Raw genomic sequence first — 117,883 nt, forward strand, 5'->3', positions numbered from 1 at the left:
ACTGCTTATAAAGCACTTAACAACTATTGATATTATCTCAGTTAATCTTTTTCCAGCTCTGTGGAGTAGATGATATTATCTCCAGTTTACAGATAAGATCACAGGCTTATAGAGGTTATGCAACTTGTTAAGGACTGCCCAACTATTAGGTGGCAAAAATGGGATGTAAACATAGTTCTTTTAACACATAACTTGTTGTTTCCTTTTCACTATTTCATTCTTCTGAATTGGGATTTTTCTCTCATCTCACTCCTGTCCTGTTGGCCAGATTACAAATGGATAACTACTTTCCTGAGTAATTTACTAATTACCCGGAAGTTATTCAATCAACTCAGATCTCATTTTTCAAGAGCAGCAGAGAATGATTTTCCCCCAATATTAATTTTCCCCTCATTCTACAGTAATAGAATGGTTAGCTGGGAAAATGGCCACCCAGAGTAAATTTCATTCCCTAGCCTAGCTGGCAGGTAGGTATGATCATGTGGTAAGGTAGCCATGTGTGACAGCTTCTAGGAACCTTCCTTCACATGTGCCCCTTTGCCCTTTTTTGTTTGTCACTTCCTCCATCCTGCGGCCTGCGGGAGAGATCGTCCCTTGGACAATGAGAATTAGGGCTACACCCTAGGAATGTCATTAGGGTGGTGAGCTAGAGAGAGACTTCTGGGTCCCAAGGACGTTATGGAGCAGAACTGCTGTACCAATCCCGTGCTACAAAGTTCCAGACTCTTAATGGAGAGAGAGAGATTGAAAACTTCTACTTTGTTTAAGCTAATGATACTTTGACTTGTCCAGCCACATCCTAATTCAGTATCCATTTGTGGAATCCTAGTTGTCTTCCCAACATTTGTTTAAGCCTTCTGCCATTAGGAACCGGCCTGGTGGTTGAGTGAGATTGACCATAAACCCCACAACTAGAGGTCACATGACTGATTACCAGCCAACCTGGGTTATTGAGATGTGAGGTGGTAAGAGTGATTGGTTCCATGATGAGCACCCAAGGCGATCAGCTTATGGCTTTCCCCTGGCCCTAGCAATTGGTTCAGGTGTGATACAAACAGTGTGATGTTTGGGAGAAGGATGTAACCCTAGATGTAAACACTGAAGCAGGTAGCTTTAGAGAAACTGGGGTGAGGATATAGCTGGCTTGTGGAGGAAGGTGAACCAAGAGAAATGTGGGAAAATGGTGTTTTCCCTAAGTTTGGACCAACCCTAAAGCCTGCCCATTCAGTGGTCTTTTCAGGAAAGTGAGCCAGCAAACTTTCAGTTACACTGGATAAGATAATTTGAACTGGTTTTTATGTTATCTGCATCTAAAGACATCTTAACTAATATACCTTCCAATGGCTTCAGGATTATATCAGTATCCAATAATGTAAATTAACATTTCCAGGGAAGTTTTTTTTTTTTTTTTTTTTTTTTTTTTTGCGTTATGCGGGCCTCTCACTGTTGTGGCCTCTCCCCTTGCGGAGCGCAGGCTCCGGACGCACAGGCTCAGCGGCCATGGCTCACGGGCCCAGCCGCTCCGCGGCATGTGGGATCCTCCCGGACCGGGGCACGAACCCGTGTCCCCTGCATCTGCAGGCGGACTCTCAACCACTGCGCCACCAGGGAAGCCCCTACCAGGGAAGTATTTTTGACAGGTGGTCCTAATTTAACACAACTTGTTCATATTGGTGACCCTGTTGCTTTATTCTCTAATTTTATTTTCAAAATCTTGAAGGATCCTTTTGCAAAGGTTGAGGTGTCTGTGTTAAAGTTCAAATGTAGGGACCCCCCTGGCAGTGCAGTGGTTAAGACTCCACGCTTCCACTGCAGTGGGTGCAGGTTCCATCCCTGGTTGGGGAACTAAGATCCCACATACCCTGCAGTGCGGCCAGGAAAAAAAAAAAAAATTCAAATGTAGAGTTCATCCTTTCTGGAAACATTCCTTGGTTTTCTTACGCTGTCTCATTTCTCACCTTTTTCTCTGCCCATTTTTCACATTGTTTCTGTACTCACCCCTTTATTTTAGTTTCTCTGTTTTCTCTTCTAACTCCCTAAAGGTGGGCATGTCCTAATGTTTAGTCCTGGACCCCCTGATTTAATACGAAGTCTTTCTCAGAGGTGCTGCTCACTCTTATGACTTCAACTCATGTCTTCGTCCCTCTCCTTTTGTTTCATGCCTCCATTTCCACCTCTACTAGGAAGTACGGGAGCCACCTAAATGCAATGTACCTAAAACCTACATAATTTTTTATCTAACACTAGCTCTCTCTAAGACGTTTTCTATTTCTGCCTCTGCACCATCATTCTCTCAGTTTCTCAATTTCAAAACTTGTCATCCTTAGGTTCTACTTTCCCTTTTCTACCACATGTACCCTGTAACCAAAGTGTAGTTTCTTCCTTTGTGATGTTTTCAAGGACCACTACCCTGGCACAGACCTTCACACCCTCACATCTGGATAACTGCATATATTTTCTAACTTGTCATCCTCTCTCTACACCTCCAATGTATTTTATATGTGAATTCTGAAAAACTGTCTTGCTAAAAAGCTGGGACGAAGTAAGAGAGTGTCATGGACATATATACACTACCAAATGTAAAATAGATAGCTAGTGGGAAGCAGCTGCATAGCACAGGGAGATTAGCTCGGTGCTTTGTGTCTACCTAGAGGGGTGGGATAGGGAGGGTGGGAGGGAGATGCAAGAGGGAGGAGATATGGGGATGTACGTATACCTATAGCTGATTCACTTTGCTATACAGCAGAAACTAACACACCATTGTAAAACAATTATACTCCGATAAAGATGTTTAAAAAAATAAATAAATAAAAGCTTTAAAGACTCCTTAAAGCTTTTATCCTGGCATTTAAGGCCTCCCAAATTGGTACTTGCTTACATCAACCAGCACAGTGGTGTACTCATTTCTTCCCAGCTGCTGCATTTATATCTTCTTTGCTCACATCCTTCTCCACTTTCCGAAATGCCCTCTTCCTTATCCATTGTATAATGTTTCTCCTTTAAAGCTAAGCTCAAGTTCTGCTTCCTCAAAGAAGTAGTTTTTAGGGTGGTAGGATAGAGGTCCCCTCTCCAATTCCTCCCTTTCTCTCCCAGAGTTAAATACATGTCAGGCCAGCCTAGTAGAAGACATCCAGCCTTTTAGTAAACCTTCTAGCAAGTGCAGGAAACACCTACAAGGTTTTTAACCGTATCTATGGATGATCTGATTATTTTACGGATACCACAACCTGCGTGCAGACAACTAAGTTCTCTTTTTTCTCTTTCCATCTTGAGCCTCCAGGGTTGGAAACCCCAAGGGACTTGGTCAAAAGACTGACAATTGGCACAAGAAGAAATGGGTCCCTGAAACCAGGGAAAGGGAGATTAAAAAACAAAAAACTCTGTAGTTATAGTGGAGGAGGCTTCTCTGATAAGGAGGTGGGGGAGGGAGAGGTTGAGGTCTGGCTCCAGTGAAGGAATTTGGGGAGTAGAAACTGATATAAGAAAACAGAGGGGTCACTCCTGTATCTCCAGTGCTGGATGTTAAAGGCTGTTTTGCACTTTCTTTCAGTCTGTGTGAACTGGACCTGTCTCCAAGTGGTAAGACTACATGGGGACAAGTACAGTACAATTCCCTCCTTTCTAGAATATCAATATAATGTATCGGTCAGCATGCTGGCTGGAAATAAATGGCACAGCCAATGGGGTTAACTGAAGAGTTTAAACAAGGACTATTGTCAGAGGTGTGGGCAGGGTTAAGGGCCCCGACACAGTGCTGGTGAAGTACCCAGGGATTAGCAACAGCTGAGAGCTGTTACCACCATAGATCTGAAAAGGCAAGGGAAGTGAGCAGTGTCAATAGAGACTCGGGGAGCTGGAACCATGGAAGAGAGACTCCCTGGCAGTAGGTGCGGCCATAGAGTAACATGACCTCTGCCAGAACCACGCAGGGTTGTAGGCAATGAGTTCCCGTATCTCTCCTTCCCTCCCTCCCATTATCAGGAGCAGCGCTTCTCTTTGGCTATTCCCAAGGGAGTACAGGACATGCAGTCCTTGGAGGTCATCCTTCTAAGGCACAGAAAGCAGGGCAGAGAAAAGCAGATAATGAATTTGTGGTGAGCAGACCAACCCAAAGTACCTCACACACTGGAGTTAGAACAACGATCATTCCCTATTCTGAATCCCACAGCACTTACAGCTTACATCCTCGTTTCAGTTTTCAACAAACATCTCCTGAGCACTTTCCATAAATATTATATGCTTTGGGATGAAATTAACCAGACGTGGGTCCCTTACTTTTCTCTGTTTGCTAACTGCTCATCTCTTTGTATGTCTCACTCAGATTCCCTGAGACAGGGTTATACTGTGTCACTTTGACACTCTATGTCCCTATTAGAGTCCTTCTATAAGCCACTTCAAGGGCAAATATTCTCCTTATGTTTAGTCTATAGATGAACCGTTATGTCCTGTGTAGCCAGGTCACATTATCCAAGTACGGCAACTGTAATGAGCATCTGTCATTCATGGCCACCCCAAATCTTCTGATCATTCTCTCTCCATAATCATACTTCCTCACAGTAGAAATCCTGCCTTCTCAGTGTGGAACCATTTCTCTTTCCTAGCTTTCCTTCTTGTTAGGGTGCAGACATGTGACATAAATTCTGCTAACCAGATTCAAGACTTTGTTTCAGAATGGAGTTCTATGTGCAAAGGGGGAGAGGTCAGGGTATGCATTTTGCAGCTGCAGATCCTAGCAAATGTGGTGTGATTCTGGAGCTGGTGAAGTGAACCATAGAAACAAGAGAAGAGATGGGCATCAACAGCTGCTCTTACTCTGTATCCCAGTTCCAAAAAGCTTTTAGTCTCCCAGAGGGTGAGGACTATGGAAAGAAAAGAAAAGGCCATCAAAACAGTTGACATCTCACAGCCAGAGGAAACTTCTTAAAATGCAAAGACTCCCTTCTGCCTCTGCTGTTGCCAAGGGAAGGTGTGACTGGGCTTTTCTGCTGTTCTAGGAGGAAGATATGGAACAGGTAGGGCAGAGCTTAGTGCACAGCAGGGTCCAATCTGCATCAGCTGATTCCCATCTGACCCAGAGATACACTGAGATAGTCTAGCCCCGCCTACCCTACATCCACTCACCCCAAGACACATGAGCAAATCTAGCCAAGATCAGCAGCACTGCCCAGATCGGCCCAGCTCAGCTCACCCCCAGGTAACCTTGAGACATGTAAGCAAGGCCAACTAGGGGCCATCAGACCTACTCATCCCTGACTAGTTAAAACCAGCCAATTCCCAGATGACACACAGTTTCATTGTCAACAAGATTGAGCTACTCATTGAGCTGGACCAGACCTGGGTACCCCATGATTCAAGGACTAGGCTCTGCATTGAGGAGATGCTCACATGGCCCAATACTCCCGCCACTGAGAGGAGCATCCATCCAGCACACGACAGCCCCTAAGATTCTCACTCTGAACAACAGCACCTGAAGGCCTTCTGGGTCATCAATCATTTTACCACTATATACAGGCATAGTTTGAAAATCATGCTTTCTTTGATCCTAGTTGGACTGCACATTCTTGAAACGTGAAGCTTTTGAAAATACCACTTGCTTCTCCCTTAGGGTTTTTTTTTATTTATTTAATTTATTTTTGGCTGTGTTGGGTGCTCGTTGCTGCCCATGGGCTTTCTCTAGTTGCGGTGAGCAGGAGCTACTCTTCGTTGCGGTGCATGGGCTTCTCATTATGGTGGCTTCTCTTGTTGCAGAGCATGGGCTCTAGGTGCGCGGGCTTCAGTAGTTGTGGCATGAGGGCTCAGTAGTTGTGACTCACAGGCTCTAGAGCACAGGCTCAGTAGTTGTGGCGCACGGGCTTAGTTGCTCCGTGGCATGTGGGATCTTTCTGGACCAGGGCTCGAACCTGTGTCCCCTGCATTGGCAGGCAGACTCTCAACAACTGCACCACCAGGGAAGCCCTCTCCCTTAGTTTTATTTTTATTTATTTTATTTTTTTATTTTTTTTATTGCGGTACGCGGGCCTCTCACTGCTGTGGCCTCTCCCATTGCGGAGCACAGGCTCCGCAGCCATGGCTCACGGGACCAGCCACTCTGCGGCATGTGGGATCTTCCCGGACCTGGGCACGAACCCGTGTCTCCTGCATCGGCAGGCAGACTCTCAACCACTGCGCCACCAGGGAAGCCCCCTCTCCCTTAGTTTTAAACGTAAAATTAGTGAAGTTGAAACTCTGTAACCCCTTCAGCACTTCTCCTCACTCACATTCAAAGGCCAGCCAGACACAAACCAAGGAAGGGAGCTGAGAATAGGGAGTTTTCTGTGAGCTCTGTGGGCAGGATAAGGCCTCCAAGGCCTCAGAATAAAATGTTTACTCAAAAAAGGGAGAGCTGGGGCTTCCCTGGTGGTGCAGTGGTTAAGAATCCGCCTGCCGATGCAGGGGACACGGGTTCGTGACCCGGTCCGGGAAGATCCCACATGCCACGGAGCAACTAAGCCCGTGAACCACAACTACTGAGCCTGCGCGTCTGGAGCCTGTGCTCCGCAACGGGAGAGGCCGCGACAGTGAGAGGCCCGCGCACCGCGATCAAGAGTGGCCCCCGCTCTCCGCAACTGGAGAAAGCCCTCGCACAGAAACAAAGACCCAACACAGCCATAAATAAATAAATAAATAAATTTAAAAAAAAAAGGGAGAGCCATTGGCCAACGTTTTACTGGCTCTTCTTCCCCACCTCCATTGAGGTCTATGCCTATTGCCAGCCACTGGTTTGGCTCTGGGCCAAATGATCTGGTGTCTTCTCTGCAGTCTGAGGTAGCTGGCAGGGTCCTGGGAACATAAAGTGTTCCAAGGGATTCTCTGTGTCATACCAGTCCCAGAGACACTGTCCCAGGTGGTGGCAGCACAGACAGAGGAATGCAGACCTGGCCCAGATCCTCATGGATTCCTGGAAAAGATGTACTTATATTCATAGTCATAGTTTTAATTATTAAATGCTACTTTATGCAAGTAGACAGAAAGAACTGGCTACTGGAGTCTGTGCCCTTCTGGAGAAAGACATCTAGTTTTTGACAAGCTTAGCTTCATTCAAAAAGAATTTAGAAAAGGCTACGTGCTGTATGATTCCAACCACATGACATTCTAGAAAAGGCAAAACTGCAGATACAATAAAAAGATCAGTGGTTGCCAGGGGTTGTGGAGCTAAAAGGAATGAATAGGTGGAGCACAGAGGAATTTTAGACCTGTGAAACTATTCTGTATGAAACTGTAATGAGGGATACCATTTGTCAAAGCCCAAAGAATGTACAACACTAAGAGTGAAGCCTAATGTAAACTATGGACTCTCGGTGATAATGATGTGTCAGATTAGGTTCATCAGTTGTAGCAAATGGACCACTTCGGTGGGGGATGTTGATAATGGAGGGGTGTGTGTGCGCGTGTGAGAGAGAACAGGGGGTGTATGGTAACTTTCTGTCCCTTATGCTCAATTTTGCTGTGACCCTAAAAGTGTTCTAAAAAATAAAGTTTATTAATTAAAAAAAGCAATCTGAAACTTACAGAAAAGTTGCAAGTGCAATACAGATAACATTTTATCTTAAACCATTCGGGAGTAAGTTACCAACCTGTTGCCCCAGCATCCCCAAATAGTTGAGGGGTCTGTATAGGACATTCTCCTTCATAGTCACAATACAACCATCAAAATCAGGAAATTAACACTGATAATACAAACCAATCCTGAGAGCCCATTAAATTTTATCAAAAGTCCCAGTAGTATCCTTTAATGCAAAATAAAGGATCCAATTCAGGAAAAGAAAAAAAAATTTAGAAGCCTCAAATCAACTTTAATGGATCAGAAATATAAAAACTGGAAATCATGAATACAGAGTTGGAAATTTCCAATGCTTTTTTGGGGCTTAAAGAAATTGAGAAAAGAAAGGAAAGAAGAGAAACGTAAACACTTAAAACAAGTTGAGCTGATGATAGACATTAAGAAAGATTCAGTCTTTAGAATGTTACCAAGTCCCAGCTCACTCTGCTCCCCACACGACAGGCCAGTAAATCGGGAGACAAGGTGTTGAGGCGAGGAAGAGCGGCTTTATTCAGAAAGCCGGCAGAAGGAGAAGATGGCAGACTAATGTCTCAAAATAACCATCTTATGGGGTCTGGATGCCAGTTTCTTTTATAGAACAGAGAGAGGGAGGAGGTGAGGAAGTAAAGTAAAAATGCCATTAGGTTTGCCTGGTTGGCCAGCATCGGGGATGGGATGTGTTACTTTCTTCTTTTCTGTAGCCATTCACAGGTGGGCAGGGTCAGATTGTCTCCCTGTGAGCTGAACAAAGGCACTTTAGTTTAAAATTCAGGCAGAGGGGCAGGGTTCCCTGAGGCAGGCCATTATGTATGATTATAATAACAGAAGCAACAAAAAGCAAAGTTAAATTCAAAGAAACAGATCCAACATGGAGTCAAAATTGGCTCTTCCCTGTTACAAGAAGAGGCATCAAAACACAAAATTTCAAGTAACTGCAACAAACACAGCCTTCAATATACATGACAAGAGTGAGAAACAATTTCAGAAGCACTAAAAGATGCTTTGAATGAAAATTCTGATTTTCAGGGAAACATAAATCTGTACTCACAAGAAAAGGAAGAATAGAAAGAAAGAATTACCAAACTAATCCAACAGAAAAAAAAAAAAGTTAGAATATGCTAAAATGCCCATGGAACAAGTTCTGGATGATAAGTCAGAGCAAGGCTCTGGTGAGCATGTGCTAACAATGAGCCATCAGGCTGCCATCCTTAAGACTACGTACATGGTGGGCACTTGGAATTGGATATAACAAATGCTTTAGAAAATGTTCACCTCCTAGAAGATGAATTAAAGGGATTTTGAAGAAATGGATTGATACATCTGAGTTAAATATTTATTTAAAACTTTTTAAAGAAAAGAGAAACCAAATGTACACTGAGTTAATGGAAGAAGATACGTTACTTGATGTACTTAAGATCACATTAAAAGTCTGTAAATGTAAGTGCCTTTAAGTGAGGAAAAAAAAAAAAAACAGGGCAAGGGAGGGGCCAACGGTCTGGCTGAAACTCCAAGTTCTTTCTGAACTGCATCAAGAAAAAGAAATGAATTTTTACCAAATAACCATTTTACCCTCGGAAGATAGAGGAAAACCTTTTCAAAGCAGGTGTGAAGATCAGCTATGCATGTGAAGAGCTGAAGTCCTACGAAATAGAAACCAAAGTTCTTTCAGAAAAATTCAAAAGAACTGCTGGCTATTATCAATGCTAGTTTATTTTCCATGAGAGAAAGGCTCATGTAATGGTTTGAGAGCTGTTGGCTGAGAGAAACTTTGATAATTTAAGAAGAGAAAAGCATGCTTTAAGACGTTTGGAAAAAGATCCTTATGTTCCTGGTCTTCCAAATAGGATATTTGGCAGAGATCCATGAGGACCAGGGTCCTATATGGACCAAATGCTACCCCCGAGCGGTTGTTACCACATGCAAGTTCCTGTGCCCCATGCACAGTGAGGCCAAGCAATCCGAAACATCGGAGTTTGGAGCAGAGAAAGGTTTATTGCAGGGCCAAGCAAGGAGAGTGGGTGGCTCATGCTCAAAACTGCCCCCTGAACTTCTTAGTGGTTTTGGGGGAGCTTCTATAGGTAAAATTTAGGGTGAGGGCTGCAGGGCGTGTGACCTTCTCCTGATTGGTTGGTGGTGAGGTAACAGGGCGGTGCTCCAGGAATCCTGTGCTCAGCCTGAAGTTACCAGCCTCCTCCTGGGTGGGGCCCTTAGCTCCTGCAGAAGAACTCAAAGATACTATTATGTACATTCCTTGAGAAGGAACCAGGACTCTGCCCCCAAGATTGTATTATTGTTTCCTGACTGCTCCTCCCTTGTTTCTACGTTCCCTCCCTTCCCTCCCTTCCCTGATTAGCAACTGTTTGAATCTGCCCTTTGGAACTCAGGGAAAGTCCAAGAGGCTGAATGAATCCTATTTCCTACAAACAAGAAAGGGGTGGGAGGGGAGGGGTGGACAGAGAAAGGATTTGTACCCGGAAGGACCCCACAGAGTCCTGCTCCGTTTCAGTGTTTGGATCCCAGAAAAAGGATCCACCCATAAGGCCAACTTCATCCTTTTTTTTTTTTTTTTTTTTGGGCCACGCTGCTCAGCTTATGGGATTCTATTTTAGTTCCCAGACCAGGGATTGAACCTGGGCCCTCGGCAGTGAGAGCATGGAGTCCTAACCACTAGACAGCCAGGGAATTCCCAGGCCAACTTCATCTTGATACGGATCCTCTACCAGGAGCAAGACAGAGTTTTCCTGGTGCTCCTTACACTGACAGATGCTTAGGATCTTTTTTTTTTTTTTTTTTGGTTCAACTTCCCACTGAACTGGGAGCCTCTGAGCCAGGCAGTTCCTCTCTCATCCTCCTTTCAGGAGTTAGATGTTGCAGGGGGGACACACGGCAATTTCTAAGAAGTAGGTCCCCCTATTCTTCCCTTATTCTGAAAGGTAAGGACAAAGCTCCCCAGGAATTCTTTCCACCCTCCTCTGGGCAAATTCCTGACCCAGCACATCCTCCACTGGCAACAAGAAAGGTCTGTACACCAAGGCTCAGTCTCTATCCACACAGCCTGAAAACAAAGTGTATCACCTTCCAAGTTGATCTGCCCTCAATGAGTCTACTTTTGAAAATCCAAAACCACAGCAGGTTACTTTTTTTCTCTCTTCTAAAGTAAATTACATTTTTTTCTTTTAGTTTTACTGCTACTAAGTGATTATACAGTGGCTCAAATGGAAGCTCGATAGGATTATAAATTCTTAAGATAATGTTTTACAACGGTAGATCTTTAAAATGTGAATCTTAAAAATCAGTTGCTGCACTTCCCTGGTGGTCCAGTTGTTAAGAATCCACCTTCCAATGCAGGGCACGTGGGTTCCATCCCTGGTCTGGGAACTAAGATCCCACATGCCATGGGGCAACTAAGCCTGCATGCTGCAACTACTGAGCTTGAGTGCCACAACTAGAGAAGGCCGCATGCCACAACGAAGAGCTCGCAGGCTGCAACAAAGATCCTGCGTATCACAACTAAGACCTGACACAGCCAAATAAATTTTTTTAAAAATCAATTGCTTTCATTTTACAACATTTGTAGATAGAATAATTATAATATTTTCATCTTTGTTAATAGATTCATTAAAATAATTCAAAACACATGAGTTTTTGCTTCTAAAATAATATTTGATTTTTTATTTTGTTTAACTGATTATACAATAACTCAAATAGAAACTTAATAGGACTATAATTCTTTGTACACTACATAAATGTGAATCTTATTAATAAATTGTTTCCATCTTATTTGAGTTCTAGCTAGTGTATGGTACTTTTGTATTGTTGTTTAACAAATCTCTTTTATTGATCCAGAAAGAGCATTTTTTTTTTTTTTGGTCTCCTTACAGTGTGATTTTGAATTTTCTCATTTATTTTCTCTGCTATAGTTAAGTAGTCATACACTTGCTCAGAGATAAGCTTGATAGGATTATAATTCACAGGATAGTGTTTTATAAATGTATTATTTAAAAATGACTTTCACAAGTGAATGGTTTCCTTTTCTTCTGTTTCTGGATGGTATAAGGACAACATTTCTGTTGTTTCTGTTTAACAAGTCTTCCATAACATGAATTGTTGTAACAATTTTATATGAGATGTCTCACAACCAGAGACATTTGAAACTCATAGTTTATTTCTCTACACCAAAGACTAAATTTACTCTAGTTGTGAGACTGATAAGTCTAAATAAATTATTATTGCAAAAATGACCTAATTTCAAATATTAATTATTAGTAAAGTGGAAAAAGATATAATTCTATTTATAAGAGCGATATATATATATATATTTTTTTTTTTTTGCAGTACATGGGCCTCTCACTGTTGTGGCCTCTCCCGCTGCGGAGCACAGGCTCCGGACGCGCAGGCCCAGCGGCCATGGCTCACGGGCCCAGCCGCTCCACGGCACGTGGGATCCTCCCGCACCGGGGCACGAACCCGTGTCCCCTGCATCGGCAGGCGGACTCCCAGCCACTGCGCCACCAGGGAAGCCCTAAGGGCGATATTTTAAAAATAAATTTTGGTTTAAAGAATAGAGTGGAAAAACAACAAAATAATAAATAATAATTTTTAAAAATTAAAAAAAATAAAGAATAGAGTGGAACTGAAACCGTGCACATCAGATTGGGACTTGAACCCATGTGCCAGGACTCAAACCCAGCCAAAACCCACATTGGGACTTGAACCCACATGGCTGGGACTGGAACCCAGCCAAAACAGATCACACACCTGGTTTCAGGACTTAATGAAGCTCAGGTTCTTGATGTCTCACTGCAGAAAGAATTCAGTGAGAGACAAAGTGATAGGTAAGAAGTGGATTTATTTAGAGAGAAGCACACTCCACAGACAGAGTGTAGGCCATCTCAGAAGGTGAGAAATGCACCAGGGTATGGGGTTATAGGGGTGGGTAATTTCATAGGCTAATGAGTGGGAGAAGTATTCTAGCTATTTTGGGAAGGGGCAGGGATTTCCAGGAATTGGGCCACTGCCCACTTTTTGATCCTTATTGTTGGCCTTGGAACTGTCATGGTGCCTGTGGGTGTGTCATTTAGCTTGCTGATGTGTTACAGTGAGCATACACTGAGGCTCAAGGTCTAGTGGAAGTCGACTTGTCTGCCATCTTGGACGCATTTGGTTCTAATCAGTTTATGTCATGTCCTCAGGCTATGACATTCTTTCAAAGGTTGTGCCCTGCCCCCTTCCCTCCTGTTTCAGAACAAGCAAAAACTGATGAAATTGTAGATAAGTCATGGTTTAATATAATGTTAGTTTTCCCTCATATTCTCATGAGGAAACGATCTTTGACTTAAGGCTCTATGGTATGTAAAAAAGCCCCAGGACGTAATTTATTGTTTTCTCACCCCTGACTGTAACTTCATCATCAAAAGCTCCTAAAGGTGGTTGCTGGAGCTGGCACTCAGGAGCTTGTGGGGGCCGATTATGCATGTCTCTTTCCAATTCCACGTTGTCTCTTCACATTAGTATCTTGAAATTGGCCAGGGTGGGAGTATTTACACCAAGAAACAGGCACATGCTGTATGAATCAGAATCCCTGGAATAACCCTCCTCCACCCCCAAGAAACTCCCTGGGTGATTCTAACGATAGCCAAGGTTCAGAACCACTGCCTATAAATACTTTCAACCAGCCTTTGATCTGTTTATTGTGCAAGAGACCTTTGGATGTTTCCTTAACACTTCTTTATGGAAAAATAAATCTACCTTATCAAGTCTGAGTTCTCATTTCCTGGGACCTCTCTTTCCTGAGGCAAGTAAACACAGTAGTGAGAAGATTGTAGAATGCCTTGAACAGAGCCACGGGCTTTTCTCAGCTGGAAATCCCTCCTGAGGATGCTTGGGTGTTACCAGTTCTCCTTCCCATCAGCTCTCTAACATTATCACTGCATGGTTTCTTTATGCTGCACCATTGCTTTTGACATAAGTCCCTGGCACTAACTCATTTAAATAAGTAGGGCCTTTTCATTCTTTTTTTTTTTATAAGACTTTAAAATCTTTCAGGCAAAAGTAAAAGATTTTAATGATTAATCAGCTTTTTGTTTAGAGCTTACTGAGACTTCATTAGCCCTAACAATATGTTTGAAATTTATTTTGCATGAAGCATAGGGGTCAAGTGTTTGGGCACTTGGTGGGGTGACCATAGACAGTGCCTTTGCCACAGCTCCGTAAAGACACATGATGGAATCGTGTGGGTGTCTCCTTACATGCGTCTTAGCTCCCTGTGCCCTCCAGAGTGCTTAGTCATTGAATGATGCTTTGTCATAAGTGAGACATATATTTCTGTGCTTTGTTTGTGTACAGCTCTAGAGGGCATGGAACTAACCAGAAAAGAAGCTGATAGGGACTTTCCTGCTGGCGCAGTGGTTGAGAGTTCGCGGAGCGGCTGGGCCCGTGAGCCATGGCCGCTGAGCCTGCGCGTCCGGAGCCTGTTTTCCGCAACGGGAGAGGCCACAGCAGTGAGAGGCCCACGTACCACACACACACAAAAAAGACAAGGGTAAAAGAGAAGGGGGAGCCCGACTGGAATAAAATTTAAAGTTGGCAGGCTCAATTACTGCCTAAATGAATATTAAATTGTGCTTTTAAAACAAATAAGAAAACAACACTTGCCACAAAATCATTAAATTGTAATTTAATATTTTTTTAAAAGATTCAAATAATTCATCTTTGACAACATTGCACAAATTATAGTCCAGTACAGGATAAAACCCAATGTTAATTTATAGCATCAGTGTCTCTGGAGAGAACATGTAAGTCATTTTACCTTTGAGAAGGCACTAAGGAAAAATGTGAGCCTTTGAAAGGCCAGCAGGCAGCACTCCGGGCATGAAGACAAGTTAACCACTCAGGGAAGGGTAACAAAGCTATGACCATTGGAGAGGGTCATGCTCTTTAATTTGGTTCCATTTAGGTAAAATTGACAAGTTTGGCAATTTAAATAGCATTGCACTTAATGAAAAGATATTTTTACCTCTGAATATTTTGATATAGTCAATAATAAGTGTTCTCATAGCTCATTCATTCACTGATTCAACAAATCAGTTTATGTCTTTAAAGAGCTCACAGAGGAGGGCTTCCCTGGTGGTGCAGTGGTTGAGAGTCTGCCTGCTGATGCAGGGGATGCGGGTTCGTGCCCCGGTCCGGGAAGATCTCACATGCTGCGGAGCGGCTGGGTCCGTGAGCCATAGCCGCTGAGCCTGCGCTTCTGGAGCTCGTGCTCCGCAACGGGAGAGGCCACAGCAGTGAGAGGCCCGCATACAGCATTTAAAAAAAAAAAAAAAAAAAAAGAGCTCACAGAGGAGAAGGCAAACTCTGTACATAATAAAGTACATTGAAATGTTTTAAGTGAAGTAGCAAAAGTGGAACAAGTTACCATGAAACATAGATTGGGAGGATGACAAATTTTGCTTAGGGATTCAGGGAATGAGTCATCAGAGTCATGATATTGTAGTAGGTAAATAACATGTTTGTATGAACCACAGCACTTGTGCCCTCTCTGGGCAGCTGGATAGCCACCCTAATGTAAGAGCAATGGCAAAAAAGGTAAAAGATGAAGAACACCAGTTTTATTCATTTTATGCCTCTTAGATGAAAAGTGGCTTAACCAATAATTTTGGAGCTCGAAAAACAATTTTTTTTTCCTGTGATGTTCCAGCAAGGCTTTTATCATCAGAGTACAACTTCCTCCGCAAAGCAGGAAATTAAGAATCAGATGTGCCAACATACAGAAAAACACATATGTGGAAATATATTTAAGACATTTGAGAGAAGTATTTAATGAACTTAAGAATGAGATTCTTACCACACATATTAACCACACATTGATTTTATTCACAGAGTGGAGCTCTAGAGCTTTGCCAATACTAGAAATGTGAAAAAAATAATGCATGCAGCCATGCAAAAGTAGCCCCTGAGTAGCAGGGAATGAAGGAAATCACTGAGAAAGAGAGAGGATTCAAACCTACACTCAATATGTAGAGACTCGCATGGTATCATGTATGGACCAACAGGAACCTTCTTCTCGACTAGCAATGTTTATAAAAGTCAAGTCATTTGGTAAGAAAGTCAAGAAATATGGGAGGTATAGTAAGGGCAGAGGCAAAAGAGAGAAGGACAACATACAGAAAGCTGGAGAAGTGCAGCCATAGTCAAAGGACCAGATGGCAAAGCCACAGGAGCAACGAATGGGGCCTTAAGGAGCGTATGACTGTGAAAATGGGGGCTCCGAGATAGAAAGCCAGAGTGGCTCTGAATGAGAGGGAGCAATCAGATGCTCCCACTCTTTTATAAGGTCATTATGCCACTTTGAAGGCACGCTTTGGCTTTGTTGAGAGGAGGGGCACTTAAAGAAAGGACAAAACAGGATCAATTTGCTTTAACAATACATGTATGTATTGTTGATCACATGTGTCTTGCTGAAGGCACACCAAAACATTACATGTAACCCAGCAGTCTTAAGAAGGGGCAAGGAGTGAGGTGTGAAAAATCAGTGGGATTCTCTTAGAGTAACGGTAAACTCTACTACAGTAGTGTGATGGGGTCCACGTGGTGGTGCATTCAAAAGAAGCCAACCACTGTATACTTTTCCAAGGAAAGTATCTAGTTGATTAATTTAATATCAGTACATTACTCATTGATAAAACAAATGATTTAGCAAGGAAATGCTGGTAACTGAGCTCTGTACTTTTTGCAAAGTATCTTTGGTATTTCAAAGTAAGACTTTGCACTAAGAGCATAGTTATGCCTGGTAGAAAATGTCAGCAAATTCTAAAATTGCAGAATATGTTGGTGGCTTTTTTTTAAAGAACTCACTTTTGAGCAAAATCTATGCCCTGGACCATTTTAGCAAGCTGATGTTACTACGTTACTTTAACCAGGCAGCCTTTCCTTTGCTATAGCAGGTGCCTGTGAATTAGGTGTGCTAGAGCTGAGGAAGAATAAGGACAGGCTGGCTAGTCTTGTGCTAATGCCACAGGCTCCCCCAGATTAAATTTCAATGATTCGAAAATATCATTTTCTTAAAGATTTCAAAGTGTCACGAGTTCTTACTCATTTATTTAAAGACACAAACAGGGCTTCCCTGGTGGCGCAGTGGTTAAGAATCCACCTGCCAGTGCAGGGGACACAGGCTCAATCCCAGGTCCGGGAAGATCCTACATGCCGTGGAGCAACTAAGCCGGTGTGCCACAGCTACTGAGCCCACGTGACACAACTAGTGAAGACCGCGTGCCTAGAGCCCGTGCTCCTCAAGAAGATAAGCCACTGCAATGAGAAGCCCACACACTGCAACGAAGACCCAATGCAACCAAAGACAAATAAATAAAATTAATTAATTAAAAAAATAAAAATAAAGAACACAAACATGCATTGACAGACAGAGATTCTTTTCCCACTGGTTTTATCAACTTCTAGTATCATTAGTTTAAGATTATTCCAGAAGCATAGCAAAACAAAATTATTATTATTTTTTTTCGGTACGCGGGCCTCTCACTGTTGTGGCCTCTCCCATTGCGGAGCACAGGCTCCGGACGCGCAGGCTCAGTGGTCATGGCTCACGGGCGCAGCCGCTCCGTGGCATGTGGGATCTTCCCGGACCGGGGCACGAACCCGTGTCCACTGCATCGGCAGGTGGACTCTCAACCACTGTGCCACCAGGGAAGCCCAACAAAATTGTTTTATTATTAGGTTATGGTAGCACTTGTACCCAAAGAAATAGGTCAGTGTCTCTCCCCTCTGATTTATTTTCTATATGACAAACTCCCGCCCACAAATATATATTATATGTACCAGGATGTCTTCAGCTACTTTCAAATTTTTTAGGAAGTCCTATGAATGCCTTAAAAGTAATATAATTTATTATTCCATATAAAAAGAAGTCTCAAGGACTGTTTTAATCAGAAGTTCAACGATGTCCTCAAGGATGTAAGTTACTTCCATCTTTCTGCTTTGCCATTCTCTCATGTTGTCTGCCCCTAACAACTCTCATGATCCCAAGATGGCAGTCATAGTACCAGGCACCACATGAGGACACAATGACATCTAGCAGCAGATGAGGGACTTTTTCTTCTTGTGTGTTTCTCTCTCTGTCTTATTGTCCTTAAATATAATTTTATTTAGGAAAGTAATGCATTTCAACCAAAAATGAATGTTTTTTAATTAAGGGTGAGAAAAAACATTTCCAGAAGTATCTCAGTAAACTACCCATTGCATTTTATTAGCTAGATTTGCATCACACACCTGTGCCTGAACCAAACCCTGACAAAGAGCTCGGGACCACACCGATTACTTTAGTGCAGTGTTTCTCAAGCTTAGCACCTTTGGCCTTTGGGGAGGGATAATTCTTTGTGGTGGCAGTGCTGAACTGTACATTGTAGGCTGTTGAGCAGCATCCCTGGCCTCTCCTATTAGATGCCAATAGTACATCCCCCCAAGTTGTGACAATCAGAAATATCTCCAGGCATTGCTGAATGTCCCTTGGAGGACAAAATCAATCACCCCACTGAGAACCACTGGCTTAGGTCAATCATTAGCCATCCCATGGATCTGGGCCCAGCTCCCCTGAAGCACACAGAAGGTGCCCAAAACCAGGATTCTGTTAGCAAGGAAGAAAAAGGAAATTGCTATTTTATAGACAGCCAATGGACTCCTTTCTGCCCCCACCATTTTCTTTCTTGTCATTTTTCAACAAACAGATCAGAGCCTTATTAAAAATATGAAGGATAGGGCTTCCCTGGTGGCGCAGTGGTTGAGAGTCCGCCTGCCGATGCAGGGGACGCGGGTTTGTGCCCCGGTCCGGGAGGATCCCACGTGCCGCGGAGCGGCTGGGCCCGTGAGCCATGGCCGCTGAGCCTGCGCGTCCGGAGCCTGTGCTCCGTAACGGGAGAGGCCACAGCAGTGGGAGGCCTGCGTACCACAAAAAAAAAAAAAAAAAATGAAGGATATAAGAATGAGTTACCTGGCATTACCCAACAAACACTAGTTCCCATCTAAATGCCAAGTAGATAGTATAAATATACTTACAATCAATTGGTGAACCAGAAAATTTGATCAAGCGTAATGTGTGTTGAAGCACTAAAATCATGACTGGTTGGTTGGGTTCTGCAGGGTTCAGATGTTCCTACTTTGGGTCATTTTCTTGTACCGATACCTTAGATTCCGACTTTATTCAGGTTCTATTTCTAATGTACAATACCTTCTACTCTTGTTGCTCTTATTAGTCATCCATTGGTGATGAACATATGCATCCTGGATTAAGTTGTTTGGTGTGAAAAAGTATGAACTTTTTTTTTTTTTTTTTGCGGTATGCGGGCCTCTCATTGTTGTGGCCTCTCCGTTGCGGAGCACAGGCTCCAGACGCGCAGGCTCAGCGGCTATGGCTCACGGGCCCAGCCGCTCCGCGGCATGTGGGATCTTCCCAGACCGGGACAAGAACCTGTGTCCCCTGCATCGGCAGGCGGACTCTCAACCACTGCGTCACCAGGGAAGCCCAAAAAATATGAACATTTAAAATAATTCAACAGATATTATTGGGCGCCCATTATGTGTCAGGCATAGATACTGTGAAGGACAGTGACAAGACTGAAATACTCCATAGGAGAGTTAGAGAAAGCTCTCTGAGGAGGTAACATTTCAGCCAAGACAAGGGGCAGAATGGAGAGAGATTGAGGAAGGGGACATGTCTAATTATAATGTGCTGTAGTAAAGAGTTCCAATTTTATGCTAAGAGCAGGAAGAAGGAGTGATGGGCTTGGGGATGGTGTGTGTGTGGTGAGCTGCTTTCCTTTTGCCTGTTGTATGTTTGTACATAGAATGTAGCATGATTCTTGAGTGGGTTTAATTTCCTTTGTGCTATAATAATTAGCAGGATATGCAAACCTCCTTTCTCCTTTTTTTAAAAAAAATATCTATCTATCTATTCATTTTTGGCTGCGCTGGGTCTTAGTTGTGTCATGTGGGATCTTTATTTGCAGCATTTGGGCTTCTTAGTTGCAGCATACAAACGCTTAGTTGCGGCATGCATGTGGGATCTAGTTCCCTGACCAGGGATCGAACCCAGGCCCCCTGCATTGGGAGAGCGGAGTCTTACCCACTTGACCACCAGGGAGGTCCCTGTATTCTCCTTTTGTGATTTTCTTTTCCTTCTGTTTCTTTAGACAGCATTGCTGCTTGGTTTCTAGTCTCTTCCCCACCCCCACCCACCATGTGGCATGCAGAACTTCCCCGACTAGGGGTCGAACCCATGCCCATTGCACTGGAAGCACAGAGTCTTAACCATGGGGCCACCAGGGAAGTCCAGGCTTCTAGTCTCTTAAGCACAGCTGTTCTCCTGGTTCTGTAAGAAGCCCCACCATCTAGCTTCAGACTTGGTGTTCTCACATCAGTGGCTACAGGCTACTGAGTCTATGGTCTTATCTGGACCATCACTTTTGATCTTATTCCGCTAGCTGTGGAGAGAATATCTCCTGGGGAAAATCCCACTAAGAAGATTCTTCTAGGAGCAGGAAGATCCTTCTATTTTTTCTACCTCCCTTCAAAAATTTCTACCTCTCATAACTGCAGGAGTTAAGTCATTCTGAATATAGATCACTGCTGTCCTTGCAGAAAAATCTTTCTAGCATTTAAAAAGAAGTCAGTCAAACATTACACACTGAGTACCTTCTAAGTCTCAGACACTGCACTTGGCATTGAGACACAGCAATGAATAAAACTCAGTCCCTCTACAGGGAGTTATAATAAATAAAAAAGTAGTATAATTAGTATTATGAAGTTTTGTGAAACAATTTTGTGAAAGAGGGTAATTTGGGAGATGTTACTGAACTCAAGTTCAGTTCCTCACCAGTGGAAAGCCAATATTTGAGAGACAAGTGCTAGTAGGAAGAGAGAAGTTAAAGGGAGAACCATTTGGGGAGGGGGTAAGGGTCTTTGTTATTTTCCTTATCTTCCATTGTGTGCAGACTTTCTTCTGATTGATTGGTGGTGAGGTAATAGGGCGGTGCTCCAAGAATCTTGTGCTCAGCCTGAAGTTACCATCCTCCACCTGGGTGGGGCCTTAGCTCCTACAGAAGAACTCAAAGGTATTGTTATGTACATTCCTTGAAGAGGAATCAGGACCCTGCCCCATGGCTGCCCTATCGTTTCTTTTTATTTTTTATTTTTTTTGGTCAAGGAATCTTAGTTCCCAGGGATCTAACCAGTGCCCCCTGCAGTGGAAGCATGGAGTCTTAACCATTGGACGGCCAGGGAAGTCCTGCACTATTGTTTCTTGACTGCTACGGCTTGTTTCTGCATTCCTTCCCTTCCCTGATAAGCAACTGTTTGAACCTGCACTTTGGAACTCAGGGTAGGTCAAGGAGGCTGAATGATGCCTATTTCCTACAAACAAGAAAGAGGGTGGGGGGATGGGGGGAGACACAGAAAGGATTTGTACCTGGGAGGGCCCCACAGGGTATTGCTCTCCTTCAGAGAGACTAGATAGGATGGCTAGGGAAGTCATGGCTTGAAGAGGCTTTAGCTACCTCCCCATGTGACCCCAAATAAAAATAAAACCTAGGGGAGGGAAGGACTGGGAGACTGGGATTAGCAGATGCAAACTACTATGTATAGGATGGATAAACAACAAGGTCCTACTGTATAGCACAGGGAACTAGATTCAATATCCTGTGATAAACCATAATGGAAAAGAATATATACATGTATAACTGAATCACTTTGCTGTACAGCAGAAAGTGTTGTACAGCACAACATTGTAAATCAACTATACATCAATAAAATTAAAAAAAATATATAAAATCTAAGTAAAAACAGGATTTGCTAGGCAAAGGTACTTTAAGCTAAGTTCTCCAGCTCACCTTCCTCTCCCTCCAAGGTCCCTCTTAAATATATTGTGGCACCTCCAATGCTCTGAAGAGTTTTTAAGCCAGCATGTAAAGTAGTGTCGGAGCTAACCAGGTGCTGAGAGGGGGAAAAGGGGCCCTCCAGGCTGAGGGATGTGGAGGCCCAAAGGCCTTGAGATGGAACAGAGATTGTCTGATTTGATTAAGGAGCTAACAAAATGTTTCTTGCTGAACTACTCTTAGATTTCATTGACAGTACAGAGATTTAGAATATAGGAACATCAGGAATGCAGATTGTTGCTTATGCCTTTATTTCTGGTTAAAAGTCAGACATTAGGGAGGGAGACCATTGTGGCAGCGTATCAGATCTACCCAACTGTTAATTATGACAATAAGAATGTGAAGATTTCTGGAGGGATTCCCTTTTTTTTTGTTATCAAGAAGTGGGATACACATAGAAATTGCTGTGGATCTTTGTGTTGGTGTTGTAGAAGCTATCATCTGAATGTTGCTGAAAGGTCAAAGGGCACTGACAACAATGGGATCTGTTTTTTATTTATTTATTTATTTAATTTATTTATTTTTGGCTGCTTTGGGTCTTCGTTGCCGTGCAGGCTCTCTCTAGTTGTGGTGAGCGGGGGCTACTCTTTGTTGCAGTGCATAGGCCTCTCATTGTAGTGGCTTCTCTTGTGTGGAGCATGGGCTCTAGGCAAGTGGGCTTCAGTAGTTGTGGCACGTGGGCTCAGTACATGTGGCTCGTGGGCTCAGTAGTTGTGGCTCATGGGCTCTAGAGCACAGGCTCAGTAGTTGTGGCACACGGACTTAGTTGTTCCGTGGCATGTGGGATCTTCCTGGACCAGGGCTCGAACCTGTGTCCCCTGCATTGGCAGGTGGATTCTTAACCATTGAGCCACGAGGGAAGCCCAACAATGGGATCTTTTAAGGACAATACCTTGGAGAGAGGAAGTCCTGAGACCTTGATTTGGTTTTGCCTTGGCATTTCCCTGGAGGAGGCTGTTGTCTTTTACTTCCCTTTATAAGTGTGCAGGTCACCATAAAGCAAGTTGATCTAAGGGACTTTTTTTTTATTTATTAATTCATTTTTGGCTGTGTTGGGTCTTTGTTGATGTGCGCGGACTTTCTCTCTAGTTGTGGTGAGTGGGGACTACTCTTCATTGTGGTTCTTAGGCATCTCACTGCAGTGGCTTCTCTTGTCACGGAGCCCAGGCTCTACGCAAGGGCTTCAGTAGTTGTGGCGCAGGGCTCAGTTTCTCCGCGGCATGTGGGATCTTCCCGGACCAGGGCTTGAACCCATGTCCCCTACATTGACAGGCAGATTCTTAACCACTGTGCCACCAGGGAAGTCCCCTAAGGGATTTTGATTTTGAATGAATTAAAATTATTCTCAAAATGATTTGTGCCTATATCAGTTTTTGTTTTTGTTTTCTCCTGAGAAGACTCCTGGTTGTTAACTTTTATCAGATTTTTACAGGGGCACAAGATCCAAAAAGGAAGATAAGAACTATGATTTTCTGGTATTTTTCTGGTTTCAATACTTATTCAGCTTTCTACCCCTCACAATCCACGTCTCAGTGACGAGATATTCTCTTCTCTCTTGGCAGTTTGCTGCCCTGGTTCTTCTGTTTCTCTTTAGTTGCTCTTTTATTTACTGTGAAGGAAGCTCTTTCTTGTGGCTGCGTAGCCTCTACCGTCTCCGTTCACCACCACCATGTTTCATCCATGCCCAGGCTGGGCATAAGCTCAGCGCTTCATACATGCTCCAACGACTTCATTCCAGGCGAAGTTAAGTGCGTGCCTTTGTAAACTTTAAATTTTGGAAAGCACGTTCACTTTTCTCATTTATTTGAGCTTCATGGTAATACAGTGAGTAGGTAGGGAAAGGCACGATCACACCCAGGGTTGTAGTTCTGTAGTAAAGAGACCTAGAGGCAAAGTCCTGTGGAGCCTGCCTCTTGGTTTCCTCTGTCCTGCAGTTGAGGGAGTAGGTTGGGTTCAGGATGAAGAGTTTGGGGGTGGTGAGGAAGATGAGATGGTGTTTTTCCTTTGGAGGTAGGAGTGAGCTATTGAGGAGCAAGTGGTAGGTTCTTAGTTTTCTTCTGAGCTGAGAGTCCCAGTCTATACAAAGAAACCCATTGCACTGGGTTTTAATTTAATGTGATGTTTGCTGGTTTGAGATGACTAAGTTCCAATCATTGATGAAATAACCAAAGTTATATACTATGTATATTTAGAACTTCTCTGTGGCTGTGCCATCTCAGGCCACCTTAATCTGTTCTTCTGTCAGCACCTTATCAGTCCCATGACCTCACCATACCACACTGATGCCCAACCCCACTCAAGAGCTCCCTCTCAGGCCTGAGGCACTGCACTGGCTCTACTGGCTTGTTTCAAGGATTATTCCCATTGTACAAATGGAGAAATAGAATCAAAGGAAGGACTTGCCTCAAGTGGTTTCACTGCCTCCTAGTCTGATCCTTCTCCTAGACCAGTGCTATTCGAAGTGTGGCCCACTGGCCAACTTTAGAGCAAGTCTGTGATAAGAGCAGAAATGAGAGGAAGACTTTCAGAAACCTTACTAGCAATTTGACTAACTTTCTGTGTGCTGAGTTTAATAATCAAGAATTTGAGCTTTTATTTTTTTTCAAACAATTTCATATTTCTAGTAGTTTCAGTTTTACTATATTTTACAAAATAATCAGTTCTCAATGTATTAAATATTTTTTTTTTTTTTTTTTTTTTTTTTGCGGTAGGCGGGCCTCTCACTGTTGTGGCCTCTCCCCTTGCAGAGCACAGGCTCCGGACGCGCAGGCTCAGCAGCCATGGCTCACGGGCCTAGCCGCTCCGCGGCATGTGGGATCCTCCCAGACCGGGGCACGAACCCGCGTCCCCTGCATCGGCAGGCGGACTCTCAACCACTGCGCCACCAGGGAAGCCCCAATGTATTAAATATTTTAAAAAAATCCCACAACTGGTCCTTAACCAGAGACAGTTTGAGAAACACTGCATTAGACCACACAGACTCCTTTTTTTTAAAAATTTATTTTTAATTTATTTTTGGCTGCATTGGGTCTACGTTGCTGCACACGGGTTTTCTCTAGCTGTGGCGTGTGGGCTTCTCATTGCGGTGGCTTCTCTTGTTGCAGAGCATGGGCTCTAGGCGCACAGGCTTCAGTAGTTGCAGCATGAGGGCTCAGTAGTTGTGGCTTGTGGGCTCTAGAGCACAGATCCAGTAGTTGTGGAGCATGTGCATATTTGCTCTGGGGCATGTGGGATCGTCCCAGACCAGGGCTCTAACCCATGTCCCCTGCATCGGCAAGCAGATTCTTAACCACTGTGCCACCAGGGAAGCCCCGTAAACCACACCAACTCTAATGGAACTCTTACAATGAAGATGTGCTGGCCACATGGAAACCATTGTCATTTCATTTTGATGATATTTGTGTTGTGTTTTGTAGTTTCAGTGTCTTTCACCCCTCTGAAATTCCCAGTAACAATACAGTGAGTGATATGGTAAGAATTCTGGGGTCTTTGCTAACTTTGGCTCTAATACCTGTTTAATCTTGGTCAAATGGTTTAACTCTTCAAGCCTGGGTTTCCTCATCTGTATGAAAAATTTATCTTCCATACATATATACATATTTTATATTCCATACACATATATATATTCCATACATTCGTACTGTGTGGAATTTTATATGGAAAATTTAATATTATATTTTGCTTAAACTGCAGAATATGCATAAGCTCTCAGTAGGTATACTTAGCTTTAAGGTTATACATTTGAAACAAGAGGCAAGGCACAGTACATTTTTTATTCTGCATTGGTTAATGTACAGAATATCCCCACTTCAGTTGAGAAACAGTATCATTTCTAAAACACACTTTGATGAACACTGAATATTGAAACATTATATAGTTGTCCCACGGATTCTGAGGGTGATTGGTCCTAGAACCCCTGGTGGCTATCAAAATCTGCGGATGTTCAAGTACCTTATATAAAATGGTATGGATATGAAGGACCAACTGTACTTATCTCATAGAGGTGTTTTCTGATTAAATGAGATAATGGATACAAAACAGTTAACATAGAGTCTGGATTATACGTTGTAAATGCAATAAATGGTGGCTATTAACCAACTTCAGAAAACACTGAAAATGGAGATCATATTCATCTATTGTCATGAGAAAAGTGCAGATGATTAACATGGATTTAATTGTTAAATGTTTAAGCAATATCAACTGCAAGATCCTTTGGTGGATACTAGGGTATAATCCTTATTCTCCAGCAGTTTAGAATCTAGTAGGGTGTATTAAATACACATATGCAAGATGTGCATGGAGTAAAATAAGGGTCATAAGGGAAGAGGAATCAATTATTGATTCATTGAAATAATCAAGAGGTTTTGAGGACAGTGTTTGAGATGAACCTGAGAGGATAGATTGAACTTTGAGTCAAATATTGACATAAAGAAGGTTCAAGTGATCATGATACATTGAGCTAATATTGATCAGATATTAAATAGACATATGGCTTAATTCCAGTATGTACAATATGACCCCCTCCAACTTTGATTAAAATTATCTATACAGATAAAAGCCTAGATGGCGGTGTTATGTGGTTATTTCTTGGTGGTGAGATCATAGGAAATATTTATTTAATTTTTTGATATTTAAGGTTTTATAATATATATTTTAAGAGTAGTTATAGGGCTTCCCTGGTGGCGCAGTGGTTACGAATCCGTCTGCCAATGCAGGGGACACGGGTTTGAGCCCTGGTCCGGGAAGATCCCATATGCCACGGAGCAACTAAGCCCATGCGCCACAACTACTGAGCCTGTGCTCTACAGCACGTGAGCCACAACTACTGAAGCCTGCGCACCTAGAGCCAGTGCTCTACAACAAGAGAAGCCACCACGTTGAGAAGCCTGCGCACGCAACGAAGAGTAGCCCCCACTCACCGCATCTAGAGAAGGCCTGCACACAGCAATAAAGGCCCAATGCAGCCAAAAAATAAATAAATAAGTAAATTAAAAAAAAAAAGAGTAGTTTTATAACTGGACAAAACTACTTTTTAAAAGGGCTGGCTAAAATCAAAGCTGCAGATTTAAATGAAACTTGGTACAACCTTTTAAAATGCATTTTGGCAGTTTGTATTAGTAACTATAAAAGTGGTGATACTCTTTCAACTAGAAATTTCATTTCTGGGTATTTATCTTTAAAAATTTACATTCATGAGAATGTCCTATGGTTTCTTTATAACAGCATAACGGGAAGGAAATAAGTAAGTCCAAGAATAAAGAATTTGGTAAAATTTGTATGTCCGCCTAATATAATTTTATGCAGCTGTTAAAGTGTTTATGAAGTTTATGTAGAAATAGGAGAAATAGTTATGGAAGAACCCCCCCCCAAAAAAACCAAAAAAACCCAAAACCCACCAGGATCCAAAATTTTGTGTACACTATGATCACAACACTGTAAAATAAATATGCATGAGAGAAAAGGTCTAAAAGCAAATAAGCTGAATGCTGAGTGACTGTATTAGAGTGAAGGATTTTTTTTTCTTTATTGTCCTCATGTTTTATGATGTAGTTAAAATTATTTTTACAGTGAAAGCAATTAGCATTTTAAAGGCTGAGTGTAAAAGGGTCCTCACTGGCACTCTGATTTGAAAGTATTAAGTAAAATACTAAAAACTTCTTATAGTAATCATTTACAATCTCTTAAACTTCTAAAGATCACATTTTGAGACTGTCAACCTCAAAGTTTATCAGCTTGCTGGTAGATATTCCTGCCATGATTTGCATAGAAAAGGATAACATAAAGGACTCTTTCAACCCTTCATTTTACAAATGAGAACTCTGAAGCCCAGCCTTCCCAGACAGTAGCAGAAGCAAAATTTGAACCCAAGTCTACTAAGTTATCTAACAGTAATCTAACACCTTTTATAGCTCCACATCCACCCATCAGTATTATTAGTAGACTTGTCATGTCTATTGGCTGTTGAACACTGGCGTTACTACCATTCTGGCTAGCCTGAGGGGTTGATTCCTTTCTCTGCAGGTCTTACTCGAGCTTTCACTCTTCACCACTTGGGGGCCCGAAGATGCCTCACCCGGTTCTCCCTTTTTTAAGTCCCACACTCTTCGCACCCCCAGCGTCCGAAGTGCCGCAGAATCCCGGCAGGGGCGCTGCGACTCCCTGGCTCCGCGGCCCCTCCCCTGGCCAGCCGTCGATTGGGCCGGCGCGTGACGTCACGCCGTTTTAGCCAAACAAATGGGTTTCGGGGCGAGCGTTGGGCTCCGCCGCGCCGCGCTGGGCGCTCGGTCCGCCTCAGCGGTGGGGAGCGAGCCAGGCCAACTGCCGCCGCCGCTGTATCGCGGTGTGCAGCCCCGGGCCAGGCCCCGGCCGGGGCAGGAGCGCAGGTGGGTCTGGGCCGGGGTGGGGCGTGGCGCGAGAGCGGCGCGGTCGGGGTCTGGCGGCGGCCACCGTGGCCGCTCCCCGCCCCCTCCCGCCGGCCGCCTGCGCTCTCGGGGCGCCGGGCGGGTGGGGGCGGGGGCGCCTCCCGCCGGTCCGGGGCTCGGTCTGGGGCAGGGACCCGGCGGCCCGCACCTCGTCGGGGGCGTCCTCTGCCCGCACACGGGCCGGGCGCTGAGCACCCCCGCGGGGCACGGAGGGTCGGGCAGGCCGGCGGGCGGGAGTGGGGTCCCGGGCCAGGGCTGAAGCGGAGGAGATCCGGGATAGGCCGTGGGGAGGCTCCAGGTCGGCTCTCCCACCCCCGGGACCGGCGGCCGGTGAGGAAATCGGGCCCTGGGTGGGGGTAGCCTCGCCCTGTCGCTCCCGCCGGGGCTCGACCGCTCCGTCCTTCCCCGTACCAGCGCAGGTGAGCTGGCGCCTGTCCTTAACCTTCTTCGGGGACCTGGCAGGACCGAGGCTCGGAAGCTTCTCTAGCCTCCGGGCTGGCGCAAGTCGACTGCGGTTCCGCCCCAGTCCCGATGAAGTCATAGTGCTGTGGTTCAGCGTGTCTGTGACGTCAGGGGTTTCCAAGAGATGGGCTGTGATGTCACTGCAGACCCCGGCGGGTAGCTTGACACGCGGAAGGGCCAGGAGGACCCGGAGGGGAGAAAAAGGAAGTTAAAGCTTCTGTCAACGTCTAGCATCGCAGAGATTTTGAATCGAAAGTTGTTCGATATCAGCATTTTACAGTTTTAATGTAATAGTTGTTAAGTTCTTTAACTTCCATTTCGAACATTGTTAGTACAGTTCAATAAGACCCATTTGATTTAGGAAAATCTCAATCAGGAGGGTTTTTTTTTTGGGGGGGGTGGATGGGTGGGTGTTTAATGTAAATGCATTTGAGAAAGCTAAACTCATAGTTTGATGGCTTGTGATCGGAATTGCTGGAAAAAACAGAACCAATTCGAGTGCTGATAATTATTTGCCTTACTCTTTTTTGCTAGACAATTTAAAAATCATTTATCTGCCTATTTGCTTTTTTTGTTAGTGGTCTGGAAGAGAGAGAGGGGATTTTAAGTCAAGTTTTTCTTTTGTAAAGAGGGGAGGAGGAGTTCTGAATTAATCCAACATTCTTCTTAAATAATAATTACCTGGGGATTTAATTTATCCAGGTTGTCCCTGTCCATGGATAATTGAGGGTTTCCTATGCTTATAGCTCAACAACAAGGATTTTCCTTGTTTTCTTAGTAAGACTGGGCTGTAACAGTATAATAACATATACCAGGACTGCTTGGCTGGACAAGTAACTAATATTTCGTCTGTAATGCTTTCAAATATGAAACTACAGAATTTAAAAAAGTGCCCTGCCTATGAATATTGCTTTTCTTCCGAAAGAGATCAGGCCAGAAGAGAAGCTAGTCACCTGCCATTAATGACTCTCTTCAGGTATTGCAGCATATCAGTACTTTTGCTCATCATTTTTCCTCTCTGTAAAATTATTTAAATAGGATCTAGTTTGAGAGGTAGATGGCTTAAAATTGAAGCATAATTACAATTTAGTGTCTTCAGCAGGAAGCTTGGATAGGAGTCCTCAGCCCGTCCCCACTGACCTTGACTTGTAATGTTAGGGTTTTTTTGTTAATACTTCCTTCTCTCATTTGCTCTTTAAAGGTGATTGATAAGGTATTGTCTGTCTAGATTCTGCATCAACATGCTGGTGGAAGTCATGCTCTGTTAGTGCATTTTTGTAGAAAATGAAAGCAAAAATTTACCCTTGTTAATTACCATTAGATTTGACTGGAAGTTTACAAAACAAGGTGTTCCTGTAAATCTCATTTTAATGCTCACTGTACTTTGGAAATTCTATAGCATTTTGTGCAGTACTTGAAAATTATTTTATATATATATTTATTTTAAGAAATTAGGAATCGTGTGGTGACAGTGTTAAGGCTCTAAAGACAAAATTTGGGTTTTTGGATCTTCAAGACATAAGTACCAAATTAACATGAAATTGCTGATTTTGAGGGTGTTAATCAACCTACTCTTTAAAATCAAAGGATCATGACAAGATATTATGTAATGAAGTTGAAGGAGGTACAGAAAGAACACTTGCATGTGTCTTTTCCAGGGAGCCTTTCTGGGGGAGGCTACGTGGATCTGTGTAAATTAAATGTACTAGGGTATATGGTAAAAGTCAAACTACATGTGAGTTGAAAGACATATAAATGCTGATAATAAAATAGCTTCTCCTTGGCAGTACATTTTTTCCTCCTCTGTCGTGTTTAGCAGTTATGATTTTTTTCAATGAAAAATGAGTTGATAGGGGCTTCCCTAGTGGCGCAGTGGTTGAGAATCCACCTGCCAGTGCAGGGGACATGGGTTTGATCTCTGGTCCAGGAAGATCCCACATGGCCTGGAGCCACTAAGCCTGTGCACCACAACTGCTGAGCCCATGTGCCACAACTACTGAAGCCCGCGTGCCTAGAACCCGTGCTCCACAATGAGAGAAGAGAGAAGCCACCACAGTGAGAAGCCCTTGCACTGCAACGAAGAGTAGCTCCCGCTTGCCGCAACTAGAGAAAGCCCGTGTGCAGCAACGAAGACGCAACACAGCCAAAAAATAAATAAATAAAATAAATAAATTTATTTAAAAAAATGAGTTGATAGGTGGAGAATAAATGTCTTCATGTATTCTGATATGACCTGGGAACAATGGCAGGTGTAAAAAACTCAGCTTCTTTGTATAGTCGTATAACCGTTTCACCAGCCATAACACATAACACTCTGAAACATTTTTACAGTTTGTTTCTACTTTTGGCAGGTTATTTTTCACCCAGGCCTAGCAGTTTTGGGTCTAGGAAGCAGCTTCTACTTCTTATAAATGGAAATTTATTTGAGATCTGTATTATTTTGAAATAGTTTGTCATTTTATCCAGTTATAGCATTTAAGGGACTATATCAGCCAGTCATTAGTGATATAGCATCTTTCTGACAGATAAAGGCAAATGTGAACAATGAAAGTGTTGTATTTTAGAAATTCTTTAGGATATGTTTATTGGATCAATTCTATTAACATCTAGAATTTAAATTCTTGTACAAATTGTCTACTTTCTTTTTAATTTTTTTTTGCGGTACGTGGGCCTCTCACTGTTGTGGCCTCTCCCGTCGCGGAGCACAGGCTCCGGATGCGCAGGCTCAGCAGCCATGGCTCACGCGCCCAGCTGCTCCGCGGCATGTGGGATCCTCCCGGACCGGGGCACAAACCCGTGTCCTCTACTTTATTTTCTAATAACTTTATGCTCAGCCAGTTTAATTTGCACAGTTTTGATATTCTAGTAAACCTTAATCTTGTTTTCATATTTGTTGGGGAGGGAACGAACTAATGGTTAGAAACATCATTCAGTGTTATCTTCCAAAATTTGCAGCTGTTTAGAACCAGATACTTGAGAGAAGCTACTATGGTAGAATGAATGCCTTCCTTGTTAGGTCATGTGTGACAAAGGCAAAATTCAGCAAGTGCATAATCTGCAGTCCTTTGGAAGCTACAGTAACAAAAAGCAAATTAACTCCCAAGTGCATTTAGGTCATTGGAAATTGAATTCCTATCAATTCTTACTGTTGCATAATTTATCTTTCCCCCTGTAGTTCATGTTTATGGCACTTTGAAGCTGATGAATGTACTGTATTATCTGGGAAAAGCATTAATAATTTAAATGTAGGTGTTTCTTAATGTCAGTTGAAAGAGTTTGTCAACCTTCCGTTTCCAGCTCTGTCTTCTGGTTTGCTCTTCACAGAAGAGGCTCCAGATCTTCCCTTTTTAAATGTTCAACTCCAGAAACTTAGCACACACATTTTCAACCCTCAGCACAATGTAGATTTAAATGTGAAACTAAGCTCTATTTATGTGTGTATTATATTATTATCAGGCATGGGTTTTATTCATCTAACAAACATGTTTTGAGTACCTCTGCCAGGTCCTCAGCCAGGGACTGTGTGACCTTTGTTTTAACATTCCGTTGCCATGGGGGCCATGGGTCTGAAGGGCAAGAATTGGACCAAGAGGATGAACCATTTATGTTATGCAGATTGGCCAGAGGTTTTGTCTAAAGGTCAGTTAAGTAGGTATTAGAAGCTCAGGTAAAAAGAATAGGGAACAGATTATCATAGCCCAAGGCAGACAAAGGGGTCAGGCTCCACAGGTTTGGATTGTGCTAGAATGAAGGGAGCTTAGTGAGTGAGCATTTTTTTTCAGGCAAGAGCAAGCACTCAAGGCCAGAACTAGTCTGTATAGGCAGTCTAAGACTTGAGGTAGAAGAGGAACAATCCAGACATCCCTCTCTCAGAGGCATGTATATATACCTTCCTTTTCTTCTCTAAGGTCAATCCTTTAATTGACAAACTTCTGAAATAATGTGAGCCTCACATTATTTCCACTCTGCTTTTTTCCCCTAACATTTTATCATGAAAATTTCAATCAGAGAAGAGTTGCAAGAAGTGTTTATACATTGAATATGAATATCTAAATATCCACAATGTAGATTCTGTAATTCTTATTTTGCTGTATTTGCTTATCTATTTATCCATCCATTCTACCCTCTCTCTATGTATTTATCAATCCATCTTATATTTTGGTTGTATTTCAAAGTAAGTATACTTTACCAGTAAATACTTTTGCATGCCTATCATGAACTATTTGTTTACTTATTAAATAAGTAAACAAATAGTTTAACTTGTCCCTTAGTTTGGACAAGTTCATACATCTATTTAAGCGATAACCCTGTCAAGATATAGAACATTACCATTTCTACGGAAGGTTTCTTTGTTCACCTTCCAAGTCAATTTAATTAAATTTTTAATCTCCTGCAATCTTACTTCCACCCTTCTGAAACTACCTGTTGAAAGGGCCTAGCTGTTAGCAGTACATTTGAGTGGCATTATGCTGGGTGTTCAGAATATAAAGAAATGAAGAACATAGCCCCTGCTCTCTGTAAGCTTATAATTTAGTTTGGATTTTAATTAGGTGTCTGATAAATAAATGTTACATGAATTCAGAGGAGACAACTGGGACTGCCAGACAAAGCTTCCTAGGTGTGGGCCTTGGATTGGACTTTTATTTTGGGATCTGGAGAAGAGGTTTTATTTATTTATTTAATTTTAAAAGACTGATTAAAAGTATGGTATTAAAAAAACAAAGAAAAAGACAAAGTTATGAAGCTGCAGTAGCAGACAAGGGACCCAATTATGGAGGGAGTTTGAGCATTATTTTTTACTCAGGACAATCTTTGAGAAAGGAAATAATGTGAAAAACGGATCTTTTAGTTAAATTCTTAGCCCATTTGTCATCTTTGGTATTTAGTTGTACAGAAGACATGTTCATTTTTTGAATTCTCTCCTCTCAGTTCTTTGCCTATCTCTGATTTCTTCTGATTTATCAGCTTGGCTGGCCATTCTTTCTCTTCCAGATCCAAACTATCTAAAGCTCTGTTCTCTTCTTCTTTTTTTTTTTTAATTGAAGTATAGTTGCTGTACAATATTATACGTTAACAGGTGTAACCTGTTACCATGTAACCTGTAACCATTTTTAAAGGTTATAGCCCATTTATAGTTATTATAAAATATTGGCTATATTCCCCACGTTGTACAATATATCCTTGTAGCTCATTTTATACCTAATAGTTTACACCTCTTACTCCCCCACCCCCAATTGGTAACCACTAGTTTGTTCTCTATATCTTGAGCCTGTCTAAAGCTCTGTTCTTGACTCTTTGTTGTGCTCCTTGTAATCTGGCCCTTAGCTCTTAGGGCTTCTCAGTTATAATGCTTTCCAGGTCAAGCCTATATCCGTATCCATAAGCTGTTAACTCTTGTTAGGTTTCTAACTGCCAATAGGATACTGCTTTTTTTTTTTTTTTTTTGAATTTTATTTATTTATTTATTATACAGCAGGTTCTTAATTAGTTATCCATTTTATACATATTAGTGTATATATGTCAATCCCAATCTCCAGATTCATCACACAGATGCTGGTTTTTTTTACATCCATGTTTACTTTGTATTTATTTTTTAAGAATCTGTAGCAAGAGCATTTGCTCTAAGTAGTTGTAGCAAATGGGATTTATTAAGAAAGAGGTAAATGTTGAGTAGGCTGAATGAACAGATTAGACTGAACTTCTAGAACAAACACCACACAGACACTGTAGAACTTGCCTGATAAGGGAGCTACTGCCATTACGGGCCACCATGTGTGGCAGAAATTTTAACTTCCTTGGGCAGGAACATCATTACATGTTACTTTCTGCTCTCTATATCTTAAGTGGGCTGCTTGGCCACACTTAGGTCTTACGTGAAACCTTAGCTTCAAAGGCATCTGGAAAATGTAGTTTTTAGCAATACAGCCTCTGTAAAATAGGAAGTCCATGTGAGAGTGGATTGGAGTGAGTATTGAGCGAGTCTTCAGCACAATCAGTTTGTGAAAAACTAAACTCATTTTCCCCAGATTCCCTAATGGTGGTAAAGTGAATCCTTTTGTAATTTTGCTGTTGCTATGCCAAGAAATGGGTATTGCTTTGGTTTCCTGAGATAGAAACTATTGCAATCAGCTGTACCATTTAGATGTTGAGTGTAGTGAGTATAACAGAAAACCAAATCAAATTTACTGGCTTGTAGTACTAAAAAGACCAAAGATGAAGCTTGATCCACTTGTACTTAGGTGGTCAGAATCTCACATCTTCTCATTTCCTTTATTTAATAAGCTCTGCTTCCATGGTGTTGTCCCTTTGTGGTTACAGTGTGTTTGTCAGCACCTCAAGCTCTGCGTCCTTATGCCATCAAATCCAGAGGTGGGGAAGGAGAGTGCTTCTATAGAAGCTGTAGGGCAGAGCTCTTGACAGTTTTTGCTCCATAGACACCTTTGGCAGTCTGAAGCCTATAGGACCCATTTTCTGAGTAGGTTTTTTTTTTTTTTTTTTTTTGCGGTACACGGGCCTCTCACTGTTGTAGCCTCTCCCGTTGCGGAGCACAGGCTCCAGACGTGCAGGCTCAGTGGCCATGGCTCATGGGCCCAGCCGCTCCGTGGCATGTGGGATCTTCCCGGACTGGGGCACGAACCCACGTCCCCTGCATCGGCAGGCGGACTCTCAACCACTGCGCCACCAGGGAAGCCCAGCCCCCTGAATAGTATTTTTAAATTACATAGGATTACAAAGAAAACCAGTTACATTAAAATACAGTTACCAAAATATTTTTTTAAATTATGAGATAGTAACATGTGCTTCTGTATTAAATAATAAGATTTAGCGTGGGTCTAATAATTTCCAAGTAATGATTAACATTGTCACTGTTTGGAGGTGTCTGCAACTTATGATTGTGTGATAGGAAAATATCTACGATTTCTACCACTGACAGTGGCAGATATTGTTAATATTATTGTGGTCTGACTGAATTCCCAATAGAAGGAAATGCTAAATTTCAGTTGGAGGTTACTGAAAGTAAAGATAATTTCCCCCCTCATCTGAGTTTATAGACATCCCAAATTGAGTACTTAGCCACTTAGCACTTTAAAACTTCATTGTATACCGTTATTTATTACTCTTTGTTTCATGTGTATTAGTCTCCCCTCTTCTACTAAATTCTAAGCTTTCATATCTTATATCCCCAAATTGTAGACACATAATTGAAGGCTTAGCTTTTTCCCCTTATCTTTAAGGACATACCTGGGCTATTTAAATTTGTACCTTTAGGGGCTTCCCTGGTGGTGCAGTGGTTGAGAGTCCGCCTGCCGATGCAGGGGACACGGGTTCGTGCCCCGGTCCGGGAAGATCCCACATGCCGTGGAGTGGCTGGGCCCGTGAGCCATGGCCGCTGAGCCTGTGCGTCCGGAGCCTGTGCTCCACAACGGGAGAGGCCACGACAGTGAGAGGCCCGCGTACCGCAAAAAAAAAAAAAAAAAAAAAAAAAAAAATTTGTACCTTTAAATTAAAAAAATTTTTTTTTTCCATTTTTCTGTTTAACTTAGACACCTTCTAGCAGATTCAGTTATAGGACTTTGTGTATTAAAGTGTTCATTTGCTTCTTGAAAATTAAAAAATTAAAAAATAATGTATTTTAAATAATAATATAAAAATAGTCTATCTGAAGCTCTGAAATCACTCTTGGAACTACTGTAGGGAACTATTGATTAAGCTGGAGTCTCTGAAGATGAAATTTGAGTTTGGTAAGGAAGTCTCAAAGGACACATTTGGTCTATTGTCCAGAATCCAGGAGAGGCAAGCTTGTTTCCAAAGTAGGGCAAGAGATTTGATTTCAAGTTCAGTCATCAGGATTGTTCTCTGGAGGTTCTAGGTACTTTCTACACACCACTTCAGCCCTTGAGGTTAGATTTCTCTGGTTCAGGCTGTATTCTAGTTGAAGAGCTATACCATCATCACAATAGTCAAGCTTATTTGGGATACTGCAAGGACTGTGAAAATGGATCCTGAAAAGTCCATAGAAGGTCTATAGCTTTATGCTTTAGGTATCCTGTCTTTCATTTGACATTTTCTTTGCCTATGTTTTATTTAACATGCTATGTAGTTAGCATGATAAAATGGTTATATACCACCATTTTTAACTTGTGGAATTTCAAGGCCTGTGTATTTATTCATTTACTGAAAAAAAGAGTAGCATGTTTTATACTCCAGGCATCATGCTCAGTGCATTAGTTAACTTCTGTCACTTTTTCTCTTAGCACTGTTTACAGATCTATGTATTCTTTGGCAAGTACCAGTCTTAAATTTAAGAATTTATTCTTTTGTCTTTTTATTGTTTATCTTAACACCTTGTGGGTTCCCCTGCCGTATCATTAATAGAATTGATTATTAAAGTCCAGATAAATACTAACTTTTCTGGAAAATCCACATTTTTGTTTGTATTAGTAGGAGGTTGTATATTAAAACATAGTTTTACATTCTAGTTGCATATATTTTAAGACTATATAGTACAACATATTTTTGCACTTAAAAATGACAGTATAACACATTTTAAAACTACTGATGTTTAAAAATTTCATGGCCTTGGAATTTAAGTGAGAACTTTAGCCATGTTAGTTATTATTTTGTTTCTGAATCTAACAAATGAATTATTTCCTCTCTTCTTTATTTCATCTAGGGGCTTAGCCTCTGTATTACAAATGTTATCAGTTACCTAATATTTTTGTGTATATTACCAAAAAGTTACTTGATTCTTACTGTAGTTGTTACCTTGTTTTATTTTGTGAATCAACCTTGACTATCTTGTCTATACTGCTTGAATTTTTTTTTTTTTTTTTTTTGGCTGTGCCATGCAGCTTGAAGGATCTTAGTTCCCCGACCAGGGATGGAACCCATGCCCCCTGCAGTGGAAACGCGGAGTTCTAATCACTGGATGGCCAGGGAATTCCCTATTCTGCTTGAATTTTAATTGTTCTATTTTAGTAGAGAATGAGGAGTTGTAAAGCCTTTTTAAAGAATTGTTCCTTTATTAAAATGTCATGGATTTTCCCTTTTTAGGGGACATGGAAAGAAGGGGACTATGCCTCTTTAAAAGATATGATTAGTTTTGGAGATTAAAATTTGCTTGCCAACTCATTTGTTGGGTTACATAAATATTATGGTTTCATTTTATTAAAGGTCTTTTCATGTGTTCTCAGTGTTTCCAGGCATTTTTTTTACCAAACACCTGTGAGTCTTCTCTTGTTAAATGGCTCTGATTTAGATACATGTTACCTCTTGACCACAGTTTATAGTCCAATGGAATTCTTAAGATTTTGGCTTTTTGAGTAAGTCCCTTAAGGACTGGTCTGACAATTACTGATCTTTGTTTCCTGTAGAATCAAGTAATAATTTGTTAGAATTGAATCTGAGTAACCCCTATCCTTGTGTTTATGCTGTTTATTTCATATTCTTTGAGAATATTATATGAAATTAATTTGGTCCATTTTTCTTTCCTCCAAATTGATAGTTCAGGAGAAGTTAGGAGGAAATTAATCTTTACCTTTTCCCTTTCCAATTTTTCAAAAACAATGAGCATAACTTCTCACCTTTCTACTTGTAAAGGATATTAGTGTTACTGGTTTACTAAGGTAGTAGCAGTGCCACTTTTGAAGATTTCAGTTTAATGTTCTTGGCAGATAGCAGATCTGTTTTTTCCCCCTTTGGAAAAAGTCAAGCCTTCATTAATGAACCTCAGTATAATTACTCAGTTTTTAAGAAATTTGTCATTTGTATGCTTTTTTTTTTTTTTTTTTTTTTTTTTTGTGGTACGCGGGCCTCTCACTGTTGTGGCCTCTCCCGTTGCGGAGCACAGGTTCCGGACGTGCAGGCTCAGCGGCCATGGCTCACGGGCCCAGCCGCTCCGTGGCATGTGGGATCTTCCCAGACCGGGGCACGAACCCGTGTCCCCTGCATCGGCAGGCGGACTCTCAACCACTGCGCCACCAGGGAAGCCCCATTTGTATGCTTTTTTTTTTTTTTTTTTTTTTTTGCGGTACCCGGGCCCTCTCACTGTTGTGGCCTCTCCCATTGCGGAGCACAGGCTGCGGACGCGCAGGCTCAGCGGCCATGGCTCACGGGCCCAGCCGCTCCGCGGCATGTGGGATCTTCCTGGACCGGGGCATGAACCCGTGTCCCCTGCATCGGCAGGCGGACTCTCAACCACTGCGCCACCAGGGAAGCCCCATTTGTATGCTTTTAGTGTAGATAACTTATTCAGAGAAGTAAAGCTTAATTTCATTTCCATGTGCATTGTCTTTGTTTCTAAACTTTTAGTGTTCAGTTCACCAAATGTTAATTCTATGCCTACTTTGAGCCTTCTACATTTGAATGTTCATTTAGTCTTTGTTGCTGAAATCTTTATAGGGTAATACACAGTACTGTATTGGAAAATACAGTCTTTGCCTTCAGAAGGATTTACTTTGAAGGGCTTAATGATATTGTCTATGCCTACTTGTGTTCCAGAGGCCCCAAGAAATTTCCATAGTAGCTACTAGGAATTTCTAAAGGGTTAGAGATTTTGTTTGTGACCGTCTAACCCTGTTAGAAACAATTTAATGTTTTTACTATTATCAGCAAGAGCATGTAAATGATACCTCCTTTTTCTGGGTTTATTTGTATGTATTTGTCACTTATGAGGTTGTTGGTAGTTGGGATCATCAGTAAATGGTTGGTGGCCTCTGACTTAGGATCTGAATAGTCATCTTCTGGAATTAGAGCAAGAGATAGGGCTTTCTTAATGAGTTACCTTTTAAAAATAAAAATCCAAAATTTTATGGATTTATAAAGTGAATATTTTTTATTTCATTCAACTTAATTATCATTACATATAAATAAGTATGTGAAAATGGTATATAAAATATATATACTAATCATACACAAAACTACATGAATGTATAGGCCAAGGCTTGGGCAACTGACAAAATTAAATGGTTTATTTAAGAGTAGTAGATTTTCAGTAACTTTTTTTAAAAAATAAATTTATTTATTTATTATTTATTTTTGGCGGCGTTGGGTGTTTGTTGCTGCGCACAGACTTTCTCTAGTTGCGGCGAGCAGGGGCTACTCTTCGTTGCCGTGCGTGGGCTTCTCATTGCGGTGGCTTCTCTTGTTGCGGAGCACGGGCTCTAGGTGCCCGGGCTTCAGTAGTTGTGGCTCGCGGGCTCTAGAGCGCAGGCTTAGTAGTTGTGGCGCACGGGCTTAGTTGCTCCGTGGCATGTGGGATCTTCCCGGACCAGGGCTCGAACCCGTGTCTCCTGCATCGGCAGGCGGATTCTTAACCACTGCGCCACCAGGCAAGTCCAAGTAACTCTTTTGTTATACTGTTTACACCATAAAAACTTAACAGGGTTTATATATACACGTTACAAAATAGTGTTGAGAACAGAAAACCACCTGTGGTCAATTTGATAAATTTCTCAGAAATCCTCATTTTATTTCAATTTCTAATCTGATACGGAGACCTTCACATTACTATTTGTAACTCTTCAGAATCTATACTTCTAACAAGAAAGAACCTTTTGTTTGATTCCTTCAGCTAATCAGAGAAAAGCCTTGTTGGCCTTTTTGATTTAGCTAGCTGCTTTTGTTTGTTTTTCATTAAAAGCAGATAATGAGAAATTAAAAGATATATAGTATATATTTGCAGCAGTAGAATGATCCCAGTGCTTCTCTTTTTGGTTAAAATGTTTTCTTGCCGTTTTCCTCAAAAGAAGAGTTCTCAGCACTCTCCTTCCCTTTTTACCCCTTCCAACACTTTTTATTCTTTTGTCATTTTTGTATCTAGTGGTCTCAGTAATTAAGTTCAGTGTGGGATCATCTTGAAACTAAAGTCAAAGCAAGTCTTCAAATCATTAAAATCTGCATATACCAAAATTTTAAAAAAATTTAACGAAATATTTAATTTTGTTTACTAGGATTAAAGAACATTTATTTTTTAAATAGGTAATGTGTTCGCATGGTTCAAAATGTGAAAGGTGCAAAAAGTGAGATAGTTTCTTTTGTATTCTGTGCCTTGGGCATACTTTTCCCTCACTAGGGCAACCACTGTTACTAGTTTCTTACATAGTCTTCTGGTGTATAGTCTATTTCCCCTAACTTTAAAAACATAAATGGTAGCATAGGGCTTCCCTGGTGGTGCAGTGGTTAAGAACCCGCCTGCCATTGCAGGGGACACGGGCTTGAGCCCTGATCCGGGAAGATCCCACATGCCGCGGAGCAACTAAGCCCGTGCGCCACAACTACTGAGTGTGTTCTCTAGAGCCCGCGAGCCACGGCTACTGAAGCCCACCTGCCTAGAGCCCGTGCTCCGCAACAAGAAGCCACTGCAATGAGAAGCCCGCACACCGCAACGAAGAGTAGCCCCTGCTCGCTACAGCTAGAGAAAGCCCGTGCGCAGCAACAAAGACCCAACGCAGCCAAAAATAATAAATAAATAAATAAAAAATAAATGTATTAAAAAAATAAAAATAAATAAATGGTAGCATATTCTACATAATGTTATCTTGCCTTTTTCACTTGATTTTTTCATTCTTTACATATTGGCATATGAAGAGTGTATTAGTGATAGAAGGGCTAAACTAACAGTGGGTTAAACAGTGAAGTATTTCTTTCTCTTATAAAAGTTCAGGTAAGTGTTCTAGGGCTGGCATAGCACTCATGGCATTGCTCTTTTCTCTTTCTTTTTGAGGCATAATAATTACAGTAAAATTCACAGAAACACGTGGATAGTTCGATAAGTTTTGACAGTTGGATGTACCTATGTAGCAAACACTGCAGTCAGGATAGCCCTTTAGTCTATCCTCATTCCCCTTGTCCCCTGCCCGTCAGCCCCACCCCCACCCTGCAGTGATTGCCTGGATTCTTTCTGTGCTCTTACTGCTCTGCTGCATGTTGCCCTTGTCCTCATTGACCTAGCTGGATCTCCAACTACTGCAGCTCATTCTAAGCAGCAGGAGGATGCAAGAAGGGGCAAAGGTTTACATGCCAGCCTTTTTACAGGGAGGTTTCTAGAAGCTGCTACTTCAGGACAGTTCCAATCAGGTTTTGTTAGCCAGAACTTAGTTCATGGCCACATCTGAATGCAAGGGAGGTTGAGAAATGGAGTCTTGCTATCTTTTCCTATTAGAAACAATGTTGTAACGAATAATTTTCTTCATGGGTTGTCTTTTCGGATAAATTTCCAGAAGTGGAACTGCTGGGTCAAAGAGTATTTGCAGTTTGAGAGTACACCTATTTTTTCATATCCTTGCTGACAGTTTTCATATTTGCTAATCTCATTGGTAAAACATGATGACAGGGTAGCTCTAATATGCCTGATAGGCCATTTAAGTAGAAAGAGACAAAGTACTTCTGCTCTATGTATGATACCTTGAAAACATGGACTACACAGCCAGCTAATGTAATGCTAAGTTGGGTGAAGCATATAACAGCATGTTACCATTTTATTTAGGCCAGTCCTAAGAGGAGACTGATGGTTGAGGTTAGAAGAGAAACGCTTCTAGCCATAAATACTTAGGAGTGTTTTTCAGGATTTGTGCCCTTAATTAAAAAGTAGATTAGGGCATGAGGTTAAAGTGTGCTACTCTTTTTTCTTTTGGTCCTCTGTTTTCTCTTGCATACATGCCTTAATATGTAGAAATGTGTTTTCAACTAATCTTAAAATATCCATTAACATAATTGGGGAAAAATAAGGTAATCAATAAATATATTCCATTTGGTTCCTTTTATATGATATTTCTTGTTGTGCGTCTCTTAACTTTCTAAGCTTTTACTCTCTAGTTGCTAAGTGGGATCAGATAAATGATATAAAATATATTCTTAAAATATATTCTAAGATTGTAATTTTTTATGGTGTAAGGGTTTGTAAAATGTGTTTTCAACTCTGTAAATACAACCTTTTGGTTGGGATTTGAGGGAAAAAATAGTATTTTCCTTTGCAACTAAGTGGTATTATGAGCTATACTTACTTTTGAAGTAGTAAATAGCATAAAAGATATATAATGCATATGTTTTTCCATACCACATGATAAGGTCTTGGAGAGCAGAGACCTCTTACTTAGCTACCATGGTGCATGGCATATAGCACCTTGTACTTGGTGGATCACATTTTTTCTATAATTGAAGTGGATCTTGGAAAAGTGTTAGAAAAATTATTAGACTCCCAGTAGCAATGTTTTGGCCTGTTGGAGGCAGGGGGAGAAGATGTTAATATAATATCATTGTTAGTACTTTTGAAATTATCAACTCTTTAGGTGAAGAAACTTAAGGGGCCAATATGTATGCTTTAAAGAATAGAGACTTTGAGATACTTTCAGTGTAGGTAGTATCATCCCACCTTATCTGGAGGACAGATTTCTGTAAATCTGCCTTTTTTTTTTTTTTTTTTGAAAAGCAGTGAAGTGAAGGCCCAATAAGCTAAATAACAGAAAAAAAAACATATTTCTTACACTTCAGAACTTTGTAGTCAACCTCAGTCCCCTTGCTGAGGTCTTTATAGTTTAGAATAGAAAGTGGTGCGTATCATGTTCTCTTCTGTGTCCTTAGCTAAACATTTGTTGAATGAATTAATATAATTTTTTTTTTGGTTTTGCTAGCACAGGTTTTTCTTGGGAGAAGGTGATATTATTAAGAGACAACATTTTTGCTTATTTGTTAGATCGTGGTGATGGTGTAGGCAAGTGCTTGCCTTAGGCTGTTACCTGTGCCTAGATAAATCTTCATGCCTAACTTCTTTACCTCTTCCAAATCTCTTCTTTAGTAGCACCTTCTCAAGGAAGCCTACACTGACTACCCTGTTTAAAATGGCAACTGCCACTCTCCTCCTGCACTTCCAAGTTCCCTTACCCTAGTCTGTTTTTCCCCCATAATAGTTACCTCCTTGAAACATATACTATAAAATTTACTTATTATGATTATTTATTGTCTTTCTCACCACGAAAATGTTAGTTCCTTGAGGGCTTTGATCGTTTGTTTACTGTATTCCAAGAGACTCATAGATGCTCAACAAACGTTTGTTGAATGAATGAAGGTCAAAAAGAAAGTAATGTGAGAAAGCTAGCTATAAAATAATTTACATAAAAAATTTATATTTAGGGCTTCCCTGGTGACGCAGTGGTTGAGAGTCTGCCTGCCGATGCAGGGGACAAAAAAAGCCTTCCTAGTGAAGAGCACCTAGAAGTGAAAAAGAAATTAGCAACACCTTAGTGAAACTTCACAGAGATCTTTTATTTGCTCCAGCTTCTCAAGAGTTAAGTAGATTGACTGAGACCACTGTGATTGAAGCAGTAATGTTAGGTTAAAGTTAAGCAATGCTGATTTAAATAAAGTGTATTTTAAATAAAACCAGAGCTAGCTCCTAACCAGATCCTATTTTACTTAGACTTATAGTTTAGCTCAAGAACATTTTAGCTTATCTCTGGGGCAGAACTTGTATGCTCTTCCTTCATTTTCCCTAAAAATTAGATTCAGCAGGAGGGCAAAAGTTATAATGTGGCTGTATAGTGAGGATCATTTAGTGGAGGAGTAGAGGGATAGACAGTGGGTAGGCTTTGCTGTTCTGGATTTTTAAGAAAAAACTTCCCTGTAATTTGTATAAAATTATACTAAATGAAAATAGTCATCTACTACCTACCATACAAAATAATGTGTAATTTCAAATTTTGATTAGAAAATTCTGATTCTTTAATGTGAATTACTTTTTGAACCTTAATTAACTGTTTGTCTATCTTTTTTTTCTTGTAAGATGGCATATTTTATTCCCTTTGTCATAAGAATATTTCTTCTTTGTTCCCATAAATTAATTTTAATTCACTTTTAAAACACTAGTGATTTAAGGGTAGCCTAGAATCTATAATTGCAAGAAATTATGCTTAAGGATACATATTTATATGCTGAAGCCAGTAATGTGCTTTCCATAGAAGTTGTAAGACACTATTGTGTACATAGCTAGTAGAATCATTTTATTGAACAAAACTTCTCCAAAGCAAGATGTGACATACTTTTTTGGAGATACATTAAGACTGTTTTCTGGCTTGCGATGATCATTGGTGAGACCGTTTCCCTTTTAGGCTTCCAGAACTGTGATGAGAGCATCACACTTCATTAGGTACTTTTCTTGATGCTACCATTCAACTTTAGTGGGATGAAAGTACTGAAAAGATTTTTTTCTTGTACACTTCTTTTTTTCCCCTTTAAAGGAGCCAAGAAAGGCTTCTTTCTCAAATGCATGATGGTGGGGGGAAAATAATGGTTCAGAAGAGTTTATGGTGAGAACAGTAATCCTCTTGTCCTATGCCTCCCAGTTCCTTTCCTGAGGGAACTACTTCAATTGTTTCTCTATTTGATTCTTTTATTGATAATCCCCCATATTAATGTGCTTTTACTTCCATTTCTTTTTAAAAATTAATTAATTAATTAATTAATTTTGGCTGCGTTGGGTCTTCATTGCTGCTCATGGGCTTTCTCTAGTTGTGGTGAGCAGGGGTTACTCTTCATTGTGGTGTGCAGGCTTCTTATTGTGGTGGCTTCTCTTGTTGCGGAGCATGGGCTCTAGGCACATGGGCTTCAGTAGTTGTGGCATGCGGGCTTCAGTAGTTGTGGCGCACGGGCTTAGTTGCTCTGCGGCATGTGGGATCTTCCTGGCCCAGGGCTCGAACCTGTGTTCCCTGCATTGGCAGGCGGATTCTTAACCACTGCGCCACCATGGAAGCCCTACTTCCATTTCTTGATTTGTCTGTCCATCTTAAGCATTATCTATTGACTTTCTGGAGTGATAGTCAAGATTTAGCTCCCATTTACCACCTGTCAAGAATTACAAAGGGAACTTCCCTGGTCCACCACAACGAAGAGTAGCCCCCACTCACTGCAACCAAGGAAAAGCCCGCGTGCAGCAATGAAGACCCAGAGCAGACAAAAAATAAATAAATAAAATAAATTAATTAAAAAAAAAAGAATCCGCCCGCCAGTGCAGGGGACACTGGTTCGATTCCTGGTCCAGGAAGATCCCACATGCTGCAGAACATCTAAGCCCTATGCCACAACTACTGAGCTCATGCGCCACAACTACTGAGCCTGTGCTCTAAGGCACAGCTACTGACACCGTGTGCTGCAACTACTGAAGCCTGCACCTGGGGCCTGTGCTCCGCAAAAAGAGAAGCCACTGTGATGAGAAGCCTGCGCAACGCAGCGACGAGTAGCCCCTACTCACCACAACTAGAGAAAGCCCACATGCAGCAACAAAGACCAAATGCAGCCAAAAAAAAAAAAAAAAAAAGGAATTAGAAAGGATCTGAGAGTTTACTCTACTTGAAGCTAACAAATTAGCCTGCCACAGTTTCATGGGTGCTGGTGGAAGGTGAAGACTCCTATTCTGGTAGGAGGCAGAGTCAGAGATGAAGTAGAGTTTATTACTCACAGCAGTAGCAGTAGCTAGGGTATCAAGATTCATTTGTGCCAGTATCCTGAGCCACAGTTCCCACAGGGCACTGAGGGGAGGACCAGATAACACCTGTTCACATAATGAGTTTTTGTTACTGGAGAAAACTCTGAGTTTAGGGGTTGCAAATATTTTATAATGGGCAGTAAGCATGCCTGCTCTGCTCCAGAGGGAGACAGTGGTATGCTGGCTCTGCGCTCTGGAAGAAGAGTTTCTGTCTTCTAAGGTGGTTTGATATATGAACATCCTTGAGATCATATTCCAGAACAAAGAGCAGACCGCGCCTCGCTTGCAAGACATAGAGACCCATGAAGAATTATATCCCAACACCACTACCCCATTCCCTACCTTCTTTTTGAAATAGTTATATATCATCATTTTTAGCTCTGGTCACCTTAGTAAATACTATACGTTTATTTTTATTTCATTAACAATAGGTGGTATGTTTTGACTTCTGGCTTTGAAAGACGAGTGTTTTGGTTAGGGATCCTTATTATAAGTGTTAGAAAACCAGTCCAGTTAGAACTTAAGTGAGAAAGGAAATTGGTTTCCAGAACTGAGAGTCCAGGGGGATAGAGTAGGATTGGCTCCATGTGCTCAAATGTTACTTTGAAGAATTGGTCTCTCACTGTATCTGTGTGCTTTCCTCCTTTGGCTTTATTTTCAGTAACCTCCTACTTCACCTCTCTCCCCCACCAGCACGGATTCTCAGCTCTGTGCTTATTTCTGAACCAGTTGCTATGGCAAGGTGGAGAGAATAGATTAGAATAGTCAGAGCCTGGTCACATGCCCAGATGGAGATGGGTGTGGAGTCCGCCCCATTTGAAGCACATGTGTTGGGGTCGGGAGAGGGTAGTTCTACAAAGATAAAACAGGGTGCCACGACCTCTCCACATCAGAGTTCTCTGTTGCAGTTTTTTGGAAGGGGGGTATTGTTAGCTTTTATAACTGACCTTAAGTTTTTCATTTTCTATAAGATAGAATGAAATTTCTGGTATCTCCCTTTTTCATAGTTACCCCTCTCTTGATGTCCTGTATCTTCTGCTCTAATCTGTTTTATTTAGAACTGCTGCTCAGTGAACATCCTGTGACTTGCCTTCATTATGCTCATTTCGCAGAGAGTCATCTTCCTTGGTTTATTGCCTTGTTTTGCTGGGGTACATACTAAGGTAAGATGTGTGGGAGGTAAATATTGAGTAATTCCTTGTCTGAAAATGTTTTTATTTTATTCTTAAAATGGAATGTTAGTGTGGCTGGGAGTAGAATTCTAGGTTGAACATAATTTTCTGTCAGAACTTCAAAGGCATTGCTTCATTATTCACTAGTATTCTTCAATATTGATAAGTCTTAGTTCAATTTGATTCTTTTTTTAAAAATTTATTTTATTGAAATATAGTTGATTTACAGTGTTGTGTTAATTTCTGCTGTACAGCAAAATGATTCAGTTATACCTATCTGTACATTCTTTTTCATATTCTTTTCCATTATGGTTTATCCAAGGGTATTGAATATAGTTCCCTGTGCTATACAGTAGGACCTTGTTGTCTATCCATTCTATATATAATAGTTTGCTAATCACAAATTCCCAACCTCTCCCCCATCCTTGGCAACCACAAGTCTGTTCTCTATGTCTGCGAGTTGGTTTCTGTTTTGTAGATAAGCTCGTTTGTGTCATATTTTAGATTCCACATATAGTGATATCATATGGTATTCGTCTTTCTCTTTTTTTAAATTTAATTTTTATTTTATATTGGAGTATAGTTTATTTACAATGCTGTGTTAGTTTCAGGTGTACAGCAAAGTGATTCAGTTTTACATATACATATATCCATTCTTTCTCAGATTCTTTTCCCATCTAGGTTATCACAGAATGTTGAGTAGAGTTCCCTGTGCTATGCAGTAGGTCCTTGTTGATTATTTTATATATAGTAGTGCGTGTATGTTCATCCCAAACTCCTAATTTATCCCTCCCCCCCCACCTTTCCCCTTTGGTAACCATAGGTTTGTTTTCTATGTCTGTGAGTCTGTTTCTGTTATGTAAATAAGTTCATTTGTATCATTTTTTTTTTTAGATTCCACCTCAAACTGATATCATATGGTATTTGTCTTTCTCTGTCTGACTTACTTCACTTATTATGATAATCTCTAGGTCCATCCTTTTTTTTTTGCCCACACCATGCAGCATGCGAGATCTTAGTTCCCCGACCAGGGATCAAACCCACGCCCCGGGAAGTGGGAGTGCAGAGTCTTAACCACTGGACTGCCAGGGAAGTCCCTAGGTCCATCCACGTTGCTGCAAATGGCATTATTTCATATTTCATTCTTTTTAATGGCTGAGTAATATTTCATCGTGTGTGTGTGTGTGTGTGTGTGTGTGTGTGTGTGTCTAGACACACACACATCCTATATCTTCTTTATCCATTCCTCTGTTGATGGACATTTAGGTTGCTTCCATGTCTTGGCTATTCTAAATAGTGCTGCTGTTAACATTGGGGTGCATGTATCTTTTCAAATTATAGTTTTGTCTGGATATATGCCCAGGAGTGGAATTGCTGGATCATATGGCAACTCTATTTTTAGTTTTTTGAGGAACCTCCATACTGTTTTCCATAGTGGCTGCACATTCTCACCAACAGTGCACGGGGTGTTCCCTTTTCTCCACACCCTCTCCAGCATTTGTTATTTGTAGACTTTTTAGTGATGGCCTTTCTAACCGGTGTGAGGTGGAACCTCATTGTAGTTTTGATTTGCATTTCTCTAATAATTAGCAATCATGAGCGTCTTTTCATGTGCTTGTTGGCCATCTATAAGTCTTTTTTTGAGAAATGTCTATTTAGGCCTTCTGTCCATTTTTCTTTTTTTTTAATTAATTAATTTTATTTTATTTTATTTATTTTTGGCTGTGTTGGGTCTTTGATGCTGTGCATGGGCTTTCTCTAGTTGCGGCGAGGTGGGGGCTACTCTTCGTTGCGGTGCATGGGCTTCTCATTGCGGTGGCTTCTTGTTGCAGAGAACAGGCTGTAGGTGTGCAGGCTTCAGTAGTTATGGCTCCCGGGCTCAGTAGTTGTGGCTCATAGGCTCTAGAGAGCAGGCTCAGTAGTTGTGGCACACGGGCTTAGTTGCTTCACGGTATGTGGGATCTTCCCGGACCAGGGCTCGAACCCATGTCCCCTGCTTTGGCAGGTGGATTCTTAACCACTGCACCACCAGGGAAGCCCTTCTGCCCATTTTTCGATTGGGTTGTTTGGTTGTTATTGAGTTGTGTGAGCTGTTTGTATTTTTGGAAATTAAGCCCTTGTCAGTTGCATCATTTGCAAGTATTTTCTCCAGTCCGTAGGTTGTCTTTTTGTTTTATTTATGGTTTCCTTTGCTGTATAAAAACTTGTAAGTTTGATTAGGTGCCATTTGTTTATTTTTGGTTTTATTTCTATTGCCGTGGGAGAAGGCCAGTTTGATTCTTGTTCCTTTGCAGATGAGCTGCCATTTCTCTGGAGGCTTTTTTGTCTTTGTTGTCTGAAATTTCCCAGTGATATAACTTGGTGTGGGTCTCTATTCATTTGAGCACTGAGTGCCCCCTATTAATTGGAAGACTCTATAAATCTATTAGTTTATTAAATCTTTTAGTTGTAGAAAATTTATATTTCTCTGAAAATTTCCTCTCTTCAAGTTTTTTTTCCTTTTAATTCTGGAATTTTTGTTAGTTAAATACTGACCTCCTGGACTGATGCTGTGTGTCGTTCGGTTAATTTCTTGTCTCTGTTTCCTGTTTCTACTTTCTAGGTTTTGTTTCCACCATATGAAACCTTATACTGCCTTTTTTTTTTTAAAGAAGATATTGGGGGTAGGAGTTTATTAATTAATTTATTTTTGCTGTGTTGGGTCTTCGTTTCTGTGCAAGGGCTTTCTTTAGTTGTGGCAAGCGGGGGCCACTCTTCATCGCGGTGCACAGGCCTCTCACTATCGCGGCCTCTCTTGTTGCGGAGCACAGGCTCCAGACTGTGCAGGCTCAGTAGTTGTGGCTCATGGGCCTAGTTGCTCCGCGGCATGTGGGACCCTCCCAGACCAGGGCTCGAACCCATGTCCCCTGCATTAGCAGGCAGATTCTCAACCACTGCGCCCCACCAGGGAAGCCCTATACTGCCTTAAAAAATTTTTTTTTCAAGAGTCTTTTCTTGTACTCTTTTGCCTTTTCACAGCTTCCTGTCTTGCTTTATGAATGCAACATCTTGCCTTTCTGAGGATCTCAGTTAGAGAGCTTTTCACAAGTTCTGTTTTGTTTTATGAATTGTTTATTCCTTTGTCACATTTCTTTAATTTTTTGTTTCCTTGTCTCTTTCATGTTACAGATGTTTGATTCTGATTTAACCAATAAAATGGAAGAATGAAGCAATATGAAACTGATTGGGATCTCTATCTAGACAGGGTTCGTCAGCTGGTGAACTTTGCATTAGGGTGGGCAGTTAGGGGACCCTATTAGCCTTGGTCAGTGGTTCTAATGTAATAGCTGCCGTTAATTCTCTCCAGACTATTTAATTTCATTAAAGAAGGACCTGCCAGAGTTTTTTTGGTTTTGTTAGTTTCCTTTGTTTATTTTGTTTTTTTAATAATGTAAAATCTCAAAGGTAACCAGGAATGTGAAGGGGGTCAATGATCTCTAGGGTCTAGAATGTTCAAGTGGTCACCTTTCCTGCGCTTCAGGGTGAAAAGTTAGGCTACAGAGTAGTATAGCAGAGAGTAGCCCAGATGTTGGAACCAGACTGTTTGGGTTCAAGTCTGGTTCTGCTACTTAGTTATAGGAAGCTACTTAACAAGTTACTTAACCTTTCAGTGCCCCACTTTTCTCATTTGTAATTTTTGGACAATAATAGTACCTATCTATTAGGTCGTTAAGAGGACTTAGTTAAAAATGCATATTAAATAGTGGCATTTAGTAAAATCTCAGAAAGTGTTAATTTCTTTTTCTCCCTTCCAGTAATAACAATTATGGTGGTGATTGCCCACAGCAGAAATTTTGGCAGGATTAGGTAATTTTAGATTGTGTTTTTCTCTTTAGAACCTCAAAGTGGTATCATTGGTATCATTACTTGAAGTGCTGAGATGTATATGGGCAAATGTTTTCATAAGTCTTTCAAAGGTCCTCATCTTCCCTCCAAAAAAGGATCTCACTCAAGATAACTTGATAAAAGTAGTTTTGGAGCACAGCCAGAAAACTAGCAATGAAAAAATACCATTTTCACGCCCAGAAACTCTATGTACAATCAGAATCATATGTGCTCAGGGTGTTAGGAAGCTTTGTTTCCATACAAAACATTCACTGACAATCCTACTTCTTAAACCTGAGAAACATTGAAAGTTTCTTTATAAATGGATATCTAGGGCAAGACTGGCAGGAGGAAATAATTCTTGAAAAAAAATTTTTTTTTCTTTGCTTCGAGTGTTCCCCCAATTATGGTGGAACACTGTGAGATTTTCCTTACCATACTCTCTGCTATTTGTAAAATTCAGGTGATTTTTTTTTTTTTTTTGGCTGCTTTGGGTCTTCGTTGCTGTGTGTGGGCTTTCTCTAGCTGCAGCGAGCGGGGGCTACTCTTTGTTGTGGTACACAGGCTTCTCATCGCGATGGCTTCTCTTGTTTCGGAACACTGGCTCTAGGCACGCAGGCTTCAGTAGTTGTGGCACGTGGGCTCAGTTGTGGGCTCACGTGGGCTCTAGAGCTCAGGCTCAGTAGTTGTGGCGCATGGGCTTAGTTGCTCCGTGGCATGTGGGATCTTCCCGGCCCACGGGTTCCTGAACCCGTGTCCATTGCATTGGCAGGCAGATTCTTAACCACTGCGCCACCAGGGAAGTCCCAGTAAAAGTCTTGTGTAGTGGTTCTTGCCCTCCTCCCCCCAAATTTGACCCTTATCTGAACTAAGATGTTTTAGTTTGGGTTATTTATCTTTTTTTTTTTCCTTCTCTCACATAGTGGAGGAAGTTCTTAGAATCTATTATTGTTACTGTTATTATAATCATATTATTTACGTTTTAAAACGGAAACACACACAAAGGTAGAGTCACTGAGCCCCTATATACGTACCAGTTAGTTTCAATATTTTGCCATACTTGTTTATTCTTGTCCCAATTAAATTTTTTTAAAGCAAACTCTAGATATCATGTCATTTTAGACCTAAATACATCAATATGTGTCTTTAAAAAATGCATTTTCCCCCATAACCACAATACCATTATCCTACCTAATAAAATTAACAGATTTATCTGACACCTAGCTTCTGAATTTTACTCTCCATCTTAGTATCATAAGATTCCTTTATGTCATCTAAAACCCAGATATGTTCAAGTTATATGTGGTATCATTTTTAAATGACTTGGTTTTCATTTACATAAAAATATTTGCATCTTGCAAGTATTTGCCTTCTAACTTGTTATGGAAAATTTTAATCACATAAAAGTAGATGAAATGCATTAGTAAAGCCCCGTGTACCTATCACCCAGCTTTGACAGTAATCAAATCATGCCTAATTTTGTTTCATTTATTCCCCCTCTTCTTCCTCCTGGATTATTTTCAAGCAAATCCCAGGTATCATTTCATTTGGAGTCTAGTGCATCTTTAAAAGATAAGGACTCTTTAAAAAAAAAAATCTATCTATCTATCTATCTATCTCACCCCCCTTAAATTCCTTAGTATCATCAGATATCCAGTGTTCAAATGTCTGGTTGTCTCATATCATAGTTTGAATCAGTATCCATATAAAGTCCCTAATTTGCAGTTGGTTGGTAATGACTTTTAAGTCCCTTTTAATCTAGAGGTTCCCCTTGCTGCCTCTCTCATTTTCTCTCTCCCTTGAAATCTATTTATTAAAGAAATAGGGTTTTATGTCCTTTAGAGTTTCTCAGAGTCTGGATTTTAATGACTCTATCCCTGGGGCTTAGCTTAATTAACATATTCTTATGTCTTCTGTATCTCCTGTAAATTGGTGATTGAATCTGGAGGCATACTTCCTTATAGAATATATAATACATGCAAATGGTAAAGGTTTAAAATGGTACAAAAGGGTATATATTGAAAAGTCAGTCATTTTCTCACAGTGTACCTTTACGTGTCTTCCCCAGAAGCAATTATTGTGTGTAGAGTGAATGATATGTTTTTATTAAGCTGTTACATCACCAGTAAGCATACTAAATATCCTAATAATTCTGAAGATATAAAGATCACTAATTTGTACATTTTAGAATTTGGTTTTTTAAAATTTATTTTTAATTTTTACTTTGTTGTTGTTTGTTTTATTTGGCTGCATTGGGTCTTATTTGCGACACGTGGGATCTTCATTGTGGCATGCAGGATCTTTTGTTGTGGTGCGTGTGCTCCAGAGCACGCGGGCTCAGTAGTTGCAGTGCACGGGCTTAGTTGTCCTGCGACATGTGGGATCTTAGTTCCCCAACCAGGGATCGAACCCACGTCCCCTGTGTTGGAAGGCGGATTCTTAACCACTGGACCACCAGGGAAGTCCCTAAAATTTTTTTATATTTTATTGAAGTATAGTTGATTTACAGTGTTGTGTTAGTTTCTGGTGTACAGCAAAGTGATTCAGTTATACATATATATTCTTTTTTATATTCTTTTCCATTATAGGTTATTACAAGATATTGAACATAGTTTCTTGTACTATACAGTAGGACCTCGTTGTTTCTCTATTTTATGTATAGTGGTTTGTATCTGCTAATCCCAAACTCCTAATTTATCCCTCTCCCCTTTCTCCTTTGGTAACCATAAATTTTTCTATGTCTGTGAGTCTGTTTCTGTTTTGTAAATAAGTTTATTTGTATCATATTTTAGAGCCCACATATAAGCGATATCATACGATATTTGTCTTTCTCTGTCTGACTTACTTAGTATAATAATCTCTGGGTCTATCCACATTGCTGCAGATGGCATTATTTCATTCTTTTTTATGGCTCAGTAGTATTCCATTGTGTGTGGGGTGTGTGTGTGTGCCTGTACCACATCTTCTTTATCCATCTGTTGATGGACATTGAGGTTGCTTCCGTGTCTTGGCTATTGTTAATAGCGCTGCTGTGAATATTGAGGTGCATGTATGATTTTGAATTATAATTTTCTCCAGATATATGCCCAGGAGTAGGATTGCTGAATCATATGGTAACTCTAGTTTTTAAGGAACCTCCATACTATTCTCCATCATGGCTGCACCAATTTGCATTCCCACCAGCCGTGTAGGAGGGTTCCCTTTTCTCCACACCCTCTCCAGCATTTATTGTTTGTGGAGTTTTTAATGATGGCTATTCTGATTGGTGAGAGGTGATGCCTTGATTTGCATTTCTCTAATAATTAGTGATGTTGAGCATCTTTTCATGTGCCTGTTGGCTGGCCATCTGTAAGTCTTCTTCAGAGAAATGTCTTTTTTTTTTTTTAAAGAATCCATGATAAACTTTATTTTTTAAAATTTGTTTATTTATTTTTGGCTGTATTGGGTCTTTGTTGCTGCGCGTGGGCTTTCTCTAGTTGCGGCGAGCGGGGGCTCCTCCTCGTTGCGCTGTGTGTGCTCCTTGTTGCAGTGGCTTCTCTTGCTGTGGAGCACAGGCTCTAGGCGTGTGGGCTTCAGTAGTTGTGGCTTGCAGGCTCAGTAGTTGTGGTTCACAGGCTCTAGAGCACAGGCTTAGTAGTTGTGGTGCATGGGCTTAGTTGCTCTGCAGCATGTGGGATCTTCCTGGACTAGGGCTCAAACCCGTGTCCCCTGCATTGGCAGGTGGATTCTTAACCACTGCACCATGAGGGATGTCACAGAAATGTAATTTTTTGATTGGGTTGTTTGTTTTTTGTTATCGAGTTGTATGAGCTGTTTGTATATTTTGGAAATTAGGCCCTTGTCAGTCGCATCACTTGCAAATATTTTCTCCCAATCTGTAGGTTGTCTTTTTGTTTTGTTTATGGATTCTTTTGATGTGCAAAAAGCTTGTAAGTTTGATTAGGTCCCATTTGTTTATTTTTGCTTTTATTTCTATTGCATTGGGAGAGTGAACTAAGAAAATATTGCTATGATTTGTGTCAGAGAATGTTTTGCCTGTGGTCTCTTCTAGGAGTTTTACGGTGTCCTATCTTATATTTAAATCTTTAGGCCACTGTGAGTTTGCATATGGTGTGAGGAATTGTTCTGATTCCATTGATTTACATGCAGCTGTCTAGCTTTACCAACACAACTTGTTGAAGAGACTGTCTTTTCTCCACTGTATAGTCTTGCCTCCTTTGTCAAAAATAATTGACCATAGGTGTGTGGATTTATTTCTGGACTCTATTCTGTTCCATTGATCCATATGTCTGTTTTCATGCCAATACCACACTGTTTTGATTACTGTAGCTTTGTAGTACTGTCTGGGAGGTTTATGCCTTCAGCTTTGTTCTTTTTCTTCAGGATTGCTTTGGGAATTCTGGGTCTTTTGTAGTTCCATGTAAATTTTAGGATTATTTGTTCTAGTTATTTGAAAAGTGTCACAGGTAATTTGATAGGGATCACATTAAATCTGTAGATTGCTTTGGGTAGTATGGCCATTAGAATTTAATTTAAATAGTGTATAAGTATATGATGCCATTTAAGATGTGGCATTTTCTTTTTGGTGAAGCAGAATTTTTAAGGTGAGGTGGTAGCTAATTAGAAATTGTTCAAGCTTGATTCCTTGGCACTGCAGTGGACTGCTCTTCACACAGTGAACAACATGAATAGTAACCCCGTTAAGGGAAACATTAAAAAGAATCTTTATTAACATTATTCAGTATCTGATACAGTTAGGTTTATTTTCTTAAATATGAAGATAGTGGAGTTCTGTGGTTTCTTCATGTAAAATGAGGGCAATATTTATATCAGTGGGCTTTGGTGGGTCTTGAGTGAGAAAGCTCCTAGCACAGTACCAAGTATGGAAGAGATACTTGAATGTTAGCTTCCTTTTCTGTAAGCATGGCCATAATTAACCATGAGACTCCTCTGCTTAAGTAGAATATTTTGGGTACGAGATGGGTGGCCAGGGAAACCATACCCAGTTTAAAGGGTTAGGTTGGGTCAAGAACAGGTCTGCCAGAGTGAGCCAGGGTGTACAATCTGAGTCACTTGGTCAGGACAGGTTGTGGAACTGCTGGTTATAACAGGTGAGTTATGCCACATGTACCCATAGTCCACTACTATTTCTTGTGGTCTCTCCCCCCCACCTCAGCCCCCTCCCCAGTGGTTTTGCTGTCTGACAGACAGTACAGTTCAGAAGATAGGCATTAGATCAGTTTTAGGCGTACAGGAAGAACAGTGATTGGATTACTGGGAAGACAAGCAGCAGGGGGGGTGGGCATGGGAAGCCAGGGACCAAGCAAGCTCACTGGCCAGAAGATGTAGGTGTAGCTTTAGCTGCATAAGAGCAAGCTGGTTACAAAGTTATATGCAGAAAGTCTAATGAGAACAAAAATAGGTTAACACTTTCTGGCTCCTTAAGTGATAGTTTCTTTCATGAGACCAACCTAAAAACAATTTACTGGTAAGAGTATTCCAACCAAGCTTCTAGATTTGAATTGTGGGACATCAGCTGGAGATGACTTTTGGATTTTATTTCTGTTTACCAGCTAGATCAGACATTTGGACCTGGGATAATGAACATCTGTTAATTTGCCTCTGCTTGATCATGTAGGAAATTTGTATGATGTTAGGTTAGTTAATAGGATAGAAATGTAAATGCCTTTGCTCACATCAAGTGATTCCGTAGTATTTTGTTTGGGAGAAAGTATAGAGGTAGCAGAGTGTTCTCAAGGAAACTCCCTTTAGTTATTTTTCTCATAGCTAGACATGGGTCTGAATACTCTGTGACTAGAGTAGGCTTTATAATTAGAAAGTAGTGCTGGGACTTCCCTGGTGGCGCAGTGGTTAAGAATCCTCCTGCCAATGCAGGGGACACGGGTTCGAGCCCTGATTCAGGAAGATCCCACGTGCCACAACTACTGAGCCTGTGCTCTAGAGCCTGTGCTCTAGAGCCCGTGCTCCGCAACAAGAGAAGCCACTGCAATGAGAAGCCCGTGCACTGCAACGAAGAGTAGCCCCCGCTCGCCGCAACTAGAGAGCCTGCGCGCAGCAACGAAGACCCAACACAGCCAAAAATAAATAAATAAATTAATTTTAAAAAATGAAAGTAGGGCTAAGTGGTTACTTACTAGATATGGGAAACAAATTGTATGGTGTTTCCTGGGTTTAGAGAAGGATTGATTAAAGGAAAAGAAATTGTTTTCCCTTCTTTGGCAAGGTTCTTTCTAAATCCAATCTAATAGTCTTTGGGCAAATATGTCCAAGTATAAGGGACTTGCCTGTGATTTGAACTAAATCTGTTTCCTTTTTCTGGTGAATAATGGAATAGTAAAGGGGCTAATAGTTGTCAGATTGTGGAGGGATTCTGAGGCAAGTAAATCTTGCCACCACTGTTTGCTCCTAGTGTTCCTTAATTTAAGCAGGTAGTTTTATGTTCCTGTTCTAGAACAACTCTGAAAACAATATATTGGATCAGAGTGGAGTGTAAGAAATAGTCAAGGACATTGTGCATTCATTGACTGGAGTAGAAGGTACCCACATGGCCTACATTATTCTCATACAATAGAACTACCTAGTTAAAACAGATAGATAAAAAATATTTTAATACGTATTAATTTCTAGAGTTATTTAAGACCCTCCCCCTCTTTTAAGCACAGGCTATTCATTCTTTTCGATAAAATTTATGTGTTATCATCATTACAGGAATTGCTCCAGCTGTTGAAAAATAATTATACTAGAGTGAGCACTTGTTTTGGTTTGCTTTGAACAAAGTAGACAACACCTATCTGCATGATTATAGTATCAACTGGGTATTGTGCTGAGTGATCTAATCCTCACCACAACTCTGAAATATCAGAAGTAGTGACTTGCCAAGGCCATAGAACTAAGAAATGGTTATTCTTAGAGTAGAATCCAGGTTTTACTAGAAGTGAGGTGATATTTTGCTTAAAAATTTGTGTGTGGCGGGTGTTATTTAAGTAATTTACTGTATCTAAGGCTATGATATCATAATTTACTAACTTTTACCAGGTTTTACAAATCAGAATTTGATAGCTGGGACAACACCCCCTTGTGCCCCCCAACATGGAGGTAAACTAGGATTGGAGTCTCTAGTTTCATAGGCGTTAGCCTGTGGGGAGCTGTTGGGAAGGGAAGAATTTGAATCCCCTTTCTATTTCTGTAGTTGTAAAGTTTCTGGAACTTTTGGAGCCATGGGAACATGTTTTGTTTTTTCCTTATCCCCTTAATTTCCTTCTCCCTCATCTTTCCACTCCCACTCCCCAATAAAAATAAACATAGTTGTGAAAGAGGGCTAAGGGTATTGTGAATCCAGCAGGTTCAGACAAGTGTTTTAAGTGTGAAGGGCAGGAAGCCATGTTTGCTAGGACCAAGTTACTGCCTGAGAAGAAATGTGTCCTTAGAGAAGAGAAAGCCTGGGTACAAGGGTAGTAAAGAGGGAGACAATTTCAGTTCCTCTTGAAGACTGTCATTCACGTGGATCCTGTAGGGCTAATGTAAAGAGGAGTTGTCTCACTAGACTGATGGAAGGCCCTCGTTGTTCTGTGTCCAAGTGGATCAGAGGCATTTTCTTTCTGAACTATAGTGAGTGGTCTGTTGAGCACATAGGAGCTGAGTGTGGAGTCTTAAGTAATAGTCAAGCACATTGTACATTCATTGCCTGGAGTAGAAGGTACCCACAGTGGCCTGGGTTGTTCTGATACAATAGAATAGACAGAAGAGAACAACAAAAATGAAACAATTCTCAGTTCCTTAAATTTTAGCAGTTTGTTTTGAGATCCATTTATAATAGTAAATAAATTTATAAGTGAGTTGAATCAACAAGTTTTTGCTTGGTTGCTGTTGCAACTCTAATGGTTCCTTTCCCTACTGGGAATCCAGGTGGACATTTTTAGAGAGGGAGAGGAATTCCTCAGGTCCACACAGGGCGTGGCAGAGTGGAACTGGAAGCTCACTTCCAGATGCTTCCTCAGACAAAACTTGTTCCCTTTAGGAGGCTGCTGGGTGATGCCCACTATTCGGAACAACTAACAGTCCTGAGAATCCATAGCAGCACGTAGTAGGTGCTGAGTTGACAGACTTTGTTAATTGAATACATGACTCTTTTGGGACACAAAAAGCAAGCCTTGAGGCTGGGAGGGGATCCTCAATCTTGTCTTCAAACAGGAGGTCTTGCTCCTTTTTGGTGTGGGTGGGTGAAATGGGGCTTGGGAAGGGAAGAGGTGCATCATGAATTCTTTTGTAAACAGAGGACAACGGGGTGTTGGGAAGAGGATGTGAGCAGGCACATCCCAGAAATTGAGCACAGAGGACTCAGTGGCTGGACCCTCACCTCTGCTCTCTCCGTATCACACTATCTCCCACCCAAGACACAGGGCCAACAGCTCACCCAGGTGGACTCTTGAGAAAAGTACTTGATTATGTCACCTGGCGTAAGTGTTCACCTGGCATTGGTGATCTACTGAAAAATATTTGAGATGTGTCTCATATACCCCCATGAACTTGGGACTATGAATGTACCAGGGTCTAATACTACGATGATATTAAATAAATAAACTTCCTCGTTTTGCATTTAGGTTTTACAAACTTTAAGTTTGAAAAGCATGCTGTTAGTCCTTTGGCAAAGCTGTCTGAAGTTGAACAATCTTTGCTCATGGAATGACTTCCCTACCACTGGAGAGGTTCAGGATGTGTGATCTCTTAGGGGATGGGTTATAAAAATATATTGGTACACCTGAAACTTACATAATAATTGTACATCAACTATACCTCAATTAAAAAAACACTAAAGCTGTATGAAAGGCTGTGTTTTAAAAAGGCGCCCCAAATGATCACATCCTAATATTAAAGCTGACTGTGCAAAAAGTAAATTAAAAGAAATAATAAAAGGGACTCATTTTTTCCCCACTGATTGAACCCAACAGTTCTTTTTTACTAAATCATTTATTTATTTATTTATTTATTTATGGCTGTGTTGGGTCTTTGTTGCTGTGCGCGGGCTTTCTCTAGTTGCGGTGAGCGGGGAGCTCTTCGTTGCGGTGCGAGGGCTTCCCATTGTCGTAGCTTCTCTTGTTGTGGAGCACGGGCCCTAGGAGCACAGGCTTCAGTACTTGTGGCATGTGGGCTCAGTAGTTGTGGCTTGCAGGCTCTAGAGCTCAGGCTCAGTAGTTGTGGCACACAGGCTTAGTTGCTCCGTGGCATGTGGGATCTTCCCGGGCCAGGGCTCAAACCCGTGTCCCTTTCATTGGCAGGCAGATTCTTAACCACTGCACCACCAGGGAAGCCCCCAACAGTTCTTAAGAATGAGGCTGACATTAAAATCTCAAAGGGGAAAAATATATATATATATATCATATTGAAAATAGGTAACCTTTAGATTATATACACATTTTGTTCATTTATAAACTGTAAAAATTAAAGATTTTCCCAAATCTAGAAAAATAAAACTGGGAAAAAGCCTTTAAATTTATTCTTTTCTCATTCCTCACCCACGTTAGGTTTTCATAATTATAATCAATACCTGTGTTTCCTTCCTATTTGGAAATATGGTTACTTCGTACATAGAGGGTTTTTTTTTTTTTTTTTGCGGTACGCGGGCCTCTCACTGTTGTGGCCTCTCCCGTTGCAGAGCCTGTGCTCTGGACGCACAGGCTCAGCGGCCATGGCTCACGGGCCCAGCTGCTCCGCGGCATGTGCAATCTTCCCAGACCGGGGCACAAACCCGTGTCCCCTGCATCGGCAGGCAGACTCTGAACCACTGCGCCACCAAGGGAAGCCCTAGAGTTTTTATTAAAAAAGGGGGTTCAAACCTCCTCTGCTTCCACCATCCAAATGTAAATAAAGCTTATTTCCATTGATTCCATTTCAGTTAACAACTTTAAGTCCCTCTCCACTTACCAGGCAGTGAACTTTTTTTGAAAAGGATGGTTTTTTAGTGGGTTTATATATTCTGGTGGTATTTGCAGACACATTTTATTTTTAAAATATATAGATAGCTTAATTCTAATTCATTTGTAACACAGATGTACTACTGATTTGTTCAGCTGAAGCAAACAACAGTCAAAGAAAAACCCTTACCCTTTATTCCAGTCGAAATTTTTGGTAGCTTTTATTCTTTGGTTTTCTGTCATATTCCAGGCTATTTGTGAGCTCTCCTGTTATTGCTAAAGTTATAAGAAACTGGCTATCTTGGGTGAAAGGGGCAGAAGTTTGCAGCCTTAAATGAACTTACTGACTTACCATTTGCCCATTCCTGCACATCTTTTCAAGAAAAAGTAGATTTGCTAACATCATTGGACAAGGGGCACAAACAAAACATTATACTTTGGAAGATAGCGGCTGTGTTAAATCTTCGTCATTCTCTTTTGAAAATACTCAGAATACAAAGTAACACCAAAGAGGAGCTTTGATATCACTGTGGAGTTGAATGTCTCATTTGCAAACACTTTTAAGTAACCTTGTATATAATGAGCTTCTCCTATTAGCTTGTTTGAATATATTGGTGTCTCTTTTTTTCCCCGTTTATGGGGAAAATAAGTGTCTGTGTGAATGGCTGTATGAACAATAGACTTCTCTCACTGTTTTGTGTTGTCTCTTATCCATGGGCCAAATTTTAACTAGAAATCTATGATTCAAGTGATATAATTAACAACTTTTACTCTTCCCTTTATAAAACAACTATAAGGATCTATATACCAAAGGATATTTGAAAGAAGTAGGAATATGAATTTGAACCTAAGTTTTTAAAGTTTACCTTAGAGGGGCTTATAAACAAATTTTTTCATTTGTTTGTTTTTTTGTTAATGAAACAGCTTAAACAAATGTTGATTCTGATCAGAAACTTAAGAAGAGACTTCAGAAGAGCTGAAATTTAAAGTGTTTACAAAGATAGCTCCCTTTTCCTGAGTGCTCACAAGTATTTTTTGCTAGGCACTTTACATGCATGTGTGTTAAGGACATAGAACAGGATTATTGTTGTCATATTATTACTAGACCCATGAGTGAGGTTTTTTTTTTTTTTTTTTTTTTTTTTTTTTTTGCGGTAGGCGGGCCTCTCACTATTGTGGCCCCTCCCGCTGCGGAGCACAGGCTCCGGACGCACAGGCTCAGCGGCCATGGCTCACGGGCCCAGCCGCTCCGCGGCACGTGGGATCCTCCCAGACCGGGGCACGAACCCGTGTCCCCTGCATCGGCAGGCGGACTCTCAACCACTGCGCCACCAGGGAAGCCCGAGGTTTTTTTTTTTTAAGCTCTTTGGGAAGTTCTAATATGCTGCTAAGGTGAGAACGATTGCTCTAGGAAGATTCACAGATTTCTGGCTTGGGCCTCTGGGTGGATAGTTGTGCCTTTTGAAGATATAATATGGAAAGAAAGAGGCTTAGTTTGTAAATATGTGGTTGGGTTGGCAGTTGGAAATAGGATCTGAAGCCCAGAGGCAAAGTCAGTTCTAAAGATGAGGTGTGGGAGAATTATTGGCAGCTAGATGGTACTCAAAGTTAGGGGATTAGGTGAAACTGCCTTGGGAGAGATTGCATGTAGAAGAGAAGACCCAGAATTCTGGGGAACCTTGAGATGTTTTGAGTGGGCGGAAGGAGAGGAACCAGAGGACAAGTGTTCAAAAAAGAAGTAGCAACAAGGGAGTGAGTGATATTTCAGAAGCCAAGGGAGAAGATAGGGTCAAGTTATAGGGGACAGACTTGCGTAGCACATGGTAGGTGCTCCATACATTTTTGTTGCAAGTAGAATTGAATTAGTTTTAAGGAGTCATAAGTTTACACTGGATTATCAGTTAGGAGGCTGCTGGTGACCTTGGTAAAAATAATTTAATTGGACTAGTGTTTCTCCTACCTTACTGTGGCCTCTTCTTGGTCTCTTGTAAGTTTCCTATCCTAACTATCAGAGTTTTGTAGGGCTTTGCTGTGTAGGTCATTGATTCTCCAAGTGTGGTTCCCCAGACTTGCAACATCAACATCAATTTGTTAGAAATGAAAATTCTCAGGTCCCACCCAGACCTACTGAGTCAGAAACTCTGGGGATGGGATCCAGCCATCTGTGTTTTAACAAGCCCTCCAGGTGATTGTGATGCTTATGAAACTTGAAAACCAATGTTTTAAGACCTTTTCTCAGTCTGTGCTTTCTCCTTAGGTATTTAATCTATTATCATGGCTTGAATTACCATGCTGTATGCCCAAACTTCCAAATTTATCTTCTTGGTCCAGTTCTTCTGAGGACCAGGTCCACAGATCCAGCTGTATGTTAATTCATTTTGACTTTGATATCTCATAGTCATAGGGACTATCGTCCACACAGATGTTTACACTAGAATCCTAAGTTTGATCTACTTTCTTACGCAAATACTAACAAGTTCTAACCACATTCTACTTTACTGGTTTATACACATAAATGAAATAGTGATAATATTAATAATATAATGAATAAATGCCTCCTAAGTTGTGTGAAACACATCTTTCAGGAAGTCTTAATTCTCAAAGCTGCTAATAAGTGATCAACCTGTCTTGCTGAGTGTGATTCCAGAGTTTAAAGGTTAAAAGTGTTATAAAACATGGTCTCTAAACCTAAGTTGAGTACTTCACCTAGTGCTCAACCAAAGAAACTTGTGTATAAATGTATAATATATCTGCTTACTGTACAGGATTGAATATATAAAACTAGGTCAGTTGTAATTAATTGATAGGCAATTTCCAGGAAAGGGTGGGTTTTGAAGTGTTAGAGTGTGGGGGGCTTTGGGGCCAGAATGCTTTGGTTCAAGTCATGATAGCACCACTTGCTGTGACCTTGGGCAAGTTACTTTCCTCCACTATGCCTCAGTTTCCTTATCTGTAAAATGAGGATAGTAACTGTCCATACCTCAAAGAGTTGTTAGGCTTAAATATAATAATTAAGGGTTTGGAGTAAGAAGTGCCTGGCACATAGGTAAAGGTTCAGTAAATGCAGGCTACATTATTACCATCTCTTCCACTTATTCACTGTACTCCAGCCATTCTTAAATTCTCTTAGCTACTAGTAGCCATTCAGAGGTGCCATGCACTTTTATGTTTTAAAACGCTTATGCATCCAGGTCTTCACTAAACTCTGCTGATTCTCCAGATTAGGTTAGGATTCCTTTTATATGTTTCCTTAATACCCTGTTTTTTAAAAGAGACAGCTTTATTGAAACATAATTCACATACCACACAATTAACCCATATAGAGTGTACAGTTCAGTGCTATTCACAGAGTTGTGTAATCATCACCAAAATCAATTTTAGAACATTTGATTCAAGTCATGAGAGTACTACCTGCTATCATGAAGATACCAAAAAGAATCCTTATACTCATTAGCAGTCACACGCATTTCCCCCATCCCTCCAGCTACTAGCAACCACTAAATCTACTTTCTGTCTCTCTAGATTTGCTTATTCTGTACATTTCGTATAAATGGAATCATACATTATGTGGTCTTTTGTGTCTGGCTTCTTTCACTTACTGTAATGTTTTCAAGGTAGCACATATCGGTACTTCATTCCTTTTTATGGCTGAATAGTATCTCACTACATGAATATACACTATTTATTCATCAATTGATGGACATTTAGGTTGTTTCTACTTTTTGGCTATTATGAATAATGCTGTTATGAACATCCATGTATAAGTTTTGTGTAGATAAATGTTTTCATTTCTCAAGAGTACATAACTAAGAGTGGAATTGCTGGATCATGTGGTAGCTCTCTCTGTTTAGTCTTTTGAAGAACTGCCAAACTGTTTCCACGGCTGCTGTATATTTTACATTTCCAACCTGAGTGTATGACAGTTCCAGCTTCGCCATATTCTTGCCAACAATTATTATCTCTTTTTGATTCTAGCCATCCTTAAGTGGATGTGAAGTGGTTTCGATTTGCATTTCCCGGATGACTAATGATGTTGAGCATTTTTTCATATGTTTATTGCCATTAGTATATCTTCTTTGGAGAATGTCCTTTCCTCATTTTAAATTGAGTTATCTCTTTGTATTATTATTTCTTTGTATTATTTGTATTTCTTTGTATTTTATTGAGTTACAAGAATTCATTATATTCTAGATACAAATCCTTTATCAGACATTATTTGCTGCAAGTATTTTCTCCCATTCTGGGAGGTTGTGTTTTTTACTTTCTTGATAGTAAAAATTAAAAGTTCTAAATTTTGGTGGAGTCTATTTTTTCTTCTGTTGCTTATACTTTTGGTGTCATATCTAAGAAACCATTGCCTAATCCAAGGTCATGAACACTTAAAAGTTTTATAGTTTTAGCTCTTATTTGTTTTATAACTATTTTTCTGTCTTCCCTGTTAGAATGTCAGCACCACAGGAGGGCTTGGATGATGCTTATCTAATTTATTTGTTGTTTGGAGCTCGTTTAAATCTTGGAAAATACTAAGTGTTCAATAATGATTGTTAGTTATTTTGGAAAGGCAGACTTTAAGGAGCTATTATCAAAATGTATTTAAACACCCTAACTTGAAACACTTTTCTATTTTTTCTTTAAAAGCTAGGAACTGAAATATTGTATTTTGTTGGTGTTGCCAGGAGTTGTATTTATACTGCCGAGGTTTAGGAGACTTAAAATAAGTGTGTTTATTATGATTGCCTTCCTTAGTTCTCAGAACTTGTCTCTCTTTAGCTTACAAAATTGGGCTTTGTATCTGTACAAAATTGGGCAAATTGCATTTGCTTTTAGCCTTGGAGAGTTTTGTTTATTACTCTGGTCTCCATCAGTGATTCTAGAATAAACCAATGAGCAAGTCCCATGTTTCTAAACTTCTCTGTTTCCTTGTGATAAACAAAACTTTCATGCCACTTTCCAGGAGTCTGATAAACACCCGCAGTAGGTGTTGAAAGACAGATTCTCTTTACTGATTATTTCTACCAGGAAAGAGAATTTTGTGGGGGTTTGCTACCACAGATTGTTACTCCCTCCTGTCATACTAGATATGAGGTTAGGGTAGCATCTGAAATGAGGGCTTTGGCATATATTAAATTCAACTATTGTGACTTTCTTTCGAGGTTAATGTATACTTTGTCATTATAAAACTGAATACTTAATCTTTTTTTATATATACATTTATTTATTTACCTGTTTATTTTGGCTGCATTGGGTCTTTGTTGCTGCGCTCAGGCTTTCTCTAGTTGCGGTGAGCGGGGGCTACTCTTCGTTGCGGCGCGCGGGCTTCTCATTGCGGTGGCTTCTCTTGTTGCGGAGCACGGGTTCTAGGCACATGGGCTTGAGTAGCTGCGGCACGCGGGCTCAGTAGTTGTGGCACATGGGCCCTAGAGCACAGGCTCAGTAGTTGTGGCACACGGGCTTAGTTGCTCCGCGGCATGTGGGATCTTCCTGGACCAGGGCTTGAACCTGTGTCCCCTGCATTGGCAGGTGGATTCTTAACCACTGCACCACCAGGGAAGCCCCTGCATACTTAATCTTTTGAGGAGGGAGAACTGACACTTTGATAATGAGTGATTTTATACCTTAGATTATAAAATCTGTTTTTAGTTTCTGTTTTTTAGTGTATTGGTGTTATAAAGTAACTTTAAAATGAAAAGTATCTTGAACTGGTGCATTAACCAGATGTAGGTATATTGCTAGACTTTGGACAGAATCCTGGAGGAATATTTTTAGGATTAAGCTAAATCATGGACGGAAATACCACCCCATCTAACTTTTTTTTTTAATGTGGGTTTAAGAAGGTCTCAGTAGTGGGTGTTTATAAAAAATGTATATGTGTTTGTATGCATTAAACAAATTTAGGGTTTTACATCAGAAAATAAATCAAGCCATCTGATACCTTCCAAGGATGCACAAAGGAAAGAATAGTATTTGGATTTATTGCTTAGTTACAGTGACATGTCTGCTGGTAAAGTGATGAAATTGTTTAATGAGTTAGTATATGTCTCAATTCTAATAAAATTGGCTATAGGTTTATGTTTATGCTTGTGATTTTAGCTTTTACTATGGTAACCTCCGTTCTACCATTTAAAAATTTAAAAAGACTTTCCAGAATTGAGTGCTGTACTTTTTATATTGGGAATCGCAGATCATCTCTAATTCTTGAAACACCAGCCCTGAGTTTCCTTAACACCATCACTGTCATTCTCATTCATGAAAAAATCTTTCAGAATATATAAGTTTGGGTTTTTTTTTTCTCTTTTTTTTTTTTTGCGGTACACGGGCCTCTCACTGTTGTGGCCTCTCCCGTTGCGGAGCACAGGCTCTGGATGCGCAGGCTCAGCGGCCATGGCTCATGGACCCAACCGCTCCGCGGCATATGGGATCTTCCCGGACCGGGGCACGAACCCGCGTCCTCTGCATTGGCAGGTGGACTCTCAACCACTGTGCCACCAGGGAAGCCCTAAGTTTGGGTATTAATTAGACATAATTTCAAGTCATTTTGGGGGGTGGGGCTGGAATCTTTCAATGAATTCTACTGTATTTCAATTTCCTTATACTCTCCCACCACTTTATTTTACTGTGAACTTGAATAATTTTATGTTTTCATATGATTTTTCTTTGATCCATAGCAGTCAGTTTTATTACAAAACAAAAGCATAAAACAAAATACCCCAAACTGAAGCTTCCACAAATGTCAAGCGATTGGCAGAGTTCCTGTACTTCAGAGTAGTGAGGGTGAGGTGAGGGTTTGATTGAAGTGAATGATTTATTAGTTTTCTATGTTCTGTTCAATTAAGCTGCTTTTTCTTTTGACCTTTAAGTAGGTTCCAAATACATAAAACAGATTGAATTCATTTATATTTTCTTATTTTGCTTTAAAAATAATTTATTACTTATAATAAATAATTCTGAAAAGATTTACAGCATTATACTTGCTTTGGGCAGTTTTTTGGAATGCCATTTGGAGACATGAGATGTACCTCTGTTTTGCTTTTTGCAGTGCTTTGGGTAAGTGCTAAACTTCTTGCATCGTTCTCACCGAGTTTACAGGATAAGTTTAAAAGTATGGCCTCAGTCTTAATGATAAATGATTTTGCCTAAAGTCACTGTAAATAACAAATAATTTAGGTGGCCAACCGTTTATTTATTTATTTGGTTGCACCAGGTCTTATTTGCGGCAGGCAGGCTCCTTAGTTGTGGCAGGTGGGCTCCTTAGCTGCAGCATGTGGGCTCCTTAGTTGCAGCTCCTGGGTTCCTTTAGTTGTGGCTCGCCAGCTCCTTAGTTGTGGCATGTGAACTCGTAGTGTGGCATGCATGTGGGATCCAGTTCCCTGACCAGGGATTGAACCCAGGCCCCCTGAATTGGGAGTGCAGAGTCTTATCCACTGCACTGCCAGGGAAGTCCCGGTGGCCAACCTTTTTTTTTCTTTTTAAAAAATTTTTATTTATTTTCTTTTTTGGCCATGTCGGGCAGCATGTAGGATCTTAGTTTCCCGACTAGGGATCGAACCCATGCCCCCTGCAGTGGAAGCACAGAGTCTTAACCACTGGACCACCAGGGAAGTCCCCAACCTATTTTTTAAAAAGTATTTATTTATCCGTGCCAGGTCTTAGTTGAAGCACACGGGCTCTTTGTTGCGGCATGTGGGATCTTTTACTTGCGGCATGTGGGATCTAGTTCCCTGACCAGGGATCGAACCTGGGCCCCCTGCGTTGGGAGCGTGGAGTCTTAACCATTGGACCACCAGGGAAGTACCATCCCAACCTATTTTTATTGTAAACTTTTTTCTAGGTTTGGAGCTCTGTGTGAGGCTGGTTTTCAAAATACACATTTAAAAAAGATTTGTTAAAAATATGGGTTTTATCTACCTTGTGATTTTTGGCAGAAACTTTCATAAATGGTTCCTATTCTTAGAGCAAAATAGGGCAGTAGATACTGAACCTACTGAGGAGCTGCCCAAGAAGAGCTTAAACTCTGTGGGGTTTTTTAAAAACAGTGTGTCTGAGAAGATACTCCCCTTTCAGTTTAGTTTGAGCAGTAGCTCTCTCGTACTAGCTATTAACCTAAAATAGAAGTTCTAATTAATGCATTAGAATTGTATCTGAACGTAATATTTCATAAATATGGGTCTTCAAAGCAACCTGAACGTAATATTTCATAAATATGGTTTTAAGAGCAACCTGAACGTAATATTTCATAAATAGGGGTCTTAAAAGCAACCTATTAAAATTGTTGTATAAAAGTTTTCACTGAATTTTATCCCTCATTTTTTTTCCATTTTACTACTAATAGTACTATGTTTATGTATAAAGCTATGTTGATGTAATTATGGTAATATCATTGTTTAAGCTCTTTTTTGTCCCTTTTCTGATTTTTGCCTTGAAGCCAGTTAACAGAACGTCAACTATTGTAATTAATTTAGATTGAATACATTGCTTACAATATTGACATGCCACGATGACAGATAAAGTACCGTATTTTAAATCTGTGTAGTCTAGTAGTACAGAGTAGCTCACTGTTTTATCAGATAAATTTTACATTCTAGCTGAAAGGCCTACTTAAATAGGTGTGCATGTATATAATACATAGTCCTCTTCCCAGTCATTTATAAAACAATTAGCTTATACTGTGCTTGAAAGTAAGCCATGAAGTTATGTGATTACCAGATTTTCAAAAACAATTGCTTAATGTTTTGAACTTCATTATGGTTAGGAAAACGGAGTCAGGAAAACCAGTGGGAGAATAATTTGTTTCCTGAGGAATAGAGCAGTAGAATAACCACAACAAACCAAGCATTAGGTTTTATGTTACTTATTGCCTTCCTTCAGTTTCCATTTTCATTAAATGTTTGTGAAACACCTGGTTTTCTCTAGCGTTGCAGTGCCTATGTTTAAAGCTTTCTACTATAGTTGTTTCTACATAGTATCCTTTTGAAAATTATATGATGTCAAATCTAGTATCCCGTGCATATATTTTAAGTTTACAGATTATACAAGGAAATAATAAGCATCTTTGTGCTTAAAAAAAGGCCATATTTACATCTTAGTAAATGGAACCTTTCTCGACTAGTGCTTTTCAAATAGTAAAAATTTTTATTGTGTAAAGGAGGAAGGGAACTTAAGCATCGGCATTATGATCATTTTTTCCCATATCCTATTAGCTAATTCCAAGATTGTTTAATATGGTATCCACCCATTTCATTTGGCTGCAACCTTTGCTCTTATGAAAGTAAGACTGATTGTTCTGAATTACTCTGTATATGTGCTTTGGCACAGCATGAAGGTACCCTTAATAACATTGCCATTGTCTTTAAAACAGCTTGCAGCTATGACTACAAATAAAAGGGTGTGACAGGAGGGCATGACAGATAATGGTTCTTTTTTCCGCCCCTAGTGTTTAACAAATCTGCTTTGGACTGTGAGCCTTTTGTGTTTCCAGGACTACCTACTGTATTTTCTGTATATTGTTCCTAGTCAACTAAAATGTTTGCATATAACTTTGACATGTCTACAGTTGACCACTTTTTGTGGAGGCAAGCAAAACAAAATGTGTGGGAAGAAGTTGAGTAGCCTTGCCTCTATTGGCATTTTTTCCCCCCCGTACTTGCATACTGAAATATGTGCTTAAATTATTTTGTGTGACTGTTGTCTTCCAAATGTTTGTTTGCTTTTGTCTGGTTTAGAAATTTGGGAATGGCCTTTGGTTTTAATTCCCTTCCTTTTTCAAAGCACAGTAATACTATCTTTACTGTGTAATTTCTTTTTAAACATGGAAAAAAATTGCTGGCTCTTTGATTGGCTTTCTTTTAGATTGCTGAGAGATTCTGCACTGACCATGAATTGAGGATATTATTTGTGTCATACTTTATTCTATTTTAAATAATTTTATCAAGTGACATTGAAACAGGAGGGAAGGGGGCAGGGCACAACCTTTAAAAGAATGACATAGCCATAGTACATGGCGAAAACTAGTGAGAACCGACTAGGTCCAAGATGGCGGGAGGTTCAACTTCCAGTAGACCTTGAGCCTCATTATACACTCATTGTAATACATTAGCATGCTAAATGACACACCCACCAGCACCATGACAGTTCTGAGGCAAACCGTAAAAGGCCAAAAAGTGGGCGGTGGCCCAATTCCTGGAAATCTGCCCCTTCGCCAAAATAATTGGAATAATCCTCCCACTCATTAGCCTATGAAATTATCCAGGCCATAAAAACTAACCACACCATATGTCAAAGCTTCTTGCCTCTTGACTTCCAAGATGGCCCACACTCTGTCTGTAGACTGTGTTTCTCTCTAATTAATTCCACTTCTTACCTATCATTTCTTCTCCAAATTCTTTTGTGATGAAGCAAGAACCTCAGATTCACCAGGAACAATATGGGGGAGAAAGTAAATATCCATAATGCATAAATCAGAAAAGCTTCCTTACTGCTTTATGAGGTTATCTGAATCCTATATTCTTCACTGACCCTTTAAAGAGAAAGGGATTGACGTTTAATTATGGCAGTCGCATATGGTTGTTAGCATTTATTCCTATTTTACTGACTGAAAAACGGAGGATCAGATAAAACAAGCAGTTTGCATAGAATTACAGGCACATAGCTTGTAAGAGTCTGACTCCGAAGCCAATACTTTTAGTTCTAAACATATTTTCTACTTGAAGTTGAAACAGGAGGGAAGGGAGCAGGGCACAACCTCTGAAAGAATGACATAGCCTGAGGACATGACATAAACTGATTAGAACCAAATGGGTCCAAGATGGCGGACAAGTCAACTTCCACTAGACCTTGAGCCTCAGTATATGCTCACTGTAACATGTCAGCAAGCTAAATGATGCAACCACAGGCGCCATGACAGTTCCAAGGCCAACCTTAAGGATCAAAAAGTGGGCAGTGGCTGAATTCCTGGAAATCCCCACCCCTTCCTGAAATAGCTGGAATACTCCTCCCACTCATTAGCCTATGAAATTACCCACCCCTATAAAAACTGACAAACCCATACCCTGGTGCCTTTCTCACCTGAGTTGGAGTGTGTTTCTGCCAAGGCCACTCTTGCCTTCTGAGATGGTCCACACTCTGTGGAGTATGTTTCTCTCTAAATAAATCCACTTCTTACGTATAACTTTGTCTCTCACTGAATTATTTCTGTGATGAGACATTAAGAACCTGAGCTTCATTAAGTCCTAAAACCAGGTGTGTGATCTCAGTTGGAAGACTGTGGGTTTTGGCTGGGTTTGAGTCCCAATCTGAGGTGCACGGTTTCAAAGTGGCTTATTTCTAGGGTCAGTTTGTCTTTTGGGAAATCCACTTGATAGCATAAAATATTTAATGTTGTAAATCAATCAGAATTTGATGATATTTAAGGTGTACTAAGGAACAAGAATAACTTGCCTTTGATTTCTCATGGAATTAATTGATAATTAGCCTTACCTTTAAAGGTACTGCTATAGTATTTTAACATGGATTTTTAAATTTGGTTTTCACATTAAGATTCTTCCAAAGTTGGATTATTGTCTTTATTTTGCAGATGATGAAACTGAGATGCAAGTTTGAAGTAAGTGCTAAGTATGTTTAGATGTGAGATTCAGGTTTTCAGAAGAAAACAGTGGTTTACTTTAAATAGAACTCGGTGATTTGGAACGAAGATACTTCAGGCAAGCAGTGTCATCAATTCCTCCTTAGTTCCCTTATCTTTTAAATGAAGGGGTTGAACCAAGTGATCTCTAAATTCCTCTTTTTCGGAGGAGGTGGGCAGCCCCACACTGCACGGGACATGTGGGATCTTAGTTCCCTGACCAGGGAACCGACCTGCACTCCCTGCATTGGAAGGGCAGAGTCTTAACTGCCAGGGAAGTCCCTAAATGCCTCTTTAAATGCTCCAGAATGAGCATACTTTAAAAGCCTCAGCGATCCATGAGCTTGAATGAGAAAAATGTTAGATTCTTGTTTTCACTAATCTCTAACTGAAATGTACCATTTGCTTCAAACCACAGCAAGTCAGCAGTCCCTGTGACTTTGTCATCAATTGACAGTCAGATATTTTTATATTACATTGTAGTTTTTATAGATACCTTGAAAATATCATTTATGTTGGTCATAATTTGGAAATTATGGTAGTTAATAGACTTGTCATTAGAGCTCACTATTTTATATATTAAACAAGAAGTGTATTGAATACTATATGAGTTTTAAATATTTTGATAACCGTATAATCGGTTTTCTCAGTGTATGTAGTTTTGCTTTAAAAAATAATTCCAGAGTCTCTAGTGTTTGCATACCGCCAAAGAAGTTTGTAGCACGAAAAAGGTTATATACCCCTGAGCTACACGTTCTCCGCTGTGACTACAAAATGGCCCATGTTGATTCTGGTCGATGTGAAAGAACTTTTGGACATTGCTTTTTGGGGGGCTGTGTGTGGATGGGGGAATCATCTCTGCATTGCTCTCTCACGTTTCCAGAATGAATGGACTATGATTATGTAACTTTCCATGAATATTGAGCAAGCTAGATAGACGCAAAATGGTGATGATAGAAATACATGATCATCTCTGTTTTGGATATCTTTTTTTGCAAGAATTAAGTTTCTAAATAGTTGTTCCATTTGAGGGATATAGGAAAAGACCTTTTATTTTAGGTTATCTGCTGTTGATTTTCCAAGCCAGGAGGACTAGCTTGCCAAAAACAAAAGTTACCCGCACAACACATGTACTGCACAAAATATTTCTGAAACAGTTGATCAGTTGGAAGGCCGTATCACCTTAAAAACATTCGGGCATTTGCTGCTGAGTTTTTGTGTTGAGTGTGTGTGGTGATTTTTTTTTTTTTTCCTTTTTTCTTTTGTGCTTGCTTGACTCTTAGTAATTTATGTATTAATTGGTTATGAGGAAGGAAATAGTAAATTCTTCATATTAGTAAGAATTAGGATTATACACAAAACTCAATAGCTTAATTGGAACACAAAGACTGCTAGAGTTCTGTCCTGTGGTGAGTCCAGTTATTCCATTTGTAATACGTTTATCTTTAGATTGGGTAGGGTGGGATTTGCATTCCCGAAGTTACAAAGAGTTTCCAGATTCTTATCAGTCAGTATTAGGAGTGACTTTTCAATGGTGATAATGAGGCTATTCCCAGGAGGAGACTTAGTCACTGGCAGAATTGTCAGAACCCTGAAATAGTTTGGGAAAACTTAGAATGGAAAAAGCAAGCGTTTCAAAAAACTAAATGTGACAAAAAAAGCTGCTTTTGGGAGGAGGGTGAGATGGGGATGGATGGAGGTGGCAAGAAACCAGATGAACTTTCCTAAGGCCGAGAGCTATCTAGAAGCTGGAAGAGATGAGTATTATTTACCTAAAGCACTCTAGTGTGGACATGAAGTTTTGAGCGTCCTAAGATTAAGCTGGTTAACAGCCACTAATCTGGAAGTATGTTCTTTGTGTATATTGGCAAAGTTTAATTTCACTTTGACAAAAAAAGAAATTCTTCTGGTAGCAGCTTGTTTTTGTTGCCAGTCTGAGAAAAATTTAAGGCTTTTTTTTATGTCAGAGGCATATTTTATTGGCATTAGGTGTACGTGTGTAAGGAGTGTTCATGATCCTACAGGCCACATTACCTAGGCTAGGGTTTACTAATTAATAATGAAGACAAAACAATCTTTGCCATGATTAGGCAGAATGAAGATGAGAAATGTAGACCATGCCTTCAGGTATGTCTGTCCCACCTCAATTTTAAGTGCAAAAGGAATCTTTTTTAGATTAGGATTTCTTCATGGCTACCTGCCTGCCAACATAACAAGCTGTAATACCTTGTATAGTTTTCCTTAAATCCAGAAATGATTCTATACCAAATCCAAACAAATCAAATCACTCTTAAAGGAATAAGTGAAAACATGTGTAGCTGCTTGATCTGGACTACACCTGTCTACAGATAGGCTCAGTTCTCTGTGCTGCTAAGCAAATTCCTCCTTAAATATCCTATATGCTGACCATGACCACCATCGTCGTTCAATCTGGAGGTGCACAGAGGATGTGACGGCATTTACTTATCTGAACGGTGCTTTGTAAACTGACTGTAATAACTCTACTACCTAGATAAGCGTCAACCTGACAGCTGTATAGGGCAAGAACAAGAAATGCTAAACGCTATCCAGTTGTGTTTAAATAAGGCATCTTGTAATTTATATGTACTGAAAGCTTTTAATTTAGTGTCTGGAATAATAAAGATGTGAAAGAAATGGAATTTGTTGCCCTTACAGGCACACTCTAGAGTTTGTTGTGTTTATTATTTGAATTTCTCACAGGGTTAAATGGAAAGTCTTTTTTATAGTGTTTTGAAAGAGTGTAGGCTTGCAGAGGGAAACCCATTGTGAGATAGGGAGTCATTTGGTGTGAACTGCTGTGGTAACTCCTGGGAGGTAAGCTACCACTATTTCCCGAGCTGGGCCAGGTTGGGTATCATATGATACGGGACTATCCCTAAATAATAGTTGGAGTATCTGTAAGATGAGTATTAACTTCTTATTGTGCAAGTAGTAAATGTTGTAGAAAAATCGGAAATACAACAAATGAAAGGAGAAAAATTTCTTGTTGGGAAAACTTGTAATCTGAAAAAGGAATCGTAAACTAAATCAAACTGAACTTCTGCTAGCTTTTCTCATGTTTTTATTTTGTATTTTTTTCTATCAAAGTGTTAAATGTGCATAGTTTAAAGATTCAATAGCTCTGTAAGACTTGTTTTGAAAAGCAACAGTTCTCCCACTTCATCCCTCACTTCTCCCTCTCTAGAGGCAAACACTTTAATTTTTTATAGCTGATTCTTACTGCTTTGTTCTTGCCGGGGAGTAAAAATTCTTCTTCCTGCTCCACTCGTAGGTTCTCTAGTAGGGCCCTGGAAATGGACTGACAAGAGACATGCTAACAAAGGAAAAGCGTACAAATTTATTTAATATAGGTTTTGTGTAACATGGGAGTCTTCATGAGGAAATGTAGACCTGAAGAAGTGGTTTAGCTTGAGCATTTTTTTTTTTTTTTTTCGGTACGCGGGCCTCTCATTGCTGTGGCCTCTCCTGTTGCGGAGCACAGGCTCCGGACGCACAGGCTCAGCGGCCATGGCTCACGGGCCCAGCCGCTCTGCGGCATGTGGGATCTTCCCGGACCGGGGTACGAACCCGTGTCCCCTGCATCGGCAGGCAGACTCTCAATCACTGCGCCACCAGGGAAGCCCACTTGAGCATTTTTATATTGGGTTTGAAAGACTAGAAAGTCATAGAAGAACGTGATAGGACAAAATAACATGAGCTAAAGTTAGTTAACTGGGGAAACAAGGCCAGTTACTTTGAATTTCTCTCCTTGTCCTTCCAGCTTCAGAAATGAGGATCCTCCCTTCCTCCAGGTATAGGGAGGGCATCTCTCACATGAGGGTCTTAGGATCTGCTTCAGGGTAGAAGAGAAGGTCAGAGAGTCCTTCCTGCACCTGTCCTTTCTCAGATTTCTTCAGCTTAAAATATTCACTATGCCAAGGCACCGTTATTTTGGGGTAGCAAGTTCTGAACCTTGTCTTCTTAATAGCATTCTTGTATTCTGATTTCTTGATTTCTCAGCTTCAAGTATTATCTCTTGATTTCCCATTATGGCAGATGAGGATTTAGTTCTTTTTCCACATCCCCAGGTACCTTTTTTGTTTTCCTGTCCTGGTATAGGTGTTCATAACTGCTTAGATCAGTATTCAGTGTTTACACTGAATACTGGAGGTGGTCCAGTGGTGGTCCAGTGGTCCAGTGGTTAAGACTCTGTGCTTGGTGGTCCAGTGGTTAAGACTTTGTGCTCTCAATGCAGGGGGCTCGGGTTCGATCCCTGGTCAGGGAACTAGATCCTGCATGCCGCAACTAAAGATCCCGCATGTGGCAACGAAGACCCCGTGTGCCACAACTAAAACCTGGCACAGCCAAAAAAAAAGTGTGTGTGTATATATATATATATATATATATGTATATATATACACACACACACACACACTCACACACACATATACACACCCCTGTAAAAAAAAAATGACTGAATATGCTATTCACAGTTAAGCCATGTAGTAATCTGTGAACACTTTTACTTTTCTATACAACTTTTGGTTTTCCCTGAAATTTATATTTTTCTTTGTTGCCTACTTTTTTTTTTTTTTTTTTTTTTTTTGCTGTACGCGGGCCTCTCACTGCTGTGGCCTCTCCCGTTGCGGAGCACAGGCTCCGGACACACAGGCTCCGCGGCCATGGCTCACGGGCCCAGCCGCTCCGCGGCATGTGGGATCTTCCGGGATAGGGGCACGAACCCGTGTCCCCTGCATCGGCAGGCGGACTCTCAACCACTGCGCCACCAGGGAAGCCCCTGTTGCCTACTTTTATATTAACTCCTTTTATAGTTCAAATTGCAACTTGCCCAACCTTCCTTTCAGGATTCTGACACTTCAGGTGTTACATTAGCTTCCCATCTTCCTGAAGGTGTGCTCCCATCTGGGCTGGTTGCCCACTGTTCTTATGCATACTTCTTATCCTGGGACTTTCCTTCACCAGCATCTTGGGGTTACTCTTTGTCTCTGTGTGTTGGATTTCTTGTTTTCTAGATCTCATATCTTCCTGTGTCTTACTTTGTCAGAATGTATTCTCCAGTAGCTCCCTGAGAAAGATTTATGGGAGTTTGATTTTTAATCACCTCTGAGAGCTTGAATGACTGAGTATGTCTTACTCTGTCCTTACTCTTAATTGTTTGTTTGGCTGGCTAGAATTCTAGCTTGCAGATCTTCAAGGCATGACTTCATTGTTTTCTAATTTCTTCCATGTTTACTGCATTGCTCTTGAAGCTGAAAGCCAATTAAGTTCGTGATTATTTATATGATCAGTTCTTTTATTTCTAAGTGTTTAAAATTGCACAATAATATACCTCAGTGTGAGTTTGGTTCCCTCCATTGTGCTGAGCACTTGATGAACCCTTTCAATCTGGGAACTGTTTTGTTGATGACTTTCTCCCTTTTTTCCTTTTTATCCCCTCTTGAACTCTTATTATTCAGATATTGGACCTCCTGGACTAATCTTCCAGAATTCTTATGCTATTCTGTTGAGTTTTTCATTTCAGCTGTTACATTTTTAATTACCAAGAAAGCATGCTTGTGATCACTTTCTTACTCTTGTCTTTTTTTTAGCATACTCTTCTGGCTTCATGTTTGTAATATTTTGTCTTATGTTTCTGAAAATATTAATGGTGTTTTTCTCCCCACAATTTTCTTCTGCCTACATAGTCTCTGTCAGGACTAGCTATGTAATTTGTAGGGCTGAGTACAGAATGAAAATGTGGGACCCCTTGTTTAACATTATTAAAGCATTCCAAGACAGCAAGAGCATAGCGTCAAACCTAACATGGAGCTCTTCCAAGTACAGGGTGCTATGTGACTCCCCAGGTCACACGCCTATGAAGCTGACCCTAGTCTCTCTCTCAGCTTTCTTTTTCTGTTTCCGTTTCTATTTTTCATACTAGAGATGTCTAACAACTCTTGGCTGTTTACTAATATTTAAGAGTGGGATCCTAAGAAGCTGACTGCGAGCTCTGAACATGCAAGTAGGACTTATCAATTGTGAGCTTTGAGGTAGGATGATCTGTCTGGTCAAATTTAGTTTGGGAGCTTTTCAGTGTCTTTATATTTTTCCTTGTAGACTCATCACTGGTCAAATTCCCCAGAGACATCTCTTCTAATCTCCACTGCCTAGAAGTGAAGGCCTGACTGTCAGCCTTTTGGGAAGGGATTGATAGAGGGGAGGGGGCTGGGGTCAGTGGCTAGCACTAGCACACCTGTTAAAGTTTCAGGAACTTTGCGAGTGACTTGCTACATTCTACAATTATTAAAGGTTATGCAGATTTATAATTAAATGTTATATTAAAAATTAATAAGTACTAAAACCCCACCATTTTCTATGTATTGTATTATTATTATTTTTTTTGTGTGGATGCTCTTGAGAGTATGTACATCTGTCTATATGGTGGGAATACTATGTAGTAATAGGCATCTCTTCTGAACTCTTCAGTGACATCATTTGGTAGCTTGAAGCAGCTATACTAGTAAACAGCAAACATTGCAAATAACTACACTTGTCCTCCCACCCCCCAAACCCCAGCCAGTTGTTAAACGTTTATTTACCAACACACTGTGGGCTGGAATCTAGTACATATGTTAACTTAAACTGCCTTCACCTTACGTGGTGATTCCTAGTCCATATAAATCTCTGTTTATTTATAAACCTCCTTAGATTACCTTCAGTCTTGCAAGGGTGAGGGAAGGGCATTTGTCTGCCTGCCTGAGAGAGTGAAAGGGAATCTGAGAATTGCATTTCAGAAAGATTTTCTGTTAATTCTTCCCATTTATCCCTGCTGAGCCTTTTGGAGAAGTATTCCCGGAAGCTTACCTTAGGATTCGTTTTCTTGGGTCTTTGGGTCCTTTACCTTTTAATCATTTATTTTGCAGCTTTCAAAAATTTGTGGCTGTAATCTTCAGTTCTCTTCATCTCTGTGGGTTTATATCTTAAGAAAAAAATATCCCTTGGTGTTTGGGGAAGGATCAGTGAATAGCTATGTGTTTAGTCCACCATCCTTACCCAGAAGTCTCAGATCTAATTCTTGAAAAAAATAGGTAAATAGATTCAGCAATTTAAGGGAGTTCTCAGTAGGCTTAGCCAGTCTTCTGTTGGTTTGCAAATCATATATAAATGCAGTCAGGAAAAAATTCTACTGATTCTAGAATACTTTTCATTTTCATAAAGGAAGAAGTTACCTTCTGTAAGTAGATGTTGAACCAGATGACCTGCTATTAGTTTTTGATATGGATGTGTGGGGACATAAGGAAATACAGAGCAGTTTCAGGTCACATACTTGGTATTACGGAGAATTGGAACCATAGTACCTAGTTGTCTCAGATTCTGTAGCCATTCCAGTTGCCCAAGTGGCTGGATCTGGCAACCTGGTCACCTCATCCACTCTGCAGCAGACATTTATTGCTCAATCATCTAGTGAGTCTTCCAATCTTGTGACTTTGTCTTCATTCTTAACTTCTTTTGCTCAAATTCAGTGTCCTGCTTTCCCCATTAGATTTGATGTGTTTGGGCTGATTAGACTCTCATTACCCTTAATTTCGCACCAGGCCACCTCACAGTCTATTAAGTTCTCCTTTGTCGATTGATTGATGGATGGTTGCCATAGGTCTTCATTGCTACGCACGGGCTTTCTCTCATTTTGGTGGCTTGTCTTGTTGCGGAGCACGGGCTCTAGGCGTGTGGGCTTCAGTAGTTGTGGCTCGTGGGCTCCAGAGTGCAGGCTCAGTAGTTGTGGCGCATGGGCTTAGCTGCTCCGTGGCATGTGGGATCTTCCCAGACCAGGGATCGAACTCGTGTCCCCTGCACTGGCAGGTGGATTCTTAACCACTGCGCCACCAGGGAAGTCCCCTTTGTCTATCTATTGATGGTTACCTTTTGGTTAAGGCCAGAATAGAAAGGTGTTAGGATACGAGTGTGGCAACTGAAGTGGAAGAAATTGCTTGTAATCTCTCAGAAGGGGGATGTGGGACTCTCAGGTACTTCCCCTGGATTCCTCTGTGGAGAGATGCATCTATTTACATATATTTTTAAAAAGATTTTTGTGGCTCAGGACACTTGTGGCTAAAAGGAACAAATATCTGACAGGATATAAAAGGAATAAATATTTGACACTGTGCATGTGAAATTATATTAGATGTCCAGGTGAACCTTCTTGTTCAGAGCTGTGAAGATGGTAATAATTTCTAAAGACCGAGTGTATAGCAATATCCAATTGTTAAATATTACTACTAAAATAGCTGCTGGTAACTGCTGCTTATTGCCCCTTTTTTCAGTCTTCAGTTTTTCTCCTTCCCTCACCATCTTTTGTGTTTTAATTAGAGAGTTTTTCCCCCTCTGTTTATGAGATACAGGTCAGACACTTAGTATGTGCTAATGGCTGGGGCGTTTTTTTGGTTGTTATTTGTTAGTTTTTGTTTTTTAAATCTGTTGTAATTTCTGGTGATCTCCTGCCTGGGAAGAAATGCTTCTTTTTCTCAGGATGGCTTAGGGGGATTAGGCCAGGTTTTTTCCATATGATTGTATGCTCTCTACAGAGAGTCTCAAAAGACTTTTTTTCTGGGCTTTGAACTTAATTCTTTTTTTAAAAATATTTATTTATTTATTTATTCATTTATTTATCTGTTTTTTGTCTGAGTTGGATCTTTGTTGCTGTGCTAGGGCTTTCTCTAGTTGCGGCGAGCGGGGGCTACTCTTAGTTGCGGTGTACAGGCTTCTCATTGCGGTGGCTTCTCTTGACACAGAGCATGGGCTCTAGGTGCATGGGCTTCAGTAGTTGTGGCTCACAAGCTCTAGAGCGCAGGCTCAGTAGTTGGCGCACAGGCTTAGCTGCTCCACGGCATGTGGGATCTTCCCAGACCAGGGCTCGAACCCATGTCCCCTGCATTGGCAGGCGGATTCTTAACCACTGCGTCACCAGGGAAGCCCTGAACTTTATTCTTTTTTTTTTTTTTTTTTTTTTTTGCGGTAGGCGGGCCTCTCACTGTTGTGGCCTCTCCCCTTGCAGAGCACAGGCTCCGGACGCGCAGGCTCAGCAGCCATGGCTCACGGGCCCAGCCGCTCCGCGGCATGTGGGATCTTCCCAGACCGGGGCACGAACCCGTGTCCCCTGCATCGGCAGGCGGACTCTCAACCACTTGCGCCACCAGGGAAGCCCTGAACTTTATTCTTATTAAAAAAGATTTCATGAGTACGACTATTAAATCATCTTGAATAACATATTTAACAAGGCATCTTATGTGAAAACAATAAAATACTATGAAAGTGGGACTGTCTTGGGGTGTGCAGGTCCTAACTGTCATGCTTGCCATAATCTCTTCCTCAGAAACTGACCTCCATTTTCCTTGGCATTGCCCACAGCATGCACTTGAAATAGGAAATCTAAAAATGAGGGACCTTGTTGGTATGGTTTGGGGAGAATTGTGGTAGCATTATGGTTCCTTTAATAAAAGCTCATTCAGGCGGTGGACTTTGTCTAGGTGATAGTGATTGCCTGCTAACCAGCAGCCTCAGAGGAGCTCCTTTTCTCAGCCCTAGATGATAAAGCAGTTAGCCCTAAGGTAGTGGTATAACCTGGAGCTGCTGCCACACCTCTCACATCTTTGAAATGCCCCTAAGCTGAATGGTAGGGCGAATTGTTTGCCAAAGTTACCAGCAGGTTTTTTTTTTTTTTCCTGCCTCCCTTCACTTAGTGGACACTTTTTTTTTTTTTTTTTTGCGGTACGCGGGCCTCTCACTGCTGTGGCCTCTTCTGTTGCGGAGCACAGGCTCCGGACGCGCAGGCTCAGCGGCCATGGCTCACGGGCCCAGCCGCTCCGCGGCATGTGGGATCCTCCCGGACCGGGGCACGAACCCGCGTCCCGTGCATCGGCAGGCGGACTCCCAACCACTGCGCCACCAGAGAAGCCCTTTAGTGGACACTTTTAAAAAATGAGTTTTAAGATGAGAAAGTTTAAAAAAATTTTATGTATAGTCATGGTCTTTAACTTTTGCTAAAACTGGGTTGCTGTTGAAATAGCAGATGGGTGTGATGAAAATGGGAACATGTCAACTGTAAAAAGAAGCCAGTGCAGATTAAATCACAATTAAAAATATCTCTAATATGATTCACTAAAATGTTTTTCCTCTGGGTTACCTATTAATATTGTGTCCTCTTTTTAGTCATCTTTTGTCAAAACCAAGGAATGAAAAAAAAAAATGGACACAGAGAAAATGACCAAAGGTGGCTTTGAAATTTCTTCGTTCAAAGATTTTTAGGACATGGGGTTTCCACAATCAAAGAATCTTGAAAACAAGACTTGCAAGAACAGGCTGATATGGACTTTTTGCTTTTCCTATTCAAGTTGTCAAAAAATGGATTATACTTATTAGCAGTGTCTGGTCCTCTTGTAAGGTAAGGAGTATCAGAAGGATATTATCCACAGAGGCCTTAAAAATGATGCCTCATGTCCCTTGTACCAGTCCCCAAAGTATTGTATATCTAGTATACTTGACCTTTTGCTGAGACAGCTTGCAACATTTCTAATTGGTCCCAATGCTTAGCTCAGTGCCGAGCCCCAGTAGGTGTTCAGCATTTGTTGAATACAGAAATGAATCAATATCTGTTTCCAAACTGGTGCTTTTCATAGCCCTTCTTTGTAAAGGTGCTCCAGGGATCTGTCAAGAAAACTAATCCAACCAGGCTACTTCTCTTTGAAAAATCCTTCAGTGGCCCTTATCTACTTGAAGTTTTGCTTCTCAGACTCTTTTCCTTCTAAAATTATTTTTGATATTATAAAGTTAACATACTGTGGTCAGAAATTCAAACAGTGTGGAAAATAGATGCGAAAAAATACATGTCCCTAACTCACCTTCCAAAATATCCAGTTTGCTGGGCATTATATATCTTTCTATGTATTTGGCAAACTGTATATAGTCTTTTCAGTTTTGTTTTACACCAGTAGAATTATGCTAAAATACTGACACTCAGCTCCTTCCCCATTGGCTAGGGTGAACTGTTTAATGTCATGGAAATGAATCTTTTGTGTATATTGCAAATATTCTCCCAGTCTTTTGCTTGTCTTTTAATTTTATGGTGTCTTTTCCCCAAATAGATGTTTAAAATTTGTATTTAGTCAGATATGTCAATATTTTGTGTCTTTTGCTTAGGAAAGGATTTGCTTCCCACTAAGATTTAAAAATCATATTCTCATAATTGTCAGTATTGAATTTTACAGTTTACTCAATATGGCACTTTTAAGTTTTTATGGTATAGCAGGCATCTACCTTTTCATTCAGATATTTGGTTTTCTCAGTTTATTCAAACATTCTGCTTTTCCCACTAACTATGCATCTCTAGTATTGAGGATGCTGTTATCTTGAACTCCTTACCTGTTTCTGCTCTACTGCCATACTGTTTTGGTTACTATAGTTTTAGCATATGTTTTGGAGTTTTTATGTTTATCCCACCTCAAATCTTATTGACTGTTCTCTTCCATTTACTTTTTAAATTTAGATGTAAATCACATACTGTAAGATTCACCTTTTTTTCCTTTTAATTTTTTTTTGGCTGCAACATGTGGCATGCAGGATCTAGTTCCCCAGCCAAGGATCAAACCCTCACCCCCTGCAGTGGAAGCATGGAGTCTTAACCACTGGACCACCAGGGAAGTCACCTTTTTAAGGTGTATAGTTCACTGGTGTTTAGTGTAGTTACAGAGTTGTGCAACCATCACCTCTAATTCTAGGACATTTTCTTTCTTTCTTTTTTTTTTTTTTTGGCTGCTCTGTGTGGCTTGAGGGATCTTAGTTACCTGACCAGGGATTGAACCTGGGGCCACAGCCGCAAAAGTGCTGACTCCTAACCACTGGATTGCCAGGGAAGTTCCTCTGGGATATTTTATCACTCCAAAAAGAAATTCTATGCCCATTAGCAGTCATTTCCTATCTCTCTGTGCTCTCTCCCCTCCCACTGCCAACCAGCCCTAGGCAACCACTAATCTACTTTCTTTTTTTTTTTACAACTTTATTGGAGTATAATTGCTTCACAATGGTGTATTAGTTTCTGCTTTATAACAAAGTGAATCAGTTATACATATACATCTGTTCCCATATCGCTTCCCTCCTGCGTCTCCCTCCTTCCCACCCTCCCTATCCCACCCCTCCAGTCGGTCACAAAGCACCGAGCTGATCTCCCTGTGCTATGAACTAATCTACTTTCTGTCTCTATAGGTTTGCCTATTCTGGACATTTCCTACAGATGAAACAATGTAATGTGTGACCTTGTTATCTGACCTATGAGTCTTTCACTTAGCATTAATATGTTCAAGGTTCATCCTTGTTGTAGTACATATCAGTACTTCATTCCTTTTTATGGCTAGATAATAATCCATTGTATGTATATACCACAATTTATCTATTCACCCACTGGTGGAAATCTGGGTTGTTTTCCCCTTTGGCTATTCTAAGTAGCTCTGCTATAAACTTTTCCATACAAGTATTTGTTTAAGTACCTGTTTTAGGTACATACTTAGTAGAATTGCTGGGTCATGTGGTAATTCTTTTTAAGATTTGTTTTGTTTTTAATTTTGATTTTTTATCTGATAAGTTTTTATACTATTATACCAAATAGTTTTTAATTTGATTGTTTAACTTGAAAGCCCCATAACATATAGTTTGCAAATAATGACAGATTTTTGTCTTTTCCCTCAATGTTTTAATCTTTTTTTGTAATATGATGGCTGGCATCTTTATTCTTGGTTCTAAGAGGAAATATTTTTAATATTTTGCTGTTGTGTATGCTATTTCCTATAAATTTCTGGGAGAGTGCTTTTATTAAGGTAAAGTTTTACTCTATCCCTAGTTTGCTAAGAACTTTTAAAAATCAGGAATAGACACTGAATATTATTTTCTTTTAAGAATGTATTGAGATGTGGCATCTCTCCTTTAAACTGTTAATGTTGGGGCTTCCCTGGTGGCGCAGTGGTTGAGAGTCCGCCTGCCAATGCAGGGGACACGGGTTCATGCCCTGGTCTGGGAGGATCCCACATGCTGCGGAGCGGCTGGGCCCGTGAGCCATGGCCGCTGAGCCTGCACGTCCAGAGCCTGTGCTCCACAACGGGAGAGGCCACAACAGTGAGAGGCCCTCGTAAAGCAAAACAAACAAACAAACAAAACTTAATCTTTTGGGAGCATTGGGCTTGGTACCACTATTTGCTTTGGTTGATTTCCTGGTTACTTCAATGGATTTTTCTTCCCATCCAGACCAATCTGAAAACCAATCTGAGAACCTCTGTTCTGGAAAATCTGTAGTGCCAGGTTCAGTGATGGTGCAGAGCTATACGTGTTAGAATACACTCCAGCATGTTTATTTTCTTCAGTTCTCTTATTCCCTTCATTTTTTTCTCGTAAACTAAACAATTTAAAATCTTGTTTTTCAGAGTTAAGAAACACACTCCTTTACATGCTTATAAATGCACTCCATAATTGCTTCTGCTGCTCCTCCTACCTTATTCCTGATAAACAAAGCTACTGAATGCTTTGAATTTTCAGTGGGAAATTACATCTGTTCCTAGGGCCCTCATTACCATAGTAACAAGGAGCCAAATCCATTGCTTTTCAAAAGGACCTAAGACAATCCAAATACCTTTTCATAGATTAGACCACAGGCCTGCTCAAGGGGGTGTCTAAATATCCTCAGCATACACAAAATACAACTGAGATATTTTGTAGAGGAGAGGAAGTAAAATCTAAAATCCCCTGAGTTGAGGTTCCATCACATTACGAAGACTCCAAACAAATCCTGATGGGCTTTACTTTCTACCTGGTGATGATCAAGTAGCTTCCTATTAAGGCTCTTTAATATGACCACCCCACTCCACCCCCAATCCACATTGAAGATAACTGGTAGAGAAGGTCTGGGACTAAATGAGGCAAAGGTTAAAAGTGATATTTATTTAGTTTTTGGCCACACCGTGTGGCATGCGGGATCTTAGTTCCCTGACCAGTGATCGAACCCACACCCCCTGCAGTGAAAGCTCAGAGTCTTAACCACTGGACCACCAAGGAAGTCTCCAAAAAGTGATTTTTATGTTTGGGCTAAATTATGTAGGTGGGGCCCACAGGTAATCGTTGGTTTAAACATGTTGTGGTTAGATTTTTATTTTTGGCTGCGTTGGGTCTTAGTTGCTGCACACGGGCTTTTCTCTAGTTGCGGTGAGTGGGGGCTACTCTTCATTGCGGTGGGCGGGCTTCTCATTGCGGTGGCTTCTGTTGTTGCAGAGAACGGGATCTAGGCGCACGGTCTTCAGTAGTTGTAGCTCACTGGCTCTAGAGTGCAGGCTCAGTAATTGTGGCTCATGGGCTTAGTTGCTCCGCGGCATGTGGGATCTTCCCGGACCAGGGCTCGAACCAGTGTCTCCTACATTGGCAGGCAGAATCTTAACCACTGTGCCACCAGGGAAGTCCTGTGGTTAGATTTTGAAGTGCCTTGCCACCCGAAACATCTACCCTGATTTTATCTAATCTTTTAGCTTATGAATAGAATTAAAGAGCTTAGGAAAATCGAAGTATAATTCATTGTGGACTAGCCAAATAATTTTCTGTATGGATAATGATGACCAAAAAAAGCATAAGTTTAATTATTATCAGGAAAACAGGAGAGTTTGAGATGCAGGATAGAAAAACTCCCAATAATACAAACTCTGGGGAGTATTTTGATATTAAGTAAAACATCCTAAAGCAATCGGTATAATTTTTATTCAACAGTATTGAGTGTCTGTAACATATGGTTTGGGGCCTGGTAGATATAACAGTGAACAAAATTAAGTCTTTTCCTAGAGCCGATGTTCTAGCAAAGATGCACCGACATAGACACGTCAGGAGGGAAGGAGAAAGAGCTGCAGAGAATGTAAAGAAGGGGTAAAGGGAATAGGGAATGCAGGGGAGTAATACTTCTTTATGTGGATGGTCACGGAGTGTCTCTTGAGAAGATGACATTTGAGCAAAAATGTGGAAGAAGTCAGAGTGACACAGGTAAATATCTGGGGGAAGAAGCAGAGGGAACAACAGCAAGTGTAAAGGCTCTGAGGTGGGATTGTGCTTTGCGTGTTTGACAAAGAGCAAGAAGGCCAGTCGCATTGGAACAGAGTAAGCAGAGGGGGGAGAGACAAGTAAGGAATGAGAGATGGTGGGGTGTCATCGTAGGGGAAACCGTTGAACGGTTTGGCATTGAAGATGATATTGTTGAATTTCCCTTTTTCCTTATAGGATCACTCTGGCTGCTGAGTTTGAGAGTAGACCATATGGGGAGTAAGAGTAGAACCGAGAGAGACCAACAGGAGACTCATGCAGGTGAAAAATGCTAGTGGTTTAGCAGGGTAGTAGCAGTGGAGGTGGTGAACAGTAGTTGCATTGTGATTATATTTTGAAGGCAGAGCCAATGGGATTTGCTGATGTGGTTGTGAGAGGAAAAAGGGGGTCAAGGATGATTCAAGGGTTTTTGGCTTTAGCAATTGGAAAAAGGACTGATGTTTACTAAAATGAGGAAAATTTTGGAAGGGTGGTTGTGCAACGTGCACAGGGAATCGGGATTTTGTCTTGGACGTTTTGAGTTTCAGATGCTTATTAGATATCCAAGTGGAGATTTAGAAAAGTCAGTTTACAAACCCGGAGCCCTGGAGAGAGGTTGGGAGCTGGTCACTTTGTGCACTGTGTAGGCTGTTTTTAGAAATGTTAGACTGGGGGTGGGGCACTTAAGGTGCCAGTTCCCAAACTGTTTGAGGAGCCCTGAGGCATCATAGCCAACTTGGGTTGCTGCAGGTTATTTTCAGATTTCCAGGAAAACATTACAGATGGTGCATGTGCTTGACGTGTGTTTTTTTTTTTTTTTTTTTTTTTTTGCTGTACGCGGGCCTCTCACTGCTGTGGCCTCTCCCGTTGCGGAGCACAGGCTCCGGACACACAGGCTCTGCGGCCATAGCTCGCGGGCCCAGCCGCTGCGCGGCATGTGGGATCTTCCGGGATAGGGGCACGAACCCGTGTCCCCTGCATCGGCAGGCGGACTCTCAACCACTGCGCCACCAGGGAAGCCCTTGACGTGTGTTTTTTAAAGTTGTTAAAAAGATGTTTGAGTTGTGTGCACATGTGTGTCCTGTGCTGCTGAGATCAACGGAGTGCAGTTTTGTATGTGCACCTAGTGTTTCTCACAGAAGAAATCCTATGTAAGCAAGCACGAAATTCATATTTTACTCAAATTGTTCCCCAGTATATCAGTCAATCCCCCGTATAGCAGAGCTGATTCTGCTTATTTAGAAGTTCTTGGAGGGTGGGGTAGAGAATCTGTCCTGAAAGGTAGAGAACCACTGCCTGGAGGGCCAGGAAAGGACTGATGGGTATTTGTGCAAAATGTCTTTAAAAAGCAGTTTATTTCAAAAATTCTTGCATATTCTGCATTCTTTCTCTATTGTATTATCCCATTCTTAAACCTTAAAAATGGTTCAAATTAATGCCATGGAGTAACATTTGTGGCAAGAATGAATGGTTAAGTAGGCTCTTCTCTTTCAAGTTAGTATACTGTTCAACTCTGAGATAAGATGACTCTCAGAAAATTAGGGAGAGTTGAGTAGTATTGGATGCAATCAGACATCTTTAGAAGGAACATAATCTAGCAAACGAGCAGTTAGATTTAGAACCGTCAACGAAACTAGTTCAAACTCAGAAGAGTAGGAGCACCTAGGAAGCTAAAATCCATTTAGTTAATCAGCTGAAGAAAATATGTAATAAATGGAAGTTGATTAGGCCTTAAGGAGGAGCTTAAAAACAAAAGTTTAAGCCATGTTTGTCCAGCCTTTAGGAGAGAGAGGGATGGGGGAAGAGGCTGAATCTTCCTGTGTTGAGTGAGCTCTTTGCCGGGGGCGGGGTGGTGTATAGAAACAGATTATAGCTTGGTTGAATTCTTCCTTAGATTCTTCTTTCTTTATTTTTTTTCATGTATAACCCAAACCTCCTGGTTTAATATCAGAAAGAGGGGACGGTATGAATGGAGGACTCAGGTGTTCCAATTTCTGAAATTGGAATTTTGATCCCCATTACGACTTAATAAATTGACACTGATTTATAGCATGAGCTAGCCTTGGAAGCCTTGTCAACTCAGAGCACAGTGATAAAAGTGGGTTTCTGGTCCTCCATCAGTGTGTGAAGTTATGGCTAGGTGGTCATCTCATGATTCCTTTGTGATTCTCAGGATTTATAATTCTAGCACTAAGGAGGTACTGTTCAGGAAACCAAATAAATATCACACAGTTTTTTGTTTTGAGCATGAAATAAAAGAATTGCATGATCTTAAAGGATATTTAACCAAGTTTTATGTTTCTTGAAATTTTTGCAATACTCCGTTTCTTTCTATTTAGTATTGTTTTGGAGAGTCACTGAATTTTCTTTGTTTCTGGGCTTTGTGGAATGTGGGTAGACATGTGACGGGACAGAATTAAAATACCTGTGTAACTCTTTTTTATTTTTTTTGCGGTATGCGGGCCTCTCACTGTTGTGGCCTCTCCCGTTGCGGAGCACAGGCTCCGGACGCGCAGGCTCAGTGGCCATGGCTCACGGGCCCAGCCGCTCTGTGGCACGTGGGATCTTCCTGGACCGGGGCACGAACCCGCGTCCCCTGCATCGGCAGGCGGACTCTCAACCACTGCGCCACCAGGGAAGCCCCTGTGTAACTTTTTTTAAAAGGCATTTGGGATTTAAAAAAAAATTTCACAATAATTTGATTTTTCTAATAAAATTTGCCTATTTTAAGGGGATTTTCTCTTAGCCTCTTGAGCCTTCACATTTCCTCTAGTCCTAGTTTTATGCTAGGAAAAATGTTAATTTCAATGCTTTTTTTTTTTTAACCTTATGACTAGCCTTTGTTTTCATGTTGAGTTCAATCAAAGATAATTATTTTCTTCTTTGATTAGCCTGTTCTTTGATCCTCTAACTACTGATGACCCTCCCTTCCCTTCCCCATCTTCCCAAATAAGAGCCTGTGGAAGGCATTTATCTGTAGTTTTGATTTGCATGTTTTCTGTAACCATTAAAGAAATTTAGAGCTGAGTGGCATCAGATAGCCATGATGTCACTTTTCTCTTTCTATCCAAATTAGTTTTTAGTATTGAAATCTGAGGAAATACTGTGCACTTAGGCTAACAGTGAGTGACCTACAGAATAATCTACCTATTTTTAACTTAATTCCTGGGTATTCTTCCTTTCCCTGTATTATCTCAACCTCTCCTTTGTTTTTTTGTGTGTGTGTCTCCATAAATATTCTTCTAAAATTTGTTTCACATCTATTTAGAGTATTTCAGGAATGGGTTGAGCACATACCAGGATCAGAGTCAGTGTCCAAAAAGACCTTGCTTTTTGTGCCATTTTGCTTCTGTGTGTTATCCTGATAGTCTCATCTCACTTCTGGATTCGTCATATAAATGGGCACTCATATTCTTTCTAATGGGTTTTATTACATTTTTGTTTCATGATACAGTGACTAAACATAGCTTTCTGAAATCTTATGCCTGTATATATCATTAGTGCATGATGCATATACTTCTTGCTTCCCTTTCCCTCCATAGATAACTTTATGTATCATATGCTTTATTCATCTGTCTCCCACCTAGAACACAGGTTTGATGAGAATGGGGATTTTTGTACTTGCCCACTGCTGTATCCCCAGTTTCTGGAAAAGTCCCTGGTGCTATCTACTATAGATGCTCAATAATACTAAGTGAATGAATGAAAGATCTGTTCGATAACTTAGCTGTCAAACTGTGAGATTTGAATAAAAGGAGAAATAATTGCTTGAACGTTCAAATTAGAGACTAGAAATCGTTTTATACTTGTGATGTGAAATGGAAGAAAATTCACCAAGGTTTAGGATTGGTGAAAATTCCCAAAGGTAAGGGGCCTGATCTCTTTACGCCCCTCCAGATGGTAGCAATTTGAGTGCAACTACCGGTGTTGTTGATCTGGATGAGGATGGGCCTTCCTTTTTTGTAGTTTTAATCAAATCACTGTAGTATATACTTATATATTAATAGTTTTTCCTATGTGGCTCTTATCCTCTCTTTTACTGAATAACTTCTGGTCTTGGAGCAGTGTTTTGTAAATTTGAGAAACATGTGAATCCCATCTTAAGGAGGAAATTTACTGAGGCCCTTCAATATGAGTAGAATTGAAATTTTTGTAGGGAATTCCCTGGTGGTCCAGTGGTTAGAACTCCACGTTTCCACTGCTGAGGGCCTGGGTTCAATCCCTGGTCAGGGAACTAAGATCCCGCAAGCTGCATGGCGCAGCCAAAAAGAAAAAAATATTTGTTTTTTACATTACATTATAATGTAGTTAAACATATAATGAACAAAACTAGTAAACCTTGTATGCTTCTAGATCTTAGGCAACTATAAAGAACAAATAGGTACATAATATATACAATACTTCAATATTATTTTGACGTTAGTTTGAATAAAGTTTGAAAAACTAAATTGATACATACAATATAAATGCTGACATTCAATCTGCAGATTCTTACGTGTTTGTCGTGTTTTAAAGATACGTGACTGTGGGCTTCCCTGGTGGCGCAGTGGTTGAGAGTCCGCCTGCCGATGTGGGGGACACGGCTTTGTGCCCTGGTCTGGGAAGATCCCACATGCCGCGGAGTGGCTGGGCCCGTGAGCCATGGCCGCTGAGCCTGCGTGTCCGGAGCCTGTGCTCCGCAACGGGAGAGGCCACAACAGTGAGAGGCCCGCGTACAGCAAAAAAAAAAAAAAAAAAAAAAAGATATGTGACTGTGATAACTCACTCTCAACTTTTTCTCCATTTGAACTGCTGCTGAAACCTTTATTCACATTGTTTGGCTTTCATTTTGCCCTCATTAAATTAGGGTTTCAAGCACATGGGAGCATATCTGTAGGTATTAAATAATTATTTTCTAAGTGAATTCAGGGACTGAAGAACATCCTATAGGATTATGCTTTGGTGTTTAATATTTTTCTCACCTAAACCTTCCACTCAGTAGAAGTAAGAATTATAGTGCATGTTACTCTCCATGAGGGCTTTGTTATGTGCAGCACTGAATAGACCGATTTGAAGGGTCTGTTCATATGGGAACCCGGATCCAGCACTATCACCTCTCCGTAAGTTCCCAGGTAATGCACGTTAGCTTCTGGTTTGCCCCTGGGTAATTTTTAGTTCTTTGCTAATCACTGTAGAAGATTTTTCAGATACAAAGCTCTTTCTCAGATTGTCTTTTACTATACTTTTTTTTTTTTTTTTAAAGTTTATTTATTTATTTTTTTAATTAGTTTCTGCTTTATAACAAAGTGAATCAGTCATACATATACATCTGTTCCCACATCCCTTCCCTCATGCATCTCCCTCCCTCCCACCCTCCCCATCCCACCCCTCCAGGCGGTCACAAAGCACCGAGCTGATCTCCCTGTGCTCTGCGGCTGCTTCCCACTATCTATCTACCTTACGTTTGGTAGTGTATATACGTCCATGCCTCTCTTTCGCCTTGTCACAGCCCACCCTTCCCCCTCCCCATATCCTCAAGTCCATTCTCAAGTAGGTCTGCGTCTTCATTCCCGTTTTGCCCCTAGGTTCTTCATGACATTTTTTTTTTTTTTAAGTTTATTTATTTATTTTTTTAATTAGTTTCTGCTTTATAACAAAGTGAATCAGTCATACATATACATCTGTTCCCACATCCCTTCCCTCATGCATCTCCCTCCCTCCCACCCTCCCCATCCCACCCCTCCAGGCGGTCACAAAGCACCGAGCTGATCTCCCTGTGCTCTGCGGCTGCTTCCCACTATCTATCTACCTTACGTTTGGTAGTGTATACACGTCCATGCCTCTCTTTCGCCTTGTCACAGCCCACCCTTCCCCCTCCCCATATCCTCAAGTCCATTCTCAAGTAGGTCTGCGTCTTCATTCCCGTTTTGCCCCTAGGTTCTTCATGACATTTTTTTTTTTAAATTCCGTACTATACTTTTTAAAACTGGGAGGGAAGTGTTTAATACCAGATGAGACTGAATATCAGTTCCTGAAATAAAACATACTGTAGAATGTTTTCATAAGGAGAACTTGGTGAACCTCTTTATTTAAATCTTTTATAACTTAAAATGTGTGTTTAAAATTTTTAATGTGTCAGAAAATGTTGACCTCTGAAGTAATGACTACATCACTACTGTGATCTTGAGCAAGTTTCAGTTTTGGGGCTTTTATCTCCCTTTTTCAGCACAGTGGTTGCAAGCTGTGAACTACAGAAACACTGAGGAATATGAACTTTGTGGTGACATGAGGGCCACAAGGGGATAGGTGGGCATGCAGGGATTGGGGAGAAAGAAGGAGCAGCTGGTACAAAGGCCCCAAGATGCAGATGAGCTGAGGAACAGAAAGGGCCAAGTGAGATGTTTGTAAAAGTGCTTTGTAGATACAAAACATTCCTTACAGCTCAGGTGCTGTTATGTTTAGGGAAGATGTTTGTTTTCTTTTTCCAGTGGGCTATGTTTGTTAGCTACAGGGCCATCTTGCCTAGGGAGTAGGATCCTGCTTTGAGGATAGAAAGCAAGAGTTGGACCCATGAGTCACAAATTCTAGCAGTTTGTGAATTAGGATTTCTGTTACTTTATTTGTGCTAATAATCTTTTATATAAGATTGGGCAGTAGGAAAGAGGAATAAGCTTATTACTAGAAATTTTCGGGGAGGGAGTTTTGTATCATTCCCAACTCTTACCATGTTTGGCTTTGCTTGCTGTGCATAGTTTTGCATCTATTATAAATCTGATCTTGGGTGTCAGCTTTTCCTTTGTGGTTTGGTTTGTTAACAGTTGAAGTACCTAAAGGTTCTGGGTGTGAACTCTGCATGCTTTATAACTAATTTAGAACCAGGGAAGTTAGGGTTTTCTATTGAAGTAATTAAAGCATTGTGAGATATATATACACACACACACACAGACACACACATATAAACTTTATATATATAAAAACTTACACAGATATAACCAAAACATGATAATAGGACATAATTTATGTTTTTATATACCTTAAAGATGGAAGTTTTAAAAATTTCTTGGTGTCTTCTTCTTTTCTAGTTTGGAAATTTATTATACATTTATTATACATTATACATTTTGTTAATGCTGTTTATTATACATTTTGTTAATGCTGATGTTGGTTTGGCTTTTTTTTTTTTTAATCTATATGTAAACATGACCTTAGACAGCTGTGTTTAATATAGTAAAGAGTCATGGGGAGACTTTACAGTGTTTCTTGTTGGGACTTAGTGTCTATGTATTTTAGTATTTAAAGGATGTGGTTTGGGGCTTTGAAAATGAGGAGGAGGTTGTCTAACTCATAGCTGAATGCCTGCATATCTAGGTTGTTCTGTCCTGGAGGTTATTAGTAACATGAAAGTTTTGTGTTTTTTTGTTTTTTTGTTTTTTTTTTAATTTCTTTTTATTAGGTGTGAAAAAAAGGAAAGTTGTTTTTATTCTAGTTAAAGTGACTGTATTAAGTATTGTGGCTCTGTGTGTTTGCGCATGGCTGAGAGTAGGATTTTCTTTAAAATCTGATGTTGCATAGGAATGTTTTAGGTAACTAGAGTGCTGGAAAAAAGCTGCTGCTCAAGCCAAACTAATTTTTGCTTTGCAGAAAAGTGGTGTGGAGAGTCTCTGTGTCTCCACCTCATGAACCTCCCATCTCTGAGAGAGCAGGGTGCTAGATCAGGAAATGATGGGTGGAGTTGCTTAATCGCATCAACTTCCTGGGCTGCCCAAGCATTGATTAGTCAGACACTCATAATGTTCCGTTTAAGAGGTTCTTGCTGATTGGCTGGTTTCTTTTAAGTCCTTAGGTTTGACATTCATGCTTACGAAAACCCTTGCCACGTTCAAGGCACTTTGCTGCATGCTCTATGAGAGATACAGAAAGGAGTAAGAGTATTCTTACCCTTCAGGAGCTTACAGTATAGTAGGAGAGATGAAGACAAGATAGACCATGGCAAGTGTCCCAAGGGAGTAGTTCTGGGAATTCAAGCAAGGCTTATAGTAACCATTGATGGGTGTGGGTGGGGCTGTGGATGAGACCTGGGCAGGGAAGGGCCCAGTTGGGTTTCAGTAGTAGGTAAAGAGTGACAAAGATGTTGATAGGTAGGGAAGAAAGGTCAAATGGCTACTGTGAAGGTGAAGGAAAAAGTAGGAGGAGGCAGGAGCTATTAATCATAAGCACTGAGATTTCCCCAAAATTCTGTCCAAAATTGTTCATGTGCGTACTCTGGCATTCTTCTGGGCCAGATAACTCAGACCTTTTCTCAGATTCTGAAAAGGATCCAGGGTCCAAGAAGATTGAGAACCACTGTGCTGAGTTATGAACCTTAGATGACTGAGAGGATGTTGAGGCTTTGTAGAGAAACAAGGAGGTCATGTGGAACAGTTTTCCTTGTGGGAGGTAGGGTGGGATTTGGGGCAACTGAGGTTTTGAAATGGTCCCCCTAGGGGGGCAGGTTGCCTTGTCAAACTGGGTGTCCCACCTAGCAAGTTAGGTGGGTCCATTAATAACCCTGTATGACCCTGAAGGGCAGGTGTTTTGAGGAGCTCCTTAACATTATTTCCCCCTTTATTTGGAGTTCAGATTGATGAAGATGTGGGAGACGAGGATGCTACTGTAGAATAGTTCTGGCATTTACTTTTCATGAAGCTCTTCCTGTGTGTAAAGCGTTCCGTGCTTGATCCAATGGGGGTATTTATAAAATATCAGACAGGGAATTGCCCTTAAGGAGTTGATGGTATTGTAATGCTTTTCCTTTGGCTTTTTGTTCAGCTTGGATCTGTGTTCAGTTATCTTCAGGTCTTTGACCATTTCCTGGGCAAAGAGAAACATTTCTATTAAAATGAACTTGAAGTGACTTTGGTCTGTGACAGTTATAAATATACTGTACTTATAATTAGGAACCTCTGTACAGCTGATGTAGTGACTTCTGGACAAATCATTTGACTCTTCTATTAATTGTTATATAAATGTATGTGTTTGTATACACACACATGGCCTCGTTTAAAATACTATGAAGCACATTTTAAAAATGACCTAGTGGGAATTCCCTGGCCATCCAGTGGTTAGGGCTCCACACTTCCACTGCAGGTGGCACGGGTTCGATTCCTGGTTGGGGAACTAAGATCCCACATGCTGCATGGCATGGCCACAAAAGACCCAGCACATAGTATTCATTACACTTAATTGGTCAGCTTCCACATTTGTGAAATGGGAATAATAAATAATAATAATAATTTTATGTATCTCATAGAATTGCCCTGAAGATGAAACTAATACATATACATACATAATCAAGTTCTTTAGAATAGTATACAGCTTAAGTACTCAATAAATATCAATGGCTACATTATTAATAATAACATTTTAATATTAATACTATCATTTCCCCTGCCCCATGAGTAAATGTGGGGCGACTGTTGTTGTAAAAGAATTTGCAGTAAGATGTCTTTAAATAGTAAAATTCCCTATGTATTTATTTAAATATTTAATTTATGTTTATCTTTAAAGTTGTGGAAGTTAAGTGCACTTATACAAGGCAGAGTCAGGTATTAATTAGGCTGCGCATTTAGGTTACAGCATGAGGGATTGAAAGCCATATTTGTTTAATTAAGAAATGGGTTGATTGGCCTTGACCACTGTTGTCTTTCAGTTCTTTTTTTATTTGACTGCCTGTGTGTTTGTCTCCCTTTTCTTACCTTTTTTGTGCCTTCTGGTTTATTTCCTGTTCAGTTTTCAGTAAAGGGTGTGGAGTAGGGCAAGAAGAACTTATGTTGGTTGGTGCCCTGGGTCTGAACCAGGAAGGAGTGCTGCGTCAGACAGCCTGGGGCTTAGTGGGGATGGACTTAACAATGATCCCTGCAGAGCTGCCCTACCCAGGGAACCTGTGAATTCCAGTTTCTCACTCCAGATCAGATGGTATGCAGCTCCAACTGTGTGTGCATAATGAACATTTCTGGGCTTATTCATCCATTGTTTCCAAATGCTTCCATTTATTTATTTCTCCTTTTAATTATGAGAAAATTTAGTTGTATAACAAAAATACAGAGCTAGAATGATAAAACCCCACTTTGCCATTGCCCAGCTTCAACAGTTTATCACCTCATGGCCAATCTTGCTTGATTTATACTCTGAATCTCTTCTTCTCCCCCATATTGTTTTGAAGACATCATATCATTTAAGCTAAAAAGATTTTAGGATGTATATCTAAGGGGTGAGGACTTAAAAATACATACATACATATATATATGTTAATTTTTGTGGTATGTCTGTTTGACTGAGGATCCACATATTTGGTTGATTGGTTGGTTAAATATCTTAATGTATAGGCTCCCCTCTCTTTCTTTCTCCCCCAAGCCCCCCTCCCATCTTGGAATTTGCTTGAAGAAACCAGTCTTATTTTGTTCTATAGTTTCCCCTCAATCTAGATTTTGCTAGTTTGTATTCCTCAAGTTTTTAGCATATTTCTGTCTCCTGCATTTCCTCTGAGGCTGGCTCTAAAGGATTAACCAGATTAGAATAGATTTTTTTTTAAGTGTCTTCCCCCACCCCCGCATCAGGAGCATGTAATGTCTGGTTGTGTTTCAGTTTTGTGATGTTAGCAGCTACTGATGATCATTGCCTAGATCCATTAATTCAATAAAGTTTGGAAAATGGTGATGTCTATTTTTATCATTCCTTCTATTTATTTTGAATCAAAACATGTCGGGAAATAAAATTTAAGGCATTTAATGGCTTTAAGTATATTTTATTTTGAATAAATATTTATTTGAATTAGTATTCTCTCTCTCTCTGACTTTGTAGCAGTGGTTAAAATATAGTGCATGATTTGGTGTTGAGATGTGCAATATGCTATATTGGGTAGCTGATAACTTCAGAATGACTTCAGACCCATGTAGTTCACCTAGTTAGGAAATTACCTTAGAGTGCTTAAAATATGTCTGCTTAGTATAGTTAACTTTGGTATTACTTACTGAAGACTTTGGTTTCAAAATTGGGCAGTTTTTTGGTAAAATTGTAGAAGGGAGGCTTGGAAGATCATCTGGTTTTGTTTTTTTTTTTTCCTTTGCGGTGCGGGGGGCCTCTCACTGCTGTGGCCTCTCCCATTGCGGAGCACAGACTCCGGACGCACAGGCTCAGCGGCCATGGCTCATGGGCCCAGCCGCTCTGTGGCATGTGGGATCTTCCCGGACCGGGGCACGAACCCGTGTCCCCTGCATCGGCAGGCGAACTCCCAACCGCTGCGCCACCAGGGAAGCCCCTTGTTGAGTTTTTTAGTCCTGTTTCATAACTGCCACGTTTTACATTTGAGTATTTGTTTTTATTTATTTATTTATTTATTTTTTGGCTGCATTGGTCTTCGTTGCTGTGCATGGGCTTTCTCTAGTTGTGGCGAGCGGGGGCTACTCTTCATTGCATTGCGGTGGCTTGTTGCAGAGCACAGGCTCTAGGTGCATGGGCTTCAGTAGTTGTGGCTCGCAGGCTCTAGAGCACAGGCTCAGTAGTTGTGGCTCACGGGTTTAGTTGTTCTGCGGCATGTGGGATCTTCCCGGACCAGGGCTTGAACCCATGTCCCCTGCATTGGCAGGCGGATTCTTAACCACTGAGCCACCAGGGAAGCCCTACATTTGAGTGTTATTCACTGTTTGTGGGGCCCACTTGGTATCTTTGATGACCTTCCAAATATTCCTATTAATATTTATAATATGACAATATTTTTGTTCATGGAAAGAATTAATTTATTAGAAAAAAACCAGTCACCTCATTTGTATTTCATTTAAAGCAAGCAGCTGAAGCTGGGGACTAGAGAGTGATCTAAGGCCTAGTGGTCAGAGCAGCTCAATGAAGCTCATAAGAATATCTGTGGTGGGGTTAATAGGGGAGGTTTTCTTCAGTAAATCTAAAAGTGACCAGATAATTAACTTCTTTCCTCTCATACATTCTTACTGACTTTCTTCTGTACTCTCTTCACATCTTGTTGTCAAGCTCAGTGCTCCTGAGGTGAGCCAATTTACCTTACTATTCATAGCTAATAAGTGTGGTTGAATTTTTTCTTCAGATACATCTGCAATGGAATAAACCTGATTTTTTCATTAGTTTGCCAGATGGATCTTCAGCAAGTTAATTACCTAACTCTAAAGAGTTACCTAATTCTTTAGAAAATAATGGTATCCCTTTAACAAATAGCAGTTTTGTTTTCTGAGGCTTTATCTTGCCACTAATACCTTGTTGGATCCAACAGGCTATAGCCATCCAGTTGAGGTGCTTGTACAGTAGAGATGGATGTTACATTCTCACTCTGTTTTCCAGATTCAGGCTGTCTCATTTAGAATACATCATTCATTCAAATTCAACAAACATTTTTTTGAGTAAAACTCTGGGCAGCAGTGGTAAACCAGGCAGATTAAGGGTCCCTGTCCTTGGGAGCTTACATCTTACTGAAATTATCCACAGAGGTCCCCAGGTCAAATTCTACATAAATTTCTCTTTTGCCCAATTGTCTGAACATGTACAAAGGTGCTTTTTGAGGAAAGTCAAAGAGAGTACCTTTGCACAGAGAGAGTAGAATACAAGCCAGGTTTTAAAATTTCACAGCACAATGTTATCTTTGCTGGCTATGAGTTTGGTATGTAGAAAATAATGGAGCTTCTTTCACTAAACAAGACTTGCTAGTGATTTCTGCCTATTGTTATTTTCTTTTTATTCTAAGATTTTGTGCTGAATTGCAATAGGTTTTCTTAGTTTAGATTTTCTGAAATAACATTTCTTCTCTCTTCTCCCCTCTGCCCACCTTTAGTGTTGGCTAGTAAGATTAAAATTTATTCTGATATTATTTGGTTGATCATTAGCTACTTCCAGGCCTTTGGGAAGTAGCTAAATGTAAATGATTATCACATATCCTGTATTTTTCAAGATAATCTCAATTTCAACTATTTTGTTCCATTTTTGGACAAACTTTTGGACAAATTTGGACAATGCCACATTCATGCTGCAACTAAGAGTTCATATGCCACAACTAAGGAGCCCACCTGCTGCAACTAAGGAGCCACGTGCTGCAACTAAGACCCTGCGCAACCAAATAAATATTTTTAAAAATGTATGGAAGAATGATGGTTTCAAAGTTTAAAAAAAGCATCAGCACACTCAAGGAAGTAACAGCTTTCTCTGTGAAAGAGTAGAGGTTTTCTTTTCCTTTGTTTTCTGTAAGAAATATTAGAATAGGAAAAATAAGTGTAAACAAAGAATGCTGCTCCAGTTCCCCTTCTACAAGGATCAAGCCATTAGCCTGAGGGGAATTCAGGATGGAGAAAAACAGGAGGCATTTTGTGCTTTGGACGCATGGACCTAGATAGTTAAGATGCGTAGCTAAGGAATAATTTCAGTGAACCCAGCTTCTTATATCTTCCCATACGTAGAAAAGCACTGAAAGCATTCCCTTGAGATGTCTGTTCTTTGTGATTAGCAGTAATCTTTTGCTTAACTGCATGGCTTCTCCACCCCCTTCCCCCCCCCCACCCATGCTGATAAACCACATATATGCATCTTGGTTCCTCCCTTACCTTTCTGGAGCAGTTCCTCGGAACTATCTGAGAGGCTGTCTCCTGGGCTATAGTTCTCAGTGAGGTCCCCTAATAAAACTTAATTCACAACTTTTACATGGTGCATTTTTTTTAAGTCGATGTAAGCAGTAGGGTTTTAACAGAAATGCTGAATATCTGAAAATTTGTGGGAGCAAAATTTACTTGGTAATGCCCAGTGTACTTTTCAAAATACGTTAATGATTTTGGGGGAACTAAACTGTTTATTAGGTTTCATTTGTTTTGATGTTCATTCTAGCAGTAGATGTCTCATCAGCTTAGATAGCAGTAAATTGTGATATGCCAGAGTTTTGTATTTGGCATTATGTCACAGGAGCAATAGGAAATAATTTTGTGAACTACTGTTCACAACATGGTAAATTTAACAAAACCTAATACTTCCATTTGTCTCTATTCCCAATTGTTATTTAATAATTGATAACAGCTGCAGTGAGTGTTTTGTCCTCCAGGCCCTTCCCTTTCCTCCTTACTTTAAGGAAAGGGGGGAGGGGTCCCATGTAAACTTGGATAATACCACTAAATCAGTATTTTGCAATACAGTTAAAATGTGTTAGGTGTTGCTTCTGTTGCAGTCACAGTAGAAGAGCAAAGTAGTGGCTACCCTTCTTAATTTGTAACGTTTTCAGAATGTTTTAGATACTTTGTTGTCCCATCAAGTTCATCATAAACCTTGATTTTCTGGAAGTTTTAAATCATATAGCCTCTATGTTACAGATGACTATGAAGCAGGTATGTCATATTTAAATACCATTGTGAGTTCTGAGATTGATGAAAGCTGTGAGCGGTGAGTTCTTGAAGACAATGCATGTGTGTTTCCAAAGGCTATTTTCTGTATTCAGTATCTGTTAACAGACAGTAAAGGATTTTTCCATTAAATTGTGCACTACTAACCATCTAATCCTCCTGAGGCGAAGTTCAAAGTCCCCATGAAATGGTTTTAGGTAATATTACTTTAAAAAAAGGAGTGAACTCCCTCTCGGAAAAAAGCCAGTCCCCAATATTTTGGAACTCAGTTTGAGAAATACCGTCTTTTCTGGCTTAGAGTTTGTTCTGTTTTATTGTTAAGGTACTCTGAGAGTTGGGCGCATTCTGTCAGTGCTTAGAGGTTAATGGGAGTCTTTTCTTATGTCTCCGCCTGTATTCACACCCTCCCAGTGCTGGCATTTTTTCTGCTTTAATAGCCATAGGAGCAGTTTCTACATACTTTTAAATTGGTGTGGCTTCTTACGTTATATGATATGTCTGCTTTACATCATCACAGTTCTGTGTAGAGGTTTTATGTGGCACTTAAGAAAAACTGACCCCAGTTTGAAAGATAGAAGCTCTTTGAATAGACGCTGTCAGAATTATTTAATTATATTTGTGTCATGCTTGAGCCTAGGATTTTAATTTTTATTTATTTATTTTTGTTCCTTTCTTTTTTTTTTTTTTTTTTTTGCGGTACGCGGGCCTCTCCCTGTTGTGGCCTCTCCCGTTGCGGAGCACAGGCTCCGGATGTGCAGGCCCAGCGGCCATGGCTCACGGGCCCAGGCGCTCCGCGGCATGTGGGATCCTCCCGGACCGGGGCACGAACCCGTATCCCCTGCATCGGCAGGCGGACTCTCAACCACTGCGCCACCAGGGAGGCCCTATTTATTTATTTTTGTAAGCAAGGAAAATATAGGTCCGGGAGACTTATCTGATTCTAATCTTAATTCCTCTACTGCTACCTGTGGGGCTTCAAAAGTCATATCAGGGCTTCCCTGGTGGCGCAGTGGTTGAGAGTCCGCCTGCCGATGCAGGGAACACGGGTTCGTGCCCCGGTTTGGGAAGATCCCACGTGCCGCGGAGCGGCTGGGCCCGTGAGCCATGGCCGCTGAGCCTGCGCGTCCGGAGCCTGTGCTCCGCAGCGGGAGAGGCCACAACAGTGAGAGGCCCGCGTACCGGAAAAAAAAAAAAAAAAAAAAAAAAGTCATATCAGCTCTGTCACCTCATTTGCAAAAAACAAGGATTTTGTTTATACGTGGAGTGCTTTGTTGAAGTTGCTTATCGTTTCTATAATGGTCCAGTGAAGAAGGCGGTCATAAGATGTTCTCTGGAAGCTTTTATGTTTTTAAAGAAACAGTGATTTATTTACTGTACACTTTTTTTCCCCTCTCAAGGTACCACGGGAGGGATCTTTTAGGGACTCTTCTACGTTTATTCCTCTAACCTTTTGTAAATAAAGAGTAGCTCCTCTTATACTAATAAATGACTCCTCTTTGGAATTAGCATTCCTGAAGCGTTAATGAAGTAGAAAGAAAAAGGAAGCACCTTATCTTCTAGCCTGTTTAGATGGGCAAGGCTGTGGACTAAGAGTGACAAGTTAGGAAGCAGGCCTTCGATGTTAGGCTTCCTATTAGCACTAAGTCTGTTAGCACTAAGAGAAATCTCGTCCTTTCCCCTATTCTGATCCCATATTGCCATTTGACTCCTCATTGATCAAGTTCAGTCCTCTATAGACTAGAGTTAGTGTGATTCTTTAGACTTTAGCATTTATCTAGGCCTTTTTGCAAAGTTAAATTCTCTCCCATGGCTTAATTTTTAGATTGTACAATATGCTTAGGTTAGAGTTTTTCCAGCTTTTTTGAGCTGAAATCAGAAATTAAGAGTCAATAAAGAATACTGGAGTTATGTGAAAGCAAGATTTTGCTCTTTACTGGAGGAAAGTTGTTCAGGTTTTAACTGATTCATTATTATATCTCAGTTTATTCCTGGAAAGGATTTAAGGTGACAGGTATGTACAAAGCCTTTCTCCTTTGTAGCCAAACTTGGTGAAAAACTTGCTAACGTTCGCTTTTTCACCTTCATTCACTCCTTCACCATGAGTTTTTGGCTCTGCCCTACTCACCCACTGCAGTTCCTCACAGCAGAGTCACCAGGGAGGGGTCTCCATCACTAACTGGACACAACTCTTTTTTTCTTTCCTTTTTTTTTGCCACACCGCGTGACTTGTGGGATCTTAGTTCCCCAACCAGGGATTGAACTTGGACCCTCGGCAATGACAGTGTGGAGTCCTAACCACTGGACTGCCAGGGGATTCCCCCAGACAGAATTCTTTATATGACCTTGCTGTAGGGTGTGTGATTGCTCTTTATTTTTATGTACATTTTTCTTATTATAACGGTAATATATGCAATATATGTTCATTGTGAAAATTTTGGAAAAAGACATACGTAATCTCTGTCCAGAAAACTTTTTCCTCATTGAATTTCTGTCACAACTGTCTTGTTCCTTTCCTCATATTTCTCTTGGCCAGACTTGTGTCAGTCTGCCTACTAGATATCTCTAGCTTGCATGCAGCATTTTTTAAAAACTGAACTTACCTTTTCCCCTGCTCCAAATCTGCTCAGCTACCTTTGTCACCGTCTCACTAAAAGGTAGCACTCTTCACCCAGTTGCTGTAGCCTTGAGGACCCATCCTTGACTCCACTCTCTCAACCTCCATTTATAATCAGTAGCTAAAATCCTGCCTGTTCTTCCTTTCTAACCCATTTACTTCTGTCTGTCCACCTTAGCTGGGACTTCGATTATTTCTCACCTACCTCACCTACCTTTTGAATTTTTAGGACTTTGTTTATCTTCCTTCAGGGCTTTTCTGACCTGTTTCTGCACCCTCAAGACTAAGCTTGGTGCTGGTGGTCTCCTCTCTTCCTTTCATACACTCCTTCCTTCTCTGTCCTCTCCTTCCCCCTTCCTCCCCTCGTGGACTCCCAGCACCTGTACTATCCTTATAACACATATCACATGCTGTCGTAATTGCCTATTTGATTTTCTGTCTCCTTAAGGGCAGTAACTATGTCTTATTCATAATTGCAACACTAATATCCAGCCCAGAGTGTTTAGTAAATTTCAGATAATAAATGGATAGAAAGAAATGGGTGGCAGTTAGTATGAAAAAAGTTGGAAGCTGTTCTCTTAGTTTTATGGCTCTGCCTGCCTTAAAATTTGTGTATTAGGTTATATGATTGGCCTTCATCTACTTGGTCCTGTGGTAATGGTCTGTGAACAAGCTTCCAAAGTGTGAATTAGGGTAGGGCAGGAGTGAAGCTGTGATAGGTTGGCTGGGGTGGGCTCCATGACCTTGCATTTCATTGATGAAGAGGTTAGGCTTTCCTGTAGCTAACAACAGTGTAGCAGAGGTAAGATATGACAGCCAAAACTAGGGCAGTTGTGCTAGGGATGAACAAGAAGGGAGGGTGACTTGGTGATTGGATGGGAGGAGGAATCGAAGTGACTCAACTTTCTGGCTTGGTTGACCAGGTACTTGGTGCTGTCATTAAATAGTCATTTTGATTTTTGAGATTCTTTTTGACATCCAGGTGAGTATGTGTGTTAGGCATGTCATAGAATATGACGTTTGGGAGAGCATACCACTGGGGAGTCATGAATCTGTGGTCATTAAAACTATGAGGTCACTTAGATATATAGCTTAAGAGTAATAATGGTCTAGAAAAAGAAAGAACTCTGAGGAATACATCAGTGCTTAAAAGCTGGAGAAGAAGAGAGCTGGGAAAGCAGTGTCAAAGAAACTGAGGAGTTGGAGTTGGAGAGGAAATTTGGCAATAACATGGCCATTGACTTTTTTGGTGTTTTAAAGAGAATAACAGGTAAGAAGATGGTAGTCTGTCTTTACGCATCTTTTAGAGTAGACGCTTCAATATGGACTGTCCGATCGGCTTTTTGTTGGGCAGTTCCACCTCACCCCTGTCAGTAGCCCAGCCCCCCAGCCCACATCCAGAACCCCCCAACACTCTTAGATCTAACACATGACCTTTAAGTTCCCTTCCGAATTAAATCTAAGGTTAAAAACAGGGACTTCCCTGGTGGTCCAGTGGGTAAGACAGCGGGCTCCCAATGCAGGGGTCCCAGGTTCGATCCCTGGTTGGGGAACTAGATCCCACATGCCGCAGCTAAAGATCCCACGTGCCGTGCAGCTAAGACCTGGCACAGCCAAAATAAATAAATAAATATTAAAAAACAAAACAAAACCAGATTGTTGGCCCAGTCCCAGAAATTCTGATTCAATGGGCCCAGGGATCTTAACTTTTTACAGGGACATTTCTGAGTGTCTAATGAACACTCGTGTGTGGGTAGGTGCTATAACCCTGCATTAAAGCAGGACTTTAATAAAGCAGGGCTTTATCGTGGCGAACTTTTAAAATACTCCTGTGCAAAGAGATTGGCGACCATGGAAACCTGGCTGGAGCTTTCTGCAGTGCCTGTCTGTATTTGAGGGGGTGAGTTGGGGGTGGGGAAAGCACCACCATCTGATGTAATCTGTTAGAGATGTAAAGTTTTTATTTTATGAATTTTTGCAGTAGATGCCCTTGATGCTCTGCATCATATCCTCATGGTCCACCACTGATTTCAAACCAGACTCAGATTTTTGCCATTTCTTTGAGTCTTGCCAGCACTTATTCTGTCTCAGGGCCTTCAAGCCCAGCACAGGAAGGGGGAGAGGTTAATACTCCAGCCATCCTTCAGCCAGTGGAGGACGTGAGCCTGTGCCTAAAGGTTCTGCTTCCTCTGGGGGTCCCACTGAATCACCACTCACCCTCCAGCAGTCACCCTGGTTGCATCGAATGACCTTATTGGCTTTTTTCATTCACTGTTGTACCTTTCTTCACTTTTGTTCCATGGGATCATCTCCTGTTTTAATCCTGCTGAAACCTTGTCTATTAGTAATGTATCAGTTGAGCTGACTTTACAGGTTAATATACGCAAACAAAAGCCACCTGCAATCACATTAGTTTCTTCCAAATGTTGCTGTCTATCAGTAATGGCACCTAAAATAATTTGTGGGGGAGGAATGCGAGGAGAACATATTGTGTGATGCAGAATGGCACACACATTGCTGAAGTTTAAATTTATTCACAGACATTCTGTAATGAGATCATTATGTGAGAATTAATTGGATTTTTCAACAACCTCCATTTCTTAGATTTCACTTAGAGAGGGATTGAAGGGATATGAAAAACCAGAAAATTGTTGACAGAGAGATGGCACTAGATGTGCCTCTTTTATTCATTTATTTTATTCACATATCTTTGCCTTGTTCTTGAAGAATTCTGGGTGGCTTTTATAAGACTAAATTATAGATATAGAATATAATGTTTCTATAATTCTATAAAATATAAAGCTATTAAAAATGCTGTAGTGTACAAAGGGGGGAGATCTCAACAGATGTAGGATATAATTGCTAAAGATCAGAAACAAATCAATCTGATCTATTTCAGGGGTATCTTTTAAAAGGTACTTTGTGTGCCTTAAAAGTAAGATTTCTGTTTACCTAGCTAGAAGATATTCATATCCATATTTCTTTTTTTTTTTTTTTTTTTGCGGTATGTGGGCCTCTCACTGTTGTGGCCTCTCCCGCTGCGGAGCACAGGCTCAGTGGCCAAGGCTCACAGGCCCAGCCGCTCTGCGGCATGTGGGATCTTCCCGGACCGGGGCACGAACCTGTGTCCCCTGCATCGGCAGGCGGACTCTCAACCACTGCGCCACCAGGGAAGCCCTCCATATTTCTTCTTTTAGCTGAGACTGGACTCTAGGAATTAAATTTGAAGTGAAAGGTAAATTTGTTCTGGATGATCACTTTCATTCTTGATGAATAAAACTGATACCTGAAAGCAGTTCCCGTGGAGGCTGCCGCATTGCAGGCACTGGGTAAATGTTATGGAGCGAATGAGAAAGGGATATGCTGGATTGCCCAATATGTATGTCTTAGACTTTGTCCCCAGGAGCGAGAGTGGGTGAGAGCCCATGTGCTTAGACCTGTGAAAGCTCTTGCTCTTGCTCCACATCTGTGACTGCAGATGTTTATTTTGGTCTGTAGGTTTACTTTGTAGGAGACCAGGCATCCCTACAAGACGCTTTTTCCTCAATCCAGGGTGTTCTGTGTAGCAGTGGGATATTTTGACATATAAATTGACAGAATCATTAAATAATCTAGTATTCCAACCCCTCAGTTAACATTTCAACTCAGACCCAGAGAGGAAGTGACTTACCCAAGGTAAAATCACCCTGTCTAGCTAATTAGTGATATGACAAGGACTAGAACACCATATCTCTGCATGTAATCATCTTTATAATTTCTAAAATGGTTACCATCTCCACCCCTAGCCAGGGAACAAAACAGGCACTGTTTTTCTGAACTAGTGAATTGATAAAGATTGTGGGCTTTGTATTTAATTTGCAGAAAATTTAACAGTTAAGAGCTTACACAAGTAGACTGTTTAGAAAATCAACACTAATAGATGAGCAAAGCAACATAAGCAGACAAGTGAAAATACAGATATCTAAAGTATTCAACAGTATGGGAATAGCTTAGAAAGCAATATAACAATTTTGATAGACCGTTTTGCAATCAATAAAATGCTAGTTGTGATGACTTAGAAAGAAATAGTGTTACTATACTAGAGATTCTGGATGGGTTCCTTTTATACTTTCGTTTCTTCTTTACTGTGCCTTGTACTGACCCTTGAGTGTTTTTAGTAAGTTCAGATTTCTTTACATTTAAAGCACTAATTTTATGTATAGAATGTTAACTAATGTCAGTCTGAAATTCACGTAGTCTAGTCAGTCTGAAATTCACCCATTTATTTTCTGGCCTGTACACCACGGAAAGTAGTTATTTTTGCTTTTGTTGTTCTTGATTTGTACGTTAAAAACTAGCTGAAATGAGAGTTGGTAAAGATTTAGTGAACTGATAGAAAATGTTTCTATTACTTGCTAGAACCATCTGAGTTTAAGTTAAAAAAAAAAGCTTTTCTAAAAATGAAATCAGTATCTTAATCAAATGTGTATTTCCTTCTTGTAGAGCCTCTGTTATGCACCTAAAGCCATACTGGAAACTCCAGAAGAAAGTGCGACCTTTGGAAATCAGCAAGGAAACTCTGAGAACTCCTATGAGCCACCAACAGGCTATAAATGATGAAAAATGCAAAGCTAGCTGTATGAAACCAAGTGTCTTTCCTTCAGCCTCTCTTGGTAAAGCATCATCTCGAAAGCCTTTTGGAATCCTTTCTCCAAATGTTCTGTGCAGTATGAGTGGGAACAGTCCTGAAGAGAGCAGCGTGAATGTTAAAACCAAGAAGAATGCACCGTCTGCAACAATCCACCAGGGTGAGGAAGGGGAAGGGCCGCTTGATATCTGGGCTGTTGTGAAACCGGGAAACACCAAGGAAAAGATTGCATTCTTTGCAGCCCACCAGTGTAGTAATAGAATAGGATCTATGAAAATAAAAAGCTCCTGGGATATTGATGGGAGAGCTACTAAAAGAAGGAAAAAATCAGGGGATCTTAAAAAAGCCAAGATACAGTTAGAAAGGATGAAGGAAGTCAACAGCAGATGCTACCAACCTGAGCCTTTTGCGTGTGGCATCGAGCACTGTTCTGTGCATTACGTGAGTGACAACGGGGACGGAGTCTATGCCGGGAGGCCTTTGTCGGTCATACAAATGGTTGCCTTCCTCGAGCAAAGAGCCAGTGCTCTGCTAGCCAGTTGTGCGAAAAACTGCACTAACTCACCTGCTGTGGTGCGGTTTTCCGGGCAATCCAGAGGTGTGCCCCCAGCCCCCGAGCCCTTGTCTGCCCCAGGAGCATGTGAAGAACCCATGGAAAGGAGAAATCCTGAGGTTGGTGAACCACAGAGTGAGCCAGTCCGTGTCCTTGACATGGTAGCCAGGCTGGAGTCCGAGTGCCTGAAGCGGCAGAGCCAGCGCGAGCCTGGGAGCCTCTCGAGGAATAACAGCTTCCGTCGCAACGTGGGCCGCGTGTTGCTCGTGAATGGCACGCAGGCTGAGGCAAGCAAAACAAACAAAGGCGCCTTGGAGGTACCTGACACTCAGGTGAAAACTGGGGGGTCTGTATCTGTGGACTGTGGCCCCTTAAGAGCTGACCATTGTTCTCCTAAGGGGGACCAGGCCTGGGACGGCGCTCCTCGGGGCTGTCCTTCATTGCCAGCAGGCGTGAGTTTGCACACGGACAGTGCAGAATTAGAGCCAGATCAGCAGACTGCCATGAAAAACAGCAATACACATGATGTGGAAATGACAGAGGAACTTGTTGGGTCACCTTTTCCTCCTCGCACCTGTCCCCAAGCCATTGAATTGCCCCCAGATGCGATTGATGGTATGAGTGAAGAGCTTGTGCCTCTTGCTAGCCAAAATACTGATCAGAGAAGAAAAGAATCTTTGTGCATTAGTATCACTGTGTCCAAGGTAGAGAAAGACCAGCCTTCCAGTTCAAAGTCGTGCGAAGACCCACTTCCAGGGATGTTGTTTTTTTTGCCATCTGGTCAGCACCAGTCGGGCTGTTCCCAGCTGAATGAAAGCACAACAGAAGAGTCTTCCGAGGCCAGTCAGCTTGAAGATGCTGCTGAGGGTGACAGTGCATCTGAGGAAAAAAGTGTCTCGGCTGATTCATTTGTCCCGCTGGCTTCTGTGGAAAGTACATTACCAGTGCTTGAGGCATCCAGTTGGAAGAAGCAGGTGTCGCATGACTTTCTGGAGACCAGGTTTAAAATCCAGCAGCTTTTGGAGCCTCAGCAGTACATGGCTTTTCTGCCCCACCACATTATGGTGAAAATCTTCAGGTTACTTCCCACTAAGAGTTTAGTGGCTCTTAAATGTACCTGCTGCTATTTCAAGTTTATCATTGAATATTACAATATCAGGCCAGCAGATTCTCGCTGGGTTCGGGATCCACGCTATAGAGAGGATCCGTGCAAGCAGTGCAAGAAAAAATATGTGAAAGGGGATGTGTCCCTGTGCCGGTGGCACCCCAAGCCCTATTGCCAGGCATTGCCCTATGGGCCGGGATACTGGATGTGCTGCCACCGGTCTCAGAAGGGCTTCCCTGGCTGTAAGCTGGGGCTTCATGACAATCACTGGGTCCCTGCTTGCCATAGCTTTAATCGGGCAATCCATAAGAAAGCAAAAGGGACTGAAACTGAAGAGGAGTACTAAAGTTTATGTGCGAGGCAACGGACCGATTTTTAAAACTGCAAAACACCACCTAGATACGCCGTTCCAGTGGGTGTTGCCTCTCAGTCTTCGTTCCAGGAGAATCTCTGCTACCCCATCAGGACCGCCATTGCTCAGGCATCTTAAATCTCTGAATTTACAAGCTGTACAAGAAAATCGTTCTCATCATTTCATAGTGGTGCCTCATGTTTGATCCAGGGTTGTATCCCACAGTTTGATCCACTTGGCTGTGAATAACTATGCCTGTTTTCCCAAATCAAATCCTTCTTCAAAGGATTGTTCAAAGAAGACTTGCCACCGTCAAGAATGTTCAGCAGAGTTCATCGCAGACTATGCAGGCGATCCCCAAAAAGGGGTTCTGGGCATGTTTTGAGCACTGGCACCATATCTGAAATAAGTGAATAGTGTCCTATGAAAAGAATAGCAGTACTCTTGGGTGAAAAGTATGCTTACAAAGAAAAGCTAGGCACCTTACCTTAGACCTTGTATGCTTGATCTGTGAGATTGATGTTTGTGGTTGGAGATGGATTTCATGCCCTGTGGTGTTTACAGTGTATATAATGGTTGTATTTTCATAGGGCTATGAAAGTGCACATTAAACCCGAGCGCCTTTACTTTAGATGAGTGCTTTTGGCCCCTCTGTAAATAACACTATTAAAATCCAGTTGTAAATAGCGGACAGCTGACTGAGCATAATCACCACAATGCAGCTAGGATAGTGTTGCAGCTACAACTGTGTGGATTTTTTTTTGTTTTTTTGGTTTTTTTTGGTCTCGTCTCAAATTTGTATAAAATAAGAATGTTTCCCAAATAAACTATGAATGTTTTCTGTATAATATATGAATGTTTCTGAGAAGAAACTCTAAATAGTTAAGAGGTTAACCTGTTGAAAGGATACCAAATATGGTTTAACTGGACAACCTTAAAAAATTAGCATAGAGAACAATCCTTTGTTATATTTTAGTGATTCACCAAGAATGAGAGAATATTATATAGTCAGATTATAACATTCTTGTCTATTTTGTTCTTTCTGTCTGGTTACAAATTTTTTTTAACTTCAATAAAAACATGCATCTTAAATGGGACCTGAGTTTTGCAGATGTGTTTTCTTTTTTGAGGTAATATTGATGAGGGATATTGTGAACTGAATCCTAATTTTAAAAAAAATTTGAGTTGTTGGAAGGGGAGAGAGAATTCTTTTCTACCACTGGAAAGAGACCATCTTCACTTAACATCATGAGCTTACATTTTTGCAACCCTTTAACACTTAGTTTGAATTCGTTGTCTGCCCAGCACCCTCTGTATTTCCTGTTGGATGAGGTATTATTATCTATGCATAATGAGTTAATTGTTTAGAAGTCATCGAGAACATATTCAGACCTATGGTCATGTAACACTTGGCAGGGCTGGAAGCTATCTGGCCCCACAAAGCTGCTGTGGAGGACCTAGAAGCTAGGTTGGCTTGAAATTGAGTACCCACCAAAAAAGCCTTGGAGCTGCATCAGCTCTGGGCTGTGGAGAAGCAGTGGTAAATGTGCCAGGGGTGGGGCTGTCGTGAAAGTGATCAGTGAAGGCTCTGGTGGTCCCACAGGAGAAAGATGGAAAGGTGGAGTAGGCTTTGGCCAGGGCTGCCAAGCAGAGTGGGGCAGGGCTGGAGTCCGGGAGCCAGGTTCACCTGTGGCTGAGGAGGTATGTGGCCACAGAGCAGCTTCTTTCTTACCTTATCCTTAGGCAGTAGCTGCTCCTGCCTGAAGAGGGGGGACTGAAACTGAAAAGTGTCTGGATGCTGAACAAGTCTGCCCTGCAGGCACATCGCGATGCTACCTCCGACATGCTCGGCTGGAGCCTGTCTGTGACACGACCAGGAGAGGCTGCGAAGGCTGACTTCCCCTTCAGGGTGTCGGTGTCCTTCCTCATGACTCACCCCAGCTGACCCAGCCGAGGTACGTGAGAATGCTTTCCATCCCCTGGGCGGAAGTTTCCAGTGCTTGTCGTCCTCCGCTGTGGTTTGCTCTAAACTGGCAAACTCTGTGTGTACCTCCCTAATGGGTTTGTTGTGACTCCTAATGTAGGATTAAAGGAGACGTGCACATGCAGGACTTGCACAGCTTGGTGCACAGACGTGCACAGCTTGGTGTGTGGAATATCAGCTTTCATTGTTATTGGCTCTTGGTTCTTCTGCATGTGCCCAGGTGGTTTTCTCAAGTCAGCCGTTCTAGATGTGGTTTTCATGTGGGACACAAGCTGTGAGTCTGCGAGGGCCTGAACTGACCAAGAGCAGAGGACAGGAAGAATGATGCCCTAACCCCATCTTGGCATGCAGTTCTCGGGGTTCTCAGAAATCACTGATGATCCCTTTTGAACCGTGATGCAAGACCCACTTCCCAGGGGTGTCTGTGTGAATGACGAGGATTTTGGCAGGTGGGGCCCAAGGGCACCCTGGTCTTCATTTCTGTTCCCCTTAGGAGAAAGATGCTGTGCTTCAGAGCCCCCTAGTGCCAAGCTGGGGAAACCAGCTCATGTTTTACTTCTGCAACAGTGCAGTGCTACCTGCCTTCGTGCGTGGCTGTAGAATCCTAGACTCACAAGAAAGGAAGTAAGAATGTGGGCTCGAAGACCCTAGGCTCAGCCCAACTCCACGCCCATGGGGACCCAAATAAAGGATTCTTACCCCTTCAGCTTTTGCTCAAAGGGTCTGATACACCTGGCCTAGATTCTCTCCCACCCCTCACTTTACCATTTGAAAGAAAATGCAGAACCAGAGAAAATGTGGAAGAGTCAGCAGCTCCCTGCCCCCAATCCCTGGGGCAGTTTGGCTTTGTTCCCTGCTCAGTGAATGAGACCAGATACAAGGCAGGGATGAACTGGAAAGGGAAAAAGGGCCGAGATTGTAACTTTTTCTTCAGGCCTTGTCAAAACGACTCTGGAATTAAAATGGCCATGTGAAAGGCATTCACAACTGGCCACGTTCCCTGCCCTAAGGAACACACTGACAGCCTGTGCTCAGGAGGCCTGTCCTTTGCGGCCCCTGCCCCATCCTGTTCACCTTGGTTGGCTGCACGGTGCCTCTAGGTACCTCTCTATACTGCCACCGCCCCTTTGGTGTATGGAGCCCCCTCCGCTTGGGGCTCATGCAGGACAGCTTGGTCAGTGTCATCCCTCAGTGCCTCCCACCCAGTACACACCCTCCATAAAATGTTTATATTCCTTTCCAGTCGTCACCTTGATGTGAGGGGTGCTGGCAGGTTCTGATTGCTCTGGGCTCTACTGTAACTCCTTCTAGTATGAGAAACCTGAAGGGGGATGAGGGGATCTGGGAGGATCTTTTCCTCTGGCCACAGCTGGTCCCATGGGAGCTTTCTTGGTTAGGGTCACTTCCACAGCAGCCCTAGGAGTTTTGCTGGGTAACTGTCAGTTGTGCATTTGATATGATCTGGGCTTTGTCGTGGCTTCCCTGGCAGCAGTTGCTTTGGGCTTTCTGACTGCAGAAGGTTGTGAACTGATGGTTAAGCTTGATCTAGGAGCCCCTTCCTGGACTCTGTCCAACCACCCTTCTAACTTGGCCTTGTCAGAGCCTCCCTGCCAACCTTTACGGACTGGCCTCAGGCACTATTCCTATTATGTGGGTCTTCCCGGACATTTTTCCATGGCTTCAATAGCCTCTATTCCTTCTTTACTCAGCAGACTGGCTACTCCTCCTCTCCTGCATCCCACAGCCTACCTCAAAAACAGAATAAAGCCAGTCTGCGCTAAAACGCTGCCATACACTGTAGACTGCACCAATAACGGGAGCTGATGTTATCTAGCTCTTACTGTCAGGTACCACGCTGCATTTACGTAAAGGCGTTCTCTGCTGTGCACAGCGACTGGCACTCAGGGAATCTGACAGTTTCTATCCCGGGTTTTCCTTTGGGTTCAAACAAGCTAGAGTTGCAATCTCCAAGACGGGTGAAAGTATCTTTGTGGGAAATGTGCAGTACCTTCTATTGACATGCACCTAAGTGTGTGGCCATAGCTAGTGTTTGCATAACCTCATGGGAACAGCAAACATCACTGTGGTTATGAACCCTCTGGGGACTTCCGGTGTATTTACACCTAACTGGTTTAAGCAAAACCCACAGTTAGGCAGCAACCCTCTTCTAGGTGGTTTGTTTGACCTGGGTGTTATTTTAGAGGCACAGGACCACTGAAGTTGATAGTTGGGAAGGGACTGGGAGCAGGGAGATGGCCATCTCTTACACCACACCTCTGGGGAGACGTGGTGCTCGTTTAAAAAGCAAAATGAAACCTTCCCCTCTCAAAGGCCCCCATCCCCTCTTCAGTTTGCAGGGAACAGGCCTCAGAACAAATTAACTTTGGGATCCGTTGTTTCAAATTCTTTTTGGATTAAGATTCTTTTGGGGCTATAAAAGTTTAAAATTAGAACGCTCTACTTAAATGTTTTGTTTTTCCTCTTTGGAATGATAAAACCCAGCAGGGATTAGGTTCTAAAGTTAGCATTTAGGGGGAGAATGGCACAAAGCTGAAATTACTCTTGGAAGTCCTGTGTGTCCATCACCCACCCAGCAGAGAATGATATACACCAGGTACAGTGGTGGGAAATGTGTAAGTCCTGTAAGAGGACTTGTTCTTGGGGCTTCCCTGGTGGCGCAGTGGTTGAGAGTCCGCCTGCCGATGCAGGGGACACGGGTTCGTGCCCCGGTCCGGGAGGATCCCACATGCCGCAGAGCGGCTGGGCCCGTGAGCCATGGCCGCTGAGCCTGCGCATCCGGAGCCTGTGCTCCTCAACGGGAGAGTCCACAACAGTGAGAGGCCCGCGTACCACCAAAAAAAAAAAAAAAAAAGAGGACTTGTTCTTGCCGAATGATGAGCAGTGTACAGACACCAAGACTCGGGGAATAGCAGATTGCATCATCTAGTTAATTGGGGCAGAATCACTTGTGCTATTTAAATTATTTCCCTCTCTTATGTCCACCCTCTGCCCACCATCAGAAAATCAAATAGCTGCTTTACTAACTTATTTTCAAATGTCTATTAAGTAGTATGAAGAGGCTGATACAGATTCAAAATCCATTAGTTGCCAATCAGTAAAATGTAGAGCAAAGTTGTATTGTGTTGGTCCCCTGTCCATTAGAAGGGGAAATGGCCCGTTTGTATAACTGAGTGTTTGCGGTCCAGTGGGAGGCTAGGGATGGAGCCAAGCCTGGGCCCGCCCGGCTTCCGTATTCTGGGACTGAGCTGTTGGCTTTCTCTGCTCTACCTCACCAAGCCTCCTGTAAGGGCAGCCAAGCATGATTCCGCTGCAGGGTGCGTGGACTGCCACAAACCTCCTTCCACCCCAGCCCTGACTGATTCTTCTTCCAAGCAGAGATGGTGCTTTGGCTGCCCTGGCATCTAAGCTGGGACCTCTTGCATGATCTTATCCTTTTCCAAGGCCAGGAGTCTCGCTTTCAGGCTTCCAGTGTGTGCTCTGCAGAGGCTCTTTATTGTGTACCTTCTCAACAGGAAACTGCTGACACACCCAAAAAGAGTGACTTCAAGGAGGGTTTATTACAAGTGTGTAGATACAGGGGCAAGCCTTTCCCAATTTTTGTGGCCCAGGGCAAGAATACAAATGAACCCTCCTGCAGCCCCTCTGCCCTCGTAATATTTTTCATGTTACTAGAGGAAATAATGTTTTTGTATATCTTGAGTTAAATTCTATTATAAAAATACACTTTACCTATTTCTTTTTACCTTTTTAATGAGACTACCAGAAAGTTTAAAATCAATGTGTGGGCTACATTAAATATTACATTGGACGGCACTGCTATAGGTCCATGCTTTTATTTTTTTTTTTCAGACATGGCAAGCAGAGGTTCTCCAGAGAGCTCTCCAGAGAAAGGGCATTTATTTATTTACAAATATTTATTTATTTACTTATATTTTGGCTGCGTTGGGTCTTAGTTGCAGCCCACATGGGCTCTGTAGTTGCGGCACGTGGGCTCAGTAGTTGTGGTGCACAGGCTTAGTTGCCCCGCGGCATGTGGGATCTTAGTTCCCCGACCAGGGATTGAACCCACGTCCCCTGCACTGGAAGGCGGATTCTGAACCCCTGGACCACCAGGGAAGTCCTGGTCAGTGCTTTTAAAATGTTAATGTACATACGTGTTATTGAAATGATTCTGATTCTGATGGCACCCAAGATCCTTCATTTCTCACAAGCTCCCAGGTGATGCTGCAGGTCCTAGGATCACACCGTGAGCAGTAGCAACTCCAGAGAAATTAGGTGCTAAAGATCTTGGGCGTAGTATATCAGAGACCTCTGCGGGAGCTCTCCAGCTCTTAGCAGGCTTTTCCTCAAAGGCCATCAATGCAGTAGAACTCCCAACTTAAGCCAGTACCAATGCCCCTGAGCCAGAAAATAGGGGCACCAGCCTGTGGGTGGGTGCTAGACATGGTCCTTACTACTTTGAAGGTAACTATTCCGCTGCTGACAAAGAAGCTATGCCCCGTTTCTATCATTCATTAATCAGCTTTGGATTGGGAGGTGTGTCCCTGCCATGTACTACTTCCAAACTACTTGCCACTTTCTTACCAAAATCTAGAGCCACCTACTTGCTTATGCTGTAGAAATGTCTTCCTGATAATGTTTTAAATTTAGGGAAATAAGTTGCTGAGGGTAGGAAAGCCCTTTCCTCAAAATCCAGGTGTCTTCTGAAGTCATACA

General features: G+C 41.2%; 1 protein-coding gene across 6 annotated transcripts; it reads left to right on the plus strand.

Annotated features, from left to right (window-relative positions):
• The first annotated feature begins 27,752 nt into the window (after window positions 1-27,752).
• Window positions 27,753-112,240, plus strand: FBXO34 (F-box protein 34). Of its 6 annotated transcripts, none has more exons than XM_081228847.1 (4): window positions 27,811-27,899; window positions 46,935-47,039; window positions 63,102-63,207; window positions 109,008-112,240. In XM_081228847.1, the coding sequence occupies exon 4, from the start codon at window positions 109,018-109,020 to the stop codon at window positions 111,154-111,156; it is 2,139 nt and encodes a 712-aa protein (XP_081084973.1). In that variant the 5' UTR covers window positions 27,811-27,899; window positions 46,935-47,039; window positions 63,102-63,207; window positions 109,008-109,017; the 3' UTR covers window positions 111,157-112,240. The 6 variants fall into 6 exon arrangements, 5 of the variants coding, with proteins under 5 accessions (XP_081084971.1, XP_081084975.1, XP_081084973.1 ...); XM_081228848.1 differs by lacking the exon at window positions 63,102-63,207 and adding an exon at window positions 107,577-107,760; XM_081228849.1 differs by lacking the exon at window positions 63,102-63,207 and having other exon boundaries at window positions 27,764-27,899; window positions 46,989-47,039.
• The last annotated feature ends 5,643 nt before the right edge of the window (window positions 112,241-117,883 follow it).

Source organism: Mesoplodon bidens (genome assembly GCF_964165515.1).
Source record: "Mesoplodon bidens genome assembly, chromosome: 3".
NCBI lineage: Eukaryota > Metazoa > Chordata > Mammalia > Artiodactyla > Ziphiidae > Mesoplodon > Mesoplodon bidens.

Coding starts and splice junctions, on each gene's coding strand:
- FBXO34 (XM_081228845.1), top strand. CDS start 109,018: ATGCACCTAAAGCCATACTGGAAACTCCAGAAGAAAGTGCGACCTTTG.